General features: G+C 49.2%; 3 protein-coding genes and 1 long non-coding RNA gene across 9 annotated transcripts; all 4 read left to right on the top strand.

The window, feature by feature from the left end:
• The first annotated feature begins 1,736 nt into the window (after positions 1 to 1,736).
• On the top strand, positions 1,737 to 22,086 carry TIPRL (TOR signaling pathway regulator). The gene is made up of 7 exons (XM_079106592.1): positions 1,737 to 1,996; positions 8,575 to 8,754; positions 9,377 to 9,476; positions 15,138 to 15,269; positions 19,150 to 19,245; positions 20,402 to 20,464; positions 21,647 to 22,086. The coding sequence occupies exons 1-7, from the start codon at positions 1,893 to 1,895 to the stop codon at positions 21,788 to 21,790; spliced, it is 819 nt and encodes a 272-aa protein (XP_078962718.1). The 5' UTR covers positions 1,737 to 1,892; the 3' UTR covers positions 21,791 to 22,086.
• A 1,827-nt stretch (positions 22,087 to 23,913) lies between these two features.
• On the top strand, positions 23,914 to 26,854 carry LOC306641125. The gene is made up of 2 exons (XR_013758038.1): positions 23,914 to 24,652; positions 26,087 to 26,854. It is a non-coding gene; the product is annotated as an uncharacterized lncRNA (long non-coding RNA).
• A 3,283-nt stretch (positions 26,855 to 30,137) lies between these two features.
• Positions 30,138 to 42,206, top strand: SFT2D2 (SFT2 domain containing 2). Of its 2 annotated transcripts, XM_079108092.1 has the most exons (8): positions 30,185 to 30,382; positions 34,380 to 34,466; positions 34,599 to 34,684; positions 37,203 to 37,284; positions 38,511 to 38,546; positions 38,628 to 38,686; positions 40,454 to 40,483; positions 41,885 to 42,206. In XM_079108092.1, the coding sequence occupies exons 1-8, from the start codon at positions 30,320 to 30,322 to the stop codon at positions 41,922 to 41,924; spliced, it is 483 nt and encodes a 160-aa protein (XP_078964218.1). In that variant the 5' UTR covers positions 30,185 to 30,319; the 3' UTR covers positions 41,925 to 42,206. The 2 variants fall into 2 exon arrangements, with proteins under 2 accessions (XP_078964217.1, XP_078964218.1); XM_079108091.1 differs by lacking the exon at positions 34,380 to 34,466 and having other exon boundaries at positions 30,138 to 30,382.
• Positions 42,207 to 50,708: 8,502 nt separating this feature from the next.
• On the top strand, positions 50,709 to 84,821 carry TBX19 (T-box transcription factor 19). 5 transcript variants are annotated; one of them, XM_079106588.1, is made up of 10 exons: positions 50,709 to 51,037; positions 51,187 to 51,216; positions 51,545 to 51,606; positions 68,579 to 68,843; positions 70,163 to 70,297; positions 73,388 to 73,449; positions 75,188 to 75,249; positions 77,513 to 77,701; positions 80,488 to 80,623; positions 84,266 to 84,821. In XM_079106588.1, exons 1-10 carry the CDS (start codon positions 50,999 to 51,001, stop codon positions 84,558 to 84,560), a joined length of 1,275 nt encoding a protein of 424 aa, XP_078962714.1. In that variant the 5' UTR covers positions 50,709 to 50,998; the 3' UTR covers positions 84,561 to 84,821. The 5 variants fall into 5 exon arrangements, with proteins under 5 accessions (XP_078962714.1, XP_078962713.1, XP_078962716.1 ...); XM_079106587.1 differs by having other exon boundaries at positions 68,579 to 68,882; XM_079106590.1 differs by lacking the exon at positions 70,163 to 70,297.
• The last annotated feature ends 37,075 nt before the right edge of the window (positions 84,822 to 121,896 follow it).

Genomic DNA, 121,896 nt, shown 5'->3' with positions numbered 1-121,896 from the left:
TCCGGTTTCTGTGCATCCTTGGTGCTTGGCACAGATGACTCGAACCAAGGTGCCTGAGGCTGGGGTGTATCATATTTTATCCGTATTCACTGTAATACTGCTATGTACTGTTCTTCTAGCTGAAAAAGGTAAACATTCATTGAATGAATAAGCAGAAGGGTGGGTGGGTGGATGAATAGATGCACAGGTGACTGGACGAAAGAAGAGACAAAGGGAGGCAGGGAGTGGTAAAATAAGTCATGTGAAAAGAGGAATATGCTTTTTACATGACTTTAACAATTTTAAAGTCTTCTAATAAATTGTTGAATTGGAGGTCATAGAGCTAACAGGTTTAATTGTTAGATCTGAAATTTGAATAAAGATACCCCTATTTGAGAAAGTCTTTTATATATCTTAGTTCTGGATAGGGCGGTTTGGCACTTCTCTATCAAGGACAACTTGGATGAAATTTTATGATAAAATGCTGTAGACTAAGATATAAATAATTGATTAGGCAAATCAGTGGCCTGTTACCTATGTAGAAGCAGTTGAGGGTGGAAAATATCATAGTTTATTAATATATTCATTATCTAAGGTAATGTTGGACAGATGGAAAACATATAATTTTAAGGGGTAGGGAGTTCAGACTTGTATTGCTAAAATCATGTTTTGGAATTCCACTATCAATCTGTCAAAAGAAAGGATGCAGTGCTATTTTGTAATAAAACAAATGCTTGGCAAATAGAAGATGCTCAATTTTGGACATTTATTTGGATGGATAATGATAACTAGAATAATTGAAGTTGACTTATAATCAGTCAACAAGTTGGTCACAAGAGGAAGGATTAAATCCACCTCTGGGGTTTAGGGAAACCATTTTGAAGATGTATCAGTGCAGGCAGATTATTCCAGGCAGGTAGAAGGCACAGGGTCTGGTGAATCTGTATTTTAAAAAGGTTGCCGGGTTGCAGGAAGTGCTGGGTGCGGGTCGGTAGCCTCAAAAGGGATTGTAATTGGGGTCAGAAAGACATATTTGGGAGATACCCTAAAAAGCAAATGATTTCATTTTGAGGCAACTTAAATCTAAAATAATTAGTTGTGCTTTGCCCAAAGATGCACACAATTAAATCGCAAAAATGCATTTAACACGAGGTGTCTGGTGTTTTCACCGCACCTGGGGCCCAGGTAGCACCTGGATCAAGAAAGCCTTATATCTCAAGGATGAGTATTTTTTAAAAAAGTTTTTATCACTGCATTATAGTTACACACAACGTGGGGTCCATCTAGACATAATCATACACGCATGGAATGCAATTTGCTCCATTTCAGTCGCCAGTGTTTCCTCCTTCCCCCCCAAAGGGTGACTTTTTGTCACCAGTAGCCACACGGTCACTGGACGCTGGCCCTCCTAAGCTCTACGGGGTTGGTTCTGGTCTGCAGGTTGCGCACTTCTTCTTCACCACCGTTCACTCGAGCAGGAGGCATCACACAGCTTGGAAAGGTCTAATACGTGCTCGCCTCGTCCTCCCAGCGCTCAGGTCGCACTCCGAGGAGCCCGCTGGATGACGTCACCCAACGCGCTCGGGAGGGCGGTGCGCCCTGGCGTGGCCCCGCCCCCTGCGCCGAAGCCCCGCCGGGGCGTTCGCGCCTTTGCCTTCTTCCGGTGCGCCGTAGCGCAGGTCGTGGGTCACGTGGTGTTTGCCACTGGCCCGGAAGCAAAAGGCGAAGGGGCGGGGCGGAAGGCGGGAAGGCGGCTGCGTCCGGGTCGCGGCGAGGGGCGGGGCGGCGGGCATGGTAACGGCTCGGGAGCCGAGCGCGGAGGGCCGCAGGCAGCGCCGCCGCGGGTGATCGCCGCCGCAGCCGCCGCAGCCGCCTTCCCGCGCGTCCGGTGCGGCCTGCGGACTCGCCTCATCATGATGATCCACGGCTTCCAGAGCAGCCACCAGGACTTCTCCTTCGGGCCCTGGAAGCTGACGGCCGCCAAGACCCACATCATGAAGTCGGCGGACGTGGAGAGGTGCGGCGCGGGGCCGGGGCCGGGGCCTCGGGGGTCGGGCCTCCGCACGCCGCCCGGGTCGCGCTCCGGGCGCGGCCGCGGGAGCTGTCACTCGCCGGCGCCTCGGTGCGGGCGGTGCGACCTGTGGCCGGGGTCTGAAGCGGGGCCGGGAAGAAGGGAGGCTTGGCGCGGAGCAGGCGGATGCTCGCCGGGTGCCCGACCCGCAGCGTGGGCGGCTGTGCGGGGTGGAGGCGCGCGCGGGCTCGCGAGGATGCCGACCCAGCCCTGCCGCGGCGGTGGTGGCGCGGGTGCGCAGCCCGCGGGCCGGGACACGCAGCCCGAGGCTTTCGGGTGCCGAGCGGGGTCTGTGCCACGTTCCGGGTGCCCCGCGGGAGGAGGGCTGCGACGCGTCTCTGGGACTCTTCGGGCGGGACGGAGGCCGTGGGAATGGGAGGCGCCCGCGCCCTGCGGCGCGCGTCCCCGCCGGGCCGGGAAGGCTGCAGGGTTACTGAGCCGCCAGCTGCGATGCGTGTCCCGCAAGGCTGCTGCGGGGCGGGGAGGCCGGGAGCGGCTTCAGAAGGTTGAGTGCCGGGGCTGCTGGCCTACCGAAGTGAGGGGGAGAAAGGAGGGCTTCGTGCAGGTGCAGAGGTGCGGCCTGGCTTGGGTGTCCAGCTTTGCCGTTGAGCCGGTGAGCAGCACGGGGGCAGCAGATTGGGGGCCAGGGCGAGTTTAGTTTGAAATGTGAGGTGTGCACGGATCACGAAGTGGAGAAGATGAGTAGGAATTCCATATATTTCTGTTGTAGCTCGAGGAAAATGACATCTGTGGGTTCAGGTTGGAGAGTCACCAGCTTATAGTTGGTGCCTGGATCCTTGGAGTAAGTTAAGATCACGGAGAAGTCATCCAGAGGAAAAGGCAGACGGAAGACCCTAGGGAGCACTGTCACGTTAAGATTCAGGTGGAGGAGTGACCACGGAAGAGATGAGAGTTATAAAACCATATTTTGTTTTCTTATTTAAATAAAAATAGAGATAAATGGTAACATTTTTGAAGACTCACTGAAAAAATTAGGGAAATACAGAAAAGTTCCTTTCATCACACCACAGATTGAATTACTCTGAATTTTTTCCTCTTCACATAACTTTCTGTTATATATTGCACCATATGTAATTATGCCATAAAGCAGCTAGCTTTAAATTGGAATACCCATATAATTTACTTTAAGACTCTAAGAGATGCTATGTGTTTGGAATGTTTTAAGGGAATCAAATTCCAGATCAATAATCTTCTTATCTATTATTTCTGAGTGTACTAGTCCTTTTTCCATATGAAAAGGAAGTCGTACCCTTATCAATCCTGAGTTTTTTAATGGTGCATCTCCCTAGGTGTAAAAGCCTTTAGGGTACTAAGAAATTGATCGTGTAAACTGTTGGATCAAAGAGGTTTCCTTTAATAAACATTAAGGAATCCTAAAACCTTAGGAGCATCCTATCTTCCTGTTCCTTAGCTGGTTTTTCCTATTTGTTAAAAGTGAAGTTTGACATTAGATATGGGGTATTTGGGCCTGTGTTTAAGATACTTTGAATTTAGAACATTTGAAGCAATATAGGGGACTGGGGAGATAGCTCAGTCAGTAGAGTGCTTACCTTGCAAGCAGAAGGCCCTGGGTTTGATCCCCAGAACCACAAAAAAAAAAAAAAAAAAAAAAAAAAAAAAGACATTTGAAGCAATATAGGTTAGTAACAGTGATTCTTTTATGTATATATCTGGAATATTTTCCATATAAATTGGGTGATACCCAGATTATCACGTTTTATTTATTATTTCATATTTGGTATGAATACAGTATGAATTCAGTAAAGTAGTTAAAACATATTTCATGGAATCACCTAATAAGAAAGAATGAATTTTACTTAAAATTTATGATGAAAACTTACCATTATTAGTTATTCTAATAATGTGCAACTCAAAAAAAATTATCTCACTGGTAGTGCACACATACATACACAGATGCGATAAATATACAGTAGGTGTCCAGTTTTTTTCTTACTATTACATCATAAACAGTTGTCTGCATTATTCTTACGTTTTAAAATAGTATTTCATCATGCAGATATACTTCAGTTTATATAATCATTCATTTCTTTATGGTTGGGACTTTTTTTTTCCTCACTATTTTTCACTATTATAAATATGGTTGTTAAAGAGTATTAGTGTGTTACCCCTTTTTCTGTATTTGGGATTATTTATTTTGTACAGATGTCCCAAAGCTGATATTTTAAGTCACAGAGTATACATTTGGTAAAATTCTTGCAATGCTTTGCTTGATGGTTGTCCTGGGGTAGCAGTGGGCCAGACTGGAGGAGAGCAATTTGAGCAAGCGCTGGTTTCTCTTACAGTGGCAGGCGCTTTTGCTTCTTTTCATCACCACTGTTTGAAACACATAACAAGTTGAGGGTTTTACTGGAAAAGATTTTTTTTTTTCTACAAGTGCTGGAACCTTCAATTGCTGTCTTTTCTTTGCTGTTATTAATATAGTTGTCTGGTAAGAATGAAAAGTTCATAAACACTGTGCTTATGGAAATGTGGGCTGTCTCCTATGCACCGATAGTGGAATAACTAAAATGTTTAGTTTTTAAAGTTATGGGCCTTTGATGATTCAGTGAGATAGATGTTTCCAGTAAGGACCAGTATTTTTTCCATCTGGAACTTAAATTTTAAAACTTGATCATGCAGTGTTTTTTTTTTTTTTTTTGGTGTGTGTGTGTGTGTGTGTATACACACCTGTTTGGTGTGTCTAACTAGAAGTGGATTTAAAGTGATTGGAAAAAAGAGGGTATTTGTGGACTTGGGATGTGTGGGGATCCTTTGTTGATTTTATGTAAGAATGTATTCTTTAATATGGTGTTTTTTTACCTTACTGAGTTATCATAGCTAATTAGGTGTTCGAAAAATCCAGTTTTAAAAAGGAGAAAAGGCAAAGAAAGCTTTCTAGTGTGCTGGAGCAGCTGTCAGCACGTGCAAAGAGATCCTGCGCTTGCTCGATCCTGGAGGGCACTCGGAGCATTGAGGAGAAGAGTTCCTGTGGTCTCTTTTCCCTAATCAGTGGTTATTGTTTATGCTCTTTTTATTCATTGTGCAGTTTTAAGAAGTGTTTTGTTTGATTTTCTAGCTATAATAGATTAGAAGCCAAATGGAAAGGGGTGAGGGTGCTTCAGGGGCTGTTACCTGTCTTCCGGAGGTGCACTCACTCAGTGGAACGTTTGAACTTGATATTGTCCCATATGGTTGATGTATTGATGATCTCTGATAATCAAGAAGTGGTAAAATAACATTTTATGTTTTCTGTTTAAGGACAGCAGAAAAATCAGCAATTTAAATTGGACAATTTAAAAGCAGCCATAACAGAATCCATATCTATATCTCTAGTATGTAAGTGCAACATTTTTCCCCCAAAAAAACTCCTGAAAGGAAAAAGTTTATCATTGTCACCAACCTCCCTGCGCAGATGAGGAACATAAAGACAAATTCTGATGTATTTTAACTAGCAAGCAACAATTAAACAGACATTTAAAAAGATTCTGTTATGAGCCATTCCTTTACAGAAAGTTGAAGCCCCTGTGCTTTGTGGACAAAAAGGTTATTATTTATGGACTATCTAAGCCTTGGCTCATGGAAGTGATCAGTTGGCTAAGGGTGTTGGTCATTTTAGGACCTGGTGGCATAAAGGAGTGAACATACTTCTGTAATTTAAGCTATTGACCTCCATGTATTTTATTTATCCCAGCTTGTTCCTTTCGGGTATGCTCCAAATTTTTTTCCCATTGTTTGTGGTACTGGTTCAGCACAAGTCAGGAAGACCAAGAACTTGGTAGTGATCAGAATGTTATCCAACTATATATGGTTTACTTTATTGTAAATAGTGTTGAGCCGTGGTCAATAGTTTTATATTCCTTAAAAAAACATAGAAAAGCCTATAAACCATTTTGAAAAGTTTCTAAAATCAATAAATTTGATACATAAGGTAACTGGAAAATATACTTGCATGGAACCTCTGTGTTTTTTATGCTTTCGAATTGCAAGAAACGGAGACCTAGGTTGCTGAAGTGTGAGAATAATACATGAAGAAATGATTAAGTACAGGAATAACCTCTGAAACTGGGGCAGTTTTTGTGCCCCAACAACTGCTGAAGCTCCACTCATCTTGTTGCTGTTACTTCTGTCTTTGCTTCACTCTCCCTACTTCCCTTCCAGTTACTTAACAGCTTCTCTTCCCTTTTCTCTGCCTCCTGGCTTCTGCCATCTCACTTAGCTTGGGCTTCATTTGACTGTCCCTCAGATTTCTGAAAAGAGAATCAGAGTGAGTCAATTACTCTTTATTCTATTTAGAATAAACATTGGGCAGAGTTCTCAGGCTCAGAGTCAGGAGTTCTGGCCAACCCATTGGTAATTGCCTTTGGTGAATGTGTTGGACTTTCATCCCTGTATTGAAAATCTAGGTTGTAACCAAGGTGATGGGATCATAAATTATGGTGACCTATGCATATAGCTACTTTTTCTCAAGCAACTAGCTGCCACTTAAGACTGTTGGGGCTGACGATACAGCCCAAGGTCCTGGGTTTAATTCCCAGCACCAGCAAAAGGAAACAAAATAAGATTTCCCTTTTGCAGTTTTAGTATTTACTCCTTTTTGATTCCCTTTGCAACCTCTGACTCTATGCCTAGATACAAAATCTTTTTTCAATCTTTAAAAGAAAGAGATTGTAGCCTATAAATATTCAGTATGATTCCTCCCCCACTGTGGAAAGTGTTTGTTTAGACATCTGTACAAATGGTATGTACAAATGCCCTACTACTTTTTTTTTTTGGTGGTGCTGGGGATTGAACCCAGGGCCTTGTACTTGCAAGGCAAGCACTCTACCAACTGAGCTATATCTGCAGCCCACCCTACTACTTTTAATCTGATTTTCCTTCAGGATTATTGAGTAGGTGGTGAATTTTTTTCTTTAGGAATGTTAATATATACTAGTACCCAACTTTTAGATAGAATTTAACATTTCTTGGTGAAATTTAGTGCATAAGGAATCAAAAATTGTATTTTTGAGCCCTCAAGATCAAATTCCTAAATATTCTGTTTTAAATGACTGTAATTGGGTTGTCAACTATTCTTTTCAAGACTCCTAGTACATTAGAATTTCATATTGTAACTTCTTGAAAAAAATTTTTTTCAGGAAGTAAGTAGATATCTTTCTTAAGAGAGAAAAGTTCTTTATTCTTGATTTACAGTTTCAGAAAAGAAAAAAATTAGAGCCTTCTTAATTAAAACATTTTAATATTACCTGCAGTGGCTAAAATCACAGGGAGTTGCAGTCATTACTTCTTCAGTATAAAATTATCTGTACTAAAAAAAGTAAGATATAATTGTGAAATATTCTGGGGACCTCACACATCCACTTTCTTTATTGAAGAAAAAAACAGATAAAACCTGTGTAACAGCAGAACCAAATAAACCATTTACTCTAAAATTCCAGGCATTGTGGGCTCCTTCCCTTGCTAGTTTGTTTATTTATTTATCTTTATCACCAGTGGTAGTTTATTTCCTCTAATAAGATGCATCACAGTCCCTTTCAACCTCCTGGATCACTTTGAGATTCAGAGGTTTACATCCTTTTAGCATTGCTTTCATGTTTGTGTATCTGGTTGTAATGTGCCATTGATAGTATTTTGCTCTAAGATGAAACAATTCTGTTAGTACATTTTTTAGCGTCAAACTGATTTTTCAAATTTGAATGATGTACAGACTTTAATTTGTTTTTTAATACAAATCAATATTTGCTCATGTTTTCTTAATTCCTTATAAAAATAGTCAATTCAATCTGCAAAAAAAAAAAAAAATCCCCTTTGCCACAAGGATTAAAACTCACTCAGCCTTCTAAGGGGCTACGGGGATTGGTGATCTGGAAAGGCCATGCCCTCTTAAAGAGGGGGGGCACTTCTCCAGCCTGTTGGTGCCATGTGGTGATGTAGATCCAATGTTAGCCCAGGTTTTTTGTTTTTGTAACCAGAAATCCAGATTTAAATTTGCTTCATTTTTGTTGCAACTATTTAAAATATTAAAAAAAAAAAATAAACAGAGACAAAGCCCCAACAGTGTTCAACTAGCAGAAAACACCCGTGGATTACTGATTTGTGATCAGCTTTTTAGAGTGTCTGATGTGACTTTTCTTTTTTTTCTAATGAGACTGCCCAGATGAGGCCTAAGCATATAGAAAATATTCTAGTATATAGGAAAGAGGCCTGAGGCTCAGATCTCACTACTCAGAAGCATCTTTGCTTTTTTTTTTGTATCACTTACCACTAACTGACATCATGCTGCATGGTACATATTCTTGTATTTGTTGATCTGTCTTATTTAGCCTACTACTTACTGCCATAAAGATTTGATGATGAAAGCATTTTATAGATTTCTTGCAAATATACCATGTTTATTAATCATGTTATTTAATTCAGTTATGTAGGAAGAATTATGTTGGATGAAAGGAAATACAAGTGCCCCCAGTGACATACAGTCCTCTCATCTGGCTTTTGGTTTTGTGTAGGTTAGCGGATGAATTGCACATGCCATCTCTCCCTGAAATGATGTTTGGAGACAATGTCTTAAGAATCCAGCATGGCTCTGGCTTTGGGATCGAGTTCAATGCTACAGATGCACTAAGGTGTGTTAACAACTACCAAGGAATGCTTAAAGTGGCCTGTGCTGAAGAGTGGCAGGAAAGCAGGTGAGAATCCAGGCATTTATGGGTTAAAGACAAAGATATTCTTTTTATATATGTTTGTGTTTTATTAGACTGAAGTGCTAGTGTTATTAAAGTTGATAGTTGGGTTATTCTAGAATTCATTTTTCTCAGCTATAAAATGAAGTTTAATTACCCACTGTTTGAATATTTGTTGAGTTAAATTGAAATATAATTGAACTAATCTATATAGGATTTACTTTTTCAGACTGGGTGTTCCTTAGTTAAGAGGCAGTGCATTATACTTTAATGTTCCTGTTTTTAAAGACAGATTTTACTTGTAATTTGCATTAAATATTTGTTTGATAATCAAAGTAGCAGTTATTCACTTTGTGCCATTTCTGTACTGGGTACCTTGGAGGATACAAAGAAATAAACCTTTAAATCAGGCAGTGTACAGACCACTTGGAAAGATGACATCAGCGCAAATATAGCAATAAGTGTGCAGGAATACTGTAAGAAAGATCTTATACTAGTGAATTATGGCAAGTCAGGGAATTTAGTAGGATTTTTCGTATTTGTAGAGTGTAATTTGGTGTGATGTATGAATACAGATGATCTATATTCTGCATCACTAAATCTGATCCTTTTCATTTTGGTACACGAGGACGGAGGGTGAGCACTCCAAAGAGGTTATTAAGCCCTACGATTGGACCTATACGACAGATTATAAAGGAACGTTATTGGGAGAATCTCTTAAATTAAAGGTAAATCTTACTTTTACAAGTCATTAGTTACCTTGGACAGCCTCAGCATTAGAACTTTATACTAATGGTTTTGGGGGTTTTTTGTTTTGTTTTTTGTTTTGTCACTACGTTCATTCTTGTTGGCAGGCTTTTGAACCTATATGAGGGGATTTTGCTTATTGATTTTTTTTTTTTTTAGTGGAAAATAAAAGAAGGCCATGATAGAACATCATTTATCCTTTTTTTTTTTTTTTTTTTTTTTTTTTTTTGTCAGAGATGAGGTCTCCATATGTTACCTAGGCTGGCCTTGGACTCCTGGGCCCTAGCGATTCTCTTGCCAGCATGCTGGCCTGGAGTAGTGCAGCAGTGCCTGAGTAGTGGAGCAGTGTTTATTCTTGAAAGTGTGGTTGGCAGAATGGCAACTGCCTTAGTGTTAACATTGTCATGACCAAGATGATTTAGACAGGACTTGCTAGCTAGTAGCTTAGAATTTTGCACATGAACAAATGGAACACTGGTCAGACAACTTTATTTTGTATCCTCCCTGCCCTCCATATGAAGCTGGGATATTTTGGGGCACACTTCTTAATCTATCCAAATCTTGGTTTTATCAGCAAACTGGATAAAGACACACCTAACCACACAGTAGCGTTTTGATATAAAATAATTCATGGCAAAGTTCCCAATACCTTCTAAAGCTTTATATTGGTGTTAAGTTGCATGTCTGTAAGCCCTGCTGAAGAAGAGACTCACTTCACGGTAAATGGAAGGTGAAACTGGTAGATCTTATTGGGACTTAAGCTGTATTTTAAAATCTTACAGTATGACTGAAATGAAACAAATTTGACTTAGATCGTGTATCTCTAAATGTCAGATCATTTAAAGCACAAAAGTATTTCCTTGTAAACTATTTTCATTAGAAGTTATTGGAGACTATATCCTATGTTGGTGCTTAGGCAGAAATGTTAAGAAGATAGGGTTGTATATGGACTCTGTCTCTGCAGAGATTTTTAGTCTCAAGAAGATAGACGTTCATAGTAAGAATTTAGTAAGAATTTAATTCTTGTCATGAGTTTCTAGAAACCTCTGCAACATTTCAATCTTTAACTATTTCTTGGGACTTCCAGGACCAAAACATAACTTTTGAGATGACATGCTTTATTCTTTCATTCAGCAGGTGTTTCTTAAACTCTATGTGTCAGGTACTAATCCTAGAAGTTGTGGGTACAGCACAACAGAAAGATTGCTCCTTTTTATCTAATGAGTGAGCAAGCTTAATCCAGTCCCAGACAGAACTGCATAGATTAGTATTCTCCTCCTCTCTTCTGATTAAAGTTTGCAGAAAGTTTAGGTCACTTGATATTTTGTTGCCAGGAGTGAGGAAATGGGAACTTACTTTAACCTCATGAATGCTGAAGACTAACTTTGTGGACTGACTTAGGAAAAACCTCCTGGAGGCTATGAAGAGGCATTAGTTGTGAATGTTAGCATCAGGAGCAAGTCACAAGCAAGAACCATGGCAGTTAGAAACCAAGACTGAAAGTAATAGGAGGTGAAAACTGTTCAGTACTCTCTTATTGACACTTCAGCTTATAATGTGATTTATTCTAAGGTGTTGCTGATGAATATCAATGTAATCACCTTACAGTGGTGGTATTGAACTCAAGCTTTGGCAGAATGCAGACTCAAGTTCAAATCAGCACCATTTACCATCTTGGAAAAACAATTTGTGTGTGTGTGTGTGTGTGTGTGTGTACGTGTGCGTGTGTGCACGCGCATACTGGGGATTGAACTCAGGACCTCACATGTGTTAATTAAGTAAGCCCTGTACCAACTGAACCATACCCCAGCCCACTGGAAAAGCAACTTTATCTTGTGAAACCTTGTCTCACCTTGGTGAACTGAGGACAATATCTACTGTGAGGTAGTAAATAAGGTTACATATGTGAAGTGTTGAGTGCAGTGTCTGTTCCACAGTAAGATGGCAGCACATGGCAGCTGTTGTCACTGGGATAACATGTCTCAAATGTCAGGGGGACCGAAGTTAATATTATTTGAAATATCAAGAGTAAGAGATGGATTGTCTAAATATTTACTCTTGCTTTATGATCTAGAATTGATGAATGTGTTCCCTTTATTACCTTTACAAAACAAAACAGTACACAGAAAACAAAGTAACTTTTCCAGGCAAAATTATTAAGGTTTTGTTGTTGAAACTTCACAATAACCTTGTAAGGTAAGTATTGTTATCCTTATTTTGTAGGTGAAGAAATGGGTTCAAGATCTTAAAGCACATCGCTCTTTACAGTGTCCTGCAGTAACATGCATTGACAACATAACTCCAGAGTTGTAGCTTTTGCAGGCACTTTAGTCATGTGGAAGATCTGTTCCTTGGGAATCTAAGGTTTTGTTCTGTTTACTATAATATTGGTTGGGATTTCTAATTCTTTAACTCTTTAGTCCTTTCTCAAAGGCTCTGTACAGGCAATATATATTTCATATGGACAGCAGGAGTATTAAAAAATAAGGAATCAGAATGGAGCCTTCTTTTGCTGTAAAATCCTTGCTTTTTTAATTGCTGGAGGCTGTGTGTGTTTAGTGTTTTCTCACTCTTGGGTGGCTTGACTTGTTATTCTATGAGTTGTAACATAGTATAAGAAAAGAGAGCCCCTCACAGAGTTCTGCTGACCTGCTGGGTGCAGTCCTAGTCCTGCCATTTTTTAGCCAGGTCACCTTAGGCATCTGAGGTTGTAGTATAAGAATGTGGTAGGAACACAGGTCAGCTGTTCAGGACTGTACCTGGCATGCAGTGACCTAATCATATGGGACCATCTTCTTTTCTGTTAATGCTGCTCCTAGTTATACTGCCTTTTTGTGGTAAAACATGCTTAGTATCCATGCATTTAAAATTTTTTTAAAAGTACATTGAAACACTTGTCTAGTTTGTTCATTGTTATTTAATATCTTGGCCATAAAAACCTATCATCTTTCCTAAGTGTACAGTTCAGAAGTCTTAAGCATGTTAGCATTGTTTTGTGACCAAGCTCCAGAGCTCTCATCTTGTGAAACCAAAATGCCACGTCCATTGGACAGTTCCCCAACTCCCACCCCAGACCCTGGCAACCTCCTCCTTGCTTTCTGTTTCCGTGGGTTTGTTTGCTTTAAATAACTCATACGAGTGGATTCATACATTGTCTTTTTGTGACAGGGTCATTCATTCGTGTTATAGCATGAATTAGTGTTGCCTTCTTTTCTAAAGCTGAGTAGTATTCCACTGCATGTGTACAGTTCGGTTTGTTCCTCTGTTGATGCATGTGGGGTTGCTGTCATGCATAGTGCCACTGTGAACATGAACGTGCAGCTGTCTCCTTGAGATCCTGCTGTCAGTGTTTTTAGATGTATAGCCAGAAGTTGTATTGCTGGGTCATATGGTAATTTCTTCTAGTTTTTGAGGAGCCACCATACTGTTTTCCACAGTGGGTGTCCCATTTTACCTTTCTACCCTTTTCAACATTTTTTTCTGTTCTTTTCTTCCTTTTTTCTTTTCTTTTCTTTTCTTTTTTTTTTTTTTTGGGGTGCTGGGAATTGAACCCAGGGCCTTGTGCTTGCAAGGCAAGCACTCTACCGACTGAGCTCTCTCCCCAGCCCTTCTTTTTTTTTTTTTTTTTTTTTTTTTTTTTGATAGTAGACATTATAATGTATTTGAGATGATCTCTGGTTTTGATTTGTATTTCCCTAATGGTCAGTGATATTGATCATCTCTTCACATGCTTGTTGGCCATTTTATCTTTATTATCTTGATATAAGTAATTTTAGGGGGCATATGTGCTGATATAAACATTGGAAAGGAATGAAGTTTGTAAGAGTAAAGGCAAAAGGTGCTGCATTTGATTCTGAAGTTCGCTGACAGTTCTTGCCCCTACTGGTGTGGGTTAGCAGTGCTGGTACTGCCATGCCTATGCATTGTTAAGTAAGTGGATGGTGCTGGGGGACGTCAGGTTCATCCCTGTTGGAGTAGGAACTCACAGCCTAGCAAGGGGGAGAAGCTGCCGTGACTCCTGTGGAATAGATTAGAGTTGGAGACATCAGTGGAAACTTGTGTTTGACTTAATGTAGAGACAGATGGTTACATATAGACATATTTATAGATGTGTGTGTATATACATACTATCTGCACAGGTTAGTATACACATGTATTTCTTAGCTATCAATTCCAGTAATTGAAATTAATTAAAAATTATTTAAGATTGTCACTGTGTCATCAGAATTTAATTGAAAGCAAGTTAAACCAAGAGGGACAGTTGCAAAATTGCAGAGGCATGAAGGGTCATCTGTAGGTGAATATGGAAGAACTGTGGACATTATTTTCTCTTGGGAATCATATGTGTTACTTACTGAAACATTTTTCCTTATATCTTTTAATACTCTTTAGGTTTCCCCTCCCCCAAATCTATGTAGTCTCTTGAATAATCTTTATAGTTTTCTCCTAATTCCTATACAGTTATGTCAAATTATTCTTTTCGGATTCTGCTCATAAGTCAAGGAAATGACCTAATTATGACTGTTGAGTAAAGCAAAATAATAGCTGCCATTTACTGAATACCTATAGTTTGACAGTAACTTTTGTGTTTGTGATAACCCATGTCAATAATAGAAAAGCTGAACATTTTATGTTGAAAATGGGTGTAGTAGATGGTGTATGCCTGTGATCTCATTTATTTTGGAGGCTGAAACTGGAGAATTGCCAAGTTGCAGACCATCCTAGGCAATCCTGACCTTGCCTCAAAATAAATAAAGGACTGGGGATGTGACTCAGTAGTCAAGTACCCTGGGTTTAATCTCCAGTATCACCATGAAGGAAGAAAAGAATGACAAATGGCAAATGATTTGGGTGCTACTGTTATGAGACACTGGGCACTGGGTTTAGTGGACTCCTGATAACAGTCTGCCCTGGGGTTATGTTTTTGTTGGGGGTAGGGGGAGAGAGAGAGAGAGAGAGCGAGTGCGAGTGTGTGTGTATGTGTGAACTACAAAATAATACATTGAAAAGATTGCCATTTTGTCCAAAGTCCTGTGTGGTACCAGCAGTTACCCTTAGGATTTTTCTAAAGTTCTTGCTTATCTCATTATTCACATTATTCACATTATTCTCTTTCTTTTATTTGTAAGTTTTGAGGCATTAGGCCGGGAATCAAAGATATAGCATTCTAATGGGAGAATCTTTTTAAATTCCAAATGAATACTTATAAGTGTGATTTCATGGAACAAAACATGTGATAGTTGTAGTTCACGTTTACCAGTTTTCAGTTGGTTAATTTTCTTAGTCATAATACAATACTTGGTTTTCATCGGACTTGTATGAAGGATGGGGACTTTTGACTTTATACTTCTGTGAAGCTGTACACTCTGGCCATGCAGGAAAGGCTGAGAGGAAAAACTACTTTCTGTGACTCTATAGTTCCTTAAATTTTTTTTTAATGTGTTTAATTTTTTTAACATTTTGTTCTTTTTTGTTTTTGTTTTTTAAAGAATTTCAGCTTTTTTTTTTTTTTTAACTTTATTTTTTATTTAGTTTTGTATGTGGTTCTGAGGATCAAACCCAGTGCCTCCTGCATGCTAGGCAAGTACTCCACCACTGAGCCACAATCCCAGCCCTTAATGTGTTTAATTTTTTTCTTCCAGGTTGTACCTACAACAGATCATATAGATACAGAGAAATTGAAAGCCAGAGAACAGATTAAATTTTTTGAAGAAGTTCTCCTGTTTGAGGATGAACTTCATGATCATGGTGTTTCAAGCCTGAGTGTGAAAATTGTAAGTATTGTGATTTTTGTTATAAATTGACATTTTTGTTCCATTCTTGCCATTAGGCAGAAATACAAGACTTCCTTGGCATTACACTGAGTCTTATCATACTGTGTACAATTTTCACTTGGGTCAAGAATACACTATAGTGAATATCCATTATATAGTTTATTTGAAAATTTCAGTATATTTTAAGACTTTACCTCAGCAAAGCATTTAAAAAAATATATATGTATATATACAATTGCTTGGCTACTTTGTATTTCATTTGCCTATTATTTAACCTGAGTGAGAACAGCTTAATTTTCACATTTTATAGATAGCAAAAAAAAAAGACCCATGTGTTAGGATGCCAGTGCATCATTAAACTGCCATCTCATTTTTTAGCATAGAAGTAGAAAAGTGATTTGTAAATTCTAAAAATGGAGCATGTATGACTTCCATTAATCATATTATTGGTGGAACTTGCTTTAAAGATAATAAATAGGCCACTAGCAGTTATTCATATTTATTTACTATTGGGTTATGATGGGGTTTCTAATATGTTAAAAAAAAAAAAAAAAAAAAAACCTCAACTGAAACTTTTTATGAAATGTCTTTGCCTTTAAGTCCTAGCTACAATATCACTGCTTCTTTATTCACAGTTCTCTCAGGCAGAGTTCAATATGCCTTTTTCATATTCCTGTAATAAGTACTTTTATATCAGACCTCACAGTTATAGCATTTATCATGGGGTCTCTCAGAAACAGACCTCAGCTTCAGGCATTGTTCTTGAGCACAATGATATGGGTACTGGGACTTAAGCAGTAATAAAGAATGAAATCTGTAATACAAAAGGAACACAATATTTGTTTTAAAGTCAGATTTTTTTCTGTGGGATCATAGGATTTTGCAATTGAAATGAATTTTCAGAGGCTCATTAAGTTCAACCTATATGTTTCATAAACCAGGCCCCCAAAAGATTTGTTTATCTGACTGTGAGACTAATTAGCTACAAATTTTCTTTGTACCATCTAATATATATCATTATTCTAGTACTAGGCAGCACCTTAGACCCTTGCTCACTTAAAACTCCAATTTCCTTTTTTGTATGTTTTTATTAGTATACATTATTTATACAGAAAGGTAGTTTCATTGTTCCATGTTCATGTATACAGATAATGTGATCCGTTTGCTCTTTTTTGTTTAGATTTATTCACCACCAACTCATCCAGTCATGTCCCCTTCCACTTGTCTACCCACCCACTGAATCAGCAGTGTTGAATATGCGTTTGCATATCTGCACAGGCATTTGTGTCCAAGTGGGAGGGCCTGTGAGTGTGGGGGGAGCCACATGTTCTGAGGATGAAGGCATGGGCCTTAAGTATTATGTGTATACCAGAGTGAATAGTAAGTCTCAAATGGAGGAGTAACATCATCTTAAAGTGTTCTTTTTTCCTTCTGAGTATAACTTTTGTTAAGTTAGGTGACAGGAGTACAATTTTGACAATGCCTGGAAGGATTTTGTTATAATAGTGCTCTTTCCGGGTTGGTTTCTTTCTAGCAACGTAACACATCTGTTCTAAACAACAGTGAAATTCCCTTCTGCAGAAGGAGACCAGCCTGGTACATACGATGTAGGCAGGACATCAGGAAGTGTCCTTCTTGTGAAGCTGAGAAAGTAGACCTTTTCAAGGAGGAGGGCATTAAGGTCAGCGTCGGGTGATAAAGAGGGCTTGTAAGTTTAGATTAGGATGGTGTCCATTAGACTAAAAGGTTTGTATATTGGTTTTAGCAATTAGGATATTGTTCACTTTGGCAAGAACAATTTAAGTTATATGACTAGGCAGTAAGTGAAAAATGTAGAAGTGGAGATATAAATGTAGAGCGAATAGTAAAAATTCCAGAATTATAGTAGAAGAAACAAAGGCATAGGAAACAGAGAATATGAGTCTTACAGGCTATGTGTGTGAGTGAGTGAGTTTTTTTTTTTTTTTTTTTTTTAAACCATGGGGATGATTTTAGCCTGGGCGGGTGCCTGCGGGAAGGTGCTGTGTGGCTCAGAGCCTTCTCTCCACATAGTGTCCACCCTCTCTTTCATTTGGCAAATTTAGTGAGCACCTGCTATGTGCTGAGTATTACCTAAGTGGTAGAATGCTGTGATGAAGGAAGCAAGTATCCCCGCTGTGGTGAAGCCTCCAGTCAGGTGGCCGGAGATGGGCATTGAGGAGTAAACACAAGGGCTGGGGAGATAGCTCAGTTGGTAGAGTAAACACAAAAGTGAGTGCAGGCTCGCCCTGTTGATTTCTAGAGCTGTTCATGGAAGAGGATAGTGAGGGGGTCCTAGACATGCCATGGTAAGAGGGGCCTCCCTCTGGGAAGAGACATTGGTTTTTTTATACAAGGACTGAAGGTCAAGTAAACATTAGCCAGAATAAGGAACAGGGTGTGAAAAGGTCCGAAGGCAGGAGGGAGCTTGACCTGTGACTGGCAGCTCTCTAGGTAGTTAAGCTGCTGTCGTGACTAGGTCGTCCTGTTGTTTCTTCATAAGGTGGACTTGTGCTTATATGGAATTATAAATCGTTCTCGAGTGTTTCATACCTCAAAACTTTCTGTACACGCTTCTTCCTTTGTGGAATTCTCCTTCCAGCCCGTTCTTTCCACGTGCAGCTCAGGTGCTGCCTTCTCTGACTTTCTTGAGTAGACTTAGATTTTTCTTTCTCTGCTTCTTACATCTTGTGCTTACTTATCGTAGTAGCTGCCCCATCATTTTATCTGTTTGACCATTTCCCTGGTTGGTAAACTTTTTGAGCCTTGGGATTTTTATCTTTTCATTTATATAAATCCAAGACCTAGTGTAGTAAGAAACTTGGCACTCAGTAGATAGTAAATATTTATTTAGCAATAAATATTTAAATAATGAAATGCCTTCCACCCCTTCTACACTCTCCCTCCCTGCCACCAGGACACATCTTCTTGCTCTCAGCTCATCATGGCCCTCTCTCTTTGGGAGTTAGATTTGGAAAGCATGGGAGTTTGTAGATGTGCCACAAATGAAAACTGTTAAGAACATGTTCTGTCATTCTGATAACCCAGTCTTTGGCAATATGAAATTGTGCCTAATTGATTTCACTGAGATAGAACGTACTGTTCAAGGTCTCTTTATTGTGTGTAAAGTGAATACAAGTGAGTAGCAACAAGAATCCAGGTGGTTCTTTCATTTTACCGATGTTTGATATTTACTATAAGTGTTACTATTTTTTAAAATGAACATTGTAATTTTCGTATTACTTGGAAATAAATCTTTTGTATCTCAGTTTATTTTGACCTAGAAAAACATTTTTGTACTGTAGGAAACTGAAACCGTGACATTAAGTAGTTTGCACAAGGTTTTGAGGCCAGTTGCCACCAGGACAAAGAGCTGCTCTAGTTTAGAGATTTTTATGTACAGACAATTCCTGACTTACAGTGGTTCTACTGGTGATTTTTTTTTTTTTTTAACTGTGGGTGGGGCTTCATGGTGGTGTAAGAGTGAGATGCATTCAGTAAAAACTGTACTTTGAATTCTGAATTTTGATCTTTTCCCAGGCTAGCAGTATATGGTAGGGCACTCCTGATGCTGGGCACAGAGCCCCAGCCCCAACTCAGCTGTGTGGTCACCAGGGCAAACAACTGACCCTGCTGCGTGCCACATGCTGCTAAGCTCCCGTGTTGGCAGGCTGGGTATGCTCAATGCAGTTTTGATTAGGTGTTTTCAGCTGAAATGGTTTATTGGGACATAACCCCATTGTAAGTTAAGGAACATTCTGATTGCTAATTTAGCTTTCTTCCAAAGCCTTTGATTTTTTTTCTTTTAGCAAAGTAATGAAATATTTTCATTAAAATATGAATGTACTTTTTCCTCCCTCAGAGAGTAATGCCTTCTAGCTTTTTTCTACTGTTGCGGTTTTTCTTGAGGATTGATGGGGTGCTTATCAGAATGAACGACACGAGACTTTACCATGAGGTACCTGTTCTCGCTTAATGATTGTGCTGGTTGATATTGAGCCTGTTAATGTTGTGTTGTCACTCTGGGAATTGGAAATTAAATAATGTTTTCTGTTAGATGGCATCTTTCTGACCTTTAGGTTTGTCTCAGATTCACTCTTGACTGCCCATTGTTATAAAAAAAAAATCACATCTTTTCTAGAAGTTTTAGTTACTGAAAATGTTTTCTAAAAGACCCTGGGTAGGGGGTGATGTTGAAGAACTTTTTGCATGTACTTAATCCATGTTTAAGAAAACTGCCCTTTGTCTCTTTCTTTCGTTTTTAGTATATATTGTTCATATAATGTCCTGATGTTAGAAATGCCAGGCAGATGGCCTCCTGAAATCCCTGTTACTTAATTACATCGATAGCTGTTCTAAAGTTGAAAACTTTTATGTTCCATCTAAAGTAACTGTTACCATGCAGTTAAAAAAAAAATGTTGGGAGGGCTTGAACTGTCATGAAAATTCTTCCAGTAGCTTCATCACAGTCTTTTCTTTCTGAATGAACTTTTAACTTTGGGTTTGTGATTTTGTAGAGTGAGGAATTAGAGAATAGACCCCTGGCATCAGTCTGGGCAGTCATAGTACTGTATGCCAACCTCTCATAACAGCCCGGGAATCAATGCCGTTAGACCTCTGTTTCATAGGCTAGGTAACCAAGGCAAAGAAAGTGAGGCAGTGTGCCCCAGTTCCACAGTCAGGAGGCAACAGAACTGGAATTTGAACCCCGTGGTGTTTTCCTAAATCATTTACTTAGGATTTTTTTTTTTTTTTTAAACAGACATACTGTATTTTTCTTCCCCAGAGTGAAAAAATCTTAATAATATTGTTTTAACTTAATTAAAATCTCTTGTATATCTTATATATACATACACATATCTACATTCTTTCTTTCTTTTTTGTTGTGATGCTGGGGATTGAACCCAGGGCCTTGTGCATGCAAGGCAAGCACTTTACCAATTGAGCTATATTCCCAGTCCTACCTGTATTCTTTCAAAGGAAACCTCTGCTTGTGTTTCTTTCACCTGGTAATATTAAATTTGTTTCCATACATGTATCTAGTATTGCTGTGATTATAGGGATTGGAAATATGTAAATCAATGCAAGTAAATTTATTGCACTTTTAAACATAGGCAGACAAGACCTACATGTTACGAGAATACACATCAAGAGAGAGCAAAATCGCTAATCTAATGGTAAGTAGTTAAATTTCAGTTTTTAGAAATTGAATTTTGATGTTTTAAGTATGGTATCTCCCTAACTATGTCCATTCATTAAATTTACATCCATAAATCATCCATTCATTCATAGAGCTCTATAGGATAAATCCTACTTCCTGGAGCATAGCATTTTTTTTTTTTTAATTTTTGATGTTGATAGATCTTTATTTTATTCATTTATTTATATGTGGTGCTGAGATTCGAACCCAGTGCCTCACACATGTGAGGCAAGTGCTCTACCACTGAGCCACAAATCCAGCCCTGGAGCATAGCATTTTTTCCCCACACTTTTTATTGGTGCATAATAGTTGTACGTCATGATAAGATTTATTGTTACATATTTGTACACACACACAAGATAATAATATAATTTGGTCAGTATCACTCCCTAGCACTTCCCCACTTCTGCCCCTGGAGCATATAATTTTTGAGCTTGCCTCAAATACAGGAACACTTGGAGTTGTTAGATATTAGCCATCATTCAGTCTCATTTTCACATTTTATCCAGGGATGTGACTTCACCTGAGCCATATAGTTGTGGTGGAGTGCCAACTGGCACCAATTGGTGTGCTTTCTACTCTGCACCTGCCACTGAGAATTCCTTTCCACATTCTCTCTTTTTTCTTCCTCAAATGTAGTAATTCTCTACTGTGACATACTTTGGTATAATTTTCCTTTAGTTTTTGTTCTTTGGGGACTTGGGAAGAGCTTCCTCAATACTTAGAATTTTATAATGAATTGCTTAAAAAGTAATACAAACACAGTATTTTGTTTTGCCATAAATTCTTATTTCTGTCTGGGTATTTTGAAAGCTGGGTTAGAAAAGTTGCTCAGATTGTGTTCTAGACAACATAATGGGCTCTAACTGAAGATTAATGCTTTCAAGTTACCAAAGTAACAGGAATAGGGGGCTGAATTAAGATGTATTAAATTCTTATGACATTTTTAGGAGCTTTGTAAATTATGTAACCCTGTGGTCTTTGCATTCAGTAAGAGTTGAATGATTATTTTTAGGTGTATGTAATAATGCTCCTTTAATGCATATGTTACACCTGATTTTGAAATTGACATAGTTTGAGGATACTTAAACCAAAGCGTTTTCAAAAAATGGCATTGCAATAACTGAGAATATATTAATGTGATGTATGTATCTCCTAGCATGTCCCTCCTTCCCTGTTCACGGAACCTAATGAAATATCACAGTATTTACCAATAAAGGAGGCAGTCTGTGAGAAGCTGATATTTCCAGAAAGAATCGATCCTAACCCTGCAGACTCACAAGAATGTACACCTGTGGAATAGAATGTGCTACAGCCTGTACTCACCATGGAATCCGACTAAACATTTTGGCTATTTGTAAGGGGGTATTTTTATTATGAAAGTTAATTGCCTTGTTTATGTGCAGATCTTCTGTAGCCTTAAAAGAAAAAAATAAAATAAAAGATTGTTGCAGGCAGGTCCACTCAACTGCTGTTTGTACTGTCTCTCCAAATTCACACTTCAGATTTACATGTTCTGGAGTTAAGTTTGGATTTATGACTTTCACAAAGTGGGACTTCAGAGTGATATGTGTATGTCTCACGAGCAGTAGGCACGATCTGCAAAGAGGTTACTTTGGGTCATTGAATCCCAGATTGTGCATGTTCATGTACTGGTTCTTGGCTTTGGGCTTTCTAATGTTCATTTGCACTTATGGAGAGTTGTGACTTGCCATAATTTAATGATCTTCACCCGCAAAAATTTTAAAAAATTATCTGCCCCCTGATTTTAAATTACCTTTGAGATTTAAAGAAAGTTTTAGACATGGAACTGAAAACCCCCTAGTGTTTTGAGGAACTGAAGCTGTTATGTATGTGGAAACTTGAACCTAGGGTGTCAGAGCTGTCTCTCCTCCATCTCTAGGTACTTTTCAGCTCAGGACCTAGCTAGTACAGAAGCATGCAAAAGTAAATTTCACATCCATTGGTTTCTTTTGATGATGACCCTTTAATCATTTTATATTATTTTCTGCCTTTCTAGATTGTCTTCATGAAGTGGGAAATTATGTAAGCACCAAGTAAGGGATTACTTGAAATGGATTTTTAAAAATGATTTTTTAAAGGGCAGGGGGAGAATCCCCCCCTTTGTTCTCAAAATAACCATTGTACATATTTCCACTTGATGGAAAGCCTGTTAAATAAGAATATTTAATTGAAAGTATTAGCAAAGCTCAACTCTTCAGGTATTGGCCTGAAGATAAATTTTAGTGAAAAAAATACACTTGGATATTAATCATAGCTCAAATTTTGTACATTATTGTGAGCCAAACAGGGTAAATTTGGTTACATGTAGTTTTGCTATATGACTGCCTTCTGCATTACCTCCAAGGTATAGGAAAATCAGAATTTTGTGTTCTTTGTATACTAAATATACCTGTATTTAATGATTTCTCTTAGGATGGAAAAGTATGTACATATACATACATTGCACTCAGCTTTGTTTTATTCATCATGCAGATCTGAACACAAAAGATTCTACTCATACTATTAATAAAAACTTTCATGAATATTCATTAGTTGCAGTTTCTGGGAAGCATCATATTATACATTGTGTGAGTGTGTACACGTGTGTTTTTTTTAACTTGTTGTTTTAGATGTCTTGGTCCTCGAATAGACTTAGATTACTTATTTTGAGAATCCATTGTTAAAAATTATGGAGAATAAAAAGAATTGACCTTTTTTTCCTTAAAGAAGGTGGGAGGGGTGGGATGAGTGTGCTTCTGCAATTTTCATTAGTTTATTCCTGTGGGGATAACAAGAAAATGTGTATTTGGCCATTGCTAAATGTTATGTACCATTTTATATTTATTTGTTCCAAGTGTCTTTTTTGTAATAGGAGAATAAACAGTAAGGAATTACTGATGTATATTATGCTCCTTAATTTATTTCAGCTTTTCGTATAGCTTAACTGTGTGGTTTGGGGTGTGTTTCTCCTTTGTTCCATATGTTTTGAACTTGGTCGACATAGCAGGCAAATTCTCCATGCAGATGACAAATGACAACCAAACAGGTAGTTCAGAATATAAACCAGCAGTGTACCTTGAGACTTTTGTCCCTCCTTTGCCTCTGTTCCCCCAGTATTTTTGTAGATGTTTTGATTAGCTAGTATTTTCTGTGCACTGGATTAATGTTTTCTGTTTTTGAAAAGATGAATATCTGTCATAAGTGTCATTCCATTTTAGTTTGGAGTACTATGTGCCCATATGATGCTGGATATGAGATTACAATAATGAAAAGATATAATGCTGTCAAACCTCCTTGGGTTCCACATGTGGCCCAAGCATCCATGAACCATGGATCAGAAAGATTGAAGAAAAAAAAAAAAAATCACATCTGTATTGAAAACAGACTTTTTTTTTTTTGGTACTGGAGATTTAACCCGGGGCGCTTTTCCACTGAACTGTATCCCCAGCCTTTTCCATTTTCTATTTTGAGAAAAGGTCTCACTAAGTTGTTCGGAGCCTTGCTGAGTTGCTGAGACTGACTTTGAACTTGCAAGCCCCCTGTTGCAGCCTCCTAGGTTGCTGAGATGATGGGTGTGCGCCTCCATACCCAGCAGTTACAGACCTTTTCCTTGTCATTATTCCCTGGGCAATACAGCTTAACAACTACAGGCATTATAATTTACTTGGATATTATAAATAGTTTGGACGTGATTTAAAGTATATGGGAGGGTGTTTGTAGGCCAAATGCTAATATTATGTCATCTTAAAAGAGACTTGAGTATGTGCAGATATTGGTATCCATGGGAATCCTGGACCCAATCCCCCATGAATACTGAGGGACAACTGCATTATTTTCATGGGGTAAAGTCTAATGGTGGAGACAGAAATAATTACAAATTTTAGTTGATACAATGATAGTATTAACTGACTCGAGAATAACAGAATCAGTTGTAGTATAGGTAATTGGAATTCTGCTTCTGAAGAAGTGTAGAAAACTTCAAGAGATTGTCATTATTGACCTAAGATGACAAAACTGGGTAATCCACAAAACCACAACTTTCCTTGAATGAATCAAACAGATCACAAGACCAAGCCGAATTCCAGAGTGCTACATCCTCCAAGGAGAGAGGACTCAAATTGTAGGGAGAACACAAGAGGAACAGTGGCCACTATAGAAGCAGGTAAGAACACAGTAGAAGTATCCGTATGTTCTAAAGGCTGTGTGGACCAGCATATCAGTTGGGAAGAGCTGAAAGGCTTAGTGGAAGGGACTTCACAAACCCTTACAGGTTCTTTCCCAAGGACATCCTGGTGCTCATGGAAATACTGGAGCAGGGCAGGGGACCAGAAAGTCCTGGTCAGTAGTTCAGGCATACAGTAGTTAACTGAGGTGGATATGAAACCTTGCCCACCTCCCCCCGGCCTTTCTCTTACAATGCCTGAGTGTGCTTTGGGGAGGAGCAACAAACTATACCACCCTGGACAAACTCCATTGCTTCTGGGGGAAGAGTATTGGCCAAACCTGTCTGCCTCAGTCGGGGATGGCAAGTGCTCTGCCTTCAGGACAGGAGGAGCCGTCATTGCTAGAGAGGGAACAGGAGCTAAAGTGGTCTGACCTTGGAAGGCCCAGGGTCCCACACGTATAACAGTTCTGCCACCAGGGGATGGGCATGAAATTCTTCCTCACACAAGACCAGCTGGGCTTAAGGTAGAGTTTGGCTGCTGTTGGGAAATGGAACAGGAATGTTGACCCCAGAAGGCCAGACTCGAAGCCGCCTAAGACTGAGGCTCACTAAACTCAACAAGAAACTTTCCTGTCCCGACTGTGAGCCTGTACCCTAAGTAACAAGGAGCACCAGGAGTGCAGTCATGTCCTCTGTGATGCAGGGATTCTTGGAAAGTTGTGGGCACTAGAAATCCCCCTGCACTCCAGGTGTGCTAGAAACACAAGGTGAAGCTGTCAGCCTCTTAGAGTTTGAAGCCTGCAGTGCAACAGTCCAGTCCCAACCCACACAAACTCCTGTCTGCATCAGGGATCCCAAACCAGTGATCTGACAGGTGGAAACATTGCCAGCCGTAAACAGTTGACTTCATTCCTTCTGTTACTCACTGATGTCTGGCATTCAGTATAAATCAACCCGATTCAGAGGTCAAGCATGTTGAAACTATCAGAATTTAATCAGTATATTAATATATCTAGTGAGAAATCAGAAACTGGAAACTTCAGCAGAAAAATGGATTAGAAAGAGTCAGATGGAAATAACCAGAAAAATAAGCCAAACAACCATATTACATCAGAGAGACAATTCCTTCACAAAACTTGATATAGCTAAAGTGAGGGAATAGGCGCAGAGGTGGAGAAACGGCACAGAGCATCAGAGAGCTGTGGGACCAATCAATAGTTCAGCATTTAAAATCGGTCCCAGAGGCTGCTGGCAGGCTAGGGGCAAGAAATACCAAATGAGATAATGGCCAAGAATTTTCCAAAGTAAAAGAAGTTGTCAGTTGTACGTGCTAGGATTCCACAAGTCCCCCACATTGTAGGTCAAACAGTTGAAACCAAAGATACTAGTAATGTTTTTTTTTTTTTTTTTTTTTTTTTTTTTTTTAACTAGCAATGTCTTGATGACAGAAGAAAGAGAATCATTATAGGCAGGAAAAGAAAGTTATAGTGAACTTCTTGGTAGGAACTATTGAGCCAAGAACACAATGGAATAAAGTTTTCCCTGTATGGACCTTGGCAGTCACCACTCCAGCTAACAAACTGAACCAACTGAAAAAAGCAGCTACTCCTGGATTTGAAGTGATGTCACAGGGCAAACTGCTGCCCCTCCAAACTGGAGAGACCTTCAAGTGAGTAGAGAATCACAACTGAAAAAACCTACATGCTTGAGAAAACAATCCTGAACTCAAGGACGTGTCAACAGGAATTTCCAAAGCAGAAAAAGAAATAAAAGCGACAGGGAAGTACAGACAGAACGTCTAAGAATGGCGAGGTAGCTGTAAAAGAAACGTAAGCAGAACGGGAATGCCAGAAGACAAGGGAAGACATGGGAAATAAAGCAAAAATGATTGGGACCTTCAAACTAATGCCAGATCTCAAGCCATAGCTACAGGAAGCTCAGAGAATACCACATGGGGTAAATGCCTAAAGACTACACCCAAGAGGTCAGAGGGAAAAAATACCTACCTGTGAAGATAAGATCTGCAATCTGCTTTTGAGAAACCATGCAAACAAGGAATGGAATAAAGTATGTATGGTTGAGAGAAAAAAAAAAAAATGACAATGTAGAATTCTGTGCCCTTTCAAATTATTCTTCAAAAAGTGTAGGAGAAATGTGGTCTTCCTTAGAAAAGCAAAAGTTGAGGCAATTTGTTGTCAGGAGACTTGCCTTGTAAGAAATGTTAAAAGTTCTTGGAGTAAAAAATAAATAAATAAAAATGACATTAGAAATTGGAGTTACTTAAAGGATGAATCTGTCTGTCTATCTAAGATCTGTTATAAGGAACTGGCTCGTGCGTTATGGAGGCTGAGAAGTCTGCAGTCAGCAAGCTAGAGACCCAGGGAGCCTATGATGTAGCCTGGGTAGTCTGCAGGCCTGAGAGCTGTGAGAGTTGGTGGTGTAAATTCCAGTCCACGGACCAGCAGGCTCGAGACCCGAGAGCAGCCAGTGATTGCATTTGAGTCTGAAGGCAGGACGAGACTAGTACACAGAGTGCAAGTGCCCCAGCTTCCTCCCACCCCGTTCTGCCCCACTAGGTCAAGCAGTTTCATAAATGTCTCCAGGGGGATCTATGTGCCATGTCATCCCCAGAAGGACCTTTGAAAACCTAAGTGTGACCAGGTCATTGCCCTGCTTTTCATCTCCCAAGCTGAGGTAATTTGCAAAACGTTCCCAAAGATATTCACCGTGGGATGGGAATATAGAATGGCCCAGGCTCCTCTCCTGCCAGGGGACCATCTGAGGCCCACAGGCAAGTACAGGCCTCACTGACAAGGGTGTTGTCCTGGGGACAACTAGGTGTGTGTTTCTAGGAAAAACTGGGGACAGATTGCCAGTATTTCATGCGTTGCTGAGGGATGCCGTGTGGTTAAGCATGTAAGAAAAGAAGCTGGAGTTGTTTCTTCATATCCACTGCCACAGCTGTGGCATCGCCACTAGCTTGCCTTCTGCAACAGCCTCCTGGATGATTCCAGGTTAGGAGAGGCCTCAGAGACCCACTCGATCATCCGTGAAATCTCAGTTATAAGAGCCTCTGCTTTTGCAGCTGCAGAGAGAAGCAACCTAAACGTGAGCTGTGAAAGGACAAGCGGGAGAGGCATGTGTGACATGTGTGGCCCCAGGACCAGGCAACGGGGCTTCACCTGGTCTGAGCAGGTGCGGGAACCACCAGGTAGAGCCTTCCACCCTCAGCCTCTGACACCTCTCAGCCGAGATGGTCTGCGTACAGCACCAAAAGGATTCTTGGTTCCTAGTGGGATGTGTTAGCCACGTTCAATGCCAAAGCCATGCAACTCACTTTCTTTTAAACTCTCAGAGCCCATCTGTGACTTGAGACCCTAAACGTGATACTTGCAGGAGTAACACATTTGGAATTTTAACGTGTTTAAATTCAACTAATAAGTGTTGAGCAATCCTGAGCAGAACACGATGCCTAGATCACGGGGTGGGGCATTTGAAGGGACCTGGGTTCCAGGCCAGCCTTCAGTGACAGTGAAGGTTTGGAGAAAGGAGTGGGACTGGATGAAGACTGTACAGGGGCTTAAAGCTGGTAGGGGCAGGGTGAAGGCGGAGGCCTTTCAGGAAGGACTGCCGTCTGCAGGGAGGCAAGTGTCGTCGAGGCTGGGAAGAAGCTGGAGGGTGGCGGACAGTGAAGAGAATCTGCCTCGCATGACAACATGGGGCCTTGTGACAGGCGGCCCAGGCCGCAGGCAGGTTGCAGGCTGAGCAGCAGGAGCCACTGGAAAGCGTTTTCTGCCCTGGTGAGGGAGGTGTCTGTGGGTCCCCGCTGGCCTCTGGGAGAGAGAATCACCACCAAGGAGCTACAGATGGGGCTCCAAGGCTTGGTGGGTCTGGGGTCTTCAGAGGGGATGAGGCCCTGCTCCCACTTCTGGAAGAATGATCAGCCTTTTGTGTTCTTTTAAAAGCAGAGAAGCCACCTGGCCATCATGGGGGTCACAGAGCCTTCAAGACAGAAGGATGTGGGCAGACAAGTGCAGGTCTGTCTGTAGCAGCTGGGGGGTCCAGGCCTGCTAGGAGTGGCTGTGGAGGACAGGGTGGCAGTGGGGGCCGGAGCTCCCTCCCATCCGAGTGACCATGTTAGGGGCACACCATGACATCGAGGCAGAAGCCCAGCAGCCAGAGGAAGCATGACTGTCCTGCAGGGGTCCCTCTCCCAGGACCTCCCGGCCTCCTTCCTTGGCACAGTCTGCCTCATGGGTGATGTTTTCTTACCTGGTCTGCTGCTGTGGTGGCACTTAGTGCCCTTATATAAAAAGAGACTCCAGAGAGATCCCTCACTGTTCTACCCTGCCAGGACCCGGTGAGAAGATGCACATTTAGGAACCAGACACCAACTGTGCTGGAAACTTGATCTTGGACTTCCAGCCTCTACAACCATGAAAAACAAATTTCTGTTGTTCATAAGTGCACCCAGTTTATGGTGTTTTGTTATGGCACTGAACAGAGTAAGACACATTAACCAGTTTCTCCTCGTCCCTCTTGTAACCCCTGGCAATCACCAATCTGCTGTCTGTATGAATTTATTCATTCTGAATATTTCACATAGAATCACACATGTGAACTTTTATTGGTCTTTTATTGAAGATATTTCTTCTCTTCAGCAAAGTTCTAATCCATTTTTTCTTTGATTTTGCTCAAATCAAACCTTCTGATGCATTCGTAGCTGGAATTATAGTGTTGCTTTTTAAAATCGAATTTTCTTTCCTTTTTTTTTTTTTTTTTTTTACATTTCCACCGAGCTTGTCACAGATTGAATTTGTTAGTCTCCAGTGAGTTAACAAATTTTTTCTCCAGTACTTAAAAATCACAAAGTGGATTAACCCATTAAGTCCCAAGTTTTCAATTGTGACTATTTCAATAAAATATAGGTTGGAAATCTTGTGGAGCTTACAAATACTCTATTATGTCATAATTATAATCATATTACATACTATATATTAATACTATATTTAAATTTTTAAGTGTTCACATTTGGGAAGATGGGACACAATGGGTTAACCCCTGCATTTGTTCACAAGTCTGCACAAAGCTTGACCTTTGTTTCTCCAGGGTCCTGCAGGGCCCAGGAGGGCGGCTACTTTAGTTGGAACAAGGCGCTGGACAGACTTGGCTTTTGGCCATGCGGGTTCAACCCTAACCTCTGCTCTTCTGCAGCCTCCCTCCCTCGAAATGCGCCGGGGTGAGCGGGGCGGCGGCAGGGTACTCGCAGGTGGGCTGGCTCCTGGGCGGGGCGGCAGGCAGGTGGGCAGGCTCCTGGGCGGGGCGGCAGGCAGGTGGGCAGGCTCCTGGGCGGGGCTGAAGGCAGGTGGGCAGGCTCCTGGGCGGGGCCGGAGGTAGGTGGGCTGGCTCCTGGGCGGGGCTGAAGGCAGGTGGGCAGGCTCCTGGGTGGGGCTGAAGGCAGGTGGGCAGGCTCCTGGGCGGGGCCGGAGGTAGGTGGGCAGGTCTCTGGGCTGGGCGACAGGTGGGCAGGTTCTGCGGCTGGCGGCCGCGGGGCACGCCGGGCAGCAGGTGGGCCGGCCCTGGGGCGGGGCGGCGGCCCAGCACCCGGAAGAGCAGCCGGCGGAGCGAGCGCAACAGGCGGCCGCCGGGGCTGCCGCGCTCGGGATGGACAAGCTAAAGAAGGTGCTGAGCGGGCAGGACGCGGAGGACCGCAGCGGCCTCTCCGAGGTGAGCGCGCCGGGGTGCTGTCCCGCCTCCCGGTGCCCCGCTGGCCCTGCGGACGCGGGCGGGGACGCCACAGGCCTCCCGGGCTTCGTGGACCGCAGCTGTGTCCCTTGTCCCTCCTGCCCTGCGGGCTCAGGTGCGCAGCCCCGCGCCCGCCCTGCGTCCGCACTCGAGTCCTCGCGCGTCCTGCAGCCCCTGCGTCCGCGCGGACCCCTGAGGAGGCGGGCAAGCGCGGCCGGGCGGTCCCGCGAGGTCCTGGCGGCAGTGGCCTGCCGTGGGGCTGGAGGGCGCCCGGCGCGCCGCGCGTCGACCGCGGGCGGGGCCACGCCCACCGGCCGGGTGCGGTCGCCGCGGAGTAGCCGAGAACTCCGGGGACGGGACCAGCGCCCCGGGTTCTCGGGTCCACGCCCCGCAGCCGGTGTCCCTGGGCTCCCGGAGGCGTGCCTGCTTCCTGGGGTCCGAGGAGCTGGAACCCGGCCACCAAGGCCTGTGTCCGCAGCACAGAGCGGTGTGCTTCTGTATTGGGTGCTTTAACGTCTCGTTTTTCTTGTTGGGAGAGCAGCGTTTTCCTTTTGGTGCAGTCGGTCGCCCGTTTCCGCGTCGGTGGAATCAGGGCCTTGAACCAGAGATGTGGCCTCTGGCCCGGAACCCAGCTCCGTCCAGCCTGAGCAGTTGTCTCCTGATAGTCCGGCCTGCTGCTTTTGCGATTGTATTCTGAGCTTCGTTTATATTGGTCCCTGCATCCTCTCCAGGACACCTCAGGGTGGAGCCTGCTTCCTAAACCTTCACCTCCAATACCAGGAATCCGGTGTTTGAGGAATTGTGGATCCTTTTTTTTTGGGTGGTTCTTCTTGATCTGTTGCCCTTGTTAATTGGTCAAGGCTCAGGAGTAACTTCAAGTGTCCTTTTTTCTTGACTTCGGGCTTCTGTTAGGAACCATCAAGGGGAACCTCACAGAACCCAAGGAAGGTCTGACCCTGGTGGTTGACCCTCATGCTCCTCTACAGCTTTATGCCTGCAGGCTGTCGACAAGTGTCTGGAGCAGCTGGGGCCGGAGAGGGACGCTTTCTGTTCTTCTGGAGACTCTCGAGGGTGCAGTGTTGGCAGTGGGAGATCTCCAGTGTCAGTGAGGCATTCATCTGGGAAACACAAGTGTCTGGTTTTACCCTCGGTGCTGAGTGCCTGTGTCTGGTACAGAGAAGGCTTTGGCCTGTTGTAAGCACAGGCACATGCTGCATTTATTTTTAAAAGATTGGGTCTTTTGTCTTGTTCTAAAATACTCAGTTTCCTCTTTGGGGGTGAGATTCCTGTTTATGTGCATCATTGTGTGGCACTTCCGGAGTCCTGAAGCCCTGGAAACATTTTTAGCCAGCTGACCTTGTTTTCAGAGCTGTTTCGACTTAGTTTTCACTTATTAGGTGGGGCCTCTTTTAAAATCTTGGCAAAAATGTGATCATCTCACATTTTCCGTGATTTTGAGTCTGGTAATGGTGGAGGTTTCTGTGGTGAAATTTATTTTGTGTGGTGAGTTGGACTAGGGTGGCCTTAAAAATATTTTCAAATCCATTTATGTACCCTGTCAGAGGTCACCAGAGATGTTTTAATTTTTTACTTTTATGGTTTAAGTGTAAGCCATAAGAGCATGAGTTGCTCTGCAGCCCCCATTTCCCCAGGTACTCTCGATTGCGTGGGTGTCTCCTGAGCCTCCTGGCCAGCTCTCTAATTGCCACCTCACCTTCCAAAACACGCCTGAAGTCCTGGTTTCAGTGGACTTCTTTCTGAAAGTGTAGGTTTTGTGTTTTCTACAAAGGCTTCTGGGACACAGGAATGAATGGCACCTGACCTTAAGACCAGAGTGAGGCAGCCTGCCTCCCTGAGACAGCTCAGCTGCGCTTCTTGGCCAGAGCTCCTCTTCCCTCCACGACCTGGAGTCAAAGGGACCTTTGTGCCCCACTGCCCGTCAGTGCGGGAGCAGGTTGCTGCAGATTCTAGCCAGGTACTGTGTGTTATTCCAGCTTCCAGAGCAGCCGCCCAGCACCGCTTCTGCAGCTGTGGTTTGGAGAGAGCTCAGGTCAGCAGAGTTCATTTTCACGAACTGGGAAAAGGGAGAGAGGTCGCTTTCACTGAGTCCAGTTGGGAGAAGTGGAGCAGCAACTTCCTCCCTGCCCTACCAAGTGTGCAGGGAGGAGAACTCGCAGCCACGGCGACATTCATCCCCTCTCCGCCCATTTTGGCAAAAGTAACATTTGGGTAGAGTCAGCTGAGGGACCTGGACACCAGATGTCACTCTCCATCCTGAAGGGAGGAACCAGAAATGGATTTTTGGCAGAACTCCCTTCTCTTGCCAGTGCTCGATTTTTACCAGGGCTGGAATCCCCGGTCCTCTTGGGTCTGTCTAGTTCTGTCTGAATGCCAAGGCCAGTTCGAATCTTACATTTAACCTTGTGGTTCATCCTCTTACTGAAACAAGGTTGAATCCTTTTGAATATCCTTGCCAATGCCAGTGGTTCTTGGGGGGCACGTCCCAGCCGGGCCTCCTGCCGCCCTTGCTTGCCCTGCTTCTCCTGGTGAGCGAGTTCTGTGCTCTTGCACGGGTAGGAGGAGCGCAGCCTTTCATTTTATTCTCGCCGTGGAGGGTGGTGTCATGGCTTAGTTAGAAGTTGTCTGACTCCTGGGGCCCAGGAAGCCTGATGACAGAACCCCAGATGCCTTATTTTGGAGCCAAAGGGAGTTAAAAAGTGGACTCCTAGGGGGAGTGGGGTGTCCCTATGTGGGTGCAGATGGCTCCTCTGTCAGTTCTAACGCTGGGCTTCCTGCTGTGTGTCCCAGGCCAGCTCTGCCTCTGCAGGTTGTATGTGGCTGAGGTTTCTGCGAGTGTTCTGTGTGGTGTGGTCACGAGCCCTGTTTCAGTCATGTGACTACCTGGGAGTGGGAGTGGGAGGAGGACCCTTCTAATGACAGAGCTGCCTTCCTCCTGAGTGGCGATTAAGCTGTCTGTAGTAGTACCTGTCAGATCGGGGACCTCTGCCCCTTCTCTTCACGCTTCTGGTTTGACAGGTTGAAAGCAGGTCCCTGAGCTGAGGGAGTCAAGACTGAGGGCCTGGCCAGTCTAGTGATCCTGGCAGCCTCTGCCGCCACCTGGCTTCCTACACTAGTGGGCGAGAAACGTGGTAGGCACTTCGACCACCATTGGGTGGAGTCTGCTGGTCACACAGGGCTCCTGGCCACCCTGCGTGGCTTTGGTCTCTGGTGGCAGCTGTCTGTGTCCAGCTTGAGTGGCTTGCCCTCTTGCATCAGGGGTCTGCCTGTGAAGGGCCACAGTGTGGAGACTTGGTTGTCATCAGTGTCCTGGGAAGAGAACTCTTGGGAGCCGCTCGTAGGTCCTGACTCGGCTGGGTTTTCTGGCATCTTGGCTTCCCCTGAACTTTGCTCTGGAAGGGGGTAATCATGATGGCGTGGCATCAGGATGAGCAGGACAGTGACTAGTTAACAGGTATCCGTCCTGCACCTGTGAATACAGCATCTGTGTGGAGAGCAAACGGCGCAGGTGAGTCCTGGTGTAGATGGTGGCCTTTGCATTCTGAGGCCCCGGTGCTGCAGGAGCGGCAGCTGCTGCAGCCGGGCTGGTGGGTCTAGGGAGGAAGACCAGTGGCCCTGCTGCCAGGGCTGAGGCCTTGCTGGTGGAGTGCGCGCCTTTCCAGCCGTGGTCCGGCTGCTGTACGTGGGAGGCTGTGGCTACGCTTGGGTGAGGCAGGAATCTCCATCTCTGGAGAAGCTCCACGGAGGCTCGGGAGGCTCCTGGCCGCTGCTGGAGAGGAGACTGTGGTCTGGTGAGCATGTGTAGCCCGACAAGAGCTGGATCGAGGCCCTCCTGTAGCCGTGGGCGCGTGGGACCCTGTCTTCCCTGCCTTCCCTGACGTGGGCTAACACCACTTCTGATTGTCGTGTGTGCTGTCTTTGCCGATCTGCCTACGCCTCTGTGTGATTGTTTGCTTTCCAGGTAGTGGAGGCCTCCTCCTTAAGCTGGGGCACCAGGGTGAAAGGCTTCATCGCGTGTTTTGCCATAGGGATTCTCTGCTCACTGCTGGTAAGTTTCCCCCAGACCTCCTTTGCTGTGTCCCCCCTCCTTTTCTCTTTCACTCTTCTCTCAAATTCACAGCTAGGAGGAGGGAGGGTCGGGGGAAGGTCGCCTCACAACTTGCTCTGCCTTTGCTTCCAGGGGACTCTGCTGCTGTGGGTGCCCAGGAAGGGACTGACCCTCTTCGCGGTCTTTTACACCTTTGGCAACATCGCTTCCATCGGGAGGTGAGCACTGTTTAATTCAACCCTGATCCGTCATTGACGGGAGGGCGGATGTGGGCGGTGCTGGGGGGACAGTCCTCAGGGACTGCAGAGGCAGTCGAGCGCCTGGGTCACAGCCTGTTGTTCCGGAACATCTATCTTCATTATCTGAAGCACTCTTAGAAGGCAGGAAACACTGGCACTGTGCTCATGCAGGCCAGGGAACTGGCAAGCAGCGTTGGAGTGGTTTCTCCAAGGTTTGCAGCCCAGCCTCGCCATTGCTGCCAGAGACTGCACCACGCCTCAGGGGAAGCTGGTCATTGCGTAGTGCAGGCCATCCCAGGCTCACGCGCTGGGCGGCTGGAGGTGGGCAGCTGCTCTGGGGCAGGTCAAGCTCACTGCTCTGAAGGTTTGGCTGCACCTGGGCTGGCCGCACCAGTGCTGCCTCCCCCTCGGGGGTGTGGGCCTGGCCTCTGCCCGAATGGCCACAGGAGCCCGGACCTGGTCATCTTCCTGCCTTCCCTTTGTGTCTCTGTAAGAGGCTTCAGAGTCCTGGGGTCCAAGTCCCTGGCTCCAAGGCTTGGTGCTGACTCTGGTGCCTTCTCCTTCCTCTGTCCCCATGGCCACTTGTCCCTCACTGGTTGACTTTTATGCTCACTAGGTTAGCATTGGTCACTCTGCTGGGCCCTGAGGCTATGATGACAGGCACAGTTTGGTGCTGGCCCAGTGGAGCCCATGGGTCAGCCAGTCATACACAATAGAAGGCTGATGATACAGCAGGATAGGGAGAGGGACTCTCGGGAGGGGCCCTGGTCCCACCTGGCCGGGGTCAGGGCACCTCTGGGAGTGGGTGGTGTCTGGGCTGGCCTGAGTTCTGGCTGTACCCTGTCTCCTGAACTGCTGCCACACACTCTGTGGAATTCCCTGCCTCCTGGATGGCCCTGTGGACCTGTTCATTTGTCGTCCCTCGTAGCTCCCTGTCCCCTCTACACATGGGATCCAAGCAAGGCCTTCGAGACGCGACTTAGGCTGGCTCCTTCGGTTTCTCCAGTCCTCTCCGTGCCTTTCTGGGCCGTTTTCTCTGCCTGGGTCGCTACCCCACCCCCACCTCCCCTGGTTTTGGGGATATGTGCCCATTTTTGTCAGGACTGGCTCTGACGTTCCCTTTTCTGCGAGACCTCTCCTGATTCCCTCTTGCCCAGAGTGGATGACCTCCTCCTGGGGGCTCTGGCTGCCCTGTCTGTACTCACAGCTTTCCACCGCCTGACTTGTCACTGTAAGCCACTTGACAGGGGCTGTGCCTTGGCTCCCAGGTCCCCTGCGGTGCAGAAACCCAGCTCTGCGCCAGGAGAAGGTGGAATGATGGTTGAGTGTTGACACCTGGCACCTTCTCAAGCCTAGTTTATTAATGCTTCCAGCAGGAGGGTGCTGGCCCTTGGGCATTGACTGTTGTCGCTAAGGCCTTTTCAAATACTAACTGTCATTGGCGGCTTTCTTTGGGTGACGGTGCAGTCTGCACTGAGCACGCTTACGTGGGTATGTTACTTAGTCCTAAAGAGCTGGTCAGCAGATCTCATGGGTGGACCCTGCCTGCGCTGTATAGGGAAAGAAGGGAACGGCTGTTTCCTGGCTGTTGCTAGGGTTTGTGGCCTCACCTGCCACCTGTCCTGTTTTTGTGTACATGCTGCTTGTAGGTTTTAGGACAGCCTGGCTGTTGCTTGTACTCAGAGATGGTTGAGGAGACCCCTGTGGGCTCATGCCCTGGAGCTGAGAGCAGCCTGCGGTTCAAGCTGCGGCCTCAGGGCGCTTTGGAGAGAGCAGACTGACTTCCAGAAGTTTTCGTTTTTTATCGAAGCCTCGGTAGCTGATGTCGTCTGCCGGTTGGTTGTGTCAGTGTGATCTGTCCTGAGCTCCCACCGCTGTGTGATCTCAGATGAGGAAATCGACCTTTTTGAGTTCATTCTCACAGCTCTAAACGGGTGTCATGATATGCACTCAAGGGTTTTGAGGAATAGTGTATATTGTATCTGGTATTCAGCAAACATTCAATGAGAAATGGATGATGTCATCGTTGAAATGATTCCCTGGAGGGTATGAGAGGAAACACCCCACTTGTGAACATGGCCACCCTAAGGAAGGCGTGGCTTTGGAGCCTTTTGGCTGGCCTGTTTCACGGGTGGGTGGTTAAGGAGGCATCTAAGAGAGGGCTTGGCTAACGCAGTGGTGTGCAGGCAGCTCTAGGGTCTGTCCGCACCCACAGCCTGGCCCTCTCTCCTTTACTGGTCAAGTGGCCTTAGGTGCGGAACCCGGGCTTCCCTGTCGTCCTCTGTAGGGTGAGTGCAGTCATTGTTGGTTGGTGTATTAAAGGAGAGTCGTGCCCAGAGGTGCCATGTGCACAGCGCCCCCCTGCCAACCCCTGCACAGAGCAAGAGCTTTCCAAGGTCAGCTGCCCTTGCTGCTGTTGCTGCCAGAGGGGTTCAGGGCGGTGACTGTGCGTGCCTACCGTGGTGGTTCTGAACGGCCGTGTGTCTTTGCCTCCCAGTACCATCTTCCTCATGGGGCCCCTGAAGCAGCTGAAGCGCATGTTTGAGCCAACGCGTCTGATCGCGACCATCCTGGTGCTGGTAAGGGCTGCATTTTTGCTGGACTTCTCACATGGGCGTTTTTATTTCTGCTGCACAGATTAGTCTTTCTTACCCCGAGGACCCCCTCCACCGCCCCTGCCCTCCTCCATCACACTACACAGTTCCGGCAACCACACGCAGAAGGCTGGTCTTCCTCTTCTAATTGCCAGGCCTGCCTCCCCAGCTGTTCCAGTTGGTGTCTCGGTGCTGCAATTCCACAAAGCACCTGTAGAGGGCGCTGCCTGTCACACTGGCCCACCCCTTGGGCAGGCAGGGCTGCACACAGCCAGAGCCCGAGGTCAGAAGCCGCAGCGTCTTCTAGATCTGTACTGTTTCCGTCAGTTTTCCTGAAGTGAAGTGGCCGTTTGTGGCCTGTCGTCCTCGTGCCCTGCTCTGGCAGAGGTACTGTAGTGTGGTCATTCCTTCCTGTCCCTCCACCCAGAATTCCTCTCCCTTTGATCTGGTTTTCCGCATGGCTGTCAGAACCATTCCAGACCCACTCTCTGGACTTCCGGTATAGTTCTGTTTTGCCGCCTTTGGACCTAGATCAGCATTTTTATTTTTGATTTCATTTATGTGCCTCTCATTCATCCAAACAGGTAAATTCTCGAGGCCAGGGACACATTTGCTCTTTGTCCTCTCAGGGCACAGAGCTTGGTCAGGACACGCTGGCCGAGTGGTCGCTGGTGTAGGTGTGAGCTGAGCGGCATGGCTGGTGGCTCAGAGGCCGTTTGCTCTTGGCCAGTCCCAAGACTGTGGCTGGCTGGGATGGCCTCTTATGGACAGCTTTCTAAGGTGCCTAGGGAGTGTCAGGTGACATGCCCAGTTGTCTGCTCGATGACCTTCCTGCTCCAGGGATGGTGTTAGGAAGAGTCAGAACACAGAGCTTTTGTGAGGCTCACTCTAGGGTGCTGGAGTGAAAAGAGGGATGGATGGGTGGGGGGGCCAGAAATGCGACTTTCGTTTGCTGGGGCGGATTCTGGGAAATGTCACCATGTTGGAGCGTCTTTCTCTTTTCAGTCTGCACAAATCCTGCATGGGGACATGTTTTCCTGGGGATTTTAACTTGTGCCACGTGTGGATGCTCAGACAGTTAAATGCTGTGATGCGAGGGTGTGTTTGGTTGCTGTGACGATGGCTCGCTGGTGCCTGCTGGAGTTGTCAGAGTGACGTTTCTCTTGCCATGTCTCCTGGGGTTAATAAGTGGTGCTCCTCTCTCCCTGCAGTTGTGCTTCGCCCTCACCCTGTGTTCTGCCTTTTGGGTAAGTGTGACTTGCACGTCCTTGTTTGTGGCTTGTTCCCCTGCCACGTGCTTTCCTGTGACCTTCTTGTGTTCCTTGCAGTGGCATAACAAGGGACTGGCGCTCATCTTCTGCATTCTGCAGTCCTTGTCCTTGACATGGTGAGTAACCTTTTAAACAGTGCTCTCCCACGCAGACCCCTGGCTGGTGCTGCTGACGGAGGCTGTGGGGGAGGCTGGGGAGCACAGGAGCTCCCCATTTGCAGACATCTCTGTGAGGCTGAGTTGGCTCCAGAGCCAAGCCCTTGGCTTGGGCCCTCTGCCAGTAGGTGGCGGCAGTGGTCCTGAGTGGGCCCTGGAGGCTGGCCGCTGAGCCCTTGTTGATTTTGAGTCGTATAAATGTTATTAAACCACTCATGTCCGGTAAGTACAAGGACAATGACAGTATCTAAGGGCTGGTAAAAAGAGGCTGTGAGTCAACTAGACATGAGCAGAAAAGGAAAGTGGTGAGAAAAATACTGAGTGTCACACTTGTGATGGAATGAATCATCTAACAGAAGGACAAAGGGGAGTTGTCAGCAGGAGACAAGGGGCGGTGACGGAATGGAAAACTGGGTGGCCGTGGGCGGCAGGATCAGCGTGGGCACCGGGCCTGCTGCTGTTGGAAGTTCAGTCAAAGACTTGGAGCTGTAGCCCGAGGGCCAAGCCTGGTGAAGGCGACTGGAGGCGAGGCTTTGCAGACCATGAGTGGCGCTGGGGTCCATGCTCCTGCAGCCCTATACACCGTCAGAGCCAGGGGTGGTGGCACGGGTGGGATTACAGCTCCAGAGTTCTTGAGAGATGGTATCTGCTGGAACAGTTTCAGCGTAGGCATGACCGATCTCTTGGGAAAAAGTGTTCAGTACGGTGAATAGCACAGGGAGGATGTGGGCATCTCCAAGGTCTCCAGGGTCAGTGAACCATTTGGTAGAAATAGGCCTGGAGACCGAGCCCAGCACCTGTCCCCCTCCTGTGTCATGGACTCTGCATAAGTATACCTCCCACTGCTGGTGGAAGTACTGTGTTCGCCAGGCCTTGTGCTTGTGTGTGTGGACAGGGCAAGGTGTGGAGAGGGTGCTGTCTGATTTTAATGTGACGCATTTTGCTTTTGGGTGCTGAAAGGCCTGGCGTGGTGGCTCATGTTTGTGTTTTAGTGTTCTGGGCACAGAAATTGGGAGCCACGTGCACCCATCCCTTTTTACTTTGGACTTTTGCTGGCAAAGTCACTTTGAAAGGGCATCATTCACACGGGCTCAATGAATGACACGTCCCGACTGCTTTCCTCAGGGCTGGCCTTGCGTCTGCCCGACACACGTGCCCGGCCGCTTAGGGCTGCAGCCTCCTCCTGCAAGGTTCCAGGTGGTGTGCCTGGGCTGGCTGGGCCTCGCCTGTGGGACTCGAGTTGTAGCCTCGATACGTTCTCATCCATGGAGTAGTGGGAGCTCTTTTCTCTGTTCTTTCCTTTTTCTTTTTTTTAATTATAGGAGCAGAGCAGACAGTTTATCTCATTTGGGTCAAAGTTAAATTCATTTGAGGGTTTATAAAATTTTACAGGATCACTGTTGTGGATTTTGTTTGCAATTCTAGAACAGGGCTTCCGTGCCACCTGGGTGTCTGGAATCACCTCTTGGGTGCTCGCTGCTGGCTCGTTTGGTTAAGCAGCACCCCAGTGAGGTTGAGGTTGGAGGACTTGTCTCCACGTGGTTCTCTGTCCCCTCCTGTGGTCACTGAGCTCTGCAGGTAGCTTGGCATGTGTGCACACATGCATGTGCACTCACACCCGGCCACGGTGGGGCTGGTCTGGGGAGGGCATGTGGTGCTCCAGTGCTCAGGAGCGCTGTGTCATCTCCCAGTCTTGTCATCGGTTTGACCTCTTGCTTCTCATTGCAGGTACAGCCTTTCCTTCATACCATTTGCCAGGTAAGCCTAACGGTGTATTTGGAAACATAATTTTCTGTCATTTGTGAGCAATGATATGCCTGGAAAGTGCCTTAAAAGTTTAGTTTCAGAGAGAATGTGTTATTTTATTTCTCTTTATTAAGAGTCTGTGGGCCCAAAAGCCAAAGGCGCCTCTCTGTCTTATGGCGTAGTAAGTCAGGGCCACCCTTCCCGACCCCAGCTGCACCCCTGACACGGTACCTTCCCGCCCGCCAGCTCCTGGTTTTGCGAGCGTTCCAGTGTAATGTGCTGTGCATATACTTATCACCCTGTCAGCCTGTAGCTTTGAGTAGGCTTTTCTGCTTTTTTAAGGTGAACATTGATTCAAATCACTGGGCAAGAGATGGCGGGGTCTGGAACTGTGCTTGTTTTCTTATGGTGCCCCACTCAGGAGAAGGTTCCTGAGGAGCGTGTGAAGGGCAGTAAGCAGGAGCGGGACCGGAGGGCCTGGGCGTCCTGTCAGCAGTGCCTTGACAACTGTGGTGGCTGGGCCGTTGTCCCCAGAGCCCCCTTCTGTCTCGGAGGTTCCCTGAGCCGAACCGCCTGCCACAAGCACTTTCTCAGGGGCCTCTCCAGACTGGCCTTTGGGATCTCGGACTCTGGTTGTTCTAACACAGCCATTGATTTCCATCCTCCTCTATTGTTACCTATTAACCAAAGGCCGTCTTTTTCCTGCTTGTGTTGAAATGAATGCTCGTGCGTGGGCGGGGGAGGAGGCAGGGCAGCATGGCGCCTTGCGTGCCCCGGTTTTGCATACTGGTGTAAGGAGCTGGGCAGTGGTGGTTAGATGGGCTAACACGCCCATGGAGCTGGAGCAGCTGGGGCTTCACACATAGGATCTAAGAGCGCGAGGGTCGTGAGATGCTCCCGCAGCTTGGCCACTTTGGGCGGTGGAGGCTTGTCGGAGAAGGGTGTGGGCAGGGATGTTGTAGGGTGCGGGGCCTGAAGTTGAGAGCCAGAGCGCACCACATCTGAGCGCCTAACCAGGTGTGTGTTAGCCTCGGGGCCGAGGCAGCCATCAGTTTGCAGGCCCCAGTGCAGAACGAGAGCACGGGCAGCTTACTCAGAGTCGAGCAAGGACGTGGAGGCGCTGACAGGAGGCTGCTACCGAGATGTGGACACTTCTGGTTCAGGGCCCGGTGCGCAGGTCTGCCGTGGAGCTGGCCCTGTGTGGGGTCTCAGGCCTTCCTGCTTGGCCTGGTCAGCACGTGCGGGCCTTCTGTGTGGGGTAGGCAGCTCAGGCATGCAGTTGGCAGCAGTGAGCCTCCTGTGCTGAGCAGCTGAAACTCCCCGTACTGGGAGAGGAACAGGAGTGGGGTCTCACCATGAGGAGCCGTGGGGTGGTGATGTCCCATGCATGTCCCATGTGTCTTTCCTTCCTAGGGACGCTGTGAAGAAGTGTTTTGCCGTGTGTCTTGCATGATACACTGCCAGAGCTTTGGAAGGCACCGGGATGGAAGCCAGTGAACGTCTTTGTAAATATCCTCCAAGCCTGTGCTGTAAGACATGTGCCATTTATCTTGCAGTCTCAACATTTGAGGGTTCTGCCTTTGGAAGCAGTGACATGTTCCCACACCCAGATGCCTGTCGCACAACCTGAGAGGTGGGTTCTGCATCTCATGGAGCAGAATCTTCCTCTCTCACTGTTGCCTCTTTGGCTGCTGTTGCACTGAGTTCCCATAAATAAAAACCTTGCTAAACACCAGCAGATGAGCCTCGGGAGCCAGGGAGTCCCAGCGGGCAGGAGGAGCACCACCTGAGCTCACAGGGTGCAGCCGTGGGGACAGAATTGTGGGGCCAGCCAGGCATTCGCAGACTTGTCCGTCCACACGGAGCCTGGCACTGCTGCCTCCCGCAGCACGGACGTTCTTCTGTCCTGGGAACTGAGAACAGGCATGGTCCTTAGACCTGAGCCCTGGAAAGCCTGGCCACGGAGAAAAGTAGAGTGAGCACCTGCTGGTGGTGGTGCCGTGTCTTAACCTGGACCTGGCGCTGCTGTTCGGAAGCACCGCTGACTGGGGACTGTCTTCCTCAGTGTCGGGAGCAGACTCTCTCAGCCTCCTGACCCCGGCTCGTTTCTGTCCTCGTCACCTCCTGGCCCAGGTGGAGGCAGAACCGCAGCCGTGGTGCACTGCCGTCTCCTCTGGACGGGAGCTGTCGGGAAGGCAAAGTGTCGCTGCTCCCCGCCGAACCTTTTCTTGATTTTATTTTCTGTCCTCCCCTGGAGTGGGGCCAGGGTTGAGCGGGGCAGCAGGAGGTAGGCATGTCTGCCCAGCCTCCCTCAAGTGGTCCCTGTGTGGGCACTCAGCCTCTGCTGGGGACGCTGGGAGGACTCTGGGCTGCAGGTGGTCAGGTCTTAGCCTGCACCTAACCACGTGCGGTGTGCTTCCATGTTTGTGGCTGTCTGGTCCTCGCGAGAGGCCGAGGTGAGCAGGGCCTGTCTCTCCCTGTGCAGTTGGGAAATCGAGACCAGCCTCCGCCTCCCCCGGGCAGCGCCTGGGCGGGGTTGGTCGTGCCTCCCTGCCCTCCCCGTACTTGATTTGCTTTCTGCAGCCTAGCCCGTGCCTTCCTGGCCAAGTGTCTCCGGCCACTGGTGCTGCCTCCTGCTCGCCCCCGCCCTGCCCTTTCTGACAGCTTCTTCCAGGGTCTCTCGGGGCTTCATTGTTCCCTGCCGGCTGCTCAGCACCGCCTGACTGTCAGCAGTGTCCTGTCTCCATCAGCAGAGTCCCCAGCACTCCAGGACCTCCAAATCCACTCTGCACATGAAGTCTCTGGGTTTTCCTTTTTGCTGTTTACCCAGGACCATGCTGTGGCACCTCCAAACCAAAGGCAGTGACCACTGGTTGTCTCCTTGCTTGGGGCTGTGAGCTCAGGCTACCTGGTTTCTGCCTGTGACCTGGAGAGGTGAGGGCAGGCCAGGTGCCAGCCCCTTCTAGGCTGCCCAAGGCCCTGCTGTCCTCTACCTGCCCTGAGCCAGGAGCGAGAGTACATGCTACCCTCTGGCTTTTGTGACTGTTTTCATGTCCCAGAGGGACATGAGGCGAGGTGGGCTTCCGATGGCTGGAGTGACACACGTGAACCCTGACCCCTCCTTGCCCTTTGCAGTGGCTGGGCTCGACTCAGCAGGACATGAGGCTGAGATGCCTTTTAAGGTGTCACCCACTGTCCAGCATAGTACAGGCTTAGAAGTCACAGGGGTCTGAGTGTGAGCTGGACCCCATCCAGACTAGGGTCTTGTTGAACAGGTTGCTTAGTGTCTTCCCTCCGTCTGCTCTGTGTACAGATAGTGAGAGTGGTGCTTCCTGCTGGCAGCTGCCGGGTGCCAGAGAGATGCGCCAGGGCCCAGCTGGGCTGAGCACCCCCTGTGAAGGGTAGGGTTACTGCTTCGTCTTAGAAATACTGGTGACCCCAGAAGTGACAGGATGAACATGTGGCCATTAATTTATCTAACAAACACTTAGAAGTGTGTGTCCTGCACTGTGAACGCTGCCACACATCCTCTCGATGTTCACAGTGACTGCCAGCAACAGCTGTTGTCCCCTCATCATGGAGAAGCAGCTGCTCCAGGGAGGCCAGCCCTTCCCAGCTCCCTCCAGAAAAGGGCGCCAGGGAGAGTCCTGGGCAGGCTCCTCCCTGACTCTCCAGGCCTCTGGCTGGCTTGCCCAGACAGCTCCGCTGAGAGCACTGGGCAGCCTCTGCGTGGTCCTGCCTCCCTGGACCCTGCAGCCTCCCCAGCTTTCCCTTTGGTTGCCTCTTTCCTCGTTTCGCTTGGAGAGGAGGAGATCCACTTCCCTGTGCGCTGTCTGTACGACCTCGCAGGTGAGGCCGAAGTTCAGGGTTGGGGCTGTAGACCCGAGGCGGGCTGCCGTGGACCCTGCCCGTTCACTGCTGGGCGAAGGAGGCACCTGTGATGGAGGAGTGGAGGAGCCGTCTGCGGGGACCTCGTGTGGCAGGTGTGCTTGCTCACCCGGGGCTGTGCTTCCCGCTGCGCGAGCCCTTGCCACTCTCTTGGCTGGCCCGCGGGCTCTGTGAGCGCTTCCCCGGGAGCACTGCCCAGTCCCTGCTCCAGGCTCTGAGGCCGCTTGTTTGGTACCAGGCAGGTGGGGCACCAGCTCCCTGCCTCCGCCGCTGTCTTGCAGGAGGCGCTTAGGAACCTTGGTTCTCCTCTGAGTGGCTGCTGCTCAGACCCAGCGAGGTGGGCCCCTGGGTGGTCTCTCAGTGCTGGAGCATCTACCCAGCAGGCTCGTACAGTGGCTTGGTGGCTTGTGTGCCTGAGTGCCACTTCCTGTCTGCCAGTCGCTATATGTGGAGAAAGCAAGAAGCAATGGAGTTGCCTTCCACAGAAAGGACAGTTAGCAAGTGGGCCTTACGTTAGAAGGGTGTGGGGTCCCCTGGCGTGGCCCTGCTTCCCACAGCCTGCGAGCAGGGCAGTGCTGCAGGGCCAGTGCTGAGGCGGGCAGGATGCCCCAGGAGCCGAGCAGGGACGTGAGGCCAAGGGCCCTTTCCCTCGAGACAGCCTGCCCAGGCCTCCCTCATCTCTCAGGGGAGTCTGACCAGAGTCACTTGAGGGATTATAGCAAATCCTTCAACCCAACCTAAAACCTCATTTCAGCAAAAAAAAAAACCCAAAAAACAAAAAAACCAAACCAAAACAAAACAAAAACCCAAGTGTTTAAAGGTATGTGAAGCTATTTGCTAGAGCTTTTGGCATTGTTTTTAAAATTTACTACACATCCAAGATATTTATTTTTGTAATTTTGACACATGCAAGAGTTTATAGATAGTATTTTTAAAAAAGCAAATTGACTCTCAGCTGAAGTTAAATGCAGATTTGTCTGTTTAATCCCTAAAACCTTTGTCCCCCTCTTCTCCCCACCAACCCCAAACAACGTAGAAGGCTAAATTTTTGCTGAAGAGGTTGGTCAGGAGGCCATCCTTCAAAGTACTTTCCAGCACAGAGTTCTGTGCAGTCCTGGAACACTGGGTACTTTGGTCTGGTGAAGAGGAAAGTGCAGGGGACTCGTGTGACCAGGTTCACTCAGGTAGGACGTTGGGTTGCACTTGGTTATTTCCAGGTGCAGGGGTGACACTCCCCAGTGCTCCCGGCCGACCCTGGAGCGAGGCCCTGTTGGGTCAGGTTGCAGTGAGGTGAGCGGGGCCTGGCAGCCTTGGTCAGTGCGCATTGACAGAATCGCAGCCTTCCGAGCGGGAGCTGCCAGGCGAGCTGGGCTTCAGAGTTGCTTTCTAAGGACAAGCTGATGGAAAGCAGCCCAGTCCTTGCTGTGGGAATGGGGTCTGTCCGCAGCAGCGTAACGGTGAGGCTGTATGTTCACAACAGAGCGACATCACTGTGTCTAATAAGCAGCCACAGAAGGAAAGCGGCAGCAGCACACGTGGTCCCTGACACAATGGCAACTGTCCACCAGAGCCCTCTCCTGGGTCCGCAGAGTGCGAATAGAGACCGGCACTGGGCCAGTGTGAGGTGCCCGTCCAAGATCCCCCTACAATAGGAAATGAGTTTACATTCGACTTCGTGATCTTTCTGCTATGCAAACCATTCATTTTGCCTTTTTCATTGTATTTGCTCGACTTAGCAACCTTGAATGAGGACAGGAAGAAGAAACCCTCTGAATTCTGATCTTCCGTTGATTGTGTAAATTCTAGATGTGAAGTTGGGACTGAGGATGTTCAAAAGCCTATGGTGAGGGCTCGGGTGCAATCCTTGCCTAGCATGCACCAGACCCTGGGTCCAACTCCCAGCACCACCAAAAAAAAGCCTTTGGTGAATTTGTGTGCCTCCTGCCTCAGAACACTGCAGGATGCCTGTTCTAAGGTGACAAACTTCTAAAACACTTTGCTATAACATGAATAAATTTTTTTATAATTGCATAGATACAACTAATTTTGAATGCTACTTATTGCATAGCTGAATTTTTGTATCCAGAAATATATGCTTGAAAATCTTTCATATAATACTGTTTTCTTTTGACTAACCTACTTCAGAGAGAAAGAGTTGCTGTCAACCATGCTCTTTCCTCTTCCCCTCGCCCCCAATAAACGGTAGCGTTATGCTCTTAAGAAATCGAGTGGTGTCTCTTATTTGTCTGTTTCCCAGGAATCACTAAACCCCATGAGTATTGTACAACTCTAAGAAAAGACCACATCTTTATCCTGAATTCTGAGTGTGTATCACATATTGTAGGCACTTAAAAGGATCCTCCCTCCCCACATTGGCATGTTGTCCTGTTTTTTAAGTGATTGGGGTTTAACTTGGGTCTGAGGACAGTTTTGAAGGTTTTCAAAGAGTAAGAAAATTTCTTAAATGTGTATTTTGGAATATTCCTGCATTTGTAACTGTTTTAGTTATTTTATATAAACTAGGTTATCAAATTAATCGGCAGAAAGTTGTTCATGTTTCCTTATTCTTTATATCTGTAAGATTTTTTACTTTTTTTGTTGTTGCTGATATTAGTGTTAAAAGAAAAACAGACTGGTTCAATTTAACAAAATTTACTCGAGCAAGAAAACAATTCTAGAACTGGATAGCACTCCAGAACAAATATGAATGGACTACCCCACCTCTTACACCCCACCAGGTGTGGGGTTATATTTATGGCCAGAGAAGAGGAAGTGATACACAAAATCAAGATTGGTCACAGTTGGCATTTGCCTGATGTGCATATTGTCTGATCAGTCAGCAGCCTGTGATTGGCTGAGACTCAGTTGCTTGGTCATAGGGGTATGCTCTTGGCTTACCCCTGTTGACACATTAGAGTACCGTTCATCATGTACAGAGCCTGCACTGGGCCAGACTTTTCAGTCAGGTGCAGAGGCTGGTTTAGGCCAGTGTATTCCAGTTCAACTTTGGTTATTTGAGTTATCTCTCTTTTTACCTTAATCAGTGTAGCTAGAGGTTCATTAGTTTTTAAAATTGTCTTTTTAAACACAAATCATCCTGTTAAGAATTGAACATATGTTTAGTAAAGGAAGATGTGAGTGGTCAAGAAACGTGTAATAAGTTATTGTATTATTGATGTAGAATTTAAAAGACTAAAACAAAGATTGTTCCTAGGTGGTGACATTATAGTGAAAAGCAAGAGGTCATTTGTATAACAGGGTAGTGATTACTTTGAGAGGGGCAGCGAGGTGGTGATTGGGAGGAGACCAGAATACTTCTGGGTGCCAATCATGCCTTCTCATCAAGTGGTAGTTACCTGGTGTCTGATCAGTCAGAGTACTGTGGTTTTGTTTGCATTTCTGAAATTTTACAGTAAAAGAGCCAATTTCATAGATTTTCACTACTTATTTTTTTTTTCCTCATATTTACCCTGGGACTATTTCAAAGTGGAAGCTAAAATCGTTGATGTTAAACTTCTTTGGTGGTGTGTGCCTATAATCCCAGCACTTGGGAGGCTGAGGTCCAGACATTTGAGATCAGCTTGGGCAAGAGCAAGACCACACCTCAAAATTTTTTTCTAGTACAGTTTGAGGTATAATTTTCCCTCATGTACTGCTTTAGTTGCATGTTGCAAATTTTGATGTGTTTTTATTTTAATTCAGTTCAATATTTTCTTGTTTTCCTATGATGTCCTTGTTGATCTGTTGATTACTTACAGGTATATTTAATTTCTAAGCATTTTGAGGACTTTACAGATATCTATTATGACTTTCGAGGAATCACTAAGCCAAAAAAAGACTGCAGTTACAAGTAAAATGAATTCAGTTTCACCGTCATCAGACCACATGCGTGAATCTTGATTGTCAGCTTGAATGAGAGATGCCCAGGAATTTCATGAAGTACACTTCTGGGTGGGTCTGTGAGAGGGCCTACGGAGATGGGTGATTGACACGTTGGACAGCCAGCTGAGGGGGGACCTGCACTATCCAACGGCCTGGGGCCCGAAGAACAGAAGTGGAGGAAGCCCCAGTGTGGCGAGCTCCGATGGCTGTTGCTGCTGGCATTGCCTGAGATGTCAGGCTCCGCCGCTGCCCCCACCGTGGACTCCCGTAGGTGGCTTCCAGGGTGCTTCCAGGCCTCCGCCGCCAACTGGGGCTGCCACACTAGTCCCTCTTGCTCTCAGGCTTCCTGTTTCTTGAATGGAGTGGCTACTGTTTCCCTGGCTCTCCAGGGTGCAGGTAACCGTAGTGAGACTACCCAGCCTCTGGTCGTGTGAGGCAACCTAACAAATAGGACATATGGAATATAGAAGCAGAGCTGTTTTATTGGTTGTATTCGTTTAAAAATGTGACTGATGTACTGAGTGCATCCTTTTATATTCACTGGGCCTTGATTTACGGCCCACACCTTGGTCTGTCTTGACAGGTGTTCCTGTCAGCTTCAGAAGAATGTGCACTCAACTTTTAGGTGGCGTGCTCGGCCGGCGAGGGTCAGCTCAGTCAGGTCGGTGGACGGAGCTGTTCATGTTCTAGCCCACTATCGTCAGTTCTTGAGGAAATGTCAGCTATGTGTTTGTTTCTCTTCCACTTGTTCGTGTTATCTTCATGTGTTTTGCTTGCTTGCTTTCGCAGTGCTGGGGAAGGAACCCAGGGCCCTCTGCCCCTGCACTGCCCCACCAGCCCTGTCTTCACGTCTTGGAAGCTCTGTTGGTGGATCGGGGCACGATACCACACACACCAACAGGATGTGAGAAATTTGTTACTTCTGGGGAAAGGAGGGGAGGCTTCCGGGCAGGTTCCCAACCAGCCGGAGAGCAGGGCAAGGTGAGGGTGCCTGGTTCGGGTCTTCTGCCCCAGATGGAGGGGAGTTGGGCTTTCTTATCACCTGTCCAGTGTGGGGCGAGAGGCACAGAGGGAGGGGGAGGCCTAAAGACGTCAGTAGTGGTGTGGGTCAGCTTTTTGTCACTGATGAAGCACCTGGGGTCATCAGCTTGTGAAGAGTGGTGTATTTTGGAGGTTACAGCCCACGATCAACTGGCTCCATTGCTTTGCGTCTGTGGTGAGACAGGAGTACGAGGCAGAGCCAAGCCACTCACCCCACGGATGTGAGGCCAAGAGAAAGAGGAAGGGAGCAGGGTCCACCATCCCCGTGGCAGCACACCTAGTGACCTAAAGACCCCCACAAGGCCCCTCCTCTTAAAGGCCTCACCACCCTCCAATAGCACCACTCAGAGGACCAAGCCTTCAACACGTGCCTCCTGTCTCAGCCTCCTGGGTTGCCGTAACCCCAGGCCAGCCTCAGCCACTTTGCAAGGCCCTGTCTCAAAAGGGTGGGGATGTGGCTCAGGGGTCAAGCCCTCCAGGGTTCAATCCCCGCCCCCCAAAAGATCCAAACTCTGGTAGTCCAGCATTTTTTAAAAATGGGGTCAGACTTGAGCTTTCAACCTACCCGAGCCGCTGTAGTTAGAGTGGATCTCCTGTAGACAGCACGTAGTTAGCCCTGCTTTAGGAAGTCTCCTGGGAGCTTGTCGCTAGGCTCTTGGTTTCCTAGGTCGTGCACCCGTTTCTTCCCTTTTCCTTCTTTTCCTGCCTTGTTTTGGATTCACAGAGATTTTTTCTTCTCAGTTTTCATTTTGTTTTCGCTCTTAGTTTATCATACCTCCGCTTTGTTAGTGCTTGTTAGGCTGTCTGTGCGTCCGTCTGGTGTGACGCATGTCCTCGGAGCCTCGTCAGACCCTCCACCCGCTTGGGGTTCCGTGAGCTCCTCGCCACACACTTCACTTCCACACGTTGTGAAATCCACAGTACGTTGTTACTTTGGCTTCAAACACTTACCTTTTGAAAAGATTAATAAGAAAAATGTATGATATTTCCCCATATTTTTACCATTTTCTGTGCTCTGCTTTGGTTAGATCTAAAGACACCACTTTCTTCTGCCTACAGATAACCAACTTTAATAATTTCTAAATTTAATTCTGTTACTGTTGGATTATCTCAGCTTTTGTTTGTCTGAAAAAACGACTTGCCTTTACATTGAAAGATATTTTTTGGTTGGGCTTAAAATTTTAGGTGATAGTTTAAACTTTTTTTCTTTAGGTGATCGTTTTAAAAATTTTTTCTTTAAAGACAGTGCTTCAATTGTCAAGTTTGACTTTATTTTTTTAGAGCAGTTCAGGATCCCAGCAAAAACCAGCAGAAGGTGGAGCTCTCCTGTGCGTCCTCTGCACCCTTAGTGCGTGTTGGCCACGTTGCGACGGCCCCACGGAGTTGTGCCTACACGGACGGACCTGCGGCACCGTGGCTCCCGAGTTCGCAGGCAACATCCGACCATCGACCATCAGTGGGGCTTGGCATTCTGTGGGCCAGTTCACAGTGACTGTGTCTGTCCATGTCACACGGTCCTTTGACCCAGCCCCGTGCTCTGCCCTCCACCCCTCCCAGCCCTGGCGCCCTCTCTGGTGCAGCTCCGCCTGGGCCGCAGCCTTATCCAACTGGCTTCTTCCACGGGCGCCCTCCTGGTCTCCTCGTGGCTCCAGACCCACTTCTCTTTAGTGGGGGGAACCTCCTGACGAGTTACCGGTGACAGTTCTGCTCCCTCAGATGTTGGAGGAGCGCTCTATGAAGCAGGTTTTATTTAAGGTGGGAACAGAGACGACGGGAGGGAGAGGGGCCATGGCTGGTGTTCTGGTATCCCAAGAAGTGAGGGCCCTGCCCCTTTCACAGACTTACTTTCCTTGTTCTCCTGCTCTCTGCCCGCTGATTTCTCCCCTTCCTGCATATGTGACCAGGCCCAGGAGCTGCAGTGGGATGGCCAGAAGGTGAGAAGCAGGTGGGCAGGGGAAGGGCCAAATGGAGGATCCAGGCAGGTAGCAGCCCAGGGGGTGTTAATGAACAACTCCTGTCCCAGCCTCTTGGGGGGGGTAGTCTAGGCAGGTAATCTTGGTGACCAAAGGGCTCCGGAGACACTGACATTCCAGTCTCCCAGGGTGGTCTCCAACTTCCTGGATCCAAACCAGCCTCCATCTTCTTGATCTGACCCCATCATCTATCTACACTAACTGTCTTTAATTTTGGCTTCACTTCCACTGTGTGGGCGTGCCACAGTCCGCTCGCTCCTTTGCTGGAGGACATCTCTGTTACTTCCAGATTGCCGCAGTTACCCGCAAAACTGCTGCTGTGAACACCTGTGTGTGGATCATTGTGTGTGTGTAAGTTTTCGACTCCTTGGAGTAGATACCAAGGGATGTGACGTGGGTTTCACTGTGTGAGTGAGTTTGGTTTTGTAAGAATCTGCCTGGCTTCCTTCCAAGGTGCCTGAGTCACGCTCCACCAGCAGTGAACAGGAGCCAGTGTTGCTCTACGTCCTTGTTGGCCGTGGGTGGTGTCTTCCGAGTTCTGGACTTGGCCACCTGAGCAGGTGTTAAAGTGCCATTTCATTTTTGTTTGCCCTTCCCTGATAATGTGTGATGTGCAACATGTCTGCCTGTGCTTATTTGCCATCTGCGTGTCCTTTTTGGTGAGGTGACAAAGGTGTTACAAGAAAACAGTAGACCAGTATCTCTCATGGACATAAAAGCAAAAGTCCTCTACAAAATATTAGTACATTGAATCTGTCGAATCTAAAGATGCAAAAAAGAATCCTACACCATGACTAAGTGGGATTTATTCCAGATCTGCTGGTTCAACATTTGGTAATCAATGAATGAAATCCATCACATTAGTAGACTAAAGAAAAACATCTCATGATCACGATTGCATAGATAGGTGCAGGAAAAGCGTTTGACAAAATCAGACACTCGTGACAAAACTCTCAGTAAAATAGGAGTGCAGGGGAATTGTTCAACTTAGGAAAGATTTTCTATATTTAAAAAAAGCTAACATCATACTTAATAGTGAGAATATTACTTTGGGTAGAAAATAAAGCTAGCTAAGGGGCTATTGCTCTGGAAAGGATAGAAATCACACAAAGAAGAAAACCCGAGTTGGTGCACCAAATCCTTGAGTCTGAGCACGGAACCAGTCCTTGAAAGCTAAAGGAGGCCATTTTATCATTTATTTGTTATTAAATTTGTTTTAATACAGCAGGTTGAACTCAGGGTGCTTAACCACCGAGCCACCCCCCAGCCTTTTTAAAAATTTTTTGTTTTGAGGTGGGGCCTTGCTAAGTTGCTGAGGCTGACTTTGAATTTGTGATCCTCTGCCTCAGCCTCCCGAGCTGCGGGGATCACAGTCATGTGCCTGGCTAAAGGAGCCCACATGAGACTCACGATTATTTAGCAGGGAAGTAGATGTGACATTTGTGACTTGAGACGTAACACGGACGGTGCGAGACCTCGCGTCACTGGCTGGGGATGCCAAGGCTGTCTATTGGCTTGCTATCCACGCTGTCCCCCGGCCCTTCACTGTGGCTGGCGCTGTCCCCCTGCCCTTCACTGTGGCTGGTGCTGTCCCCCCTGCCCTTCACTGTGGCTGGCTAGGGTGACCCTTTCAAGCGCGTTCTTCATCGTGTGGGGCGGTGCTCACCCTGCAGCCTCCACGACTGCGTGGTCTTGGGGGTCTGGCCTCTGCCTCCCGGACGTCTTCGTATGGCCCAGGTAGCCCCGCTTCCTGCCATGAATCTTCTTGCCCTGTGGTCTCAGCACCCATGGCTTTGGCTGCCCATATTCCTCCTGTTTGCCAGGTTCCCTCCTGTTGAACCCCCAGGTTTCAGAGTGAGCCTCCCGTGCTCAGCAGCCTCCCCTGACCTGACTCAGCCGGTGGTTTCCAGCCGTCCTAGTTCACAGGGGCACGGGCAGCGTCTGCTTCTGCTGGCCATGCTGTCCCCCGCACTTCATGTACCAACCAGTGGAGAGGAGAGACTTCAGCTCTCTGGTTTTCCGGGGCTTTGGATGAACATGTGCTTTTCCTTTCTCCTGTTGCCATGCCTTCACTTGAGGTCAGCGTGTCCGTGTCCCCTGGTTAGCACCGAGGGCAGGGCGGCTGTGGAGGGCACCTGGAGGGAGGGCAGGAACGTCTTCCTGTCACATGGAGGAGAGGCTGTGTGCGTCCTACTCATCATGGAGACTATGCTGGGGATTTAGAAAGACGTTCTCACAGGTGCCTGGACACTTGGAGCAGAAGGCACTTCTGTGTGATGTTTGTGGTTACAAATATTAGCCGTCTGGGGTCTGATGATGATGTTGCTGGTGGCTTCCAAAATCTAACCTTCCAGACCTGGGAGCAGAAGAGCTGTTGGCATGGGAGGCTATCTTAGAAGGCTCTTATGACGTTGTGTTGGAACTGACCCCGGACGCTAATGAAAGAATAATCCTCCCTGAATCACCCCAAAGCTTGTAATCCCTAGGCTGCATGTTGGTGATTAAAAAAGAAAGGTAAGGGCAGCTGTCTTTTTGTTCAGTTTAATTATGTCCGAGTACCTGGGTAAGTGCTAATTTGCTGGTGGCACTGGCTGGGGTGGACAAAGGTGTTAGGTTTCTGCCGGCTGCAGGGACTCAATGTGCGGACGTGGATTCTGCCCGGCAGACGCCTCAAGATCTGGGCACAGTTCGGGGGAGCTCAGACAGGTGAGCTCAGGTTGCATGACTTTTAATTTCTGTCCACTGAGCTGGAGACGTGGGTCTCTGTGTGCCAGAGGACACTGCAGTGCTATCAGGTGTCAGCTAGACCACACACTTAATTAATAGCTCCTCACCTCTGCCTCCCCACCTCCAACAACAGCCCGGGCCGGTGAGACCAGTCAGGTGGTCAGGGGGAAGGGGAGCGCTTAGCACCCTCACCCCCCAGCTGGGTTCAGGGTCACGGAACCCAGCACCGCCCAGTTGGACTATTTAGTTGGTGTCCCAGGGTGTGTCTGGAGGCAGCCTGTGAACTCTGAACTAGATGGTCTGCGTCAGTGCCCTGCCCATGCCGAGTGCACTCCTGGTGTGCAGCCTGGTCCACAGCCATTGGCCCAGCTCTCCAGCTGGATGTCTGAGCCGTCACCCTGAGGCCACATCCAGTGGTGACCTCCTGTGGCTCCTACCATCTGGACAGCTCTCACGTCTGCCTCTCCTCCATCGTGCCTGCTGGCTCTCAGCCCTCTCGAGGCTCCTGCAGCCTCCCTGCCTCCCTGCTGTCCCCTGCTTTCCCATGCAGCCCCACCGCCGGGGTCTCCTCTGGCGATGCAGGTCTGATTGGGCCAGCTGACTGGTCAGACCATTGTGGGTTCCTCGCCTGCCTGGCTAACCGTCCACCATCTGATTCTCAAGTTTTCCTGCCCTTAGGTCGGCTTCGTTGGCATTTTAAAACACGCTCACTTTTACTTGTCTGTGGCAGCGCTCTCCTGAAGCCCAGGTTTCCGCACGAGATGTGTTTCTCTGCCACGACTGTTAGGATGACAAACCTCAGCCACATGCCGCCTGACTTCATTTCCTCGTGGGAGATGCTGGACGTTCAGAGCCCCGGTCATTTCCTCCCGAGTCTCGGCTTGCTGTTACCTGATCGCTCAGTGCTCTTCCGTCTTCTGACCTTCCCTCTCCCCAGGAATGTGGCTCTTCACTGGGCCAGGCTGAATTTTTGCTACTTCCACACTCAGCTGATGCATCTCCAGCTCTGATGGTGACCCTGGCTTCTGCTGGGAACGTATCTCCTTAGATGATTTCTCTTCCAAACTTTGCTGCAGGGAATTTGTCAGTCTCCACCCCATCGTGACCTCTCCCTGAGGTCAGAAGTGGTGCTCACACAAAGTGCGCCCTCCCGAGGTTGGATGAGTGGTGGACAGAGTGACCCAAGTGTCAGTTTCACTCTGCTATCATTCCTTCCTGCACACGCCTTCCCCTCCCTTCGGTCCCCTCTACTTAATGTAAAGTAACTGTTCTTCCTTACCTCCACCCTCCTTATTGCGAATTAGCTTCCGCATATCAGAGAAAACATTCGGCCTTTGGTTTTTGGGTTTGGCTTATTTCACTTTGCTTTTGAGACAGGATCTCACTATGTTGCTGGTCTAGAACTCCTGGGTTCAAACAGATCTCCTGCCTCAGCCTCCAGGTTCACCATTGCATCTGGCTAATGTAATATTTGACAAGACATACTATTTTATTATTTATTGTTGTATTTTTTGTTTTTAATTTTTTGGATTTCAGAATGGAAATAAATTTATTTTTAAACATTTTTTTTAATAAAAATTCCTTTGGGCTATTTAAAAAAAAAATGATTGATTGATTGATTGGGGGTGTATGTGGTTCTGATGATTTAACCCAAGATCTTGTGCACTTTAGGCCAAGTGATCTACCACTGAGCTATATCCTCAGCCCTAGCAAAATACTTTAAAACAAAATGTTGAAAAAATCCTTATGAAATATGAATTGTCTCTTAAAATTGCCTCAATAAATATTGTGATACATCATCAAATAAGCAGTTTTCTTTTTCTTAATAATATCAGTTATTTACCTCATTACATTTTGCTATGTTAAGCAATAAGAATAGAGGGCCTACTGTGTGTCAGCTACTAGGTTTTTGTGGTTAACAGTCAAGTGGACTTATGCTATTGGAGGCAGAACCATTTCCTGATCTAACCCTGAGACTGGGGCGCGAGGCACCCCCAGATGTCCAAGACATGCCCTGCACTGTGTGCTGTGAGGTTGAGCTATTTCAGGGAGGCGCTGTGTGCAGAGATGCCTCAGAGAGAACCAGCCAGTGACGTCTTCTGGGACGCTTCCCTGTGAAGTACGCCGGGGACACCGTCGTAAGCTTTTATGAAACAATTTAGAAAGTGGCAAGCCGCTGTCACGAAAGCCATAACATCATCTCACGCCTGGGGAAGACAAAGTTTGAGCACATGTGCGTGCGCGCACACACACACACACACACACCTACACCTGCACAGCATGATGTGGTCAGGTTCCCCTTCCCTACGCACCTTCCTCTTCCCCTTCCCTGCTGATCTGCCTGCTCTTCCTTCTGTCTTTATGAAATCCCTTCTTTATTTCCTTTTTTTTTTTTTTTTTCTGTATCATCCATATGTGAGAGAAAAACATGGCCCTGCCTTTCTGTGTCTGGCTGACTGCTTAACAGGATGCTGTCAGGTCGTGGTGAGTGTTCAGCGTAAGATTGTGGGTGAGAGAAGCAGCAGCTCCTTGGGCTGAAATACAGCCTCTCTGCTCAGGGGCTGGATGCCTGTGGGAATCCGCTTCACCCCCTCTGGACTGTTATAAGGAAGGGCTAAAGGAGATGTAAATATGCTTAGCACTTTTTAATCTTGACCAAGAGCACGACTATAAAAAATTAAGTGTAAAGAAATAATTATAAATGTTCCTGAATATTTATTGTCCAGACTTTTTGAGTGTTTAAAATTATAAAAATGGAGAAACAATAAATATAAAAGGTTGGAACATGACCTATTTATAAGATAAAATAATTTGTAAGTTGCAAAATAATAGTGTAGAAAATTATTCAGTGTCATGGGGGAATATTCCTTATACATTGAATTAAATTCACAAAATCAAATTGCAAAATAATAAATCTTATCAGTCTTTCATTTACTCACATGCTCAAAAAACTGCTAGAAGAAAAAAATAGCATTTGCCCGTCCCCTTCCCCAGAGGCAGCCACTTGCTCTTTCTGCCGTGACTTCTGCCATTGTCTGTCTGTCTGTCTGTCTCTCTCCTCTCTCTCTCTCTCTCTCTCTCCTCTCTCTCTCTCCATCTCTCTCTCTCTCTCTCTCTCCTCTCTCTCTCCATCTCTCTCTCTCTCCATCTCTCTCTCTCTCTCTCTCCATCTCTCTCTCTCTCTCCATCTCTCTCTCCATCTCTCTCTCTCTCTCTCTCCATCTCTCTCTCTCTCTCTCTCTCTCTCTCTCTCTCTCCATCTCTCTCTCTCTCCATCTCTCTCTCTCTCTCTCTCTCCCTCTCTCTCTCCCTCGCCTCACACTGGAGATTGACCCAGGGCCAGGCAAGCGCTCCGCCCCTGAGCTGCAGCCCCGGCTTCCCCTCACTGCTTCTGATTTGTGTAAATGGAGGGAACAGCGTCTGATATCGTGGCCGTTTTTCCACGTTTTCACTGGTGCTTTACGGCTGGTGGCATCGTGATGGTGGGGTTTGTTGTTGCCTCTTCGTCCAGGCCCACAAGTGGCGGTATAACTTGGCCAGTATCCCTCCCAGCACATTTGAGGCAGGGTCTCCCTAAGTTGCCCAGGCTGGCTTTGAACTTGTGACCCCCCTGCCTTCGCCTCTGATAGCTGCAGGTATAGGCCTGTGCCACCACGCCCAGCTTCTCTCCATGCTCAACATCGTGTTCACATTGCTCTTTGCTAACTTTTGATATTACCGTCTTCCTAATGAGGAAGATGGTAGCTTATCACTCTTCCCTGTAATGCAGGGATCCCCTTCCTTCACCCCAATTTCAGAGTTTTTATTAGATAAATATTCAATATTTCCACTCTTACAATTGTTTCTGTGTTATCATTTTGTTTCTTGGACAAGTTTTTTTTTCCCTTGTAGTTCATAATGGCTTCAGTTTTTTCCATTAATTTCCTTCTTCTTGTTAGTATCCTTTGGTAGGCAGAGTTCTAAGATGGTTCCTGAGTTCTGAGTCCTGTGATGTGCCTACATATTCCCTTCCCCTTGACTGCTGGCAGGAACCTGGAGTAGGAGGGAAGTCACCGCTGTGATTTTGTTACATTAATTATGTGGGAAAAGGGGCATGGCAGACATGACCAAGATTCCAAACTAGTTCACTTGGAGTTAAGGAGACAGGACTAGCTTTGGTGGGTCTGACCTAATCTGGTGAACCTTCAGCAGGACAAGAGGCAGCAGATGTCCTAGCTTGGAGGAAGAAAGCCAGCAGCAGGTTCTGCTCTGCTGGTGGAGGTGGGCAGCCTCTAGGAACATAGCGTTGCAGTTCTGCAACCAAAAGGAGTGGACTTCTGCCAGTACTGGATGAGCCTGGGAAAGGACCCAGGCCTCGGACAACACCTCGACAGCCTCGTGAGGTCCAGAGCAGGACACCCAACTGCGCTGTGCCTGGATTTCCAGCCTGTCAACTGAAATAATGAGGGAACGCTGTTCTAAGCTGCTACATTTGCAGTAATTTGTTAGATAGTAATAGAAAACTAGCATGCGTCAATCATTAACTCAACTGCTAATTGTCCATCAAAACGCTAAGTGCATCTTGATGAAGTCAAGCACATCAGGTAGCTGATCAATCAGACATTTGAAAAGAGACCCCATCCAGCCTTCCAGCTTCCTGCTTCCTGCTCTGCAGGCTGCTTCTTGGTTGATCTAGGATGGACCTATGGCTGGCCGTGGGCCCAGTTAGCGTCCGTGTTACCATGGATTACCCTCTGAGCCAGTTACCCTCCGAGATGTCCAGGGCCTGAGCCTGATTGTAGCTCCACAGGACAAAGTGGAGAAACGGTCTTGGCTCAGGCTTGTCACTGAGGTGTGGAAGGGGCTCTGCGCTCATGGCCCGGGGCTCCTCCCGCTCCTCGAGGTGGGCGTGGGTGGTGCCGCCCCAGCTTCCACTTGCGTGGGAGGGTGAGGCTGGGCGCTGCCATGGGAGCCCACCACCGAAGGCCACTGTCACACTGCCCGCTGCTTGCCCGGTGGGGCCAGACTTGACTTCTGTCTGCTGGGGAAGCGGCCGTCTCTCTCCTTGGGCTTGCCTCTCCTGCTTCTCCTGGGTGGATCAGCTTCTCTGCAGTCCCCTCACCGTGGGGACACAGCGCCAGGTCCACTTCAGCTCTTGCTTTGTCCAGTCGAGTCTCTACAAACCAGCCAGATTTTTAAGACAAAGAAAACCCTGCTGTTTTCCTGCTTCTCACTCCGACAGTTTCTATTATGGTGAGGAAATCCAAACCCCTCCTGTGGCCCCTGGGTGGCGTCACCTTGCCAAGCACTTCCTTGCCCCTCTCTCATGCCCCCCAGAGCCCCTGCCAGGCCTCTTAGCTGTGGGTCCTCTCTGGCACTCTTCCCACCATTCCTTGATGAGCTTCCAGCTCCTGCTCCTTGTCCCTTAGTACTGTGTGTCCACTAGAACTGTGTGTGCCTTGGTACTGTGTTCACTAGTACTATGTGGGCCAGTACTGTGTGTCCACTAGTACTGTGTGTGCCTTGGTACTCTGTGTCCACTAGTACTGTGTGTCATGGGAAAAAACACTTGTGTTTTCACAAATGTCCACCCCAGAAGGCCAGAATAGGCCCGGACAGCGTAAAGGGAACTCCAGAATGCCTCTTGGGACCAGCGATCACGATTGCCCTGCCGTGATACGTGAAGTTTCTCTTACTCACTGGAGGCAGAGTGCTTTGCAAAGAGAAAAATATGATACTTTTTTAAAATCTCACTCTGGCTGTGGCAAGAAACAAGAAAAATCAAGGCTCTGGATTTTAGGAAGCAAAGACATGGTTCATAACTCTTCTGCTTGTTGAAGGCAGACAGGGCCTTGGAGACAAGAAGGGTGGGACCCCTCTGGAGAGAGGTGGCCAGCAGGGGACAGGCTGCGGGAAGAGGCCTCACCCTTGGCACACAGAGGTCTCCCTTATCCTCCAGGACAGTCGGGTTGCTTGGCCTGGTGCCTCCCACCTCCCACAGACACGGTTCTTCTCTCAGGGACGTGGCGTCTGCAGGCCCCAAAGCAGAGCCGAGGGCTCTGGGCTCTGCCTTATCAGGACAGCCTGGTGGCACCACGTTGGTCCATTCTCCCTAGAACCTCTTCCTGTAGGTGCCACGTGCCATGATTTACACACAAACATGATTTGCCTGATTGTTGCAGTCTGGGCCTGGAATAATTTTAATTAACGGGAAAATGGTCCTCAATACACCGATTAGACCTCTTCAGGTACAACAAGATAAAAGCCTGATAATTTGGATGGAGTACTCTTCTTAAACGGCTACTCCAGGCAGGGCAGCCAATGGGAGAGCCAGGCTCTCTCCACCTGACCCAATGAGTAATTAAGAGAGGGCTTTTTCTTCCCTACCTCTCCCCCTCCCTCCACCCCGCTCCCCAACTGAAGCTTAACAGGTTGGTGGCATAATTTGGGGACTTTACGGGGTGTCACACTAGGAGCTTAGGCAGGAGCCAGGGCGTCCTCCTCCTGCTCCCCAGGCGCTGGCCAGCTGGGTTGGGAAGCAGACGAGGAGGGAAGGCAGGGGCTAGGAGCGGGCAAGGTGCTGAGCTCTCTGCAAAGTTTGAGAGGGGCCGGGCCATGAGCGAGCTGGGTGCGCAGAGGACCAGCGAGGGCACCGTTTCTCGCCTGCTCAATGTGGTGGAGAGCGAGCTTCAGGCGGGGAGGGAGAAAGGCGACCCCACCGAGAAGCAACTTCGGATCACCCTGGAGGACGCGCCCCTCTGGCAGAGGTTCAAGGAAGTCACTAACGAAATGATCGTGACCAAAAATGGCAGGTGAGCTTACCCGCCGCCCTGCTTGGGCGCACCCCGCTGGCGAGGGGGCTGACAGCCTTGCATGTCCAAGAGGCTGCCACTCTTCCTTCAGACACTCAGCTGTCCCCGGCCCACTTAATTAATTCTCAGATCATCAGAGAAGGGAAGGCGAGAAGCTCTGGTCTTACGTGTGTTTAAGTGGGGACATTCCAGGAGATTACTGTAGAGGGGGCTGTGCCCCAGGGGAGGGGATGTGCACTCCAGTATCAGAAAATAGTACTGAGTTTTGACTGTGCTCAGGAGCAGACCTGAGCTCCACCTCTGTTCAGAGAATCTGAAGTCCAGTTTATTTGGAAGCTGAATGGTTTTCTCTGAAGTACAGAAAAGTTTGACCAGCTAAAGAGTGGGAGCAAAGGGTAGATTTAATTTCCTTGCCTGCCCTTCCATCTGCTTCCCTGTGTGTGATGGGTGGAGGGTCCGTTTGTGATGGTGTCTGTGGTATGTGACAGAGGTTGCAGGAAGAGAGGGTGAAGTCACAGGACTCTGCCTGGGAGAGAAGTCACCTCCCCTTTTCTCACTGCAACAAACTAGAATCACCATTAATTCTACGTGTCTGCTGGCATTTCTTGGATTCTGTTGAATCTAGTCTGTTACAGGCTGTCAAGGTGGTAGAAGCGGCTTTCACGTAGGAGAGGAGAAGCAGCTCTTTGGAATAAAATCACACCGCTTGCAACGGGCTCCCCGCAGGCAGTGATGCTCATTCATCTTTTGGTCCACGAGACACTTAAGGTTTCTTCGCAGGGTTGTCCTGGTCAGGACTGTTCTGGTGACATCTTAAGAGATACTTTGCCATAGAGAGAAGCTGAACTTCCAGCCGGCTTTTCTCTGTGCAAAATGCTTTCGTTCCTGAAGTCTTGGCTTCTGATTTCTTAATAAAACACAGTATAGAAAGTAAACGGTCCCTTGTCCAGAATCATGAACTTGGAAGCTGTTGCATGGTGCCAAAGTGCTTCATGAGTGAAAGTTGGACCAGAAATAAGGGCATTGCCGTGAATTGCACTTCTACGGGTAGCAGGACTGTCGCCTGGCTCCATGTTTACGTTTCTTCTTTCTAAATGGGTGGGATACTTAAGGCATATGGAAGATTTATTGCCTTTTTTTTTTTTTTTTTGCGGTGCTGGGGATGGAACCCAGGGCCTTGTGCTTGCGAGGCGAGCACTCTACCAACCAAGCTATCTCCCCAGCCCAGATTTATTGCTTTTAATAGTTGTAATCGTAAGTACCCTTATTCTTTCTCTTGATCCATATTTATATTTTTTTATCTCTTTGGCAGAAAAAAATATAAAACACATTTTTTGACTTCAAGGAATCACTCCCATTTTTAAATGGGTTCAGTCTCTTTCTTCCCAAGATGAGCAAAGATGCAACTGTAAGACCTTGACTGACCACAGGGAGACCTTGCTTTACTGGTCTTCAGGTTTGTTGGGTCACACTGATACCTCGCTGCACCCTAGTTGTTTGTTCAGATGGCCCTATATTACAATAAAAATAAGTATAATCACTGATTAGAGTATAGATCCTCCATTCCAATAATGGTTAAGTAATGCATATCTGAGGCATCATAAAATGCAATGAAGTTATATCAGAACGTGCTTTTGCCATTTAAAAAGAGGGTTTCTCACCTTTTTCACCTAAATAAATTTCTTCCACATCTAAAATTTGCAGTTCTCATGAAGTCGTTTCATACTAACCTGGGAAAGGGACTCTCTGTAGGAGAAGCCCAGGGGGTCCAGGGGTTCTTGCTGCCTCTGTCTGTGGGACCACTTTTCCCTCCCACAACTGGAACACTTTTCTGAAATTCTCTTAGGGACTGTGGACCCCGGACTCCTGAGGGTCAAGATTTTTCCAGAAGATAGAAAGTTTCTACATACTTTAGATAAAGAGGGGAGAGAAAGCTGGAAGAAATCGACGTGTCTAATATTAAATGGGCTTAGGCGGGACGTCCCTATCTCTTTAATCCTCTGCTCCATTCCATGAGAAGCACCCTGTCCTTCTCAACATAATCACGTCCTTTTGGTTTCTTCTTCTTCACTTCCCCTTTCCTTCTTCGTCCTGGTCACTTATGTCTCCTTTTCTCAGGCTTCTCTGCTGGGCGGCCAGCAGGCCCTCCTGAGGATGTGGCCCTGCTCTGTGGAGAGAATGGTGTCCCCAGCCCAGAACTTCCCACTCTCATTACCTGCCCGCCCTGTGGTCCCGCTGACTTCTCGGGGTTTCTCAAAAGCTTCTCAGGGATAGTGAGAGGACTGCTGTTCGCGGTGGCCTGGCGGCTCTGTGAAGGGGAACGGACAGCCCACGCTGTCCCGCGGAGAGCTGAGGCCCGCCCTGCAGCGCCGACCTGCTCTGCAGACACGGTAGGAGCCTTGGCTCGGACACTGATCGGAAGCAGAGAAGAAAGAGGATTTTACCCAGAAATTCCCTAGTATCCCCAGAAGCTGGGACCCTGCGGGAATCCTCACCTCCCGGCCGCTTGCCCCCTTCCTCCCTCCCTCCTCGCCCCTCCCTCTGCTTTCCTTTCCCTTTTCTCTTTCTCCCTTTTTCTCCTCTTTCTGAAACTTAAAACTTGTAGTCATTCATTTCCACAGTCTTTCAGACACAGCGGGGACACCTCGGAGCCCTGGATGCCGAGTCACCTGTGTGTGCCCAGCCTGCTTTCCGTTCATCTCCAGCCTTCCAGCTACCAGCTGGACGGAGGTGTCAGAAAACACCCATTTCCGATAGCAGGATTTAATCACGTGCACTTGGTTTTCTTCGCTGTTAATGTCTTCATCTGAGAAATGCTGTAGTTTTGTCTATTTGTGTGCAGTTAAATAATTTTGACTTCACTAAATTTGGTTTGAGTAGGTTTTAAGGAATTAGAATTGAAGTACCTGGTGTGTCCCTTGCCGTCACAGGTGAGTGTTGCAGCCCGAGTTCGAGTCGCTGCTTAGTAGCGGGTGTGGGTGTGGGGAAGCCGAGCCCAGACTGTGGCTCCCAGCATGGGCTGGAGACAGCAGGAAAAGCTGCTCGCAGGACCGGTAACCCCGAGTCCTCCTGGACAGCCCATGGCTTGTGTGGTCTGCCTGCTTCCCGAGGCCATGCTTTTCTCCTCTTTGGTTTGTCTTTGATTGACACCTGCTGCTCTCTCTTGTGGAAGTGTCAACATCTGTGTGCGGCCCGGAGCGCCACACACACAACAGGCGCACACGCACATGCTACTCCGGAGGCGCTGGCGTGCACTGCTGGTGCTTTTCATCCCGCAGGGAGACGGAGGAGGGTGTTGGTGTGTGGGACCTCCTGAACTGAGCTCTTAGTCGTCTCTGCTCTTCCCTGCGACACAACCTGCCTCATCTCTGCCCTTCTTCCTGCAGACCTGGAGGCAGAGCCTCCAGGTGACATAAAAGCTGGAAAGGCTCCGAGCAGCAGGGAGCCAAGGGTGCAGCACCAACCCCCTGTGGTTCTCCAGTGGTGCTCACCTGTCGCCTTGCCACCCAGGAAGCTTTCAAGGGTGGGTGAAGTGAAGTTATGCTGAGAGCTACGACTGATTCACATGTTTCTAAACCCCTCAAAGACTCCGGATTCTCTGTGCTTGGGAGAGAAAATGGAAAAATCAGCTTGCTCAGAAGTGCAGTTTGTCCCTGACGACAAAGCCTGGCCCTGAGAGGTGACCACAGGTAGAGAGTGTCTCTAGAGGATGTGCCAAGGTCATTGTGAGGCCAGACCGAGGGGGTGTGAGGTGGGAGAGGACGTTGGCTCAGAGGCGGGTCTAGACCTGCTCACTCCTCCTTGCATAATGGGGATTAAAGGTGCACACCCTGTCCTAGTTCATCCGGGGAGGGACACGGAAACAAGAATGATCATAAGGTTCTTGACAAACGGAGTACTGAAGAACACAGAGCAACCGACCACTCCAGCCTCCTTCAGGTGTCCTCCTACCAAGAAGAGGGACCTTGGCTTCGTTTTTATTAATAGCCTCATTGTGATATAATCACAGAACATGAATCATCTTCTTGAAGTGTGCAGTTCGATGCTGTTTAGTGAATTCACAGAGCTGTGCATCCATCTCCACAATTAACTGTGGAACATGCTCACTACCTCCAAAGAAACCGCCCCTGCCATGGCTCCCCAGCCCCAGGATCGTGGGTCCTTCCGCCTCCGTGGCCGTGCCTGCTCTGAATGCCCCGTCGGCGAGTCCGCAGCCTGGGCTGCTGTGTGGTGGATGCTTTCGCGAGGCGTGGCGTCTTCCAGGCGCATCAGTACTTCATTGCTTTTCGTGGCCGCGTGGCATTTCGCGGAAGGCGCACCACTTCCCGCAGGTGCGCCGCTTTGGGCCTTGGGTTTCGACGCTCGCTGTTGTGCTGCCGCTGCTCCCGTGCTTGTGCACGCACCTGAGGCCTCCTTACTTCTTCCTGGCATGTGCGGGTGTGGGTACAGGGTGGACAGCCCTCTCCATAATTGGGTGAGGGACTGCCCACTGTTTCCCAGGGTGATTGCGCCACGTTGCGTGACCCCCAGCCAGGCACAGGGTTTGGGCTTCCCTGCGTCCTCAGCAACTCGGCACTCCTGGTTTTCTGCCACGGCCAGCCCCAGGTGTGAAGCGCTGCCCTTTGCGGTGCTGGCCTGGGCTTCTGGTGGCTGGTGATGCTGAGCGTCTGGGAGCTTCAGAGTTGTGCCATGCTGCCTTCCTGACTGCACTGAGGCGTCCAGCCACGGTCTGCGAGACCGGCTCCACAGAGGAGCGGCAGGGGGCCCTCCGACCCCTGGGAAGCAGGGTGGGGGTCTGCAGGTTCCTTCCCTCTGCCTCAGCCACTCTGACTTCCTCTTTCAGCTTCTCAGCAGAACAGCCATGGGTCCCTCGGGCTGTGTGCTTGCTGCTCCAGTGCTGTCAGGACCCCTCTGTGGGGTTCTGCGTGACCCATCCTTCTCCCTACGCAGGTCTTGGCTCCAGCGTCGCTTCTGAACTGACCTAAGGTCCTTCCCATCGGCTAACGTGCCCCTTGCCCCTTAGCCCCCATCTGTGACCCTACCCATTTTGGTTCCTGATAATCTAAAATTATCTTATACACTAAAAGCAGCAACTCATTTACATTTTTATATGTAAATGCTTATGGGGGCTTTATTCATAATTATCCCAAATTAAAATCCATCCAGGTCCTTTGCAGGATGAAAGGGTAAGCCACCGAGGGACCTCTGCTTAATGGGCTACCCATTGGTACACACCGGTTGTGCACCAGTGGGTGTCCTATGCATGACATGGTGATGGTCAAGTCCATCGAAGGGCACCAAGGACATGGGGAGACTGGCAGACTGTGCTGCATCTTTTTCTGAAGTAATGTTTGTTAGTGCATTGTCGTTCTACGTAAACTTGGGGTTCATTTCCACATGCTCACGAATGGTTTGGCGTGGTTTGCCCTGTTCCAGTCCTGGGGCTGCCGTGCCTCCTGCCCTCCGCAGGGGTGTCCTCTACTCCCGTGGTCTTCCTTCTGTTGGCTCGTTTTCCCTGGTGTACGTGGAACAGGCTTCCTCCTGGCATACTTATGCATGCAGATAATGTGACTTGGTCAGTTCCATTCCCGGTTTGAAGGAGGTAGGCTTTGTTAGGAAGTGAGCTTTGTGAGCAGGACACTGGGTCTGTGATTGTCACTGGATCCCCACTAGAACGGCTCCTGGCCTGCAGCAGGCGTGCAAAACTCGTGTTAAAGAGAAGATAAATCTCTGATTAGGTACTGAGATCTGGGAAAGCATTGAGGGGCCTCTTTTAATGGGACCCGAAATATTAACTTTCTAGAAGTTTCTAAAAAGAGTGAAAATAAGGAGCAGTGAACACAATAAAGAGAAAACAGTGGGGTAAAGCAAACATCCTGACCCTAAGGCCTCAGCTATAAAACTGGCCAACAAACAAACCTCTGCACCTTGGGGTGGGACTGAGACTTGGATCAGAGCACACCTGAAGTCCTGGGTGTCGTGTAAGCTCAGCACATGACCATTGGTCAACCGTCCCTGAGACCCAAGCTGGACCTTCAGAAACCCTCCAGTGTGGCGTGTGGAGACACTGCGTGCTCTGGAGCATGAGCCACAGCACAGACACTCGGCTCCTCTGGCCGGGAACATCTGGGTCTCGGAACTCGCCTTCTTCCTGAAACTGTGCGCTGCGCATCCCCATGGAGAAAACCTGTGGCACTTTTACATTTGGTGTTCACATGACACTGTCATTTCACATGACAGTTATACACACGTCACTTTTGTGTGTTTTATAATAAAGTAAAATCCTTTAGCACTTTACAGAAAGCACAGAACCCAAAGTCAGGCCATTTCTCTGTGCATCTCCTGCAAAAAAGTCAGACTCCTGGCTGTCCAAAACGACCCTACGTGGTCCCTATGGTTATTCCTAATGCCCACTTTTATGATTTTTGCAAATGGCCTCTGTTGCCTACCCTTGCTCAAGACTATTAAAATAATTGAAAACATGTAGCAAACAGGAATAGTCTAATCTGATATCAAGAGAAAGAAACAGACAATTTTTTCTGTCGAAGAAAGAACAAAGGAAAACACAGCAGGGAAGATCGGTGCCACACAGGCACCTGGGAGGATTGCCAGGCTGGGTAACGGGAAGTGCAGCTGTCACATCTGGGCGGAGAGGTGGAAGCTGGATTCTCCAGCTTAGATTCGAAATGCATCCTCTGATGTGTTTTCCTCTGAATTCCACTTAGTTTGCACACCTGGCAGGCCAGTTCATGCACAAGGTTCCTGTTTAAACCAGGTTTTTTTTCTCCTTGAACACTCCAAGTCAGTCTCATGAGCTCATCGTGAGAACTGGTTAATTCTCAAAGTGCTTGCTCCCGTGCCTGGCAGCTAATGAATGCTCGGCAGTGTTGGTGTGCGGCCATCACACCCCAGCCCTGAGGTGGCAGCCCTGCTTCCGCTCCAGGACCTTCCCTAGGTAGCAACCTTGGCAACTGGAAGGGCCCAGGGCTCCACTCCGCCTCCCTCCTGCCCTCTGCTTTTCTTTCTGAGTAGACCTGGGAGCGACTGCTATGGCCACGGGGTCCTGTTGGGGGTGAAGATGCTCTGGAATCAGAAGCCAGACATCTGGGTAGTTTCTCCAAATACCTGTGAGAGGTGTGTGTGGGCATGTCCGGATCCCCACGAGATGCTTAGAGGGTGGCTCTGCTGCCCCAGGGGCTCGGAGTCTGTGCTGCCTACAGCTTCTCCACTCGGGGCTTCCCTGGCACAGGCCCTGAGGAGCCCTGCAGGCGCGGGGCCGTCTGCTGCCCCAGCGGTTCCTCCCACTGCCGGCCACCAGGTGTTGCGCTGAGTGCCACCAGCAACCCCCACTCAGGGGATTTTTGGTGAGCTGGGAAGGGCCCTGTGTGGCATCAGCCTGCCAGGGGAGTCCTGGAAGAAGCTCCATGCAGGACCCGGTGTCTGATAGTGCACTGTCCTCTCCAGGTTCCCCCCACCGTCATTCGGAGTGGGACACAGCGTTTAAGAGTCAAACCCCTGGGGCTGGGGTTGTGGCTCAGTGGTAGAGCGCTTGCCTAGCATGTGTGAGGCACTGGGTTCGATGCTCAGCACCACATATAAATCAATAAGTGAAATAAAGTTATTAAAAAAAAAAGTCAACCCCCCATACCAAAGGCGTTGTGGAAGGAGGCTCACTCAGGGCTTGGCCCCTGTTACCGGGCTCCCTTCCCGCACACTCCCCGGAAGCCTCAGCGTTGAGACCCCGGCCGCCCGGAGTCCCTCTGCTCTCCCTCCTGTGACTAAGTTCCTTTCCTTTTCCTTTTCAGACGGATGTTCCCTGTTCTAAAGATCAGTGTCACGGGACTGGACCCCAATGCCATGTACTCGCTCCTGCTGGACTTTGTCCCCACAGACAGCCACCGCTGGAAGTACGTCAATGGCGAGTGGGTGCCCGCGGGCAAGCCAGAGGTCTCCAGCCACAGCTGCGTCTACATCCACCCCGACTCCCCGAATTTCGGGGCCCACTGGATGAAGGCTCCCATCTCCTTCAGCAAAGTGAAGCTGACCAACAAGCTCAACGGAGGTGGGCAGGTAGGCCCGCCGCCCCAGCGCCATCGAGAAATATCAAGGGTACATTTAGGCAATTAGAGGGGTCCTCACCAGCCTCTTCTCCCACAGAAGCCAATTATTCCCTGGAGTCCAAATGTAAACAGGAATAAACAGCTCTTAATTGGCGCTTTCGGTTTTAATGGACTTCCTGCCGTGGAGAGGCGGAGGAGAGAGCGCCTAGTTTACTTAACCATCAGGGCCTCTTTTCATAGTTGTGTCTTGCGTGCTGCTCTTACCCAGCCGGGAGGGGGGTGTTTGTGGGCACCAGGGTTTTGTTATTCTCTCTCCCCTTTTTTGGTGTAAGTGGCATGTTGGCAATAGACAAATACCTTAATAAAAAGCTGCTCCTAAATGAAATAATTACTTCCTCGGCTTGGGCATTACGATAATTATCAATAGATTTTGAACCAGCTTTGGTTTTTCAGAAAAGAAGTCATCCAAACAAACCTTCAACAGGAAGGCTTTATTTAAGGTCGCTCCAAATGGGATAAACGTGGGCCGGGGGCTTGTTCCTCTCGGCTTGTGCAGTGGGATCGTGCCTACTAGTGCCGGGAGGCTGTTGGTGACTACCCACCGGGCGGCCAGGACTGGAGGGCTGGGAGGAGGAGGCCCAGCCTCCCGCCCGGGTTCGACTTTGTTCAGCTTTGCCTGAGCTGTGGCTGCCTCTGTTCTCTGGGCTTTCTGGGCTGACCACTGTCCCGCTGTAGGAGGAGCTGGCGCTGCCACCCCAGTCTTTGTGACACCCGGAAGGTTCCCATTCTTTATTAAAATAGGATGCTGAAAAGCTAAGTGCTGCTGCCTACCAGATTTCACAGCGTGGGACTTTCAATATTTCAATAACCTTTCATTTGAATCTTAAAGAATGGGTTATGTATAGCCATCGGTGCCAGATTTCCTTACCCTTCAGTCACTTATAGAACGCAGCCATTGTCAACATTTTGAGTTGTTAGGATCCTTCATATGAAAGGAAAAAATGTGCCTTAATGGATTGAGATCCACATTGTGTTGGAAATGGGAAGAAGAAGGGAAGCCAGGATGTGGACAGAATGCCGGGCAGTTAGGGGCCACTCCTCTCCAGCCCCCTCCCCTGACCCCTATATAAAGGTCCGTGTCATGTTCCCCAGGAGCTTCTGAGATAATTCCCAGGTGTGGGGCAGCTCTGTGACCCAGGACTTTGCCTGTGTGTCCCTGATGCAGTTGGGTCCCAGTCCTGGAACTAACCAAAAGTGCTGGCTGGTCTGTCGCCATGACATACCGGGCTTGGCTGGGCTTCTCTTTACCTTTTTTCCCCACCTCAACAGATAATGCTGAATTCCCTGCATAAATACGAACCCCAGGTTCACATAGTGCGCGTGGGAGGCGCCCACCGAATGGTCATGAACTGCTCCTTCCCGGAAACCCAATTCATAGCGGTAACTGCCTATCAGAACGAGGAGGTAAGTCGTGTGTGTGCAGTTGTCACTGGGGGAGTGTGGCAGAGCGTGAGGGACGTCCGTTACGGCCACGAGCCACTTGGTGGAGGCCGAGTCTTCCAGGATTTAGAACTCTGCAGCAGAGAGAAGCCACATGGCGGGTGCTGCCCTCCTCTCCCTCTAGTCTGTTTGCCAAAGGCCTGTGGGCTGGTCACCTTTCTGTCACTGTGACAAACAACTGAGGGGAAAAGTAAATAGGTAATGAAGAGGAAAGGTTTGTTTTGGCTCTCAGTTTCGGAGTGCCAGCCTATGATCACGTGACCCTATTGCTGTGGGCCTGGCAGCATGGGGCACATTTATGATACATGTATAGTGGCAGAACAAAACCACTTGTGGAGTGAGAATAGTGAGGGGGTCAGGGTCCCGGCGACCTGAAGCCCTCCCAGGAGGCCCACCTCCTAACGCTCCATCACTTCCCACCAGGGCCAGGCAGGGGCCAAGCCTCACCAAGGGGCCTTTGAGGACACTTGAATCCAAACTCTAGCACCTGCCAACACACCCTCTCCTGGTGCCAAGAAGACAGTTGTGTGATATCAAACTCCAAGTTCTGTGAACTCAGGGTCTTTGTTTTGGGCCTGGCGGTGCCCTTGTCCTGCACAGAGCTGAGTGTGTCTGGAGGGTGCCGTGACCCGGCAGCCAGGATGACTGGCTCTGCTCTAGAAGCAAGTCTGGGACCAACCTGAACGCACTCTCTTGGGTTCCATTATGCTGTCTGTCCTGTCTGTCAGCCTGCTCACTGAGGTGCTTAGGTGTTTTCTGGTCTAGTAACTTGAACACTGAGTAGCCAGAATTCAGAGTCCATTCATGTTCCCAAGGGGTCCCCAGACCCACTGACCACCAGAAACACCTGGGGGCATTGAATTCTTTCTGATAAAATTATGGAAAATAAAAGGTAATATGTATCTATTTAAAAAGCATATAATAATACAGTATAGAAATACATGAAGTAAAAATGAGAAAATACAAGGTAAGAATGTAGTTTTTCTTTTGTCTTTGGAATCCCACTCCTCATGGATGCTACAAATAATAGCTTAAAGTGTTTTTTCTACACCTTTACTACACGTATATAAATATATATGCAAACATAGATTTCCTTATGTAAACTGACTTGTCTTATATACAAATATATTAGTTCAAAAAATTCTTTTTAAAACTTAGCAGTGTATGATGGACATCTTTCTGTGTGACTGCATTCAGGCCCATCTCCCTGTGCACTGGTAAACTGTCTTTCCTGTACCCAGCCCCCACTGATGGACCATTAGGCTGTTTCCTGTCATTTTATTTTCTATTATAAATGGTGCTGCAGAGAATATCCCGGGGGATCTACTGTTGCTTACTTGCATTGGACAACCTCTCAGGAAGGAAAGGGGAGCCTATGTTAGGATTTTAGGGGAGCCTGTTAGGATTTTAGGGGGATGCATGTAAGGATTTACCGAGGGTGCCAAATTGCTTCCCTCAAAAAGGCATTGCATCCATAGCTCCCACACCGTTATCAACAGTGGTTGTATCTTCTTCTTGTTTTAATCTACATTTCTATACTTGGAAGCTTAAAATAAAAAATCTGGGCTCCCATCCGGCCAACCAAGAGTCTCCAAAGGTGGTGCTTGGAGTGTATAGTTTTTAAAGTTTTCCCTAGAAAAATCTGCTGATCATCAGAGCTGGAAACTAGAGTTTTAATGCTGACAGGTGAAGTGAAGTTGCAGGTTGAGCTCACAGCACAGACATGCTGTTCTTCTAGAAGGTATCCGGCCTCTTGGTAGAAACCATGCATAGGCCAGTGGGAACAGAACTCAACAGTCCTCACTGGGCGCTCAGTCCTTCTCGGATAACGGTCCCCACTTTCTCAGATGGGCCTCCCTCTCCTGCATGGAGTCTGGGTCCCAAACGGGAGGGTGTGGCCTTTGAACTGGGAAGCATCCTGGCCTCCTCTGGTGTCCAGGCAGTGCCCTGGCCGTGCACATCTGCTTGCACTCTTCGTTGGTGGTCCTTGCCATTTGACTGCAGGTGCTGGACAGTTAGTTCTCTCTGAACCACCTGCCAGCTCTGGTGAGCCCTGCAGCAACTCCCCAGCCTGACTCGGCTACTTCAGGGTCTTGAACGTGCCCAGTGGCAATCATGCTCTGCAAAATCCAACCCCAGAACTTCCCTCTGTCCAGTGTTTCCCTGAGAGGTGAGAGGGTGCTGCAGTGGGTGAGAGGCCAGGGCACCCACAACCAGCTCTCCTTTCCCTGACCTCTCCAGGCTTAGCCAGGAGAGGGGCCCGGCCTACCTCTCTGACTCCCACGCTCCTTTCCCTTGTTCTCCTGATGTCTTCCCACAAGTTCTGGACCAGAGAGAGAACTCGGCTTTTATCTGATTTTTCTTCCTTCCACTGGAAAGTCTGAGGTTCTTGCTGACATAGATAGTTTTTTCAATATTTGGGTGTTGGGCATTTCTACGTGCTGGGTATGTTCTCGACGCTGGGAGGCTGCAGTGAATAACGCAGCTGTGGACCCCTCAAGGCGGGAGGAGATTAGAAAGCAGACGTCCCCTCCCTTTCTCTCCCTCTCTCTGTGACCGCAGCAGGGGCTCTGAGAAGGAGCAGCCAACCCTAACACGGTGGCGGTAGCTGGGGCCACAGTGTTCCTCTCACTCACGTGGCTCAGTGGGCAATGATGGCGTGGGAGGGAGGGACGGGCGCTGGTCTCTCCAGGGGGTCACAGCTGCACCCCTCCTGACTGTGTTCCAAGTCATAAGAAGGGACTCATGTGGCTGACTGTTGAAAAAGTGAGCAGAAGAAGGAGTTCGGGGTTTGGCGCCTCCGGGCGTTGCTCCTTCTGACGTGGCCCTTCCTTGCTCCCTTGGCAAGGCCCTTATCATTCTCGCCTCATGGCATAATGGGGTCCTGTGCCAGGGACGGGCGACGGAGCCCTAGTGCAGGGTAAGAGGGGAGCACGGAGGGAGGAGGAGGGGAGAGGAGCCCTCCTGCTCCTGCAGCTCAGCTGAAGGCGACGGGGTCGCTGGGCCTGCGCATCTTCCACTCTCACTGACGCTTCTTGTCTTTGCAAATGCAAGATAACAGCTCTCAAGATCAAGTACAACCCTTTTGCCAAGGCCTTCTTGGATGCCAAGGAGCGGTGAGTTGAGAAATTTCAGTGAACTTTTATGAACTGACCTCTGCAAATGTGGAGCTCACAATTGTCTGGAAAGGAACTCATTAATTAATTTTATTTAATATTCATTTAAATAAAATTAGCAAAGTGCAATTGGATGACAATTGTCTGTTCCTTATAACAGGGTCCCAGAGGACTGCTCACAGGCACTGTTCTGCTGGCTCTGTTTTACTACAGATTCTTGAAAGTAACACAACCACATTAAAAAAGTGATTTACAAAATAATTCACTGTGCCCTTTCCCCAGTTGTCTCTGAGTAATGTGTTTTCCATAAGTTGTATTTTTTGAAACCACACTTAGCCTAGGAAAGGTAAGTAATGGAGGGAAGCTCGTATTTCTCAGGAGGGAGAAGAAGAGTATCAGGGACTTGGGGCTGTGCTAGTCAGCTTTTTGTCACTGTGACCAAAATGCTAGACAAGAACGATTTAGAGGAGGAAAAGTCTGTTTTGGGCTCACAGTTTCAGCAGCTCAGTCCATAGAGTGGACGCCATCGTTCTGGGCCTGAAATGAGCAGGACCTCATGGCAAAAGGGCGATGGCAGAGGAAAGTCATCTGCCTTGTGGCAGCCAGGAAGCAGAGGGAGAAGCAGCGACAAGACGCAGTCCAAGGCTGCATCCCCAGTGACCCACCTCCTCCAGCCATGCTCTACCTGCCTTTAGTTATCACCCCGTAGTCCATTCGGATTATCAGTCCATCATGTGGATTAATCCAGTGGTGAGGTTGCAGCTCATCACCTGGTCATTTCCTGCATGGCCTAACACCTGAGCTTTTGGGGACACCTTATCTCTAAACATGAGTGAGGACTCCAGTGCTCTGGGTCAGTGCCTTGCCCTCTCTCTACCTTTCCTTTCCATTCTTTGGTAAAATAGTGGATAGTGGGACTGATCATTGACTTTTCTATTTGCAAGACTTGGAGTCTAAATATGTTATCCTTTGAAGTGTTCAGATTTTATTGTCTGAATTTTTAATATGTTCACTTATTTTTAAAACTGTCTAATCTTCCTTTTCATCTTAAAGTTTCTGGGTTAATGGATAGATGCTTATAAAGATGTCACACAAGAATCTGTTCTGTTCAATACTTGAATAAATATTGATGATATAGAGGACATACTTATAACTTTTTCAGATAACTGAAGTCCCAAAGGACAAGCTGATGTGTGAGATGACAGAATCTTGGCCACCATTTTAGGGTTCAAAATGATAGCAGCATGGTATAATAAAGAGAGCTCAGATCCTCAAGTAAGAGGTTCTGACTTTGAGTCCCAGTTTTGCCGTTCCTGGCTGTTTGATCTTGCATATGTCAGTTCACCTCCCTGAGATCCACTTTTCTAATCTGTGGAATGTGCATAGCAACATTTCCTTCACAGGGTCATAGGTGGGCCTAGAATATCACATGTAATTGTGTCCCAAAGACCTATGCATATCTTAGCTGCTGTTATTATTGTCTGAATTGTGCCAAGCAGGAGCAATAGGCATAGCCCAGTAAGATCAAACTGAACAGGATGGCTATAGATAGGGCACTGGGGACAGCTGCAAATCTGCGATACACACAGCAACTGTGAAGGATGGTGGAGGGACTAGCTTTGAGGAAAGGGGAGTTTGCTTCTCTTATTCTTAGAAGGATATTGCTCTCCTGAGAGAATTTGGGGTATGCTTCGTGCTGGACTTGTACAATGAGCTGTAACTTTCCTAACTCTTTCAGAAACCACCCCAAAGACATTCCAGAGGCTGTCTGTGAGAGCCAGCACGTGGCCTACTCTCACCGTGAGTTGGGGGAACGGTAGGTGGGAGGTTCGTGGGCCACACAGGGAGTGACCTCCCTGCACTCACACTCAGCCTTCCTGACCACTTATTGAGACTCCACTGATTATTTCTTCCACTCAAGACAAGTTCATGCCTTTTCCAGAGTTCCCAGGCATAAGGAGCTAAACAACTCTTATGCAGGAGGTGAGAATGGAAATGAAGAATTTTTTAACTCTGGTTTTCATGTGAGTGAAGCTGAGGACTCTCAAAAGTGCCTTCTGGCTTATCTCCCACCTTTACCCTCTCTAGTCAGTTCTGGATTTCCCCTGTTCCTACATTTGCTAGTTTTGGAGTTGGTCACCTTGCCTCAGGCAGGTTGTGGCCTCACAGATGAGGATGAGTCTGCATTTGTGGACCAAAAGGCCGTGGGGAAGCTGGGGCAGTACACCTGGGATTCTGAAGGCAGCATTGGATGTTCCCAACAGGGCACCTCTCTCCATGTCCCAGTAGGTAGAGGAGGCTTCCTGGGGGAGGCCGTCCTCAGAGATTACGTGAGTAACTCACAAGAAACTCACGAGAATGGAAAAGTTAACCCTCCCACACACTCTTTAATTTCCACTGTAGTGGCTTGCCAAGATCCCTGCTGCCATTTTAAATTTATGGAATTCTTCTCTCCTTCTCCTAAACCTTAATGTATCTTCAATACCAGAAATGGTCGTATAACCACTTGGAGAAATAACTTCTGGAAAGTCACTTTTTAAAGTGACTTTTTAAGGAGTTTTTGTTTGGATTAGTGCCACATGCAGAGACATACCTCCTCACAGTTCACGTGTCACAGTCTTCTTGGCGAGCTTCTCAAGGTGTGTGCGTTACAGGTGGCAAACTGGTCCTGGGGTGGGGGTGTCTTGCCTGGTTTTGCCCATTGGATGCCTGAATCTTGAGTCTATTATTCAGTGTAGGGAAGTTTTCAATTTTCCCCTTGAAGGTTCAGTGATGTTGATCTATGAAATAAGCTAACAATAGACTAACAGCGACAAAGCATACAGACTTATAAATGTACAGAAATATGAAAACCATACACAAAATATGAAACTCAAAGAAAGTGCCAGATGGTTGAAGCTTAAATAGCATTTGAACTACAGAAATAGGGACTTGAGGTTGCTGGCGAGATGGAGGGAAGAAAATGCACTGAACAGAGGTTGTCTTGTTGTGCAGATGAAGTGGCACAGGTCATCTCTGCAGAAGACTATGTGACTCCTGTGGAATCTCTGGGCAGGTCCAGATAATGCTTACGTCCACTGTCTACTTCCATTACAATGTCCACCTCCACCACAAAAGACAGCTTTCAGAACTACTCCTGTATCACAGCCCTGATGCACGGCCATCTCATAATATGCTATAGAAGCACATTTTTTTGGGTGGCCTACTTTGACCTCACTCTTTGGGTAGGGACACCTTGGGTTGTATGCTTATACAACCCTGGGAAGATGACAGGATTGTCAGGAGCAATTGAACCCACACTTTGTAAGATTTGCTCACGTACACTTTATGAGTATTTAAGTAATGGCTGTGAGTGCTAGTTCCAAGCTCATTTCCACATCACTGAGGTGACAATGCTTGGTCCAAGTTCTTCAGGAGCAGCTCTGGCCTTGTCTAAATCACTCTGTCATCCCAGTTGAGATCTGGTAGAATTCCGTGTTTCTAGTTCAGGGCCTGCATTACTAAGTGTCAGTCTTTGCCCAAGAACTCCCTGAAGTAGAATCTTCTGTCCAGAATCACCACAAACCAATTCTATGAAATATTTTGCAAAATACTTGCTGCCAAGATGTGTGAGGCCAGGGCTCTTTCTCTGCTGTGAGCGTCCTGTGTGTGGTTGGAAGGCATCACCTTCCCACTGGTGGAGAGGAGCCGGCTTAGCTCCTTTCTTGCCACATCATCAAGCAGCCCCCAGCGGAGGCCAGTGAGTTGAACACAGGTCCAAGGCCCTAGATGCACATTTATTGTAAGGAAATGAAGCCAGAAGTTACGTAGCCTTTGCGTTTTTGTTAACTTCTGCATTCGGGTTGTATTTTGTATAGCTATGTCCCGGTGTAATATAGTGGCTTTGCACACTTTGATAGGACTTGCCATCACCAGAGAAACCAGGTCACTGGCTCGTGGGGAAGGGGTGGTGACATTTCCACGTGGGCAGGGTCAGTGTCATTCACAAGAAACACACTGTGCAAGGTAGCTGGCCAGCTGGTTTTACGTGCCAGTCCCTGTATTTTCCTCTTGTCTATTCCAGTGGGAGGCTGGATCTTTTCCAATCCGGATGGTGTGTGCGCAACAGGAAATGCCAGTTACCAGTATGCGGCGCCCGTGCCCCTGCCTGCTCCCCACACCCACCACGGCTGCGAGCACTACTCTGGACTCCGGGGGCACCGGCCGGCTCCCTATCCTTCTGCGTATGTGCACAGGAACCACTCTCCCTCAGGTGCGTGGTTCTGCTGATTAAGCCCTGGCGCGTGGAGGAGGGGAGGAGATAAACAGGGAAAACAGGGGTCTGAAGAGGGAACCCCTTTCCTCTCTGTACCCACGTGCTACGGAACATTATTGTTCAGTTGTTACACACCTACCTCTGGGGTCTAGTCATGAGAGTTTCAGAGTTCTGTAATTATTTCATCAAACACTTAGGCCCCTGGTTTCTAGTGGGCGCAAAAGGCCTTGTCCAGGGTGCTGAGGTGCTGAGCAGTTTCAGGCTGATCACTGAAGGCCAGTCAGGCTGGGGGTCTGAAATACTCAGCGCGCTGCCTTCTTGTGGCTTTTTAAAAAGTTGCATCGTGGCTCAGTGCAGGGAACGCTGGGGACAAATAGGAAGTCTCTGAAAAGCCGTATCACTGTGCATTCCAGCTTTAGTTTGATTCAGCTGGAGTTGTACAAGCCCAGCCTTAACCATTTTTGCAGTCTGGTGTTTTTTAAAGCTGACACTATAACTTGCACGTGTGTTTTTTTCCTCACTCACTGATATCTTATCTACTTTGGCCATGTGTATACCCAGACCTTGCCTGGTTATCAGATGAGAGAGAGAGAGAGAGAGAGAGAGAGAGAGAGAAGCATTCAGTGATTCACGCAGTAGTCATTTATGGAGAACCGACTATGTGCCAGTCTCTGCTTTAGGCACATGAACAGAATAATTAAATACCTCACCATTATAGGGATCCTGTTCTAATACAAAGAGATCAACGTTAAATAAAACAAATAGCTAACGCGTAGGGCATGGGAAATGGTGGGGGGCTTAGAGCCGAGTCCCCTTCCTCCCTCAGTGTCACCTCAAGCTCTGCCTTTGTGAGAGCTTTCCTGGTCACCAGCTGCCTGTCCCTATGTCCCACAGGCAGCTACTGCTGGCAACCCCAATAGCTGCTGCCCAGAGGGGAGAATACTTGGCTTCATGATACTGGACACTGAGCCGTGTCTTACTCTGCTGCCGGATCCTTTCCCAGGCTCAGCACACAAAGCGCCTCTCCTGAGCACCTGCTCTGCCCCCAGTTCTTGTAGGTGGTGGGGACAGGACGGGAGGAGTATCCAGCTGCTTCCCTGGGGAATCACAGGACTTCACAAATAAATAACCATCATAAAATGCAGCCAGCTCTCTAATGTGGTCCCCAGACCTGCAGCCTCACCTGGGAACTTGCCAGAACTGTAGACACTCAGGCTCTGCTCCTGAACCAAAGTCAGCATTTTAACAAGATCCCAGGAGATGCGCAGACACCTTAGAGTTTGAGAAACAAGGTGCTGTGGGAATGAAGAGAACGGACCCACTGGATCTGCCTGATGAGGCAGAGAAGGCTGCCCAGGGGGGCTGCCATGTAGATTGAGCCTTGCAGCAGACAAGGTCAGAGGCGGACTGGGCAGGGGTGAAGGATGGACATGTGGCATTCCAGGAGGAGGACGGGGAAGCAGACGTGGAGGGCCTGCGTTGTCTGGGGAGCAGACTCAGAAGAGTGCGGGGGGGGGGGGGGGGGCTGCTGGAAAGTGCCAGAGCTGAGCCCCAGGAGGTGGCAGGTGCCAGACCGTGAAAGGAGCGACAGGGCTGCTGTCTCAGCTCCTCTGGTGCCGAACCGTGTACCTCCTCACAGCCCTGAAGGCTGGGTGGCCCAAGATCAAGACCCAGCCTTTGCTGGGGGCCTTCTTGCTGGATCGAGGTGTGGCAGGAGGAGTCATCTCGTAGGTGGGGTGGGGCTGAATTGATGCTGTGGTCAGGAACCGGCTCCCGGCCCAGGCCCATGCAGTGGTCGCCCCCACCCCCAATGGTTCCTGAGTCCCACCTCTCAGCACTGTGGCAGTGGACATCACGTTCCTGACACAGAGACACACGCACACCACGGTGCTGGGGACGCCCTGGGAATCTTCCCCCTCCCTCTTCTCCTCCCCCTCCCTCCCCCTCCCCCCCTTCCCTTCCCTCTCCCTACAGTCACGTTTATACAAATGAAGAGTCAAAGAAATAAGACACTATTATTTCTTTATTCATAAAGCTGTACATATTCAAGGTGTACAATGTAGTATACATAGTCAAGCCAATCAAAAAACCCATTTTCTCATACAGTCAACTTTTTTTTTTAGATACCTGAACTCTATATTCTTAGTACGTTTCCAGGGCAGCACAGCTTTAGAAACTCAGTCCTGGTCCTGCATGCTAGAGCTCAAGGCTCATTCCCCCAAAGTCCTGCATATGCGTGTCCTTTGACCAACCTCCTTTCTCCTTCTCCACACCCCTGGTGCGCTGGGCCACCCTGCGTCCACCCCTGGTACTCCAGGCCATGCTGCTTCTCTGTCTTCTAGGTTTTTAGACCCCTCATGCGGGAGGTCACGCAGTCTTCCTTCCTGTGAGAGGACACTGTTCTCGAGAACTTTAGATCTGCTCGGTGTCACTGAGGAGAATAAGGACCTCAGAAATCTCTGGGACCCCGAGGCCCTTTGACTGAGGGGAATCTGTTTGGCCTACTCTCAAGGGGGGTGAATGTGGAGAAGGAGCTGGGCAGATCCGTGTCGCAGAGGGCAAGCTGCCCCTACCCTGGGCCATCTGTCACTGGAGGTGGGGTTGTGATGTGACCTGCTGCTTCAGTAGCCCAAGACTGTCTGCTTCCATCTCCCTTGGAAAGGACCAACAAGCCCTCGGTGCCTGCAGTGCAAGCCATAGTTATATTTTGCCCAAGGATAATGTCGCCATCTTTATTTGTTCTGTGTGTCCCGTCAGTTTAACTTCTTGTTGTTTCCCCAAAGTGAATTTGATAGAAAGTTCAAGCAATAATCTGCAAGTCTTCTCGGGACCTGACAGCTGGACTTCCTTGTCCGCCACACCCCACGCCAGCATCCTGTCTGTGCCCCACTCCAACGGACCCATCAACCCAGGACCCAGGTAAGCTTGCTGTTGGTGGTTCCAGAGGTTTACTGTGCTCTGGGGACCCAGTGCCTTCTTGCTAGACTGGCTCAGCCTCAGCTGAGGTCCGGACTCCTCAGCAGCTAGGACGTGAAGACACAAGGGGGCCAACTCTTCGTGGCTGCAGGAAGGTCTTTGGGAAGGCACCCACTGGCCGTCTGCTCTTTTTGTGTAGTACAGGCATTTCATGTTTAAAAGGGCAAATACACTGTGGCCTGGGATCATTTGAACCAGTCAGAACACTTTGAACTGAGGTTGTAACAAATAAGGTACACACACACACACACACACACACACACACACACACCAAGTATAGGTGACTGAAAAGGAAATATGTAGAAATACGCTGAGAAATCAAGGTCCCAGGTTGTCCATATTCTCATAAGTCTCCCCCTCTAAAAGGGGGCACAGTGTGGACCTGGCTTGAAGCCTGGATCAGGACCAGGGGTAGCACTGGGACCCGAGGTGTGGCCTCACCCCAGAGGCCTGTGTCCAGCTCTGACTTGTGGGCCTCAGCACCTCAGCCTGGTGGAGGGGAAAGAACAGGTGCCTGGAGTCTGACAGCTGTGTCGCCATCTGCCTGTGCTGCCTTTGACTTTGGGCGGGTTCCCAGCCTTACCACGCTTTGACTTTCCTGCCTGTATCGCTGGAATGGTCTGATCTACTCTGAGGAGCTACTGTGAGGTCAGAATGAGAAGTGCGTTAGGATGCTTTGTCTGTAGAGCCCTTCCGTGGGAACCTCACCTGATGCTCCACACAGTCGTGAAGAACACTGCCACCATCCAGGACGGATTAAAATGGACAAAAACACTTGTTTTTCTCTAACAAAATCCTGTGGTGCCTCCTGCCAGTGCCATATCTCAGGTCCCAGAGGCCTGCGTGGACCATGTGAGCCTGCAGAGGCCCATCCCCTCCATTCTCTGAGCCTGCCCTGTTTGCTGGGATCTGAGCCCCATAATACTAGAGGCCTTTGGGGTCCCCCAAGATGTGTGAAAACCAGGGGCTTCAGGTCACCGTGCACACTGAGTAACCTTGATCTGCTGCATCAGGCAGGTGTCAACAGTGGCCCTGCAAATGGCTCTGGGAGCCAGGCACCTCCACCAGTGTGCAGAGCAGAACTTGGCAGGTGACTGTCAGTACCCTCGGGGACCCTCGTCTTCCTTCTCTCACACCCGGCCCCGGCCCCAAGCAGAGCTCTTCCCTTGGACCCAGACCAGCCCCGTCCACAGACAAAAAGTGAGCTGCAAATGCCAGCCACACACGTGAGCTTAAATGTTCTACTAGCCACATTTCAAAAAGAAGAAAATAAACCTGTTAGTATTTTATGCAATGCAAAATATTCAAAATATAATCATGTCCATATGCACCTTATGTAAAAAATTTATTGAGATTTTTGTTACATTTTGTACTGAGTCTTTAAAATCTGGTGTGCAGGGTATCCTTCCCACGTGTCCCAGTTTGGACTGAGTTTCAGGAGGACAGTTCAGCAGACCAGGCGTCTGCTCTGCTGCACAGGGTGGTCCAGCTCTGGACCCTGTGGGCCACAGCAACATCAGCAGCACCTAGGAGCGTGTCAGAAATGCAGCTTCTCAGGCCCCAGTCCAGACCTACTCCCCAGGTTCTGCATTTTAACACTGTCCCCAGCTGATTCCAACACATTGACGTGTGACCAGCAGCTGTCATTTTCTTTTTTTTAAAAATGCAATAATAATTTATTTGTCTTTATATTAATATAGTCATCAAATGTTATTAATAATACTAAGATTTTTGGGGGGGAATTTTTTTTTTACTTTTTTATTTTTAAATTTTATTTTTATAGACTGCATTTTGAGTCATTGTGCACAAATACGGCACAACTTTTCATCTCTCTGGTTGTACACGATGTAGGTTCACACCATTCGTGTAATCGTACATGTAGATAGGGTAACAATATCTGTCTCATTCCACCATCTTTCCTTCTCCTGCTCCCTCCCCCCTTATTTCCCTCTACATAATCCAAAGTTCCTCCATTTTTACATTCTGCTTTTTCTAGGCCTAAAACCAGTCACCTAATGTCTCACCAAGTCATCTTTCAATTTTGAATCTGTACTGTGTCACTGGAATCAATTATCCAGGAGGCCACTTCAGACAAGGCAGCAACAGCCAAAGAGAACCCAGCCTAAGGCGCTGCACATTGGGAGTTACTCTACTGCTCTGACTCAGTCACGTGCACCTGAGTTCTCTATTATTAATGTGCAAACTTGGCTGCACATTACAATCAACTGGGAAGCTTTCAAAATTCCCGATACCCAGGCTGCATGCCAGACCAGATAATGAGACTCTCGGGGGGATGGGGCCCAGGCATCTGTCTTTTTTCTTTTCTAAACTCACCAGGTGATTCCAATGGGCAAGCAAATTTTGAACCCATGCTTAGAAGTAGAGATGGCAAAGAAGGGGTTCAGCCTCAGGTTCCTGCCAGGGACCCTAGCTGTCTGGTGGAGACCAGGAGAAGGAGGAGTCATGATAACAACCGCCATTCACCGAGTGCCACGTGCTAGGCATTGTTGTGGATGCAACTTAAGAACAGGCCGATCACCACTGAGAAGTTCAAGTTTGAGAGTCTTGATTAGCTGCTGGCTGACTGTCTCACACAATGCCCCAAAAATGGCTATTGGGAGAACAGCCCCGAGCACAGGGTTGTAGGGGTTTTTATACCATAAGTCAGTACATTAAAATTACAAACTAACATCATGAGATCTGAAATCATTAGCAGAGGGGGAAGTGGATCAAAATGACCTTACTTAAGTACAAACTAAAGAATGGTTACTAACATCTAAACAACCACTGTCGACATCACTGTTAACATGGTACAGTGTTTAGGAGAACCAAAAAGAGAACAATTTTCATCATATAAGAACTGCCATGTTGCATTGCCAGACATGTCATGCTAAGCAACTGTTGATGGGTACAGAGGCGGGCGGTCCCATGGGAGAAGTATTTCCTAGGTAACATGGACTCTCAAGGTAAAGGGGAGTCTGTTTAGTCATTGCCCATAGATCCTGGCCTATACCATTTCCATGGAGTCAAATATGTCAAACGGTCACAGACACCATATACTTACCTTTTTGTTTAATCTTTGCAACAGTCTCTAGGGTATGTAAGATCATACTGCAAGCCTTGAAGATGAAGGAGCAGGCACTCAGAGTTATTAACTACTCTGCTAAGGTCACAGGGCCTTGTGGGTAGAGTGAGGACTCAAACCCAGGGCTTCCACCAGCCTCTTGGCCAGGGAGGGGTCATTCTCACAGAGTATAGTTCAGATCCTTCCTTGCATTGCCCTACCTATTTTATACAGGCTGCAAGTGAGACCCAGAGAGATGAGATACTGTGCTTCAAATGGAATAACTTGCTCGTGGCGAGGCCAGCACCAGAATTCAGGTGTCAGGACAACTAATTTCATTCCCCTACACCTCATGTCTTCTCTGGCTTTTCTGCAGCAATGGGGCCATTTGTGCCCTCGCTGGAAACACAGGCCTGGCCAGAGCCCTCTCCTGCCCTGGCCCTTCTCAGAGCTGTGTTTGTGCCCGCCTGGTGGCGTACCTCCCTTGGTGTGCCATCTGACAGTCTCTCTCTCCTCTGCAGCTCCTATCCCTGCCTCTGGACCATCAGCAATGGAGGAGGGGGCCCTGCTGGGTCAGGCCCGGAGGCCCATGCCAGCACCCCAGGAGCCTTTCTCCTTGGTAACCCAGCCGTGACCTCTCCCCCCTCAGGGGTCCCCATCCAGGCACCGGCTTCAGCTGGCGTGGAGGTCCTGGGGGAGCCCTCACTGACCAGCATTGCGGTGTCCACCTGGACAGCAGTGGCCTCGCATCCCTTCCCAGGCTGGGGTGGCCCTGGAGGGGGTGGGCGCCACTCCCCCTCCTCTCTGGACAGCTAGGGGGGTCCTGGAGCCTCCATGAGCAGAGCACCTAGAAGCCCTTGCTCTGATCCCGGGGTCCATCCTGCAGGGTCAGGTGGGCCACCGGAAGCCCTGGGGATGGTTTGGCTGGGTGACGTTGGTTATGCCTCTCCCACCTCTCTGTGTTGGCTCTCCCGATTTCCTTGAGCGCATCCTTGCCACGCTTAGGTGACCAATGTCTGCCTCGTGCCTTCTCAGTGCCCTGCTCCCGGCTCTCAGGTGGCTCTGGAAAGCCTCGCTTCCTGCTCTCTGAGGGGTGCAGACGGTGAAGTCAGCTCTACTGTCACCTAGCAGGGCCACTGCTTCCTAGCTCTGGGCAGCCCAGGAAGGTTGTGGTCCAAGACCAGGCTGGTGTGCTTTGTGCCAAGAATCCACAGCACTTGGAGAGAAATGTGCTCCTCGCAGCCGTGTGCCCAGAGCTGAGGACGTGGATCCTGCCACTCCCTCGCGGACCCTTCCGTGGCGCACCACTGCCTGCAGAGCGGGGCCGATTTCCTTACCGCGTGCTTGCCGCCTGGCCTGCGCCCGCTCTCCAGCTTTGGCTCCCTGTTAGCCCTGCGGCCTCCCTGGTCCAACCACGGCCTTCGGCTCTCTGTTTCGGAGCAGCCACTGCAAGTCCCTCCTCTTCGCCCCCTTGGGACTTGAGGTGTCCTCCTGGCTCCAGTCCACCTCTGGGAGCCCTGGTCCCCTCCCAGGTCTGCTGGAATGCCGCTCCCCCACAGCAACCATCTGAGTGGGCCTGCCTGACCTCCGCCCCAGTCCCAGAGCTCCCCTGGTTCTGCCTCTCCGCCCGTGAGTGAGTCTCCCCCACTGGACTGTCAGCCTCTCAAGGTGAGGCTTGCCTGCCCATCTCTGTGCCCCATAGCACCTGGTATGATATGCCTTGACTCTCGTAGGTGCCCAATAAACATTTGCTGCATTGAATTGGTGTGAAGTGTGGTATGTGCAGAGGGGACAGTGTGGGGTGACTGGGAGGCAGGGCTCAGAGGGTGTCCCACGACGCAGGAGCTTGTCATCGTGGGGGCCAGGAACATGCTGGCGGCACCAGTTCTCTGTGACTGATGATGCTAAATGGAGACAGGTTGCCAGAGCGCAGTTCCTGGAAGCCCCTGAGGGCCCCTGATAGGCACTCAGATTCCTGGGCCCACCCCACAGCTGGGGTTCAGGAATCTGTATTTCAAGCAATGTTCTCTCTCACACAGAGTCCGGCTTGGAAGTTACTTGTGTGGCATAGAGGAACACAGTACATTCTCCAGGAGCCCCGACTCAGATGAGCCTCCATCCCGACCCAGCCAAGGTCACCACAGCGACCAGTGAGCTGAAGCACTGGTTGCTGCTTTTCCTTTTCCTTTTCCTTTCCACCCACCGTGGGATGTGCTGAAGACCACAGAGTGAGGTTTTCAGACCTGAGTGGTGAGCACTTCTTCAAACGTGGCATTAGACCAAGCAGCCCCTGCTGGGCGACCTGGGGATCACTGAGGGACCCACTGGTCTGGGTCACTGGGGATCCGAGGATCTGCTCTGTGCTCAGACTCAGTGGGCCTGGGGTCTCTCCACTATCGCATCAGCTGAGCCCCGGCAAACACGCTCTACTGCCAGGCTCAGCTGAGAAGTTCAGACCTGTGCTGTTGAGTCTTGGCTCCTTCTACAGCAAAAGCCTGCCGAGGTCTACCTGGTGACCTGGGAAGCCATATTATCCACTCGGGGTTCCCTGGCCCGGGCTCTGGGCCATCAAGAGGTGTGCGAATGATTCAGGTACACTGTGCGCCTACAAAGGTTCTTCAAAGAGTTGCCCGGTCAGCACACTCCAAGACGGCTCTGCTCCTGCTGCTGCAGACCCTCTGGGATACCCCCAGAGGCCAAGCAGACATTAATGCATCAGCACCTCTGCAAGATGGCCTTTTGGTTAGTTTTAAAAAGCAGTCCTATTTCTTTCTATTGGAATGTTAGGCTACTGTGGCCTCCACTGGCCCAACAAAACCCTCTCCATCTGTCACCACAGTGGTCGGCCACGCCTGGTGCAAGCAGAAGGCAGCGCAGAGGCCAAAACAGAAAGAAGCCGACCGTCTCCATTCCTTTTAAAAATTTATGTTGTTCAGTCCTCTGCAGAGCAAAGTGAGCATTAGCTGATTTTGGGGTGACGGAATCTCCTCAGTCTTACAGGATGCTTAGCTTGGAGGCAGCCATGATTCTTCAACACACAGCCTGCTGACGGGTCCTGCAGATGGGAGCTCTATTTGCTGTTAGCCATCCCCCCAACTAGTCCAGGGATAATTTCTGAATGGAAGGAATGACATTAATAACTTCAGGGAGTTTAAATCAGTGCCTGAATCTCTGACCCATTAGACAAATTTGGAACCTACATACCGCGTCCTTGCTCATGTGGAAGCAAAGATGGTCCTCTTCCAGTTCTCCTGCACTTCACAGGAAGCTTAAGAGAAACTGAAATCCTACCTGAATAAAAGGAATTACTTGATTCTTTTAGCCAGAGGGTAGAGATTTTAACTCTTGCTAAAACCGTGTCTGTTTGAAAGTGTGTCCCTTGGGTTTCTTTGGGCTTGTCGGACCTCACCAGCTCCCCTCCCTGGGAGAAGCAGTCTTGCCACCATCCATCTCTGCCCACCAGGCTGGGCCCAGAAGTTTACAGGAGGCTGCTGACCCCCTTGTGTGGTCAGTGGCACCCCAGAACTGGGAGGAAGGTGAGGGGAGGGGATGTTTCTAGCATTATCTATTTTTTTCTATAAAAGAAAGTAATCACGATAAAAGATATTTGAAGCTGGCAGGTGTCTGCCCCTCTGCCACAAGAGTAGATGGACCCGAGTCAACATTAGCAGGTTAAAACATGGTACCTGTGAAGAACATGGATTCTGCGTTCTGGAATGATGTGTCTGTCAAAGATTAGGAATGACACTGGGGGCTCAAGTGGCACTTCTTTCAACTCCCTAGTTCTTACTTCCTCTGCCCAAGCACCTTGCCAAGCCACTGGTGGTTCCCAGCCAAGTCAGAGAGCAGAGCAGAAGCATCCAGAGCTGCTAGGGAAGGGCGTGTGGTGCTAGGAAGGCTCACGGGAAGGCCTCTGTCTGACGACACCAAGACGGGCCCTTCATCCGGCTGTGTGGACATCTGTGATGCCTGTCCAGCATCCCAACCTTCTGGGACCGGCCTCCCTCCTCCACGCCCACGCGCCTGCACTGGGGCTGCCACGCTTGCACTTGACCCTGGCCTCTGAGCAGAACTGGTTGGTTCACCTGCAACAGAGTTCCTTCTGCTACAGGCAGGACGAGAAGCTGCACCCGCGCAAGCTCACAGCTCATTACCGCCATGCTTCACCAGGCTATGGTGTGTGAGCCCAGTGCCTCCAAAGTGGAGAAGTTGGAATCAGAACTTGGGATGTGATGTAAACGAGGGGAGTTGGAGGCTCCCATCAAGGTTGGTGGCTGGAAGCAGCAACCGCTGGAGGGCTTCCTCAGCGCGACTCTCAGCCGCAGAGGAGCTGAGAAGGGCCCCTCTGGCCACCGAGGATCCCGCAGTGGGCGCTGCAGGTTTGCGCTGATGTGTTCTGGGTGAAATGGAAGCCACGCCGCTAGGTGACAAAGCTCTCTCTGGTTGACTAGCAGACACCGTCTCCCCGAGGAGCGTGTCACCTTCGCCTCTGCAGTCCAGCTGCTCTGCCTGGACACACCGCGGGCACCTTGGACCACAAGTGCCTCCTCAGAAGGCCATTAGGGCAAACCCAGGTCCTTCTCAGTTGGTGACAGAGGCAGAATGTCCTGTGGGGGGTACAGGTAGATTTTGAAGCTTCTAGATGATAATAATCTAGAAATCTCAGAATCACCTGTGTCTACTACACTGGATTCTGTCACTGGGCTCATGTAGAGCTACGATTGTCCACGTGGGTAAGGGCTAAGCTGAAATGTCTGTTTTTCTAGAGGCTTAGAGTTTGTAAGTGGAAACTAAACATGAAGGGGGACGTTCACCTAGACAACTCCATCTTCGAGATAGCTTAATCACCTACAATTCGTTGGTGTCCTATTTTAGATTTTTTTAGAATTAGTAAGACTCAGTAAGTACGCAGATCACGGATGTCCAGCTTGATAAACGTTTACATGTACGGTATAACTGCAAACCCCCACCAAGTCAAGAGGAGGACATCCAGCACCCAGTGGGCTCCCTGGTGCCCCCTCCAGGAGATCCCTGCTCTCAAGATCAAGGGCACTCCGACCCTTACCACTGGACGCCAGTCCTGCCCCTGACCTTCATCTAACTGAACCACACGCAGGGACTCAGGTGTCCGGCTGCTACGTCTGTGGCCCCCTCTGTAGCTCCTGCCTTGCCCCACATTCAGGAAGCTCATCCTTCCATCCTTAGTGAGAAGCCCTCCATAACCTGGGATTCAAACCAAGAGGCCAGTGCCAGGGAAAGCGGGGGTTTCTGTCCTGAGCCTCCCACTTCTCTCTAGGTGGCTGGCAGAAGGCGTGTCGCCTCTGTTCCATAGACCCTTGCTCTCTCCACCTCTGCACCACCTCGCCAGAACGCGCCCTGGAAGTTCAACTCTGCTCACTTCCGAGGGCTGAAGGGTTGTTTTCTTCCAAGGACTTTAGGAAGGCTTTGCTGTGGTCGGTGCCCTTCGCAGGCGAGAAGGCACCAGTTAATATTACCCAGGCACCATGGGTCCTGGCATATACGACAGGATTTGAAAACCACTAGGGCAGAGCTCCCCAAGTCTTCCTCTTCCCAAGTCCCTGACGTACTCCTTTTTTCAATTTATTTTTCTTTTGAGATGAGACTTGATTCACTGCTTCTGATGGCAGGCGGGGTCTGCACCCTCATTTTCTTCTGAGTTCTTGTCTTGTGAATTTGAAGAATGATAACCACAGACCGGAAGGAATGACTATAAGAGCAGAATTAATTGAAGAATAGAAATAGGAAGGGATCCACAAAAATGAAAAAAGAAATACCATAGGATGCCCCCCGCCCCAGCATGCTGGTCCAGGGGTTTATAGTGCACTTGGTTCACTAATATTGGTCCAAACGTATGAGAATGAGGGTTTGGAGAAGTAATAACCCTATCTGTCAATCTCATTCAGGTTTGCCCTACTTCCATTTTCTGCTGGCTGCTGCAGAGCAGGAGTGCGAAGTCTTTGCATTGCACGTGCTCGGCTGGCCTGCTGGTCTGACCTCAGGCCTGGGCCCGCAGAGCTGCTCCACAGGGTAGCCAGTTTGCTGCCAGTGCCACTATCCTGCCGTTTCACCGCTCCCCTGCTGCTTCTTGGCAGGGCCCAGTGGGCCGGCTGCACAGCTTGGTGACTGGGGACCCATGTTACCAAGTCATCTGGACTGACTCTTAATTTCTGAATAATCACTGTGTGAGTTTGTCACACTGTGTGGACTTGGATGCGGGAGAGTAGGCCACCTCTGCTGCTGAAGCCCAGCAGGGCTGCTACACTGACAGGAAAGTGTTTGTACTTGTGCAGAAAACTGTTACGTTTAAAGCTATAAGAAGCAGGACTCCCTGTGGTGAAGACCTTGAACGATAAAGTCTCATCTCTGATGAAATGCAGCCTGAAACTATGGAGGAAGACCAATGGGCACAGGGGAAGAGACCCATGCTATTGTCCAAGTTTATGCCAATCAGAATTCAGAAAAGTACCAATGCTTTTGGTTAATGGAAGTCTGAAATTCCACTTAGGCCTGCCTGCCTTTCAGTTGTTTGCCCCTCCTTGGGAAGCTAGAGATCAAGGTCGTTAGACTGTGGAGGCTTGGGTGTGTAGGGCTGGCAAAGGTCGGACCACGGCGGCACACACGTCAGCGGCCAGGCGCACTGTGTCTCAGGCCTGTGCTTTCTGCCCAAACTCTGACCCTCCCAGGCCAGGGCTCTGCCACTCCAGAAGGGCTTGGCTTGGGCAGCACTCCCAAGAGGAGCCGACTGAGAGAAGAGGCTGCCAGAGGCAGACAGGCCCAAGAAACTCAAAAGGTAGGCATAGAATTAGAGTGCAGTTTGCTCCTAGGGACTTACAGGAGCCCAGGGAAGGGCCGCAAGACCAGTGGCGTCCACGATTTGGGTCAGAGGAGACTTACAGTCATCAGGACAAAAGTGACCAGCCTGGGTTAAGCCTGGACTTCCTTATTCGTCTCAAGCTCAGATCAAGAGTCAGGGACATTCTTGGCACCAATATTGCCCAGCACCCATCAGAAAACCCCAGGTGAAACCACAGCTTTGAGATGAACTTCTGATTTCACTTCCCGACAGGTGAAACTGAAGTAGGTTTTTTGGCAGGTGGGGTTGCAGTTCTTATTGGGGGACTAAAGACCCCATCGGTTTTTATCTCATGATCTCAAAGTGTGAAGGCAGAAGATCAAGACAGGAGGCCGTGAAAGTAGGACTGTTGACAGACCGAAATGCAAAAGACCTTACACCACAAGACCGTATCCAACTTCAGATCTGAGCTGGCTGCGCTGGGATTTATATATCACTTGGGTCACTGCTATTGGTCCAAAATTATGCCAATTAAGGTTTGAAAAAATGCTGTTGGTTTAAATTTATGCTAATGAGGATTTGGAAGCGCACTAACGTAATTGGTCAACTCTCGAGTCCCGACTTCCATCCACGCTGGTCAGAAAGCGGGGAGCTCCAGGTAGGCGCGTAGTCCGTGCGGCAGGCTCCGGCCTCAGCGCTGCGTGGGGCTGGCTTCGGTAGCAGGCATACTCAGGGACCCAGGCCTGTCTGCCCAAGGGTGTCAGGTCAGCACTCCTGGCCCCAGTGCCCAGGCGCCGTGCCTGCATGGCAGGGCTCCAACCGGCCCAGCAACCGCTGTGCAGCGTGGCAGCCAGCAGGGCAGCCGTGTTCCGCGTCCTGGGGAACTGCGTGGGGAAGGCAGAGAGGGACAGCTCAGGGAGAGGCACCGACATTATCACTCAAGATGGCCGGGGCAAGTCAGGCTGGGTCCCTACAGCAGATCGTACCAGAGCGAGCGTCTAAGGAGAGCCAGGAGCTGCTGGCCATCGACTGGCTTTGGTTGACGGCCGCTGGGGAAGGCTGTCTGTAGGGCACGCTCAAGCAGGTGGGGCTTCTGCCTCCATGGGGAACTGCAGTTCTTTGCTTTTTGCTTCTTTTTTTCAGCGCCTTGCAGAAAGCCCAGTGCATTTTAACTATAGCATGTCTGCTGGTCCAGGCACAACAGTAAGCAAGGCAGTAGTTTCAATTATTTTATAACCTCCAATCAACCAGATTTCAACTATGTTAAATACACGGATGGACCCAGACTTTTTTTTAAAAAATGAATAATATACTGACTTGGGCCAAAAAATTTTTCTTCAGGCCAGGTTATGAGAGTCAGCCTTCCCACAACAGGGGCAGCTCCTTGCTGTTCCTTGAGCGGGAAGGGGAATAGGGTGTGATATGTTGCTCTTTACACTGTCCTCAGAATCTCTGAAGACCTAGCTGTGGTTTTGTATTAAATATGCCAAGGTACCTGCTTGGCTAAGGAGCGCTTGGTGAAAATGTCAGCATGGGCAAGGAAAAATAGTAGATTTAAACTTCAGAGTCTTAAAACAGATGTTAGGAAATGTCAGCTCTGCACACAACTGATTGCAGTGTAGGGTTCTGCCTGACACTTGAGTCAGTATGGGGAAACTTCAGCTTTGCTCCCAAGGACTTTCAGCTGATTGGATGAGGCCCTTCCCCTTTGAGGATCATCTCCTTTATTTAAAGTCAATGCATAGTGTGCGTCATTCACAGCTGCAGATACCTTCAGCTTTGCCAAGTTAGCACCCCACAGTAACCACCCCAGCACCCATGCTTATTTTTTGCTTCAGGAGAGTCGGGCACTGGGGCACTATTTACGTAGACAAGTGAAATACTGAAAAGATGCCAGCCTTCCTTGGAGAAAATTCTGTCTTTTGATCCTCTGAGAGCCAATCTAGGAATTGTTAATAAGGGTACCTTGCTCAGTCCTAGAGGTGAAGACGCAGAGACCCCACTCTCTTCCGTCCTCCTAGCAGACCTGAGTCGGAGAAAAGAGCAGGGCTGGGGACCTCAGGCTACGGAAGGAAAATTAGGGTCTGGAAACTTGTGAGACCTGTAAGGACTTGGAAAGAATGACCTGGAAGGGGGGTGAGAAGTTAGTTGGTCAAACTCTCATCCTCAATGAGGAAAAATCTGAAATTCACTTCTCGTGGTCATGAGCACTCGGTTTGGAGTGCCTGGTAGAGTATTCACGTGTGTGCCCGTGTGTGCCCATGTGTGTGCCCGTGTGTGCCCGTGTGTGTGCCCGTGTGTGCCCATGTGTGTGCCCGTGTGTGCCCATGTGTGTGCCCGTGTGTGTGCGAGGACATACTTTTAGTAAGCAGTCTCCTGTCCTTGGAGAAGTCAGTTGATCTATGGGGGAGACTCCTTTTTGTTTTGGAAGAGCACTTTTTTGGGGGCGTGGTTTGGGGAAGAGTGTAACAGGGAGTTGGGGTGTGCCAGGGCTGGAGAGGGGGCTGTGCTCTCCTTCCCACATACTTTTGGGGTAGGGGGAGCTTGGAGCTTGGAGGTTACTGAGGAACTTTAGATACCTAGTGATCTCTTGGAAGGAAAACAACTCAGATTTTGACCTTTTCTCTTGGTGGTTCAAATTTAGTGAAAAATTTTGGATGACGTGAGATAGCCCAGACCAAGATGGGGCAGCAGGAACGTATAACAACCTTAGAGACAAAACTGACCAAAATGGGAGCGGTAGTTTCACTCAATCAGTGGTTTCCCCGCAGTGGTGACTGGAGGCAAGATGTTTCCGGACCCAGTGTGGACACATGCATCCACCTGGACGCTGGTAACCTCAGGACAGTGGCTGGGGCATGCGTTGCAAGAGTTGATCCTCAAGAGCTTTAACTCCTGGGCCAGGGCTGAATGGGAAACCTGGGAGAGAGTGTCCAGGGCCAGTGCAGCGGTAAGTCACCAGAGGGAGGGAGGCTGCTGTGTGGTAGTCTGTGACCTTGTGCAGATGGGTGTCGACAGCCATGATAGTTAGAAGTTAGAGAAGAGACGTGTCTTGCTCTTCCAGGATGGAGGACTGTCTGACTGTCGCAGGACAGTCTGACCCCTCTGGCTGTATCTCCGACACTGGCGTGCAGGCCTGGTGTGGAGTAGTTTCCGCAGGCGTAACCCAGAGTGTGCGGAAGTTATCCTTAGCAATGGGAAGTCTGGACAGGGAAAGTGACGGAGTTGGTGAAGCCATTTGGGTCGAGGCTGTGTCTGCATGAGGTCGCATGTCTTTGGGAGGAATTTTGTGTACTTTTGGGTGCTGCTTTTCTGGAGTGTGTCCTGCTTCCTTGGCCCTCCCTTCTCTCTTTCATTCTTTCCCTTCCTTCAGAGTTGTTTGCAGGTGAGGAGAGCACCGTATGAAGGATGAGGGTCCCTCGCGAAGCCACGCCCACCTCGCTCCTCACTGGGGAGGAGGAGAATGGTACGCCACACATGCACACAGGCACACTTGCTGTGGCTCGGTCTACACCATGCGCATCCACACTGGAATGCTGTTTAAGAATGATTCTCTAGCCAGGTGCGGTGATGCATGCCTGTGACCTAGCAGCTTGGGAGGCTGAGGCAGGAGGAGCATAATTCAAGGCCAGCCTCAGTAACTTAGCTAGTCACTAAACAACTTAGTGAGAACCTGTTTCAAAATAAAAAATAAGAAGGGCTGGGATATAGCCTTGTAGTAGAATAGACTTGGGTTAAATCCCCAGTGCCAAAAAAATCCCACACAAAATCCAAAACAAAACAACAAAAACCCAACCATCCAAGCAAACAAAAAAAAACCCTCTGACTCTCTGAAGTGTCTTGAGGTTGGTCTGTCATGTGCTGCACGTCATTGCCAAAATTTATTCAGGACTTATGCTTGCCGGGGACTGTGCTCAGCACTTAACAAGCCTTACCTAACTGAATCCTTAATAAGCCTATAAGCCTGTGATGTAGGTATCATGATTTTTAATAACTTTATTAAATAAAATTTACAAACCGTAAGGCTCACCTGTTTAAAGTGCATTTACAGAGCTGTGCTACCGCCACCATGATCTAATTCTAGACATTTCATCATTGATAAAGAAGCCTTGCTCGCAGGAGCGCGCCCCGCCTGTTCCTTCCGGCCCACCCCGACCCGCCGCCCAGCAGCACGCCTGCTTTCTCAGTGGATTTCCCGCCCCTCGAGTTTCACAAGGTGGGATCACGGAATCAGGGTCTTTTGTGCCTGACATGCCATTTTTGAGGTTCGTTGATGGGGCAGGTTTTTACTTCCTCCCTTCTTGTTGCCGGACCCTTCCGTTGTATCCATGTAACTGCGTTTTGCTTATCCATCCACCCGATGGAGGGCATTTGGAGTCCCTACATTTTGAGCACTCATGTCTGTTTTTGTGGGGGTGAGATGCTACCATTGTCCCCATTTCACAGGTAGGGAATGGGTTCAGAGCTTAGGTGGGGTTTCCCGTGTCACCCACCACCAGGGGCAGAACTCGGACCTCTATGAGGGCAGCCATGACCCAGGTCACTCCTGCACTGAGGTGGACCCACACAGGGACTTTGCTGGTGCCTCCCTTGGCTTCAGTCACACCAGGGCTCTAGGATGGCTTTGGTCCCTTTGGGAAGGGTCTGTGCTCCTGCCGGGGGGGATGGCAGGTGGCAGGGTGGGAGGAGGAGGCAGGGAGACTTGATGTGAACAGGGCCTCACCTGCCAGGGGCCTGGTGGCAGATCATTGGTCCTCCAGGAAGCCCGGGAGGTGGGGAGACATCTCTAGGGGTTTCCCAGAAACTCTTCTGGACAGTTCTGGTAAAAATTGAATTTCCTGGAGTAGTAGAATGTGGGTTTGAGTCCATTAAAATTTGGATTATTAATGGAAATCTGATCTCAAAGCCTAGCAAAGGCTGGCAAATACTAATTGTAATTAGAAAAGAGATAATTGATTTTAGGAGAGATTAAAAAAGTACACTCATTGGCGATTAACAAAAATGTGCTGTGCATTCAGAAATCCAAGAACTAACCTTACATTTTAGCAATTCACAAATGTGGTGAAAGGAGGAGGGTTCTGCACTAGTAATGCTTAGCTGCGCTGGTCGCTCTGCAGAAGTCAGGGCACCGTGTGGTGAGTCTGCTGCCAGGATGGCTTCCGGCAGCGTGGCGCCATCCCCTTGCTGCCTTGCAGAAGAGGAGACAGGCACCACCGGCATCCCTGCCTGGAGTGGGAGCAGAGGGCTGCCGCAACTGAGCGGTTCAGCCTGGGCGGCAGGGTCAGCTCCAGCATGGGGACATGTGGAGAGGGGGTCGAGGATCCTGCTGTCTTGACCACATGGGGAACGCATGGCAGGGCAGTGATGAGCAAGATGGAAGCTAACAGGAGTCACTCCCTGGGGCCTGGAGCGCCACTGCTGCACTTTTCTCCACGACCTGTAGGTGGGGCTGCTGCACCTTGGGAAGGCGACTGCAGGCTGGAGCACCCAGAAGGCCAGGTGCCCCAAAGCAGCTGCTGGTTTCATTACAGACAACCCGGGCATCTGCCCCTCTGTCGAATTTGCCCCCAAGAGCCTGGCTACGACCCGGGACCTAGGGACCTGCACGTGGCCTTGGGAGTCTGTTCTTCCAAGTTGTGAACTCCAGGCTTGGGGCACGGCCAGAACCAGTGAGGGTTTGCACACAGATCACGGAGCAGAACTGGTAGATGTGCAGCTTGCAGACCCTGGACTCAGCTCAGTCCGTGACGTTCCAGCAGAGGCCTGTGGTGACGAGGGTCCAGGACCATTTCTAGGCCTCTAAGAGGCGGGAGCCACATCCCTGGGGTTTTAAAGGGAGGGCATGGGGCAGAGAAAGCAGGCTTCTTCCAGCTGCTGGTCTCCGTCACGGAGCGCCGCGTTTGAGAGCAGAGTCCTGTGGCAAGTGGGATGGGCTTGGGGCTACTGTCGGAATGTCCACAGAGTTGTTCAGAAGCCGGGCCCCAGCAACTCCATGACTTGGGCTTTGGTGTAGGCAGAGGTTTAGGTGTACAGTGGGTGGTTTGGGGGAGGCGGGAGACAGGTATCCCCCTGTCTTAGGGCAAGGGATCCGTGACAGCAGTCTGTGCCTGCTTGAGGGACTCCCGATGTGTAGAACAGCAGATCAGGCCGTGCCTACCCCGAGTTACTCCGTGTTACAAAGCAGACGTTTGTCATAAGCTACTCCATTTTGAGTCTAAGTGCTGAGGCGGAATGAACCTATTATACCTTGTTTGTACGCCTGCCTGGGACAACCCTAAGACACAAACTACATATTCATATGCAAATAAGAATGAGCACCTGTGGAATTAGCAGGTCAGTCAGATCGAGGCTGCATGGGCTTATCAAAGCCACATCAGTAAAACCAGGCCCACGAGCTTCTTGAACACACCAGACCCGTGAATGAAGCAGCCCCTCACTTGAGGCCCAAAAGAGGAAGAGCACCCTGACCCCATCACCTAGTCACTTGTCACTTGTTATGAGCCTTGCCCAGGAAAATCGCCACAGCGATGAACCTCTGATTTCCTGTCCCATCCGGCTTCAGTGCAGGGGGGTTTCTTCGCCTGTGCTCACCGCACAGGGCTCACTCCCACTCCAAGCTATATCTCAAGATGACACTGTTGTCCTTCAGAATTTGGGCCTAGAATGAGTCCCTGCATTTGACAGCTCTGAGCTCTGAATGAGTTCCTGGCTAGTTCCTCATCTTGTCTGGCCACCTACCTTGGTATCTGCCCTCTCCCTGGGCTCTCAGCTCAGCCTCCTGGACCCTGAGGCTGCCTTACCCCTTCCTTAGCCTTCTGTGACCTAGGTACATCATTGTGTGACATGTGCTGTTGACTGAGTGTTTCAGATATTAGAAATTAAGTCTGGAATAAAGGAACCTGGGATTGCCTGGCTCACGACGACCAGGTGACCCACAGTGAATGGCTGCCAATGAAAGTGGTGCAGCCTGAAAATTTACTGTTATTCACTAAGTTCTGACATTGTGGAAAGAAATTTCTTTGGTCTATGTTAAGAGCATAGCATGCTCACAACAGGATCTGTCGCTTTCATTAGATTTCCGGTGGGATCTGTCAGCCTCTGCATTAAGAGCTACTGCCCTTCATGCTTGCTGAATGATGTGTTCAGCTCATGGCTTCAGTTTTCAACGTATGTGCAAATGGATTATAAATATTTCTCCAGAACAGACCACACACACCATCCCATGGGGTGCTTCCCCTTTCCTGCTCTGGGGTGCCTCGACATCTCTTCTTCCTTCCTATTCCCATCTAGATGAATGACATCAGAGGATTTCTCTTTCCTCATCTGATGACGAGTAAGCCTGCTCTGTGTGATCCCAGAGAGATTTTCGATTCAGCCCCACCACCTGCCTCTCTCTCCCCGTAGCCATCGCCCTCATCCAGCCGGAGAGCACAGAAAGCCCGTGCTCCGACCGCAGCTGAGCTTGCTTCGGGCAGCCGCTGCCTCTCCAGGGAAGGGTGAGTCAGGTTTCTTTCAGAATAGAGGTGAATCTTTCTCGAATCCAAAGGCCAAACGTGGGCCTCTGTGTGAACCTTGGTGCCAAAGAGAAGCCTGAAATGGAGGCTCTGCTGGGAAAGCAGGGAAGGTTCTGGAAATGCCTCTGAGGGCCTGCGTGTGTAGAGATGGGATTTAGAGTCAAGAGCAGCAAGAAGGCAACTGATTTCATCTTTAAAAAGTTTGACATTTTCTCTTAAGGAGTATTTAAAAATTTTAAATATTTCAAACATTTAGAAAAGTACAGATAATAATACAGTGTGTATGTACATGTTATGTATGTGTGATTGTGTGTGTACATATATGTATCTTAGGCACCGGTATTAAATAGATGTTAAAATTTTGCCTATTTCAGAGGATCATTTTCTGTGTCCTTGTTTTTAGCTTCCTTTTTCTCGTGTTGGAATTTACAGCTGCAGCGCAGCTGTGCTCCGGCAGGACTCCCCACCCTGCCTTCCCGGGCAGTACTGGGAGACAGCTTCCACCTTCCTGCGTGTCTGTGAGCAGAGCTTTTGTTCTGAACGACTGTTTCAAGGGTGTCTGCCCAGCAGTCAGTCTTGGAGGTAGTGACAGCGTCCCCTCTGAGTGGAGGCAGCTTTGTTTACCTTCGCCATCATAAAGACAGTGGCCCCCTCCAGGCAAGGGGCATGTTTTTTCGCTATGCATTATAAATCCTGGGGTCCTCGCTGTGATGCGCACCCTCGGTATTCAGCGCACCCACCTGGACTGCCCTCAGCACCCCTGGTGCAGGAGGCTGAGGCACTGAGGCAGGTGCAGCTCTGCGTCTCCACCGGAGTGCTGCCTCTCTGCAGGCTCCTGTGCAGGGGGAAGGCTGACTTGTTAGCCCCCGAGGAGGGCGGGCTCGGGTCCTTCACCGTCCCTGACAGCAACTACAGTCCCGAGGTCGATGCACATCATTGTCCCGTAAGCATCCTTAAACTGTCCAGAGTGTGTCTTAACCTCTTCGTAAACGAGATCAGCTCCAAGTGGCGTGTTGAAGCTTATTTTTTCAACTCACTCTGCTTTAAAACCAAATCCATGTTTATAAACCTTGATGTAGTTAATGCATTCTAATGATGTCGAGTCTTTTGTGAGAGTTTTCCACGTACGAGTGGACGCTGTGTATTCCTCATTCCCTTCCTAGGCAATCACATCACATCCACCTGTCTTCTGTCTCTTGTTGGGTGATGGGTGTTTGGAGTCTGAAGAACCGAGCTGGGAACACATGCAGTTGGGATTTAGGGAAATAATATCCATGGCGTTGCCAGCCTTCTCCAACTTGTTGCTGCTTCTCCCCAGAAGTGTTTTCCAGGGGTGCTCCTACTCACCATATGAAATAAGGGGCCAGAGACTGTGTTCTGGTGCAAACGTGTCCTGTGGACACTGCACCAGAAGAATCTGGGTGTGAAAAAGAAGCAAGATTGAAGTGTCCAGACCCAGAGGCCCAGCCAGGAATTTTATCGGGTCCAGTCATCAGGTGTGTAGCTCCGTAAGCAGAGAACTAGTCATCACTGACTCGTCAAAACTGAAATTATCTCCTGCCAGGAATACACTCAATAAAGCAGCAAATATAGCTAGAAATGTAGCACGTGTTATTTCTCTTTTGATGGGGATTATCGAAATGGATGTGTTCCATTCTCTGTGTCTGTCAGGCATAAATAGCAGTGCCGCAAACAGCAAATAAATAGCAAATGACTCAGATGTAAAAGAAACTCGATAAAATTTTCCAGAATTCAACAATTCTAGAAATTTACCTGAAATTACTAGTAGCCAGGTGTGAAGCAGAAATAAATTGTTCTAAAATATTAATAGCAACCCCCTCCTACTGATTAGGCAGGGTTTTTTGTTGTTTGTTTGTTTGTTTGTTTTCCTCTGAGACCAAAAGACCTCACAAGAACAACATAGAAGATTAAATGTTTCTTTGGCTCATGGTTTCAGAGGCTTGGTCCACAGATGGCCAAGTCCATAGCTCTGGGTCCTGGTGAGGCAGACCGTCCGGGCAGAAGGGCGTGGCAGAGGAAGGCAGCTCAGGATGTGGCGTCCCCTCATCAGGAGAAAATACAAACCTCGAAGGCACAGCCCTAGAGACCCACCTCTCCAGCCACACCTGCCTGCCTGCAGTTACCACCCGGTTAGTCCCTACCGCGATTAATGCACTGATTAGGTGACAGCTCTCATGGCCCCGTCATTCACTTCTAAACCTTTTGCACTGTCTCACACATGAGCTTTCGGGGGTAATTACTGTATCATTTCTGGCAGCCAAGAACCCAGGCACTGTCCAGCCCCTCCTGTGGACGGTGCCTCCAAGTAAATAAATTCTGGCCAGTAGGGTGTGTATTGGCTTTTGGGCTGCTGTCACAGAGTCCCACAAATATGGTGGCTTAAAACATCAGAAACTTATTCTTCTATAGTTCTGGAGGCTGGAAGTCTGAAATTAAGCCATTGGCAGGGATAAGCTCTTTCTGAAGACTCTAGGGAGGAATCTTCCATCCTAATCCAGTATGATCTCATTTTAGCTAGTTATATCTGCAAAGACCCTATTTCCAAAAAGGTCAGATTCTGTAGTTCTTGGAAGATATGAATTTGGGGACAGGGAACTCTTCAACCCAGGTATAAGCAAACTCTCATATTTAACACGAAGGGAGCGTTCTTAAAGTGGTGGGGGTGGGGTGGGGGATTCTAAGCCCTCCCCTCTACTCGCTGGGCGGAAGGCAGACGTAATAACTGCAGCACGTGAGCGTCTTGGACCAGGAAGTGGAAGCCACAACCCAATGGTGGAGTAGCAGGACAGCAGTCTTGAGTTCACTATCCTCTCAGCCATGGAATCATCTCACTTCTGGGCTTTGTTTACATAAAACAAAATAATCTTCTGTTTTGTCTTAATTGTAGCAGCTCAATCTGTTACAAAGTTTTACAATGGCTTGTCTTTTTTTTTTTTTTTTTTTTGGTGCTAGGATTGAACTCAGGGCCTTGTGAATGCAAGGTGAGCACTCTACCAACTGAGCTATCTCCCCAGCCCTGGTTCACCACTTTTTAAAGAGCAATTTAGATCACTTCAAATAGGCTTCCCTGCTGGGCTCTTCCTGAGCACTGCGCTGTGAGCTCCTGTCCTCCAGGCCTGAGTCTGCAGCCTGTTGTGTCTGGTGACCTGTGCGCGTGCTGACTGCTCGCCTGTGCATTTGTCTCTGCGTGGGGCTCTGCGCGCCTCTCTTCCTCGGGTTGGGAGATTCTCTAGGTTGTGCCTTGAGAGCTCCTTCTGACAGCTGCATTTGCTTCCTCTCTGCTCCTCTGACTCACCACCAGCTCTCCAGCTCCAAGTGCTCCAAACTTGCCACCTCAAGCTCAGTGGCACAAAACAACGGCCCTTTAGCTAGCCGTGGACCTCCTGAACGCCAGTTCACAAGGGGCTCATAGGGCTGGCCAGTCTCTGCTCCATTGCACCCCCACCTCGGCTGAGCTCGCCACACTGGGGCTGGCCCCCTGGCGGCCTCTTCCCACGCGTCTCTGGGTGACACTGAATGTCTTCAGACCTCGTGGCCCTGCTTGGGCTTGGGGCCTGGGGCTGGGCTCTGAGCGTGAGCTTCCCAAGGGAGCCAGGGAGCAGCTGGACCACCTTCACCTGGCCTTGGAAGGCACACGGCCTCACCCTGCAGGGTCCCAGCCCCTGGTCGGGTGTGTGGATGCTACCTTCCTACCTTTTCATGCCAGGGGCGTCTTCACGCTATCAGGAAGGACGTGTCATGGGGAGTGTCCTTGTGGCCATCGCAAAACAAGGCAATAAACAGTCCCTCAAACAGCCCAGGACTATGCTCAGCATGGTTTTTCTGGTTCTCTCAGCGTGCGTTTTCTGGTTCCCTGTTTGGAACCAACCCTAAACACAGTCTCACGGAAGGATTTAAACCGAGCACCCTAAATGTGCACCCAGGCTGAGGCCAAGTCTTTGAGAGGGGCGCCAGGCACAGGTCGAAACCTCACAGGCGTGCGGTGGATCTTCTCCAGTTCACTTTTTTATTGCAAGGTAGATTTTTTGAAAGTCCTGAGTTTTAAATTGCCTTGGTTTTGTTTTTTAAAGCAGCTTTCTCGTTCACTGGGTGAAGCTCCCGAGGGCAGGGCTGTGTCACCTGCCTCTTCCATCTCCAGCATCCAACATGAGTACCTGCTGCAGCAGAGGCCCCGAGAGCGCTTCTGCACCGCGCTGAACTCTGCTTCTGTTTGAAGCCATGTTCTCCTCCTTTGTCTAGTGTCCATTCACTTCTGCTGACTTCTTGATTTGTGCTGGTATTACTTTTAAAGTCATTTGTTGTTTTAAGACTTCTTGTGATTCCTGGAGCTATAGAACCATAAATGTCTGATAAATTAATAATGTTAAGAGTTTAGCATCTCTATGACTCCTGTATTTGCAACGCAGCAAGCATAAATATTTCACTGTAATGGACTCCAGCGGTCCAGGGGGGAAAGGCATTTCCCAGTTCCGAGGCCCCACAGAGTGGTGCTTCTGGTCTTGTTTCTGCCCAAATCAAAAGCAAACAAATAAAACTCCACTCTCCCTCCCCCTGGTCCTCTACAGACACAGAGTCTTGTCCAAAGGCCACGTATCAGGTTATGCATGGGCTCAGGGTTTGGGGCTGCTCCCCTCGGCCCTGGCTGAGTGCTATCTGTGGGTTTCAGCAAAGCTGCAGGGTGCATGTCTTTTTGTGGGACAACTTGTGGACCTAAAAAGTGAAACATGGAGGATGAATGAAGTGAGGAGACGCGACAACATAGGAGGTGCATTTTAAATAAAAATTTACAATCACCAAAGATATGTTTCCCCTTATTTATGGAAGGACCTTTGACAATTCCCAGCATATCCTGTGCCTCTCTTCAACCCTCATAAAATAGTTCCCCTTGGTTCTGACATGGCTCACTCTGAACTTCTCAGACTAATGGTGAGAGTGGAAAAGTTCAAAAGATTGACAGTCACAACTCCACACACCTCACTTTAGTCGTTAGCTTAATCTTTGCCTCTGACCTCCGGCCTTTTCTGTGGGTTGTTGATTAGGCTCACTGGGACTTCGTTCCCTTTCTCTTCGTGCAATGATGTCAATAGTGATGAATGAGCGACTGATATCTGCACTGTGCTTTGGTGTTTAATACATTTTCATGGCTGTGACTGGCCCTCGGCCACTCTGCTGGTGCCATCTCCCTAGGTCCCGTCTGGATTGCATCACCCTCTGCTCAAAAAGGCCCAACGACTGGCCATTGGGAAATGTAACTCTCAAGGACAAATTCCTCAGCCTGCCACTTAAAACTCCTGAGTTGAAAGCACGTCTGGCTCAATCTTCCAACATTCCTCTACAGGAAGCTTCGCGCAACCAACCCCTGACTCCTTTCCACGTGTTAGTCTGGCTCTCACTTTTCTCTTTGCCTGGAACCAGTTCCTTTAATGCTTTCCTGGCAAAGGCCCGTCTAACTTTTATGGTCCAGCCAACAGTCTACCCCATGACAAGGCGGACCTTTCTCCAACTTCTCTACTACACTGTTCATGGGACGTTTCTGATTTTAAAACCGGCTGATTTTAAAGGTGTCTCATTTTCCTCATGATTTCTATAGGTATGTGACTGACTGGGACCCTAATTGCTGGACCAGACAGGAGCCCAGCTCTTGTGGCTTTGCTGATGCGACACTCCTGTTTGGCTTCTGGTTGGAAGGAGCCATCCTGCGGCTCCCCGTGCTCCACCCAGGCGCTCGAGTTTCCCACAGCCAGGGGCATTTTCTCGTCCTCCTTAGCCGGCAGGGGAGGGTGTGTGGTCAGGCATGTTGGACGGTTCTTATCATCCAAAGCTGGAGTTGGTGCCTACTGCTGGCTGTCATGTTCCTTTGGAATCTGTCCCAGGCCACAGAGGTTTGGGCCATGAAGGAGATGAGTCTGGTGAGTGGCTGAGCGTTTCTTGGCAGGTTGCAGTATTTCCCTGCTTCCCTGAATTCCATTACCAGCTCTTAAGGAAACTCCGGACAATGTCTGGCCTTTAGGAAAAGTTCTGGGTAGAGAAATTCTGCCAGTTCTCCTTCCTTTGCTTGCTTCTACCCTGGGGAGATCAGTGACGATGGACAACTCTGGGCCACACTGACACTAGGTCCATGTCACTGAGCCCCTCTAAGGCCTTGGGAGTGTAATGGGCCCCTTTGAATCAAAGGCCCCAAAGCTGCTCTTTTTTTGTCTTTCATTTTCTTTTACCCCATATTCCATCCCAGCTTCCACTTGCTGAGAATGGAAACCACGAACCTGCTGGGCCTGGCTCAGGCAGAGGCCAATAATCCACAACTGTTACCTCTGGCTAGCACAGCCTGGCTAAATCTGGCTGTTGTTCCTGTAAATTCTAAGCTTCCTAAAGGATGGGCCACATAGAGTCAGGTTAGCTGCCTTCCCAGTTTTAGTCAAACTGCAGTTGAGTTCATTTTTCCTTTTTATATAACTTTTTCCTACTTCTGATGTGGGCAGCCCCCTGCATCTAGCCTGTTGGAACCATCCCAGGGATGTGGCCTGGGTATTGGTGACAAGGGGCACCAGCAAGAAAGGGCTGTTAGTAATTCTCTAATCTTGTTCTGTGGTCTTCATGTTCATGGATTTGGTTATGCTGATTTTTAGTTCCCAGACACAGGTTCACTTGTGGTGGGCCCAGTAAAACCAGTCTTTTGAGGTAAAACTTCTGTTGGCAGGCTGCAGTTACCTAAGGTTAAAGGTTCCTACAGCTAGGAAATAGTACAGCTTTTAAAGGTGGGCTTTGCCCCGCAGTGTGGCAGTAGACCCCAGTAACTCAATGTCGAACTCTGAGTTTGAAAAATAAAATCCACAGACCCAAATGAGTGAGTGAAAAAAGAAAACCATATTGAAAAAGCAGAAACAGAGTTCTGACAGCACAAGAAAGGAACAAGTTTTCTCCCTCTTCGGGCGGGGTGGGGGTGTCTATGAAGTTTTCATAGTGCTTGGCTCACTCCTATTGGTCCAAACTTATGCTAATAGAGTTTGGAAAAGTACAAACTCTATTGGTCCAAATATATGCTAATTAGGGCTTAGAACTGTAGTAACCCTATTGGTCAATCTTGAGCCCCAAATTTCATTTGAGTCGGCCCCACTTCCATTTTCTCCTAGCAGGTCAGGAAGCAGGAGGTTGAAGTCCTGGGCAGGGGCCATGGCACTGTGTGGGAGGAGCTTATGCAGCAGGTCTCCGTCCATGCTGTGCCCAGGCCTGGTGGCCGAAGGGTGACAGGTTGATGATGGCTCAAAGTGCCTGCATGGCAGGCTCCACGGGGCTGCAGGCTCTGACCTACCCTGGCCACTGCTCTGCTGCTCTGCTGCTCTGCTGCCGTTTCTCCACGGGGACCAGTCAGCTGGCTGGGTGGCTTGGCAGTCAGGTAGCTGTGTCACCAGAATCTTAGGGACGGAAGCAGAGCCAGTCATCCTGCAGCCCACACAGGTTCTGGACCCTAGTCCACGCCTTGGAGTGAGCAGTGTCTGGGCCTGCAGCCGCTCTGTCCCCTGGCTTCTCCTTGGTTGGCCATATGTCATGATGAAGGGCTGAGGTTTCTGAAGGACTCATGCCAACAGTGTTGGGGTGGCAGGAACTGACTGGCTTCAGGGTCTGGGGACTACTATACCATACGTGGTGACACCAATGATCTGTTGTCAAAAAACTGTAACCAACCATCCCAGCATGTGGAACCTGCCATGCCCCAGGGCCTGAGGCGGAGCCAGGGTGGAGGCCAGCCAGGCCTTGAAGACCTGCCACCTGGTGGTGGCGTGGCCCAGGTCTGCCGGGATGCCTGCACCACACAGCACCTCAGTCCGGGAACTGCCCACGCTCAGCATTCACGTGGGAAGCTGAGCCTGCGGGAGCGAAGCGGACAGTGGCCCTCGGCGGCTGAGGGAAGCGCACTCAGGGTTGACCGACAGCGTTAGTCCAGTTCCACCCTAGTTAGCATATTTGGACCAATAGTGTTGGTTCTTTTCCGAACCCTCATTATCATGGCTTTGGACCAATAGCGTTCACCCAAGCCCATATAAACCCCCAGCCCAGCGCATGGGACGCTCTGTCATGGGGACTCCAGGCCCAGCTGGAGACCTCTGTTTTTATTCTGTGAGCGCAAGTTACGCTTCTTTTGCTGAAGGTGGGAAGAAGTCTGTGCAGGACTGTTGGGGCTCTGTGAACAAGCAGGGCGTGTTGCGCCAGTTGCAGGGATGCACTGAGCACGGCGGGCATGTGCACCGCAGCGGGTCTCTAGTGCAGCGCTGGGCTCTGCTGGCTATGACCCTCCGGGAGGATGCCAGCAGGTGCCCCTGCTGTGACTGGCTGCCACTAGACCGGCCTTTCCTGGTTGTAGAGGCTCTCGCTTGCGCAGGCCCCACCAGCTGAGGTGGGCTTTGCTTCAAGCACACCTGTACCTCTGCTGTCTAATGTGACACCTTAGCTGACAGCTCCCTGTCTCTTCCCAGCTCCTGAAAGCCACCTTTCTACCTGTCTAGTGATTTTGACTATTCCAACTACTTCTGGCAGGTGGAGTCACACAGGGTGCTTTGTGACTTTAGCATAATGTTCTCAAGTTTTGCGTGACAATGTTCCTTTTTAAAGCTGAGTGCTATTCCCCCGTCCTGCAAACGAGCATGTGCACGCTACACATCGCGTGATACACACGTTCTGTCAGGGGGCACCGGGGTGCTCTCACCTCTTAGCTGCTGTGTTGTGCATCTGGGTGTGTAAGTCTGAAACCCTGCTGTCAGTTCTTTTAGGTGTCTACCCAGGAGTGTTGCTGGATCACCTGATCCTCGTTACTTTTCGGAGGAAGTGGCAGACTGTTTTCCACAGCAGTTGCACGACTTAACATGGCCACCACAGTGTCCGGGAGTCCAGTTTTTCTAGCATTCATTTATTTCCTTTTTGGTGCTAGGGATGGAACCCAGGGCCACTTGCATACCCCCATGGCTAGTGATGTTCAGCATGTGTTTAAGGACACCTGTCTTTGGAGAAAAGTCTACTGTGTCCTTACATTGAGTGGCATGACTGTGGAGTTCACCTTCACGCCGTGTCTGCTGAGGGGAGTGGGCTCCGCATCAAGGACTCAGTGGAGGAGCAACTGCCTGGATTTGGCAGCCCAGGCTCCCTTCCTTGCTCTTGGGATAGTTTCTGTCCCCAGGAAGCTTTGCTCTCAGCAGGGGCACTAGTCCTACCCCAGGTTTCCACGGAATGGCCAGGCAGTGGCAGGACCTCAGCTGCCCCTGAAACAGTCCTGGAAACGGAAAGGACGAGACGAGACGCTCAGGTGCTCAGTGGGCCGTGATGTCGGTCAGAGATGGACGGTGCTCCCTGTGTTGGGGTGCGCTGGTCTGGGGAGAGCTGCAGCATCTCAAGGTGCCTTGGATACGACCATAAGGGACTCTTCTGGAGAGATCAGTCATCTCCAGTGGCAGCTGGAACCCATTAAAATGCCATTGTCGATTCACCCCAGATTCACTTCAAGTCTGAGCTGAGTTACTGGGAGAATATGACGTGCAGTTCCTTGTCCAGTGGCCTTCGGATACCCCGTAATTGCTGTGAGCACTCGGCACTGAGGCTCTTTGACCCTGAGGTAGGAAAGCTTCCAGCCAGAACCGTGAGAGCCGAGTTCAATAACAGCAGCCCAGGAGGCGCACGAAACTGAAAATAGGGTGGGATGTGCGTGACTTGTCCACTTACATCCCTGCTTAACATGCTCATCTCAGCTCAGAGCGATGTCACGTGATTCTGCCGTGCACAGGTGTTGGGGGCCCTGAGCTGAGCAAACCCAGTTCTACCCCCTGCAGAGAGGTGGGCACATACTAGTGAACATGCTGCACCAGCTCAGCAATGGGTGGACTGTCACATGGGCACTGAGGGCTGGCAATGCCGGGCAGATCAGGGAGCTCCATCCACGGAGCAGCGGGGCTGGGTCTTGGAGGTAAGGTTCATCTCGACCTCTAGCCCCTGGATGGACACTGTAGCCTGAACGCATCATCTCGGTCATGAATTCCAACTCTGCGGGAGGCGGGGTGGTTCTCAAAGAGCAAAGCCTCGCTGGGGCCATGGGGATTGGGATTGTCCCAGGGTGCCCGAGCTGCTGGGAGCACCAACAGATGCACAGCTTGGGCCCTGGTGAGTCAGCTGCTCAAGCGAGGGAGGCGCTTCCATGGGCTGGGGGCCTGTTAGCGAGTGGGAAGGGCCATCGTGTGCACCACTCCAGCGTTTGGGGGTAAGACTGCCCGGTCCCCTGCTCCCAGGCTGGATCTGTGTAGGCGAAGTGAGGACCAAGGACAAGGCGGGGCTCCCGTCAGGGTCCGAAGGCAGCATGGGACTGGCCCTGAGAGGCTGTTACACGGGCCGGAGTTGGATAATGAGAGGAAGAGAGGCGAATCCACGGTGACTGCTCGCTGGAGAATGAGCTTGACCGTTGCAGCGCTCTGACTACATGAGTGTGAGTACTTCTAACATAACTTCAGCGACGGACATCATCGCATTCAGCCATTGCCTTCGGACAGGCCAGAAGTCGACTCTGGCAATAAGACATTTCCTCCCCTGCTTCCCGCCTCCCCCGTATTGGGATTCCTGTATGATTTCTAAGGGAAGGACACCTAGAGACAACCATCCCATTGTGAAACCACTTTGGTAGTACCTACGCGTAGTAGGCCTTCTTAACGCTTCACGTATGCCAACTCGGGTGATCCTCTGTGACAAGCCTGGGAAGTGAGGACGGTAGGCTCCTTTCACAGAATGAGGAAACGGAGAAGCACATTAAGTGACATGGCGGCACGCTGAGCTTGAGCCCCAGGCCGTGGCTCGGGAGCCTGCGGTCTCTCCTGCTGTGCTGGGTCTCTTTCCAGCTCTCATGGGGAACTTCATGTCGCTGACCAAGTCCATGTGGAGCGCGTCTCCCGAACACCTGGGAACGGGCCGAGCACTAGCTTGTTCTCACAACTGGTTTGTGACGTAATTGCCATCACTGTCTTATAGGCAAGGAAACTGGCCCTGAGAGGTAAAGGGACTCAGGGCCACACAGCTGGTAAACAGCTGATCCAGAAAAAGACATCTATTGGTGTGTTTCCGTGTGTGGTTAGGCCAGCCCCTAACCCAGGACAGGAATTGTGTCTATGACATCCCAAAATGGTAAACTTTCTCCCAATGCAATTTGCTTGATTGTTCTGAACAACTGTTAGAAAATTCTATTAAAAAAACATATATTTAAAAATCAGGCAGGTGGCTCCAGGGCTTTAGGTTACTACATGAGCAAACTACAGCTCAATAGAAACAGTTCAGTGAAGGAGCCCTTACTCCAGAAGTCACCCGCCTCTCACTGGGATCTCCCTCTCTAACCCTCAGCTGCATCTTCTGTGTCTTCCTTCTGTGCCCAGCCCACAGAGGTCGCTGCCTGGCTGCTGCGGCAGAACCCTGAACTTCCTGTTGCAATTGCTGCCCCACTCATAAGTCATTCTTTGCTCAAGCAAGCTCTGATGCATTTGCTTTGTCTAAAGTTTTTCTTTTAACAGTTCCAAACTTCTTGGGCAGGTTGCCATGACAACCTGTCACGTTTGCATATGGCTCCTGGGTTTCCCCTGGTCTTCCATTCTTCGGAAACACCCCTGGCAACCTCGGATTTTCTCACATGACGTGCTTTCCAGAGTTTTCAGCAGTCTGGCTCCCTCTCCTTTCGTGTGGTAGCAGAACAGAAGGCGCTACTGTGCTCTGTGTTCAGTAGCACCACTCGGCTGCTCCACCCTGGACACTCTCCACCAGTGCCGAAGCTGTTGGGCCTTTTTGTTGCCTGTGCTGGCCCTGCAGAGGCCCGGGTTTTCTTTACCCACTGCTATGTTCAGTCAGGTTTCTACATCCTGTATCTGTGTGGTCAACCTAAAAAACCAAAACAAAATACCAAAAAACAAACAAAAACCCCCACAAAACTTTCCAGTTTTCTAATAAAATGAGCCCGGGGGATTACTTTTGGCTGGAATCATGCCACATAAGGCTTTATCAAGCCTTCCCCGCAGATGCCAGGTAACATTTTTCGAATGTGTCCCCCAGTCTTCTTATGCATTAACAGAGACCCACCAGGACACAGTCCAGCCCTGCGAGTCACAACTGCCAGAAGACTCTTTCCTGGGAGGGAGAGACATTTTCTCCATTAAAACCCAGCTAACTAGAAAATGAAATTTCTCAGCCATTCCTGCCCCTGTCCCTTCTGATGAGCTGAGATTCACAGCTTTATTATTTCAGTCTTTAAGAAGGCTTATGAGAGTGTTCCTAGTTTTGAGTACACATAGCATACACTAGGTGCCAGGGAGGTTTGAACGATTTTTCCAGAAAATGGATTTTTTTTTTTTTGCTTCTAGTTGATGGACAGGGCCCTCTCCAGCCCTTGCTGCTTGGAGGTGGGCATGGCACCTTAAATGGTTTGCATTTCTGGGAGATTTTGGCGCTTGGATTTCGAGATGTCTCTCAATATTGTGGGATAAGTGCTCAGAGATCTCTGTAAGAGACTGAGGAGACAGAGAAAATCACCTGCTTTGTTTTTTCTGCCTCCTGTTCCTCACGATGTTTTTCCAGGAGGGGAAGAGACCTTGTGGTTGCAGGTGCAGGATTCAGGTTGAGGAAGAATCACCTGGGTGCCTGGGGGTGGCATCGCTGGTGTGGCCCACGTGACCCTGAGACGCGGTGGCAGGGCGGGCCCCGGCCTGGGGCTCTGCGCCTGCCGCTGTGCGCGGTCGGCCTCCTTTAGTCAGAGCCCTATACGTCCCAGAACTAGTCGCCGGTCCCCGCAACGCAGGCTGGGTCAGGCGCCTGCAGCCTCAGCCGTGAGCTCTGCGGCCTGCTCGGTCCGCACCGCCCGGGTCGGACACTAGGTGGCAGCAAAAGCCCGCCTCGCCCACGCTGCGCCGCGTCCAGGTAGTTCTGCCGCAGAACCAAGAAACTGTCATACTGCAGATTTTCCATTTAGGGAAAGCGCTACCCATGCAAAACTAGCAGCCAGGCGGCAGCTGAAACGCAGGACCCGAGCAGCCTTACGCATAGGATGGGCAAAACAACAAAAAACAACCCAACCAACCAGCAGAAATACTTCAGCCATCTTTTATGCAGCTTCTGGGATTGTGTGTCTGCATGTGTGTGTTGCAGTCCTGGGGATTGGACCCTGGGCCGCACTACCACTAAGCTACATCCCCAGCCCTTTTTCTTTTAAGACATATTGCTTAGTTGCCTTCTGTCCTTGAACTTGAGGTCCTATTGCTTCAGCCTCTTCAGTAGCTGGTATAATAAACTGGGTCACCACGGCCCAGCCACAGCTTGTGGTTTTCTGAGATCCTCCCCTTCTGGCTGCTTGGAGTGAAAATGTGAAGATCTCAAACATTGTTGTCTTTGGAGGAGGGGGTCCTTCTTGGCATCAAGTTCTCAACTGTGACTTGGGCCTGCAAAAATCAACGGGTGTCTTTTAGATGACATGTGGACCCCAGACGGGCTCAAGATGGGGCCGGTGGGGAAGGATGATCAGAGGAGGAGGACTCTGCTTGAGGCAGCCTCTGGAAGGGTGACTGAGCCTGTTACCCAGCATAACCCTGTTACATTGTTACTTCCTTCAGGAAGAAAGAAGATGGGTGGGGGACAAGCAGAGGCAGAAGAAGCAGGAGAAGTCTGTTAGGGCCCGGAGCACCTTAGTCCTGTCTCCAGGGACACAGCACCATGAGACCAGCAGAGCCCAGGACAACCTTGCTCTCTACTCCCTGCCACAGAAGTGGCTGCTCCAACAGGGTTTGTTTCCAGAGTGCTGTGGAAGTCCTCCAAGAAGCAAACCCCTTTCTGCAGAAGTGGTTATGCTGGCACAATGATCTTGCTGAAGACTGAGTGTTTCAGCTACTATGACCTCAAGGAACAGTGTGAATGGCAGGAGAGGAAGCCCTAATCAGCCCTAATCAGAACAAGGGTGGCTGTCCCCGATAGATACCCCGTCCCCTCTCCTTCTAAGTAGTCCTGAATTTCAGGGGTCGTAGAGAGCTGCCAAGTTTACAGTTGATAGGAAACTGTGGCTCTGGGTTAACTTCTCACCTTTCGAGGGCTTCCTGTGACTCACAGTGAAAGGGAAGTGAACTCTCTTCACAGGCTGGGCAGTGGGGCGAGATGAAGCCACGGCTGTCCTGGAGAGCGGGCCACTCAGCCCACTCGGTGCATCTCAGCCCTGCCTTTCTGGCATTTGGAGATCTTCTGCAACCCCGCTTCTTCAGGAAACCTTCTTTGACTAACGAATGAGAGTTGGTTTGTAATCAGTCCCCTAAATTCATGTACCAAAATTAATAAATTTTTTTGCTTACAATGTGAAGAATTTCTTGGCGAATCTGGGTATTTACGCTAGGTTGCTCAATTTGCCATTTCTCTGTGCTTCTGAATTGCTGTGTCGTGTCCTGCAATTATTTGCCAAAGGCCATGCAAGTTAGGAGCTTGGTAGGTGAGTGTTAAGTAAATTGGTGTATAAAACACAATGTCCCAAAATATGGGCTTGCACTTTGTAACTTCCGGAGAGATTTCAGACCTAATTTGGTCTCTCAGTGAACCCAGGCTCCTGTCTCGTATCCAGCAGCTGCTAGGACATCAAGCAGTTGCCCAGGCCTGAAATGGTAGGGAGGGCTCTGTGCTCCTTCAGCCAGAACTGGCTGGAGCTAGGGCAGAAGCCAGCCTCTCCTCTTAGGCCAGGCCCTGAGTGCCAACTGTCCACTGCCTGCCTTCCCTCCTGCAATAAGGCTCAGAGGAGGAAGTGTTCCTCTTATGGGTGGCAGATCCACTCTGATGATTGCCTGTATAATTGAAAATTGTGTGTGTGTGTGTGTGTGTGTGTGTGTGTATGTGTGTATGTGTTGACGTGTTTGGTGGGGAGAAGACTTCTGAGACCCCACTCTTATCCTGAAAGCACCCTATCTCAGGTCCCCCACATCCTGCACATTGCTCTTCCTGGCGATATGGCCAACAAGGATCACTCCTTTTTGTTACTTTCTGGAAGGGAACAAGAGTCTTGCTGCCTAGTGTAAAACTAGCCCAGTATAATAAATATATACTTATTGGCAATCAATTTTTGTATTTTGAAATGTACTTTCATTTAAGCTTATATTGAGCAATCTTCACATTTTCATAGCATATCCCCTAATTTTGATGTCTGTGTAACATTCTGTCCATGTTCAATTGGATTGAGTTGTCTGGCCTACAGCCTCTCTGGACACTGTACTGCAACCTCACTTGCTGGGTGGACAGACGTGACCCTGGTTCAGCCGATCATGAGTGGCCAGTCATTCAAACCATGCTTTCACTTCCCTTTCTGGCTATAGATACGACCTTCCCACGTGGTGGGACAGACTGTTTTTGGTCCAGACTGCTGTCCAATTCTAGATTGGCAAATAGAGTCAATTAGGAGCTACACTATTAGATTTATTTTTATTTTTTCTCTTTTAAAAGTACTAATATCTTAATCAAATAAGATTGATTGGGTTTACTTTTCTATAAATATTTGAGTACGTACCTGGGACTTTGCAAGGTATATAAGGACTATGAGGTTTATGTTACAAAAAATGTTCTTGTACCTATATATATTACACATATATGCACTTATATATTTTATTTAAGCATATACATATTTATAAGTATTTTTTCCTGTCATCTTTATTTCTTCAGAGTAAGTTCCTTGGAGATGAATGGATCAAAGATATAAATTTGTTATTGGTCCTTGCTTTAATGATCCAAAATTGTACTGTTTTATCTTGGAGGAGCCATGAATGAGCACACCAGTTTTGTCATATATTCAATATTAGGTATTACAATTTTTACCATTTTTCCAAAGGTATCATTTCATTTCTCACAATCCCAAAATCTTAGAAATGGGGCCGGGGAATCAGTTTACTGCCCTTAAGTGGCTGCTGTCAGGTAAAGTTACATAAAGCAGTGGCAGTGGGGTTTTAGTTAGGCAAAACCCTTTTTAATTTCCTTTTGCTGTTTCTCCCTAACTGCTGGGGACATATCCAATCATTAACTCAGCCACCGACATCCACCAGATTCCTTGAAGACACACAGGCGGCAGGTGGGCAGCTGCTGTAGACTGGAAGGCGTGTCCTGAAGTTGAACAGTGACTCAAAACAGACCGCACACCGAGTCCGGGAAGAGCCAGCTGCCTTCCCCACCACCCACCCCAGCATCCAGGGTGCTGCCTGCAGCAGGAACTCTGAAGGAGGAGGAGTCATCAGACTTCATGTTTAGGGAGAAGCAAAATAGGACAAGGGGCCAGGAAAAAGGGACTTCTAAAAAATGCTGTGTGCAGTAGATTGAGTTTTGAAATCTTGCTTGGATCCAGAAATCCTCACTGAATAGACAAGTTGATTCAAGATTTAAAAATGAATCTGTGATTCTCTTGTTACCCTTTTCATGCTCCATTCCCAACACAGCAGCAAACAATTCAGTGCAAGCTCCCTTTCTCCAGAAGGCTGCCACTCCCCACCCTGGCAAGGCGGCGGAGAGCCCTGCTGGAGAAATGTGCAGAGATGATTTCAGGGCTTTGCAGATAACAGCTGGGAAACCACAAGAGCCGCAGGCAGATAAGCTACTGATACTAAACATTTAAAAAACCCTGTCTGAAAGAGATTATTTGAAATGGATGCAGCAACCACTTCCTACAGGAAGAAAATACAAGAAATTGACATCATTCTACCTTTTAAAACAGGCAATTTGCAAGTTCAAGGAAATCTGTGGATATAGTATGTTGCCATTTCTGCCGGGCATTTAGGAGTCTATGTGCCATGCTCTCGGTAGAGATGCATCTAGCATGTGACAGTTGCTCCCGCTGGCACATGTACCCAGCCCTGCTGGAACACAGTCCCTTTCTCAGCCATGGGGTGGTTTCTGGTTGAGGCAGAAGACTTGGTTTTACCTGCTTCAGGAATTTTATCCATGACACAAAGAAACAAATGTTTTGTAATCAAGCAGATGAGACAAAACTGAGAGGAAATCTAGTAGCAATGACAGGACAGGGATTTCAAAGCCATTTGGAATCCTGGAATAATGGTGGGATGAAGAAATGTCACAGTTGTCAAAAAAAAGCTGTTGTCTAAATATAGAGACTGAGGACTGTTGATGGGAGGAGTGTGGGATAAGAAGAGCGCAGCTAAGGAGGTAATGAGAATTCAGAGGCGTGCAGGGCCTGCCTGAGGGGGGCCCCGGCATGCAGCCTGCCACTGAGGACAGACCTCCATGCACAGGATTATGGGGGTCTTACGGAGAAGCAAAGGAGAGACCGGGGCTGTGAAAATCACCTGTGCATCTTGGAGAAGTGGGGTGCCCTAGCTCTGAGTGGTGTCAAGAGCCAGAACTAGTTCTCTAAGCCCGCCCTTCCCAGCCTCACCCTCTCCGTTCACGCTAATTCCTCTTTCATTCCTGGGAATTTAACCCAGAGGCTCTTTACCACTGAGCTACACCTCTGGCCCTTTTATTTATTTTTATTTTGAGACTAGGTCTTGCTAAGTTGCCTAGGTTGGCCCAGCCTTGGCCTCAGCCCCCTGCGTTGCTGGGTTACTGGCATGTGCCACCAGGCCCAGCCACAGTAACTCCATTTTAACAGGCCCTCTCTGAGCATCCTATGAAAACATCAACCCATCAGTCTTCTTCTTCCTTACCACTTTCTCTTCTGTGATTTCCTTCATAGCACAGGTTAGCAACTCAATAACTGGATTTCCTTACTCCCAGGTGGTTTTCAAGAGGCAGATGAATTTGGTGTGTGAGGCTGTGCAGTCCAGCCCTACAGAAGGGACCAGGATAGAGAGGGGATCTCAAGCTGTAGGCGGAGGAGAGTCACTAACGGGTGTCAAGCTGAGGATGACACGGTGAAGGACTCTCACCAAGAGCTCAGTCTCTTTGTGCTCCACCTTCCCATCCAGCTAAACCCAGCAGAAGCCGGTGGCCCTGCGGAGGTGAAGTACTCAAGGCAGTGCTTGAGGGGGGCTGAGTCTCACCTGGGCTGCCTCATGCCTGCCTCTGTCTTCAGCACCAGCTTCACCTGTCGAGAAGATGTGCTGATCCAGGTAGAGAAGCCAAAAGAAGGGAAGAGGAGATGGCCCAGAGACCAGAGCAGGAGGCCATGTATCTGTCCCCTGGGGGGCTGCGGTCTGGGGTCCTGAGCTGCCAGTGAATGCTTTGGTCTGAACTGGCTGCACTGACCACACCTGCAGTGTGGTCACTACCCAGAGCATCGCCACAGAGCCATCCAAGCTCATCAGAACAAATGGAAACTGCCCATCACCTTCCTGCACACAGGACTTCTCATCCACCCTCTGACGAGGTGCCCCAAGAGACACCGAGGGGCCCTGTGCCGTGGGGAGAGTGCTGAATGCCTGGTGGACTGCTCTCCACTGCTGCCAGGTGACGGAGGCATGTCCATGAAGGACACAGGCTTTGTGTCCTCCAGGGGGGTCGCTCAGCTCCTCTGCTTCCTGCGCCATCTCAGCCTGGGACCAGTGGCACTTCTGGGCTGTGGGGTCCAGACCCATGTCAGGTCAGGGAGAAGACCAGCAAGGCTGCCTCTGGGGTGGGCTTTCCAGCACTGCCTCTAGGTTCTTCTGCTTCCTGGAGGAGTCAGGCCCCAAGTGGTGACTCGGGGGTCACTGGAATGGATGCCACTGGGGTGAGGAAATAAATGCCTCTCTGACATTAGTGTCAAAAGAAATGACCAGCCAAGAGAGTTATTCTAGGTAAAAATCAGCCAGGAGATGTGGACAGGGCCCAAGGCCAGGTGTGGACTTCAGTCAGGCAGAAGGCCCGGGAGGACTTGGCTAGTTGGTAGATTCTCCTTGTTTGGTTATTTTCAAAGCATCGGTACTGGGGACATGGATTCATGGGGGTGAGGAGGGGTGCTGGTAGGGGAAGCGGAGTCTGGAATGTGCAGATCCCCCAGGCAAAGGGGCCCCAGGGGGACCTAGAGTGACTGCACTGTTAATCAGGAAACAGAAGCATCCCATGTTTGATCCCCGCCCCCCAGTGCTGGGGATCGAACCCAGGGCTTTGTGCATGCAAGGCAAACACTCTACCAACTGAGCTATGTCCCAGCCCAAATGTTTGCAAACTCTCCTGACTGACAAATCAGACTCCCTAGATGGTACGGCATCTAACACCATTCTCTGAACACCTGTGAACTCTAGGATGGTGATGATCTAGGCGGAAATGTACTCATGTAGCCAACCTGGATTTACTCCACACAGCTCTCGGCTGACAGTGTGAATCTGGGAGAGGGAAAGGTGGAAGGGGAAGATGGGCCTTGCCTGGAGAAGGCTGAATTCCTGGTGAGAAGAAAATGCTGGAATCCACGAGGGCGGGGTGGGAGCAACAGGTAATGCCACATGCTGTGTGGATCCAGGCCACCTGCAGGAGGGCCGAGGCTCCATGCTGGGATGGCCAGGACGCTGGCTGCAGGAAGGGCTCGGCCTCAGCTGGGCCTTGCCAACGGGAGGCTGTCTGAGTGGCAGAGAAGAGGAAGCACCGTGGTAGATGAATGACCAGCTGAAGGAGGGACAGCAAGAGGCCTGTTGAGGTGGCCTGAGGGGCTGCAGCTGAATGCCAAGTCGGGGCTGGAACAAATGGACTAGAGGAGCGGCTGGTCCCACAACCCTGCTGGCCAGCTCTGGGCCTAGTCGCAGAGCTGGAAGAACCTGTGCAGAGCATGAGAGCCAACACCCCACCTCACAGCTGAGGAGCCTGAGTCCACAGCCCGAGGTGGCTTGTCTGGGCTGACTGGCCAGGTCTGCAGCCCCTCAGTGCTGCCCAGGCTCCCTGCCATGTCCCGGGCACCTGTGCGTGGGGCACATTCTGGTTCTGGAGATAAAGCTCAGTCTGCTGGCTGTTGCTCCCTCCTGCTGATCCCTCTCCGGCCCCCACCCCAGTCCCTCTGGGGTTTGGACATCCTTGGAGGAGAAGCTTCTTCTTGGTGCTAAGTCCAGACGGTGGTTGTGCTCACAATGACTGGGGAGCTGGGAATTCGTGGACTATACAGCATGGACGTTTGTTCCTTCATCAATTACTTTTGAACACATTCTAGGTAATTGGCATCATGCGACACGCAGAGAAGACAACTGGTTGTTTTTGGCTACTGAAAATTAGCCTATTAGACTATAGCATACTGAGTGCCAGGAGGGAGGTAAAAATGGAGCCGTGGGGGTGAGGCCACCAGACCCAGGGTGAGTAGGGCGGGAGTGGGGGTGGGAGGAAGCCAGTGCACTCGGGGTCTCTGCACCTGAGTGTCTGAGCACCATGCTGACTGGGGTTTGGGGGACGAGGCTGCGGAGCGCAGGGAGGGGTAGTGAAGGCACATGAGTTCCTCTCAGTCCTGGGTTGTAAGCGCGGACGGTGGGGAGGAGCACGCACAGACCTTACTCTGCTGGGTGCTGCGCTAATCCCACGCCAGCCTCAGCCATCCTTAAGGGGACTCCAAGGACAGGGTCTACTCTCACCCCCAGTTTACAGATGAGAAACCAAGACTCAGGGTCACCCGGCAGGTGATGGCAGTCAGGACTGAAGTCGGGAAGCCCGGCTGCAGGGTCTGAGCCCGTGAACACACCCCCTGGCTGCGTGGCCTCATTCCAGGGCTTTAAGTGGAGAAGCCACCCAACAGAAGTCTTAGGCCTCTTTGGCCGCAGGAAGGGAAGACCTGGGCCGGGTGAGGGAAAAGGGCTGAGGAGCTGCACCTGAGAAAGGCAGGGCTGGAGAAAACAGGTGCTGCTGCGGCTGCCTCTGGAGGTGCGGCTGCTTCCCGCCTGGTGGCCTAGTGTGGACCGGGGGCCTCCTAATCTCCACTGAGGCTCGTTGGTGGCCGGAGTCGATGCACAGGCAGGCAGGTGTTCAGTGAAGGTCACCGAGATGCCGGAGGGCGTGGAGGAAGAGGGCTGCGATGGAAAGCCCCGGAACTAGTCAGCGGACAGGAAGAGGAGCAGGTGGTGCGGAGAAGCGGGGCTCAGAGCTTTGGACTCAAGGGAGAGAGGATCAGGAGCACGGGCCCAGTAACACGGGTGACCAGGGGAAGCCAGGGAGGCCGGCCCTTGAGGGGGATCAGCTGAGTGAGATGTGGGTGTGAGCGGGGTGAGCAGCCCTGCCCTCCAGGCCCCTCTGTGCGTGGCCTCGCCGAGGCCGCCGTGCCCTGACTCGTGCTTGGCTCCTGGGCAGGGCCTCCCTGGGAGTCACTCAGGGAGGCAGGGGGCCCAGAGAAGATAGGCATTCTTGCACCAGGGCAGTTGTGTCCACCATCAGCCTGGCCTTTGCCTGCAGGGCCTCGCGTGCTGTTGTGGGAAGGGAAGGTGAAGGAACATGGGCAGTTGAAGGACAGACTCTGGAACTCCACGTTCGAAGCTGAGATCTCCAACACCTGCCCGAGGGCTGAGCAGGCAGCCATGCTCACCAGCATCGGGGAGGGCTACAGGCGGCCCCAGCACATACCAGGAAGTCAGATTTTCCAGCTGGGAGGCCTGAAGGCCTGAGGACCGACAGACTAGAGGGATCAGGGTGTAGGGTTTTGCAGTTGGAGAACCAGACTGGGTAAGAGTGGGGACGGTTGCTTGTGACTCAGGCCACTTCTGTCCTGGCTGGGAAGCCTCTAGGATCTGCTTCTTTTTGAAACAGAAGTGGCCAGTTTGGGTGGAAAGCTCATCTTGCAGAAAAGCCAGGCGAGGTGCTGGGTTGCAGGTCCCCCCCAACCCCCCGCGGCTGCGCTCCCCTCCCTGCTGCGGGCTGGCTCATTTCTTTGAGATGGCATCTTGCGTGGGAGCAGCTCTGCAGAGAGTTACGAGAATTACAACCTGCTGAAGGGCATGACTGTTCTGAGTGTGCTTTTTTTTTTAAACAGGATGTTATTTCTATTATCACTTTATTAATGGGTTCCTAAGAGGGATTAGCAGGTACAATGTCTACAGAAAATTCTTTGCTTTTCTCTTTGGGTGTGTGGTCTGCTGGCTGTGAATCCTCAGCCCTGCAGATGGCCCTGTCTGGCTTTTGTGCCCCCATGTCTGGGCCGGAATCCTCCTGAAGGCTGCTGCCGTGGAGCCAGAGTCTCTGATGTCCCCTGCAGCAGATGGCATTGGCCTGGAGCCGTGATTTAGCAAGCTCCCGAGAGGCGTTCTCAGTTTATCATGCTGTGGGTGTGTCAGAATGGCCGGCAGCTGCGGCAGGCTCCAGGGCAACCAGCAGGGCAGATCTGATGGGAATGCTTTCCCAGGTGCCCAGCCGTGCAGGAGGCTGGGCTGGCGGAGTCCTCCCTGCTCTGGCATGGCACGCTCAGCCTGGGTGATGGCTTCCATTCTGTTCTGTGGAGATTGCCAGAGCGCAGTCACAGGTTGCGAGCTCTGGTGGCGTTTGGTGGTCGCTGATAAAGCAGGAGGCAACCAGGTCCATTGTATCGCGTGGACACGAATGAGAGGAGGCCCTGGAGCAGCAGCCCTGGGTGGTAGGAGGCAGCCACACAGGGCCCGGCTGGCCTGCTGCCCAGGGCACTTTATAAGTTTGCCGAGTGCCTTTGGAGGGGCAGGCCTGGCTTTAGGGCTCCCTCCCAGTTCCTGAAGAATTTGACACGGTGCTCGGAACTCGGCTTTCTCCACACAGGAGTCCTGAAGACCTAAGGGTGTCCTTAGGAGAACGTAAGGGGACACTGCATGTGAAGAAAGCACTTCTCAGAGTAGATGAGACTTGGGGATCATAGCGGGGGGACCAGAGAGGCAGCAGAGTGGGGTGGGGACAGAGGGTGACTGGACTGGGCCAGCTCCATCCTTGGGTAAGTGGAAACCTGGGTTTGGGTCTGTGGGCAGCATTTTAACATGGGTAGGATGGGAGTGCCGGGCAGGGACATTATTTCTCATCAGGAGTCTATAAAATGCAAATTATAACCCCAGAAATACTTCCTGCTTCCCTAAGTCAGGGGGTTGCTAATGAGATGAAGTGAGGCTCTGTCTGTGACATGCCTGACCAGCCGTGAAGTACCACTGTGACCAGAACCATCTTCTACTCATGGCAACCCGAGTTCCCTCGCTTGTCCTCAGCCTCTCCATCTCAGGGAGATGTGGATTTTCAGAGAGGTTCTAGAAACATAGAAGAAAGCCCTGATGAGGTCGCGGAGTGAACAGCGAGTGCTGAAGTGCCAGAGCCTCTTCTACCAGGGCAGCTTGGAGGCGCCTGGGCCATGACCAGTGGCTGCAGAAGGCTGGGGTCTCCGTCCCTCTGCTCCCTCGCCCCTGCCTCCCACCTCCTCTCCTTGCCTCTGGGAGGTGTGCGTGTCACAGGAGGGGGCAGGAGCTCGCTCCTGTGAGCCTGAGTGACAGTGGACAGGAGCAGCCCTGGGGGCTGGGTAGCGAGGGGCGTGCCAGCCAGGTGTTGGTGCAGCACTGAGGGCGGAGGGTGGGAGGAGGAGCGGGGCTCTGTCGCTCTTTGGTCCTATCCTTCCTCTCCTCTGCTCGCTGGAAAGACGCCCAGGAGGCCATGGGCCTTGGAGAAGCAGACTCATGCGCACAACTCACATCCAGCTGCATAGCTGTCCCTCTGAATGTGGTGGGGTTCATGTGGCCCGAGATGCTCGGGCCTTGCTCACTCAGAGAGAGCACGGAGCCTCCCGGGGGCCCACTCGGGCTCATGCGCTTCCTTCCTTTTAGGAAATTCAATGAAAGACACATATCAAACAGTTACTCCTTAATATCAACCAGTGCTTTGTCCCCAGAGGGTAAAATTCCCATCGCTTTCATGCAAATCTTGTGACTAAGCTGAACACGGCACTGAGCAA

The sequence above is a fragment of the Sciurus vulgaris genome, assembly GCF_902686455.1.
Source record: "Sciurus vulgaris genome assembly, chromosome: 12".
Taxonomy (NCBI): Eukaryota; Metazoa; Chordata; class Mammalia; order Rodentia; family Sciuridae; genus Sciurus; species Sciurus vulgaris.
Note: the sequence above shows the minus strand (reverse complement) of the source record. Positions and strands in the feature narration are given on the sequence as shown.

Bases quoted from the DNA above. Each gene is read 5' to 3' on its own strand.
- TBX19 (XM_079106591.1), top strand. From the start codon at position 60,577: ATGAGCGAGCTGGGTGCGCAGAGGACCAGCGAGGGCACCGTTTCTCGC. The intron at 60,774-68,578 runs GTGAGCTTACCC...TTTCCTTTTCAG, and splicing joins ATCGTGACCAAAAATGGCAG to ACGGATGTTCCCTGTTCTAA. The intron at 80,624-84,265 runs GTAAGCTTGCTG...TCTCCTCTGCAG, and splicing joins CCCATCAACCCAGGACCCAG to CTCCTATCCCTGCCTCTGGA.
- SFT2D2 (XM_079108092.1), top strand. From the start codon at position 30,320: ATGGACAAGCTAAAGAAGGTGCTGAGCGGGCAGGACGCGGAGGACCGC. The intron at 30,383-34,379 runs GTGAGCGCGCCG...TTTGCTTTCCAG, and splicing joins ACCGCAGCGGCCTCTCCGAG to GTAGTGGAGGCCTCCTCCTT. The intron at 34,467-34,598 runs GTAAGTTTCCCC...CTTTGCTTCCAG, and splicing joins GGATTCTCTGCTCACTGCTG to GGGACTCTGCTGCTGTGGGT.
- TIPRL (XM_079106592.1), top strand. From the start codon at position 1,893: ATGATGATCCACGGCTTCCAGAGCAGCCACCAGGACTTCTCCTTCGGG. The intron at 8,755-9,376 runs GTGAGAATCCAG...TTGGTACACGAG, and splicing joins GAAGAGTGGCAGGAAAGCAG to GACGGAGGGTGAGCACTCCA. The intron at 15,270-19,149 runs GTAAGTATTGTG...TTCCTCCCTCAG, and splicing joins CAAGCCTGAGTGTGAAAATT to AGAGTAATGCCTTCTAGCTT.